Below are 109,024 nucleotides of genomic sequence, written 5' to 3'. Positions count from 1 at the left end.
AATACTGAGGCAAACAAACCCCGCTGCCCGTTCTGTTTTCCGAACCGTACGCTCGCCGTTCGCTTTGGCAGCATCTTCCCCAGGAACATCTGCGCTAAGGTCACCAGACCGGGGCTGGTTCCCCCCCCCCGCCCTGCTCTCACTCTTCCTCTCTGTGCTCTCCCCTCCCCCTTCACACTGCATCCTGGCTTTCTTCTCTCGCTCTTTTAATGCTTTTCTTTTTTGCTAAAAATAAGCGGGGAGCCCCCAGCCCGGTGACGTCCCGCACGGGCCCAAGGGGGGAAGAGGACCCCCCGCTCCCGCCGCGAACCGCGCCCCAACGGCGCAAACGCGGTAATAACACCGATTTTGCATCATTTTCCCCCAACGCCTCCCCCGTTCCCCTCTTGGGTTTGGTTTTATTTTTGGGGGGGGGGGGGGAGGGTCGGGCACCCCCGGTCGCGCCGGGGGCGGGCGCGCTCCCCGCCTGGGCGCGCGCCATGTGCTCGGCGCTGCCGGCGGCGGGCGGGGGCGTGGCGGCGGGCGTGGCCGCGGCGGCGCGCAGCCGCGCGGCGTGGCGGTGGGCGGTGGCCGCGGGAGCCGCGGGCTCCGCCCCCCCCCGCCGCCCGCCGCCCCCGCCCAGCCGCAGCACGGCGCGGCGCGGCACGGCATGGCGGGGCTGCGCTACCCGCAGCAGAGCGGCTACTGCCGCGCGGCCGCGGCCATGAACCTCCTGCTGGGCGTCTTTCACGTCCTCCTGCCCTGCTTTCGCCCCGGAGAGGCGCAGGGACAAGGTGAGGGCGACGATGGGACGGGGCGGGCCGGGCCGGGCCGGGGGAGGGAGGGAGGGAGGAAGGAAAGGAGGGAGGGAGGGAGGGAGGAAAGGAGGGAGGGAAGGAAGGAAGGAGGGAGGGAGGGAAGGAAGGAAGGGGGTGCCGCTGCCGCTGACCGCTCCGGGCGTGCGAGCGGGGCCGCCGCCGTCCCTCGGGCGGCTGCCGCGGCGGCAGCCCGGGGACACAAAGGGGTTCGGGACGTGGCTCGCATCCCCCCTCCCGCTCCGCCCCTGCGCCCCGCGGTGCGCGCCGCGTCCCGCTGTCAGCCGGGCCGGGCGTCGCTGCGGGCCTGCCCCGGCGCGGGGAGCCCCGGGCCGCTGCTGCCGCCTGCGGGCTTCGGCCCCCCCGGCCCCCGGTCCCGGTCCCGGCCCCTGCGAGCGCGGCCGGCCCATCGGCGGTTTCTCTCTCTCTCTCTGCCCCCGCAGCCATCGAGCCCATCCCCGGCGTGGTGGAGCTGTGGCAAGCCGAGGAGGGGGAGCTGCTGCTGCCCGCCCAGGTGAGGGGGCGCCGGGGGGGGGGGGGTGTCGTTGGTTTGGGGCGCGGCGGGGGGTGAGGTGTGCTCGGGGGCCGTTACGCGCCCCGAGGGGCCGGGGCGGGGGTGTTGGGTTGGGGCTCGGGGGGCGCTGGGGGGGGTGCTACGGCGGGGCCAGTGCCGCGGCGGGGGGCGAGCCGGGCCGCGGGGGCGGCCTCGCCCTCTGTCACGCCGCAGCCCCGTCCCCGCGGCTCCCCCGCCAGCGCCTTGCTGCTACCGGGGCTGCGACCAGGAATGGGATTTTTCGGCTTTGGTGTCCCGTCCCCGTCGTCCCCCCCCGCCCCGTTTTCCCTTTTCTTTTTTTAAATGAATGTATTTGTGCACGGTAAATGCTGGATGTGCATATAATGAGTATGCATATATTTATATCTCAGACTTGCTCAGGTGAAGCCATTTTTTCGCCTCAAATGACACATCATTTATGATGTCGTTCCTCTTGTCCTAGCGCATTTTTGTTTTGTTTAGCTGCTTTTGTTGCATGCTAACAAGATTTGTTTAATTCTGCGTTGGCAAGAGGAGCCAATACAGTAAAAAGCGTGGCCGGGCGGGTAAGCGAGGAGGGGTGCTGGAAGCGGTGGTCTGGAGTTTATGGTATTTGAGGCAGTCATTTAACTTGCACTGACGGACTCTGCCATATGTTGAGCTGGGCCTTCCTAGACTTCAAGGCACCAGGCTCATAAATGGGAAGAAGCAGTCCTTAGGGACATCGTCTTATGTTAGAGGGAAGAGAGGGTAATTTATTTCTCTTAAGCCATTATATCATTCTCTGTTTAGTGCTCAGCCGTTGATACCCATTAACATAGGGAAAAATAGCAGAAGTGTTATTTCTTTCCTCAGCTAGCCAACAACTGACGCTGCTTACCAGGGCCTAGCATTTTGTATCGTGGTGTTACGGAAGTATTATCTATTGTATAAACAGATAGTTTTAAAAAAAATACATATATTACGCTGCTCAGAATTTGCCTGATATGGATGTGATAGTAGCTAAGGGAAGGTGCAGAGTCTCTGCCTAGGGATGTTTAAGGAACTCAGCCTTTTGCTTATACATTCTTTACCTTGAAGGCCTTAAGATGCATTAGATGTAGAAGCGTGTAATGTAGTCGTTTATAGTCGCTTCTCATAGCGAAGCTGCAATTGAGCGATGATGACGTGATGTTTACTTCCTGAGGAGATTAGGTCCTCTTGGAAAACACTTTGTTCTTGAGCATCCTCATAAAAATAAGTTGTAGCGCGGCTGAAGGAAAACCAGGCACGAATGGCGTCGTTGAACGTATGGTCCTGCCGAGTCCTTGCAGCAGTGAAAGGCAAAGCTGAGGGTGCTGCTCCTCTGTCATTTCTGTAGATGCTGTGTTAGGTATGCAGGAAAGAAAACAGGTCTTCTGGTTTCAGTTGTGACAGAGCGAGAAGTGAAAATCACAGTAGGCTCGTTGAAATAAAAGGCGGACGTTAAAAGCCAGATGAGCCAGTCTCCGAGAACTAGTGGTGCAGTGGCTGTTTTGCATGGCTTTCCCCTCCAAGCTTGAGGACAGCAGCAGCATCTGACGCCTCGGTGTGACTGCTCAAGCTGAAGCAGAAGGGCCTGGGTTCCTCAAACAGGTTTTAGGACCAAAGCTTGGTTCTAGGCCCAACCCTGATACCCAAATTTCTGTTCCGTTGCGGGCTTGGACTTTACTCAGCACCTCTTGGGCCTGTAGCCAAATTTGAAGCCACCTTTTCCAGTTGTTGGGGGGAGGAGGAAAGAAGACCTCCCGATCTGTCCCTGTGAATGTGGCGACAGACCCTTCCAACACCACTTCCGTGGAGTGGTGGCACTGCTCTGTGATGGCTGGTTGTAGCTCTTCTCTGAGCGCCCGACGAGGTGAAGGTTGCCCACCCTGCCGCGATCCCCTGTGGCGCGTGCGAGGTCCTGAAGGCAATTCGGCATCGTTGCCCTGCTGGGCGACCGTTCTGGGCTGGTGAGGGGCATCGGTGGAGACGCCGGCATCGGCTCCAGAGATTTGGAAAACTGCTTCATCTGTAACATCTGACTGCCCTTTCTTTGTTAGGGGGATGCTTAAACTTGTAAGAGGTTTATTGCTTGTCCGTCTCCACGCTCCACTAAAAAAAATGGTCTGACTTACCGCTACGAGGAGGTTGTCCATGTTCTCTTCCTTGCAAGAACAGACTTTCTCACTTGAACCTTCACAGGGGTTTTTTTGCCTGTTGTACGTGTACCATGGCAGTGGTGATGTGATGGTGAGGGTCTAGTAAGAGGAAGAACTTTCTTGCTTTTGAGTGAATAATAAACATTGTTTGGTAGGGAATATCCAAGGGTTGCTTCATTCACGTGTTTAAGGATAGGTCTCGCTGAAGACTTTGGGAATGAGAAATGTCTTGGTTCCTTGATCTGGTTCTTCCTATTCCCTTTTGAAGGAGCGCGGGCGGGAGTGCAGCAGAGGAAAGTGAGGACTTTGCATGCAGAAGTGAAAAGTCCAGGGAAGGAACCATGCGTGCTCCTCACCCAGAGCACCTCCCTCCTGCCTGTGTGTTACAGGCTCTGAGCAGAGATATGGTTTAGGTTGCCCTGTCTGCCCAGCCCTTTTGCCCGTTTCTGGCGGGTTACCAATGCTCTGTCTGATGGATGTTTTTCCCTTTCTGTTGTGGATTTGCACTATTATCTTATTTTCCATGCATCATCAGCTGCCTGTGACAGAGCAGTTCTGAGCATTCCTTGCTGCCTGCAGAATTTGAGGATGAAAGTTGGATGGGTCAGTAGCCCATTCAACCGTCGGGTTGCCCGCGCATGCTTTTGTTCCAAGAGCACATACTGAATAAAGATGTCGTGTTAAGAGGCGAGGGAGGGGAAACAAAGCGTTTTAATATTTGTAGTTGCTTTCTAGGCCTCTCACAGCATTGCTTTGTCTACGTGAACTGCATGAATTTGCATGCTGGAGCGCAACCGCCCAGGGCCCCCGTGCCTCCACCCCGGTTGGTCGTTCTACCTTCTGTTTCCTCTTGCTTCCCTTTCATTGTTTGTGCTTCTTGCGTGCCCCCTCCCAGCTTCCCTCTTACATGTATTTGTGCTTTTTCCTCCCCCCCCCCCCCCCCCCCCCCCCGCCATGCCTGTAATCTTTTGATTTTGGCTTCCTCTGAAGCTTGCAGAGCCGTTTAGGGATGGCTCACCTACTGGTCTTGCTCCGCAGCTGAGCCTGAAGGGTGCCCAGAGCATTGCAGTCGGTGAAGGTGTGCGTGGGCTTGTGCGCTGGAGCTGAGGAGGAGCCGGCTATATCTAGCGTGCTGACGGCCTTCCACCTGTCTGCAGCTTCCTCCAGCGTTTTAATGTGTCCTCCTGGGTTCCGTTTTTGCTTTGAGGCAAGCTGGGTTTCCCGGTTGGATGTGGTATCCGTATTTCCTTGTGCCCAGTTCCTCTCTTCTTGTTGAAGGTGATGTGAAGTGTGGGGTAGCTGCAGAGCTCCTGCCTTGCTCTCCTTATCCTCCTTGCCCTTGACGTCCTTTTTACAGCAAACGTCCCTTGGGTGGGTGGCTGGATTTTTGTTTTTGTTTTTCTTCCCACCATTTGTCCTCAATGTGGAAAAATGTAAAGTCTTACCTGCCCTGATGTTTGGGAGATGCGTGGAAAACCAGTGGGATTTTCACGTGGAAAATCTCAAGTGTGAGAGTCTTGATTAGAGCAGTTGTAGTTTTTTTCAGACTCCTTGTAATTTTGTGGTTTTGCTTGTTTGTTTGTAATTTGTTTATAATTACTTAACTAAAATGCTTGGGAGAAAAGCTCCTTTATGTAGGACTCGACACCGAAGCCCTTCACCATTAAAGGCTGAAAAAACTCCAAATATAAACAGCCATGTTGGAGCACTTCAGTGCAAAGCTGAAAGGCGGTTAGTTACGTTCTTGGGGTTGGGTTTGTTTGGTTTTTTTTTGTTTTTTTTCTTCCTGAAAAGGAGAGGAAAGAGCCCAAGAAAAAGCATAGTAAGGGTATCAGGCCTGCTGTCTCCATGGCCACAAGTGTATGAAAGGAGAAGCACAAATGCCATTAGTAGTTCATGGTGGGCACCACTTAAAATAGGTATTGGAGAGTCATAGTCATGTGTTTCTGTCTGTCAGAAACCACTTTGGTGATTACTGTGAGCATCTGAAGGCAGGGGCAGGCACGTTGGCTACCTGCAGAGCAGGGCATTCAGTGCTCTCCACCCCTTCAGTTGCAAGGGAGGAACTACTTCAAAATGAAATAATGAAGGTTAAGTTGTGGGTCTTCTTATCACGATTGAAAATGACAGTCATCAAAGACAACATACACCAGACTTTTTCTTGGTGTCAGTGCCATGTCTGTCTGATGTGATGGGTTTTCTACTGTTCCTGCATGTTGCATGTAGATTAGTGAGATGTTTCATTAGAGGAACACCTCGTGTATGTTTCAGTTTGCTTGCAGATACTTAGGAGATTACAGCGAATGCTTATTTCAGATTACTTGATGATAATGTTTCAGGTGCTTGAATTTTGGAGGAAGATACCGTGATATTTACTGTATCATAGTCTGTTACAGAGACTGGGCAAATACAGAGCTGCTGCCTCGGTTTTCACTTTAAAGGTTCTGCTCAGTTCTGAAAGATTATTTTATTAATTTTTCTTTTCCCATGTAGTAGCGACTCTGCTTCAGTTCTTGTTCTTCAGTGCTGCTCAGGGGCTAATAAGGTTAATGGTTCTACCAGTTTCGAAAGCTGATGAAGACCTTGATCTTATGTATCTGAGATACGCGGCACTGCAGTGTGTCATTAACAGAGGCGCATCCCATCAGCTATGCACAAATTGAATGTACAGAGTCACCTACTTCAAAGCAGGGTTTGTCTGAAGGCTCGCAATTTGTGTGAAAGCCTGAGACAGACTTGGGGTGGAAATTGTGTTCCTCTTTGGGCTGTTAAAAGGCTCCTCCAGCCTCCCAGCTGAGCTTCTGGATGGTGCTGATAGGACTTGGGGCTGGTTGGCCATGCAGATTATGCAGAAGCTGTCAGCCCAGGCTCTTAAGACTTGTGTGACAGGAGAGGGGCACTTTCAGGGGCTTTCCAAGCACGAGATAAGCACCTGCCCATATTGTCTGGAGGAAGGGGATTTTTTTTTTTTTCCCTGTTGTGGATAGGCTGCTGGGACCTGCATTTTGGCTTCAGGAGTCGTTCCCTTCCTTCCATCCCCCTGTAGTACTTGTCTGACGATACGGGAGTTTGAGGAAGCCTGCCTTTTTTTTTTTTTTTTTTTTTTTTTATCCTTAGTGTGAGTATACGTGTAGCCTGTGCCATACAGAGGAGGGAACATAGGAAAAAGCTGGACATGGGGCTCTGTGTGTGTGCTCAGAGTCAAGGGTGATTTTAAAAAAAATTTTCTTTCTTGCACAATTGAGATTTTGTGGTGTGGCTGCACTGTAGCTTGGGAAGGTTTTTTTTCATTGTTGCTTGAGAAAAAGTGAAGAGGAGAAGTGGTTAAGATAGCTAGTGTTAAGGGTGAGCACTGTGTAGTGATATAGTCCCAGGTTTCTGATGCCTGGCAGATGTTAAGCCATTTAAAGGAGGAGTTAAGCCATTTAAAATGAGGATAGCTTGCCAGCCTGTTGTTGCGGAGAAGCTCTTTCTGGAGGAGGTGGATGAGGAATCCTCTAATTCTGCTTGGTATCATACTGAGGTCCCCGAAGTACAAAAGGAGCTTGGAGAAGCTGGAAATCAGATGGTGGGTTTGTACTGTGCCATACTGGTAGAGTCTAAAAGCAAGGCTTAGCTCAGTCATTAGAGGAGATGGCCAGGTCTTTGTGAGGGCCAGGTGCTAGGACCCCTGGGTAGGTAGGTCTGTGCTGAAGAGCTGTGCTGCAGATTCTGGACGATTATCACAGTGTCCCCAACCTCCCTTTAAGGGCACGCATACAGAAAGACTGTCAAGTCCTCAAATTAACTTGTACTTCCCTGTCAGTCTTGTTACAGATTTGGTTATGCTATGGTAGAAGGCTGTGCCGCTTCTGTTGGATGAGTTGCTTGTGGCAAAAGATTGAAGTTTATATGCATCTGGTAGCTTTCGGCAAGATCTGTAATATTAGCCATAAGGTCATTATTTTAGCCATAATAATGTTAATAATAGTTTTACCCATATGTGCTGCCTTAGTGTAGTTGTCATTTTTTCCCCCTTCACGAGGGGGGAACTAGAAAATAGGAGCTAGAGTCAAAGTGGGTGCCTTGGGCACTGTTCCGTGATGCACTTACATGGGAAACGTGTAGGAGGGGTGGTGGAAGGTGCACTCTTTTAATTTAAAAAATGTGGGTTGTTTTTTGGTTTTGTTTTTTTTTTCCTACCTTTTCATTGCTAAGGTCTGTAGCTTGTGTCTTGTGCAACCATCACCTGCAGAAGCAGTAGCTGGGAAAACTTACCAGCTGTCCCTGGCAGGGTAACTGTGACCTCTTCCCGAAAAATGTTAATCTCCCTAAAGCTGTTCCTGGTTTCATCAGTGCAGGTTGGGTGGCTGTAACATGCTCCATTTTGAGTTGTACCTAAAGCTTTCCTGGAGATCTCGGCTGGTTCAGAGCAGCTACCTGCTTGTTTTAAATGGATTTCCTGCAGGGAGCTCATTGAACCAACGCTTGAGTTCATTTCTGTAGACAGCTCAAAGTGGTTAGTTGTGAACTGCAAGCTGGCACAGTTTGTTAACTGCATGTCTCAAAAATTACCTTAGTCCAAGCAACTGAGCTAAGCTGTTGTGTTTAAAGCTTCTACTCTCTCTGATTTCTGTACGTGCTGCTGATCACTGATAAGATCTGGGCTTGGGATCTCGCCATCCCTGTTGGAACGTGGTACTTTGCCTTTGCTGTTGGTGCTACCACGTGGTCTGAATTCCAAGGCATTCTGCATCTGATTTTCTCAGGTACTGGCTAATGAAATTTACTGATGGGGGCAGATGGTTTTAGATTGAAATTGTATGTGCGTGCAGAATCTTGTATAGATGCATTTATATAAATAAAAAAATGAGTCTGTTTAATCAATATTTGGAAAAAAACCAACAGGGAGTAGCCATGTTAAGTCACCATTTATCTTGGCAAAAGGAGCAGAAACCCTAAATGGGATGGCCAGCATCCACCTTCCTTGAATTATAAAGGAATTGCTGTAGGAATTTTAGATTTCTGAGTTTGTTTTGCAAGCAAGTCATGTGAGAGTCCACCTTCAGAGGAGTTAAAAATGGTGCATATGTTCAGTGTGCCCTGTCACAATTCTCAGATTCTTACGTAGTATTTTCTCTGTTTGTCAGGCTGATTCAGAGGAAGTTGTGGAAGAGCATCCACAAGAGCAAAGGTAAGTGAAACTAAAATGAAAACAAGAGTGTTGAAGCTTGTTTTGGTTTTTGCTTTAGGAAGTACTGAAGTGTAATTGGGCAGACTACTAAAAATTATTTTTTCTGCTGCATACTAAATAGATTTTCATTATTTGTGGCTTACAGTTTTCTCAACTAATGTTAATATTAATTTGTTAGCAAAACCAGAAAATAGCGTGCGGCATATGCAAGACTGAACTGCCCTCTTGCATCTCTTTCTCTTTATTCTATCTCTAAGCTGCATTTGCTTTTCATTGCTTTTACCCTAAAAGTTCCGTGTTTATTAATTCTGCTTTATTGTATATTTTGTAATTAATTTCTTTAAACAAGAGGACAATTTTCTGTTCCAAAATTTGCAAACGCAAGTAGTCTTGGAGCGTGAATGTGTACCAAGGCAAGGAGGGTGGTAAAGAAGACTTAAAGCCAAAGGCTTATTCGTGTGTTGCTTTGGAACAATAAATATCCTGCCTGATTTCTTGAAATCAGGTAAATAATAAAGCTCTTAAGATGTGTAGTTTCAACTCTGCTGTTTCTGTTGATATCAGGCCTCCTCTATTTTGAAGGGTTGGGTAAATAGCATCACAGATTATTTTTTAAATACACATTTTGTTTCCTCTGAGAGTCCAGATTAAAATGCTTGGACATCTACCAGTGAAACACTTCCTTCCTTTGGTACGTGTTAATGTGGGTACAGCTTTCGGTGGCATGCCAGCTAGAAAGATCACAAGACTTAAAATAAACACGTGTAACACCACCGTGCTCCAATGGTTGCAGTTAGCCAGAAATGCTTTTCTCATTTATCTCCCATCTTTGCCCTTAGCTTGGGTTTGAGAGTGAATAGATCTGATAAAACACAAGCCTTGCTGGGAGCTGGCAGAAGGGGTGAGCCTGGGGCAGGGAATGGGATGGTTGTGACGGGTCTGTCCTGCACTGCAATGCTTCTCCACGCGCCTCTTCCCCCTCTTTGCTCCATTGGGAGCCTTCTCGTCCAAACCCAGGATCACATTAGGGCTTTGTGCCTCATCCCTGTGGAATGGCAAAGATGGTATAGAAACAGAATGGGAGGATTACTGCTGCCTCTGACAGCTGATGCTGATGGTTTGTGCTTGCCTACATCTACATCCCCCAATTCCTACCTGCGTAGGGCATTTTTTTTTTTTTTCCTTCGTGAAAAGAGGGGTAGACTATTGAAAGCTGGCATTTTCCCTGCACAAATACAGAACTTCTTGATTTTCAGCTGGGGACTACTAAGGTTTTGATGCAAAATTTTCACTGTGTGCCTAAGTGTGCTCTATTTATTGAGAGGTAATCAGAAGACCGCAGTCTCAAGTGCTGTGCTTAAGGTGGTTTCTGAGATTTTTGTTAGTAGGCAGAGAGATTTAGTTTAGGGGGAAAAAAAAATATCTCTGCCTGCCTATTTATCTCTGGAGGTGGATGGAGTAACTGGCTACTATGGCAATAATAAAAATATTACTGAAAGAGAAATAGTTCTTGAGACTCAGATAGGAAATAGGAAAAAGTGGTTTGACTGGTTTTGGTGGTTTTTTTTTGTTTTGGTTTGGTTTTTTGTCATTCAGGTGCTTAAAGATTTTTCTAGTAATTACTCATTTCCAAAAATGAACTTGTTTTCTGAAAGTTAAGTTTATAAGGTTCATTTGCATGGATGGAAACATCCTTCTATTGTCATAATGAAATGCTTCAGGAAACTTGCCTAAACAGACAGTGGTTTGTGTGCATCTTTTAAACTGTTGGTTTGCTGCTGTATGTAAACACCGATCTGTGTGTGCTCTGTATGCTGAAGGAATGTTGCAGTGTAGACTTTATGAAGACCTAGCAAAGGTACGTAAGAAAGACTAGAATTTATTAGTTTCTTTCCAGATTAACTTTCATTCCCTTGGCTTCTATTACTATATGGTGAAATTGTGGGGATTTCCTTTTCCTGTAGCAGCAAAACCTGAGAACTTGTAGCATCTCCATCTCATTGTCTGCCAGCATGCCCTAGGGAAATCAGCTAAAGCTACTGAAATTTGATGTGAAGCCCCTAGAAGCAAAGCACCTTAAAGTAGCAGTATGAACAGCAGTTAATGGAGATAGAGAATTCAAAATTTTCCCCAGAGCTGAAGAAAGTAGAGAGAGTTCAGCATCTTGGAGCATAAAGGAGAAAGTCTCTTCCCAAAACATTGTTTTATTCAGTTTTTAATTCTAGGTTAATGGGCTCTCTTGGGAGCTTGCTAACCTACTTTAAAAAAAAAAGTATTAACAGTCTGTTAACTGACTTCCTGTGCATGTGCATCACAGGATCTTCCATGTCGGGTGGGATTCTTGGTTTGCTGCTGGTTTTGTGGCAAGGTCACAAGGGGGATGGATGTAGTCTCATTATTTCTGCCTTAGGCTTAGCTTTATCAAGTTCAGAAGTTTGCATTGAGGTGAAAAGACATTGTCAAAACAGCAGTTTTTGTAAAGAGCTATTTTGGAGGTGAATGAGAAATAGTTGATTTGGAGGTCCCTGGGTTTGCAGCTGCCCTGAGTGAGAAAAAGGTAATTAGCAAGTCCTTAATTTCCAGCCTACGATTCCTGCCTTTCTGATTGTTTGGATGCTCTACCACAGGTTGCTTTCTACTGTTTTGTGTCTCTGAATCAGACTCTGAAATAATAAGTGTTGGGCAGCAGATGCTTGAGTTGCTGGATGTACTGCTTCAGGCCACAGTCTTTGACAGAAGTAAAGCCACATGTATTTGGACTAGCCATTAAAAAAGGTTCAAGTTTCCTTAAAAGACTGGTTCTTACATTTGAAAGGCAGCAGTAAAAAGATGCCTTCCAGAACAACTTCGGTTCAGGAAGTTTTGTTAGAAGAAAGTCAAATGACAGGTGTTGACAGAAAGGTGGGGTTTTTTTTGTTTTTTGTTTTGGGTTTTTTTGTTTTGGTTTTTTTTCATGCTGGTGACTGTTCAGTTGCCACAGCTGGCAGTACTGGATTTTGAAGACTTAAGTGCTTGCTTTTTTATTTCACTTTTGCTAAAGCAGCAGAATGAGTCAAATGCAGAGGTCTGGCACAGATTAAGGGGCAATACTGTTAGGTCATGTGCACAAATTATGCTATCAAAATTTTTAGCTTTCTACTTCAAGGAGGTAGACATTGGACTACCAAGAAAAAAAATAAATTTTCACATATATGATATTCTTAATCCTTGGTTTTGAGGACCTCTGGAGAAAGGCCTTTGAGGGTCCAGTTTCCCAGCAGATACATTGAAGAACATTTGCACTGGAATAAACTGCTGTACTCAAGATGTGGAGCATGTACTTTTAATATGTGATGTGCATTAATAGTCTACGAGAAGGGAAAGCCATACAATACTAGAAGTGTGGTATGTAATTACCAAGTAAGAGGACATTTTCCAGCCTTTACCTGTGACAGGGCATATTTTGCTTTGAGTAGATGGGTATCAACTGCTAGGAAAATTGCAAGTGTGAACCTTTGCCTTTGATCACTGGGAGAGCGTTTGACCCTGTGGACTGGAGCTGCTTGGGGCAAATAGATGGTATCAGCTCCCAGAGGGTTCCTGCTAGGGTGATAGTGCAGCCCTGGGAGTGACAGCTGGTGCCCAGCACTTTGACCTCTCCTGATTGCCAAGTGGGATTACTCCTAATCCTGTGATTTTTGCTGTGCCTGTGAAATAGTGCTCCAGACGTGGAAGAGAAATCGGAAGGTAAAGGTAGCAAGGGAGTTGCTTTGTTGTCTCTCAGGCAACTAGTAAGCAGTTAAGGTGCACAGACTGCAAAATTACTCGGGCGTTTAGCGGATACTTAAGAGATGTTGTTATAAGGTTTGCTTCAGGAAAAATCCAGACTGGCTGGGGAGAATGAGCCCACTTCACGTTGTGAGGCTGTATGTGGCAATTTCTCACTGGCCACAACTTCATCTCATCTCCAGTCAAGAGACGCAGATTGGATCTGGTGCTGTGGATGGATAGTTAAGTCACTTCAGAGGTGACTTAAAGCCTGTGGTCTTAGTGCCGTAATTTCTGATAGTCCAGTGCTTGGAAAGTAATGGCATGGGACTGGTGGTACGCCTGTGTACCGGATCTCTAGCTTGGGTGGTGGCTAAGCCAGGAAAAGAAAGACCGAAAAATAGGTTAGGATCAACCAGATTTTTTTTCCTTCTGCTTTTTCTCACTGAAAATAATAAAATTGACTTTGTACTAGAACAAATGTCTGAATATTTTTTAAAAAAACTGTTTTATGTTGTGTTCCCTTTTTAAACATCTTTAAAGTCAAACTGAGTGAATATCCATTGAGAAAGTGTTTCAAAATGAAAAGCTGAAAAGTACTTTTGAGAGTGTCGGTGAATGCTTAAACTGTTTGAAAAGAACCATCCTAAACCAATATTTTCAAGCTAAGCTTGTATTGAGTACCACTAATCATTTAGATTGTCATTAAACTTACCCCCTAAAAGTATTTGAAAAATTACATGGAGACTTTTCCTAGGATATATGCTTGGTCCTAACGTGTAATAGCAGAAGTTGCTTTTATGAAGTTTTTAATAGTTTTAAATTTTTTTTTTTGCAAAAGAAGCAGAAATCTGTGTGTATTAGAAAAGAAAAAAGTGCATTTCTTGGGAAAAGGCTTTTTAGTCACCATTAATGCACTTGCATAAAGTAACACATTTCTATAGTATGCACAGAATGGGTGATCTTACTGGGTTGCATCAAAAACTGCTTCAATATTGGTTCACTTGTTTTTAATTGATAAATTACTGGTGTTGTATTCTACTTACAATTTCACCAGATCACCAAGGGACTACTGATTTTTAAGTTTTAATTGATGCCTAAAGAAATGAAATTTACTTTTATATAATCCTTAGAAGTAAAGCAGTGGAAATGAGATGCACACACCTACCTGTTAGGCTTCGGGGAACATCCCTAAGGAGTTCCCTGTAGGGAACACAGAGGATAATGTGAAGCTAGAATAAAAAAGCTTACTGAAGAAAATTGCTAGAAGGTCAATAAAGCTGGGGGATCTTCTGTAGATGAAGAAACATTGTTTTGGAAGGAACTATCATTGTTACTCTTCATCTCCTTTCTTATACTTCTGGCAGGCACAGCCAGGGTGGCAGGCCAAACTCTTGCTGCTTTTAATCTTTTATCTCTGTTTTATGTGTTGTAATTCATTCACTGATGAACTTTGCCTTACTGAACTTTGTATTAAATGCTGTTAGGGACAGCTGTAACCTCGTGTGCATTGCTTCTTCCAAAATATTGGTCCTTCTGCAGAATTGTGTTGCTTGTTTGCTGATACAGGGAGTAATAAACCGTTCTACTTTTTTTTCCCTGGGACATTGCATGCCAGTGCTGTGTGCTAGCAAATGAGTCAGCTCTCCATTTATTTATTTGTTTCTTAGTTGCTTTCAGACATTTCTGCAATGAGAGCAGTGGCCTAGGCCAGCTGTACTGTGTTTCACACCAGACTGAGGAGCTATGGCCTTTTAGGATCTGGAGTTAATGGCAAACAAGACAGTTCTGCTGCGTTTTGCAGAGAGCTGTCAAACTTCTGTCCTCGGTGTATGTCCCAATTGACCTTAACTGAAATATTTTAAAGGTGATGCGTGGCCACATTTAATTACTCTTCAATATGGTGTTGCAATCCCACTCACGGTCAAAATCTTGTCTGCTTGCATTGAGAAAACTGTGCTGGTATGTATGTATTTCTCTTGCTGTTGTGAGCCCCATGGTCAGATTGGTGACTGTTTGATCGGTGTGTTGGCTTGTATGCTGACCTAAAATGGACTTTCTCATCTATGGGTGACAATTTGACTTTGAAAAATGAAGACCATCTTGGTGTGGTAATTGAGAATTGGCACTTGTGCTTTCATATGGCTCACGCTGCCTTGAAAAGCCACACAGGCTGTCTTATGCCAGTTTCTATACTGTTAAAAATAGCAGGCAGTGACAGTATCCTCCCAGCTGGGGCTGTGAGGTTATTGTTTGCGCAGGGATTAGTGTATGTGAAGAAGCTGTATTTGTGGATATGTGCTACTGGAGTAAACTTTCTCACATGCAATGACCTCTTCTAAATGGACAAGTAAACTGTGCTTTGCATTTTGGTGTCCTGTATCTAGCTTCCTTCTGTTAATAATTTCTTCACTTTCTTTTCCCACTTTCTGAGCTTTCTGTCTCTTCCGTAGATCTCTTGCATACCTTCTTATGGCATCTCTTCTTTCTTTCTAGTTTCTATCCGGGCCATGCCTGGAATGGTTGTAGTTTCTGTACCGCAAGAGGAAGAGTCTGTCTTGCCCCCTCTGTTTCCCCGGTGCTTTCCCCTGCCTTGTGCAGCCCTACAAGTTGTATCGGAAAACTCTGCTGGATGAAAAGCACTGCTTTGTTTTATTTTTGCCAGGTTAACATTTACCTGTGATCATTATCTGATGGGTTTCCCTGTGGCTTTCTGTGGCAGCGTCAGCTGCAAACGTGCGTGAAAAGTGTTCCCTCGGTCCCTTCCTCCCGCTGTGCTGGATGGGTGCCGGACCTGGCGCTGGAGCCGCGTGTGGCAACGTGGCTCGCTTGCGGGACAGCATCTCCGTGCTCTTCCCAAGCTGCACCACGGAGGCCTGCCCGTGTGTTGGTGCGGCTCTGGTCCAGACCTCGTGGCGTCTTCCTGCTCCTTCCTTGGACCTTCTGTCCCCAGTCGTCTTTCTTCTGGCCTGCTGTCGGAGTGGTGGTTGCATGGTGATACTCATGCGAAGGCTGACTCTCTGCTCCCTTATCTACTGTGGTGCAGGAGGAATTGGGGAGGAACCCAGCCAAATCTGCTGCTCTGCTTGCTCTTGGTGAGATAGACAAGCAGGTTAGTCCCCAAAAGTGTGGGGCTAAGAGGGAGAACCTCTTATATGTTGGGAGTAGCGCCTTACCAAATTAGCGGCTGTTGGGTAGGAAGAGGGTGTAAAGTGTTTGCATCGGTGTGATGGATAGCCTTGGAGGCCGTGGATGGGTTTTGGGTGGATGGCGTGGCGAATCACGCAGCCTGCCACGGCATGGAAAGTTGAAGACAAGTGCACACACGCATACATCATTCATTGTGCGCAGTTTTAATTTTTTTCGGGCTCTTGGTAAACCCCTGTAGCCTATGCTTTGGGACAGAGTCCACCCAGAATGCATGGTCTTTAGAGTTAGGACAATCTCGATCTGAGCAGGTGGGACAAGGGCATGTGGTGTCTTATTTCCCATTCTGTGTTTGTTTCAGTACTGGCTGCAAAGCCGCGCAGGAGCAGAGACAGATCTCGTTGTGGCACAGGCTGTTGGTATAGTCATTCAGCAAACACATGCGGAAGGTCAGCTCTTAATGCCAAGCAGCTGTGTGCTGCGAGTGCTCTGCAAGTCTGCTCTGGAACATGGCATTTTTCTTGTTAAACTTAACCTGCCTTGTTTTGAAAACGGGTATGTTAGGACACATTTTGTATGTTTAGAGAAGAGGAAGAAAAAAGAAAGAAAAGCAAACAGCTGCTGTGGCATGTTGTCCTTGTCCTAATCATTGTAAACTTAGTGTCTGTCCCCTTAGCTCATACATGCTGCTTCTATAATGCAAGTAGTTCAGAATAGGAACTCTCTTCTTATGTTTCTACTTTTACATTTTAATACACTAATAACGAATTTCAGATGTGTGTTAATCTCAGGCTAATCCTTCTGATTTGTGGGCAGTGGGCCACAAGAGATTTAGCTTTATATCTATGTGTTTATTATTAATAAATTATCATTACTTCCCTAATAGCTGCTTCTTAGTTGCCCTTAGAGGGCTTAATTTTCAGTAATTTTCATTTTACCATTATGCAGTTAAACGACAGACATCTGGAATGATAGACCAATGCCAGCAATCTGAAAATTGACACCCTATAAGCATTTAGGTTCATAGTTTTTCTGCTGTTGCAGATTGGCAAATTGTGACAAAATAGAAAAAACCAAAACAACAGCTTGCTCGCTTTCAGGAATTTGCAGACAGTCCACTTCTGAATCATCAACCCCAGCATGCTAGTTTGATTTTTGTAAGCTGAGAATAAAGTTACCTGAAATCTATCTGATGCGGTGTAATAAAGTGTTACAGGCAATGCTGTTACCCACCTCTCATTTTTGTTAGAGACTCAAAGGTAACACAAACCTAGCTTATAATGCCTCACGTATTTTTATTTGACTAGGAAATGTGCTCTGGGAAAGCTGCGCTCATGCCCTGGCAGTGGCTCTGCGTGCATGACTTGTAGGCAAGTAGGTAAAGGAGCTTTTTCAGTAATTTTGCTGTTTGCCATAGTAACATAAGTAAAAACATGGACATAGCTCATCTGTACCACTTTCAGCTCAGTCTTGGTTATAAATTCAAGCCTAAGTTTTAAAAAAACATCTTAGTTACATTGTCTTAAACATATTTTTAATCCACTTTCTTCAGTAGCTGCTTTGGGAAGAGACTTTTTCTTTGTGGTGGTTATTGGAGAATGACCAACTCCCCTCTTCATCAGGACAAAATAGTCCTGTCCACTTCAGGGAGAGGAAAAGTATGTCAAATATTATACTTGCACATGACGACAGTGTGTATTAACTCTTTTGCAGAGTTCTGAGTACTTACTGCAAATATTTGCTTTATATTTGTAGAAGAGTTTGCTTTAATCAAATAAACAAATTGTGTAAGAGAAACACATGGTCAGTATGAATAATTTAGGTTTCTGCTTGCCCTCTTAGGGGTCCACTAGTCTATGTTACATCCAGGCTGCCACCTGAGATAAGGAAGATAGAGAGCAAAGCTGGCTGTGTTAATAGTCACCTTATCTTCCTCTCCACCTCCTGCCTGCAAAGTGGTGTACAAATAAAGCTGCAGTTTGTGTGTCTTGGTAACTTTTAGAAAGTGCAGTGGAAATACTAGGCAAAGACAACTCAGGATATTTTTTGTGTATGTGTACAAAACAGACCTTGCTTTCTGTAGAACAAATGGACTTTATGTTAAACACGGGAATTCCTCAATCAAAAACAATCACTGTGAAGAAGGTTTTTTGCTCAGAATTGAGGAAAAGGAGAGAGAAGCGAAAATGTTTTCCAAGAGGAGGGTGAGAAGTAGCCCTCTGTTCTTGTTTTTGGTGAAGTTCTTGTCTTCTGATAGCCTCTTTGTCTGCTTCAAGATACTGTTGCACTTACCAAGTGAGCTGTAGCTGGTGGTTTACCATCTCACCCACCTGGATATCAGAACACAGATGTCAAAATTAAGAAGTCTGAAATGCAAAATAATGCTTTCTGTTACTGCCTGATAAAAGCCAACTTCTACTTCAGAACTTCATGAAGACACATGAAGAAGCTGTAGGGGCTTGGAAGTAAAAAGGAGAAAATTAAGACTGTATCATGTTCAGTGCTGTTGAAAGCATGGGCTGTGTTGACTCTGGTTCATGTTTTTTTTGTATTTCAGGTAAAAGTTTGGCTTTCTGAGCAAGTAAGAGTTTTGTTGAAATGTTTGTTCATAACAGCATGCTCCTTAAGGAAACATGAGAAATGCCTAAAATAACTCACTGTTTTTTAAGCCTAGAAACGGTTCTTTCGGATGATGGGATGGTGACACTTGCAATAATACAGCTGAGCTTGTATTATAAAAGACCTCAGTACCGTTGCAGTCCTAAGATTTGAAACTGGTCTGGCCTTCGGAGATGCTTGTATATCAATAGGATGATAATTTGACACACTTCAAAATGCCTGGAAAGACTTTCAGAAACCTGACTGATATGTATGAAGAAGAAAATGTGACCTTAAGTAAAAATTGTTGTGGCATGCATTCTCACTATTTCTTTTGCATATATAAATCATTATATATTGCTTTCTAATTTTTTTAATTGGTGTTCATTGTTTTAATGTTTCTGTCTGGGACCTGGTTATTTTCTTTGAGTGACTGAAGCATAATTCACATTTGAAACATACCGAAGCATAATTGTCACATATCTCTGCACCTCTGTCTCAAAAAAAAAAAGTTAACTTTTAATTAAATAAGCAGTCTCAGCTTTACAAAGTAGATAGAGATAGATGACCAGTTTGTAATCTGCTTATCTTAGTTTCTGCTACTATCTGCCTTGTTGGTAGCACATGTGTATTTATCTCCCGAGTTGGAATTTCCCAGCTTTTTAAAATCATGTGTGAGTGAATGCCGATACCTGATCTAGCGGAAAGTTAATCTTGTTTTACTGTTCTTTGTTCCTCTCTGTGCCCACTGAATGCTGCCATGTTCTTAGAGCCCTTTTTCCCGTCCTCATTTACTGGAAGGCTTCTCCTGGTCACCCGTGTGGTGGGTATATGCTTGCTTGAAAAGCTTTTGTGGGTCCTAAGAGAGGTTCCCAAATGGGATTGTCATACAGACTCTCAGACTTCCCAAAGCTCTAGAAGACCAGCTTTGAGTCACAGCAAGTGCTGCCATCAACTCCTGCACACTTTTTCCAGAGCTGACACTGCTTGGCAAGCAGTGGATCCAAATGTTAATGTTTTTTTAAGTTTGTTGGTACACTGAGGTCTTGACCTTTCCTGTGAAGCTGCTTCAGTTATTTCTGTGATTACTGGTTATCAAAATTAAGCCAAAAAAAAAAAAAAAGGCCACCTGGCCTCCTGCTTCCTGCTGGTGGTCTTTTCCCTGTGAGCACTTACAAGGAGTTCTTCTGTGGGCAGCATGTGTGTTTGGTGGGATCAGGCAACTCTTTGCAGTCCTTCAGCTGTAGGTATTTGTTTCTTATCAGTGAGAACAGAAATGGGTTCAGCAGTCATGTATCAAACTGAAATTGGGACATATGAATACATGTGTATGTGCTTGAATGCCATCTCCTGGCATTTAGGACACCGGTCCACGCTTGTCAGAGCAGTGTGTTGCGCTGCCGTTGGGAATACACTTGGAACAAAGAAGGACTTTGGAGACTTCTTTGACTCTGAGCCAGCAGTCTCAGTCTGATGTGTTTAGCACTGGAGAGAGAAAAAACAGATGCATGCTTGCTTTTGTAGTATTTGTGAGGAGGATCCTTTGTATGGGTTCCAAGGTCTTGAGGTTCCTGTATATTGTGCTGCCTTTTAACTCCATCGCTGTAGTGCCCTCAGATGAGAGGTGCAGTTTCCGCGAGCAGTTGAATATGCAGGTGTGCCGTTTTTTAAGGCTCTCGGACCTCCTTGCTGCTCTGCGTCAGAGTGCCAGAGCAAAGTGCACAGTGTTCTCAAGGGTTTTCTTGGTGGGAATATGTAAAAGCTGTTATAATTACTCATCTGTTACAGGCTGGGTGTTTTATAAACAGGTAGGGTCTATGGGTACATCTCACTGTTTGAAACCCATCTTCATGCATATTGTAGTGTGAGCAGTTGTCGTTGCGCAACAGAGCTGAATCCTAAGAAAGTTGTTGGGTAAAAAGCAAGACTGAAATTTCGGAGCTGTAGATAATAGATGTCATCTTGAAAGATTTGGTTGCCTTTGTAGAAGTTAACGCAGAAATCGCTGCGTGAAGTTCTTTGCTCGCTGCCTGAAAAGTAGCAACAATCTAACAAGGATTATTAGAAGCATCTGAAATTGAAATATAAAAGGTTTATGTTTTTGCCTTAGGACTCTACTAAAGTTATTGGCAAGTACCTGTCATCACGCACAGGGCTGGACACCCACATTTTGGGTGCAGTCTGGGCATCGGGCACCAGCTCCTGGCTGAACTAATGCTGTAGCAGGTCGGCTCCTGTACCACGCAGTAGCCGCAAATCCTGAGCGTTTTGGAGTAGTGGTGCTATCAGTATTACCAAGTACTGCCCAGTGCCACGGTTACCCTGGTGTCTTGATATTAAGCCTCTGGGTGGAGAGGCAGTGGGGTTTTGCTGCGGGATGTGGGAGGAGGAAGGGTAGTTTTCTTTCCACTCATTAAGCGCCCACAAACTACACTGCAAGGTTGCACTGAGTGCTGTTTTTTCCCCTTTTCATCCCGTCCGGGCTCATCAGACCCTTGTCCCAGCACAGCTGTCTCCAGAGAGGCTGCTGCAAACCTCGTGGATGCAGAAGCCTGGTCCCACTCTCATGGGGATCCAGAGCCTGAGGGGCCGTGCATCTGAGAAGGAGGTGGCAGCAAGGTAGCGGTTAAGTGGGAAAACCAGCAGTGTTACTGAGGCCATGAGACTATTTTGCAGTATTGTTGCCCCGTAATTACGTGCGGTATCCCGTATGCTTACAGTGCCATCATGGCATCTGTGCATTGCCCATCTGTTGCTTGAAAGCAGGTCAATGTAGAGGGTATGGCGGTGGTCGGATTGCACCAATCATGATCAAAAACGTGTTTCAAAGCTGTGAGGGCAGCAGCCAGGCAAGGTTCACCTGCCCTGTGACCTGGAGCTGGCTCTTGGTGACAGGCAAGATCTGTCCCTGCCACCAGTATGTGGTCTTGTCTGTGGGGAAGCTCCTTCCCTGGGCACCTGGGTGGTGGTGGAGGAGTAATTTTGGGGCAAACCTTTAGATGTTGGGAGGCTGGTCACCTCCAGCTCCTTCTGCAGCGAGGGTGAAAGAGGTTTCGCCAGAGGATGGTCAAGGAGTTTAATTTAGCTGCTTTGAATCACCCTCAGGAGCAGGCTGCTTTTCCCAGCCCTTCCAAGGGAGGGGGAATGACAGGTTTCCTAATTTCAGAGCCCAGGGTGAGGGAGCGCTCCCATCCCCCTGAGCTCTCCTGCCTCCGCTGCTTCCCCTGTCGCGTGCAGCTTCCCCTTGGCGGCAGGTGAAGTTGCAGTAACTTGTTCAAACCCCCAGCATTTCTGACTTGCACAACGAGCCTGGCCTGCCCTCTCTGCTCAGGTTTTCGTGCAAGTTCAGGGACTTGAGACGCCCGGCCTCCGTCTCTTGTTCTGGGGCATAGGCTGTGGCTGGAAGTCCACACCTTGGGTACTGCAGGACTTCATCCTGCAGAAGCAAAGGGCACCCCTGCAACCACCAGACCTTTCTCAGGGAGCTGCTGCTTATGGATCCTGCCCGCTTCGGTGCACAAGGGGGCTCCCCCTCTTCAGCCAGCTGCCTCTTAATGAAGCTCAGAGCAGCGCGTTGGTTAAAGCAAAGCCCTACCGAAACCGGTCGCTGCCATCCGTGCATGGTCGCCTGGCTGGGGGGAGAGGGGCTGGGCAGCTGGCGAGTTGCACGTGATGCTGGTGAGACATCTTGCCTAATGCGGCACTGGAAACCGCTCCGATGCGATACTGAACCTGTCTGGGCTAGAAATTGGCAGCGGGGTGTCCTGGTCTTGGCTGGGATAGAGTTACTTTTCTTTCTCGTAGCTGGTATGGTGTTATGTTTTGGGTTCAGTATGAGAACAATGTTGATAACACACTGATGTCTTCAGCTGTTGCTAAGTGGTGTTTCGACTAAGTCAAGGATTTTCTGGCTTCTCTTGCCCAGCCAGCAAGAAGGCTGGAGGGGCACAAGAAGTTGGGAGGGGACACAGCCAGGGCACCTGACCTAAACTGGCCAAAGGTGTCATGCCCAGTATATGAACTGGGGGGAGGGGGGCAGATTGCTGCTCAGGAACTAAATGGGCATCAGTCAGCGAGTGGTGAGCAACTGCATTGTGCATCACTTGCTTTGTGTATTCCAATTCTTTTATTATTATTATTGTAATTTCATTATCGTTATCATTATTATTTTCTTCCTTTCTGTCCCATTAAACTGTCTTTATCTCAACCCATGAGTTTTACTTCCGTTCGATTCTCTCCCCCATCCCACTGCAGGGACGGAGGGGGAGTGAGTGAGCGGCTGCGTGGTGCTTAGTTGCTGGCTGGGGTTAAACCATGACATGGGGGAAGGATGGGGTGTAATTGCCAGAAAGGCGGGGAGGGGGGAGGGGGGGGAAGTATGGTAACAAGAGAAAAAATGACTAAAGATTGTGAAGAGAAGAGAGAAAAAAAAAAAGTGTCCCTGATAAAAAACACAAAGTGAATAAAGATACTGGTAGGAAGGGAAAACTGAAAGCTTGCTTATTATAAGTGATAGGCAAAACTGATAAGGGACGACAGCAGATTGCAATCTAAGGATGAAAGGAAAGATACGCAATAGCAAAAGGGAAGTGAAGTGAGAGAAAGGATGGAGTGACTGATTCATAACTGCTTGCACCTTGTGTAACCACCACCTCCTTTTATGTAAAATGATTTTAAGGGTCCATGCAAAACAGAATCAAGTCTCTCCACTCTGGCTGGCAGAAGTGTGCCACAGTCCTGCTGCACTCTCATTTAATGTCAGCTATGACACAGGGTACAAAGCAGTCAGCAAGTCAGACCTCCCTAGTGACACTGTAGGTCACCTCTTACATTTTGCCTACATACTTACTTTTTGTGCTGAATTACATTGTCCTATTGACTGAAATTGTGGGTTGGCATTTTAAAATTAAGGTCTCTGCAATAAACACATCCATAAACATACAAACAGTAAAGACCTAAACACAGAGATGATGAATATGTTAACCATATATAAGCGTAGATTGTGTAATTACTTTTTTTAAAAAATGAGACTGGAACAACAAGGAGCACTGCACTGCCCTCAGGAAGTGAGCAGCCATGTAATAGTGTAGAAAAAGTTTTGTGGATCATTATTGTTTTGTGGATTTCATGTCCCTGCTTAATTTTTGTGGCTGCCTGCTAGTGCTGTGTGCCATGTGCATTGCTGGTTTGTGTCTAAATCTTGATTCCTGGCAACTGGAGGAGGGTAGGGAGTTGAAGGGCCTGTACTTGACCGACTCCTTGACCCGTGCTTTATGCGCTTTGTTGCTATTAACTGCCTTTCTTCAATAGCTATTGTCTGATTTCTGTCTTGGTGTGTTGTGTCTTTTATTCGAGTCCTTTGCTGCAAGGCTGCTGCCTACAACCCATGAGGTGCCTGCTGCCTGCTTAGGTATTTCTGTGGCCTGTTGCTGACCCAGTTTCTACAGCATTTAAACTGCCCTTTTGAAAAGGGGGCATTTCTGGCCTTTTTGAGCGTTCCCAGTGTTGCTGGGATAATGTGGCTGATCCTGCAGATGCGGGTAGTCACTTTAAAACAAACACACCCCTGCCCTGGTCCCCATGCTTTCAGTCTTGCTTGGATTTTTTTTTTTCTGTTGTGAATAAAAACAATTATTAATGCTTTCTGGTCACTGAAGTGGTGGGCTGCGTTTTGGTGGATGGTTTGTTCTTGGAATAATTACTGAAATGTTTGCTGTACAGGGCGGGGAGGGCAGCGCCCAGCTGTAAAGACCGAGGACTTCCAAATTTTAAGATGAGGACCTTTGCTTTTTTTTCCCCACACTGAGGAAGCTCGTTTGGGACTTGGAGAACTGCAAGGTGCCCCATGTCTTGTCGTGCCTTTGTTGCGAGGTCTGGCTTGGAGGTTAGGTCGTGTTGGGTGTGAGTGCTGGATCTGGGATGATGACACTTGGTTTGAACGCTTGCACCTTTTTTATTTTCCTTCTATCTGCTGAGAGTTGACGAGCTGTGGAAAGGTAGGATGAGGTGTTGAGAACGTGACCTTGTGGTAGCTGCAAATCCATGTGTTACCTACTGCTTGCAGTGATTCGGGGCAGCACCTCACACTTCCTTATTCCCTCTGCCTTTTGCTATACTCCTGCCAAAAGCCACGTCTTCCATTTTGAAACAGAGATCTGCAGAACTTAGCGCAGGTCCCATCTGGTTCCCACGCGGGACTGTGACATTTATTTGCTTATCTTGCAGAGGAAGGAGCGGTGAGAAATGTATGGCCAAGCTCAGTTAAATACACCTTTGGGCTCCAGAGAGATTTTTGCCCTGTCCAGAGGAGCTTTTCCTCTCACAGGCAGCTTGAGAAACTCTGTGATCAAATAGGTTAATATGTGGAATGTGCAGAAGCAAAGTGCATCCTTTATTGAAGTGGAAGCACACCTCTGGTTTGAGGCTTGTTAAGAAACTAAAAATTTTTACAGGTGAAAATTTCAAGTTGGTGAACTCTGATTAGCTTCTCAGCTTTGAAATAAAGGAGGAAATGCAAGAATCTAGGGGAGATGGAGTCTTAATATAGTACTTGATTGCAAGGACTTTTTTTTAACTGAGACAAAATAATCAAAAGCTGACTTCCTGCTATTTTTTTCAGTTCATTTTTCTCCTCTTCCTTCCTCCACCAGCTATCCTGCTGAAGGAAGCAAATGTTAACTTGTTGGCTCAAGGTGCTCCTTGCTGGAAATCAGAGCTCTAGAGGTTAATGTGACAGCTGTAATGTACCTGAGGTTTTTTTGGTGGTAGACATTTTGTTAATAAACCTGTGAAACAGGGTGTGTTTCATATGGTTCTGCTTTGTTTAATAGCAGAAGGTTGCAGCATTTTGTACATCAGAAGAAATTGGCTCAGAGCATATTCTGGGCTTCAACAGATCCCAGATGTTTTGTAAGGACCTGGTAATTTCTGCAATAAGAGTTGTAACTACTAATACTGGTAATGCCAAAATTTTTGAATTTTTGCCAGTTTGAATTTTCTGGTATAAAATTTTTTTCATAGTTATGTTTTCTTTAACAACGTAATCTAATGAAGTATAAATACACGGTAGTACTTAAGAGTGGGTCACAAATACACTGTGAGAGTGCTCCCTTTTATTAATAGCACTAAATCACGGAGCTGTCTTTTCATTTTGCATACCACGATCCAGAGTGCTGAGTGACACAAGACAGGCGAGCGCAGCAAGCTGCTCTTTTCAAAAGGGGCAGCTGGGGGAATTCGGCAGACTGTCTGCATGGTGTCCTGCCATCATGGGGCTTTACTGGCTTTAGGTGAGAAATGGAAATGATCCAGTGCTGTGCAGGATTCCCCCATTCTTTTTTTGCCTGCAGGAGGGGATGTACTTGTGGAGTAGAACCAGAGTTTTGTATGGGGAAAAGAAAAGCTTTTACTTTAAGATTAGGTATATATGACTGGACTGTTGAAGTGTATAGATGAAGATAAAAATGCACAGTGCAATCAGTTAATGAAATATGAATGAACAGTAAGTAGTCTGCAATTTTTTTGGTCACTGTTGTAATTTTAAAAGGTTCTTCATAACGGAAAAGTTCTGTATTTTTCTGGAGAAAATACATGTCCTGTCTAATAAATAATACTACACATCACATCTGTAAAATGGCATAAATCCAGTAGGTTACTGCACCAGAACAAAAAGCTTTGTCAAGTGACACCAAAATATTTGGAGGGGAACTAAAGAGGATATAATACATCCCCACTGGGAGGAGTGGAAAATGAGAACAAGAGAGTGATGCTCCTGTGAGATGGAGGTGTTGATTTTTATTTTTTTTTGGTGTTGCTATTTCAGGTTGGTTTTTTTTGGTGTTGCTATTTGGTTACCAACTTATCTTTAACTTCTCCTCCTTAAGATTTGGTGGTGGCCCCTGGGGTGTGGGAGAGCAGCTTTGTTCCCCTGCTCTACACAGGAGGACTGTGTAACCACAGCTTCACCCTGCAGTACCGTGCTTGAAGTACCTTTAAAGAGAAGGAGCAAGGCTACACTTTTCTTATATTTCTTCTTCACATCGTATTTTTGCATTCATATATTATGGCTTGTGAAGATGCTGTTCGATGACATGAAAAATTAGGTATCCTTAGAATGCGAGTATATGTAGTTTAAATTTTGGGTAGTTTGCACATGCTTCAGAAAGTCTTGTATGAATTTCATCTGTTAGAGGAGAGAATTAAGTTTTTAATAAGCCTGGCAATCAATAGCAGCAATAGTTTTTCTCCTTGTAAAACTGAAACACAGCACTGAGAAAGCTGGTCTTGGTGTGTTTCTCAAGCAAATGCTTGGTAAAATGATTTTGAAAGAGGTGTGCGTATTTAAGTTTTCGAGAGACTTCCACAGTGTCTTACCAGCTTGTAAAATAATTTACTGCCTAATGCATCTAAACTATATATTGTACTGTTTGCTTTTCCACATTTGTAGCAACCTGATAAAGTACTGTCTAAATATAGCTTGTGCAGTTTTCCATATTGAACCCATTTTGGTTGTCTATCTTCACACGCTGGCTTAAACGAGGAATGGTATTGGATGCTCACAGGTAAATTACCATGCTTAAAGGTTGATGCTCAAAGATTACGCTTTGTTTTTAAAGATTTGGGCAGAAATTCACAAAAGAGAAGAAATGCAACGTCCAGGCTGATGTTTTTCACTACTGTGTTAAACTTGGATTTTGCAGCTTTGAGACGTGAACTTACTGACTTTTCCATGGCTTCTTTTCATGGCAGGTGGTATCAGGTGCATTGTCCACACCAAAGGGAATAAATTAAAAGCAGAAATTATTACTTTTTAAAGGCCTAGGTCTGGGTTTTCTTGTATTTGCTTAGCTTCCTTTTATGTTCTTTTTTCTGTTTCTGTGGGGAAAAAAGGGGAGGGGATTTTTAGTACTTAATGTGTTCAGTGTAAAAGTTTCTTATGGGCTGTTAAGATCTACCAAGCAAATCTGTGCCTTAGCTGTCCTACAGGCCTGTACTCTTTCATTATAAAAAGAAATGAAAAGGCTTGGATTAATGCAGAAATAGCAAAAGGCAGCTCCCGCAGGAAGATTATCACTCTTAATTGCTGTAGGAAGATTATCGCTCTTATTTATTAAGCAGGTCAAGCTTATCAGCAACCACAGAGCTCTTTCATGCATTTTGCTGAACTGTTCTAACTTGAAGTGCTTTCTGTCGAGATGGAAGTTTTTGGCTGTGGCTGTAAGTAGAAAAAGGAAATGGTTGGGTGCAATGATATTTGACAAGAATGTAACTTCCTATTGCTGTGAGCTTTGCAGCCCCACTGTGTTTCCTGTCAATGCCTCCCCCCTTCTCTCAAGGCAGGAGCCAGATTCCCCAAGCCAGAGAAATACTGCGTTGCTCCGGCCTGTGAAAGTGAAACCCTTGAAGGAGGGTTGCTGCTGAATTGACAGAAATTGGCCCTTTGCTTTTCAGGTTGGGGAGGTTTTTTTGAGTGAAGTTGTGTGTGCTTGATGAGAAAAATTTTTATTTTAACCGGTAAAAACAGAATTGCAATTGATACACTAAAAAGGTGAAGTCTGTTCACTTGGATCCCTTCCTTCTACACTGCTAATTGCCCTATAGACACTTTGCAGGAATAGAAAACAAGTTCATTGTTATTTATAAGGGAATTAATTTAGTTGAGGCAGGTGTGATAAAATCGGTATTTGTTTCTTCTGGAATATCTGTCTCTTCCTTTATTAGATTCCTAATTATGTTAGTGCAGGACTAGGCTTAAAAGCAGCCCTTGCCACTAAAATCTTCTGCCATGGCTTCACCGTTGCAAGGGCAGAATGAAATGCTTCACTGCCTAGTAAGTAAAAATAAGTGTGCTCTCCTTCGGTACGAGGCAGGTGGGTTTGTGGTCTGTCTTCTGCCTTTCTTAAGATTCTCTTACCCTACCTCTTTCATGGAGCCATGCTGTGAAATTTGACTGCTTTCAGTAAAATGCTTTGAAAACTGTGGGTAGGGAGCGGTCATTTAAATTTCATGGTGTTTCAGCACAAGGCTCGCAGTTAGTGCTTTGCTTTTAGCTGGAGAAGGCAGCATGCTGACACTGTGGAAGCCTTTTCTGTGGGTACTTCTCTGTGCACTCTTTCTCTAGGGTTCATGTTTTCAAAGTGTCTGAAAAAGGCTATGAGCAGCACATCTCCACTTGAAAAGGTTTCATTTTCAGTTTAGAGACTCTGGGCAGGAGCTTGGATAAGCGGCATGATCTTTCAGAGGTGTCGAGTCTCATAGCTCCTCTTGAAGTGATTTTGAGCTGAGAGTTGAGCAGCGTTCTTTCAAAAAGCAGTCATTTATTTACATGTATAAAGTAGGCCAGGGTGCTTTCAGGTTTGACTGCCTTGCTTAATGCTTGTTAATTAAGATAGGCAAAAGGTAACATCTCAGAAATGATTTGTGATCTTAGTGTCAGTTTTTGAAGAACAGACCTGGGTTATGCAGGCAGTTTAAAGGGTTTCTCTGCTTGAGTTTTTTTGGTGGGTTTGGTAACTCCAGGGTAAGCAAATTACTCAAAAAAAAGTCAATTTGGCTAAAAAGCTTTGAGGTTTAAAAAGAAAAAAAAAAATAGCATGAGCTGCTTTGTGTGCCTTTGGGATTTGTGTTTTTATTTCACATACTCAGGGGCTAGAAGCTTTCTTTAAGAAGACATGAAATGCAGTATTTTCTCATAACCCCAGAAGTCCAGGACCTGGTAATTCAAGATAAAATGTCAAGAATTCCAAGGCTTCTGATGGAGCCAAATGTGTGTGTTTGTATTAAACAAGTGACTCTTAATTTGTTTTGGGAAGAACTAAAAAAAAGAGTAAAACTTTGTTTCTGCGATTTTAACTGTTTAACAGAAGGTTGCTGACTTCTTAAAAAAAAGTTAAATTTTAAAGAAGCTTAAAAAAAAAGGCAAACGAAAGGTTTTATTTCAGACCAGTTATCTTTGTCTTAAGTACTTAGAGATCACCTTATGAAATATTGCAAAATGAACAGGCAATGGTTAAATTATATGAAGCAAAAAGGAAAATGAAGGTGGATGTTCTGCTTGCTGGGATATTTGGGATTTGCTGGCAGTGGTAGGGATGCTTCAGAGGGAAATGTTTGGTGTGCATTTTGAACTAGTGGGCCCTGTACACTCATCCAAAACAACTAACTTAGATACTTCTCAGCCTAGCTGAAACAAGACTCTTTTTTTTTTTTTTTTTTTTTTTCTCTGTGTGTGTGTGTCCACAAGTAGTTGCAGGTTCAGCTTAGGCCACATGGGTGCCTGACTTGCCTGCCCAATTCACTGATGACCCACTTACTGTTCTCCCATGTCTGTGCTTGGGAGGTTCTAGGTGTTTATATACCTTTTGATTTTTAAAATTTCTGTTTTCTTTTTTCTTTTTTTTTTCTGCTCAAGCAGACTGTCCAAGATGCCTAAAAAATACAAGACCATCTCTACAGAGTGTTGGTTGTTGCTTGATATCTGGGTGGCTAAAGGATTTTGAAAGAAGAGGTTTCAGAGAACAATTTCAAATGAACTCAAGTCATTGTGAATTAATTTCCTAATTTAGCACAGATTTCAGTTATTTCAGAAGTTGAGGACTGATTTATGGGAGGGAATAATTCTGTTCTGCTGTTAAACACGCTTTATTGTACTGCTGCTGCTAAAATACAAACCACAGGCACATCTGGAGAAGAAAGCCTTCTCTTTTCACCAGGGTCCTCACTACAGCACGTCGTGCTTCACTGCTCATCACCTCTGCTAGATTTCTTTGCGAATCTTATTCTGATTTTTATCGTGGTCTGCATTTAACTTCTTTGGATGTTTTTCAAGGAGACTGTTTGAGTGTGAGGGTAGGGAGAAAAGCCAATTTTTTTTTATCTGTGTCCTTCCATTTACATCCTGTTGAGAAATGCAACTTCACAATACTGTGAGTTTGATCATTGCAATTTTGTTGCAGTTTTGTAATAAATAAAACTGAAGCACTGCTGGCTTAGGTTAACTATTCTAGGAAGGGTTTTGTCATAAATTGCGACCACAAGGGATCATAATCCAATTAAAATTTTATTAATTATAGCAAGTAGAATATGAGCAAATACAGCGCTGGACGGCAGGGGAGTCTGCGCTCCACCAACTGCCGTACTTTTGGTTACAGTTACATTCCTTATATACATTTCATGTACCCTTTTCTTGTAAGTCTCCGCCTTGTCCTGTTTCTTCTTTCTTCACTGGTGTAAGTCTGTTATCATGCAGATTCGGTAGATCTTCTCAAGGATGACTGTCCTTTGATATGGAATGTCTTTTGATGTGGAGGAATGCAGCTATTGTTCTTCCTTTCCTTATCTAGGGAGTGATACCCATTACTTTTTCCCCCTTATTTAGTCAAGTGCCCTCTTTCCGGGACCTCCACACATAATTCGAGCAAGTATTGTCATTTACACAAGGCATGTTAACTCTCAACATCTCTTCCCCCTTCTTGATTTCCTGAACAAATTTAACCCGTTTATTACATAAGTGATCTCATGTCTTTTTGCAGTTTAATCTTTACACTGGGTTTGACATAAATCTTAATAAACAATATCATATTCATAGTTTCTCACAATCCCCCCTTTTTCTTTTTGTCCTATTATTGTTTATTAGACGTTACTTTCACTTTCGGTACTGTAAGTCAAACTTTTCTCATAATCCCAACATTTATCATAACATTCACAAGGTAATACTTCACAATTACAATATGTATAGTTTTCACGTGGCATAACGTTTTCACAACAATCTTCATCCTCATTAATAGGTACACTCTTATATTTTTCCCCAGACCTCGTAGTTAAAATAAGCAGTTTAGCCATGTCTAATCGTTCTTTAATAAAGTGTAAAATATAGCGTAATATAAAAGGCCCAAATACAAGTCCCAAAATCAACATAATAAGCGGTCCTGCTAAAGCAGACAACAAAGTGGTTAGCCAAGGTGAAACATTAAACCAGTTTTCATACCATGATTTGTTCGCTTCGCGATCCTTTTTACGTTTGTCTAATCTTTTCCGGAGTTCAGACATGGTGTCCTGGACTACTCCCGTGTGATCAGCAAAAGAACAACACTCTTCATTGAGAGCTACACATAACCCTCTCTCCTTTAAAAACAATAGATCTAATCCTCTTCTATTTTGCAGCACTACCTCTGATAAAGATTTTACTGAAGTGGCTAAATTTTGGATAGATTGTTCTATTTTTGCTAAATCCTCATCTACAGCCATCTGTAAACTTTGTAATTCCTGGCCTTTTACTAGGGAGGCTATGCCTGTACCTGCTCCAACTCCGCCCGCTATCAGCAGTGTAGCCAGGGTTACCACTGTAATTGGCTCTCGTTTTTGTCTATTCAGGTCTCCTTCAAAGTGGCGTAGCACTTCCTCAGAGGTATGATAGATCAGACGAGGAACAATAATCACCTGTATGCAAAACTGAGATTGATTAAACACGTTTAGGGATAGGCAGGGCGTTACTCCAATGTCTGAACAAACCCATTTAGCTCCTGGTGTCGGGATAGCCCATTTGTCCCTTTGATTCTTATGTTTCTCTATGTTGGTGTTAGTGACTGTTCGGTTGCACAAAGGCTGGTACTTTTTGGGCACTGTACCTATACATTTTCCTTGGCCTGTTACTAATTGAATAGTGATTCCCTGCGTATGATTCCTCCGGTCATCCCATGGACATTCTCGTGGGTTTGAACCATTAGACCATTGAATCTTATCTGGTTTTCCAATTGCCTCAAAATATGGTGGTCTAACATTATAACATAACCAGCATTCCTTAGTTAAATTTGGTTTGCTTTCATTAAGAGCACGATAAGAGACTTGCATTAGATTCCATAAGGGGTCTTTGGATTCTGACAACTCTAGGTCCCTGGATAAGGAGAATTCAGTCACAGTATCATTAGTTGTTTCCGAAAGAGAGTCTGGAGAAGGGGTTACAACAATTACGGGGGCAACTTTTTCTTCAGAAGAAGTGGGTGGATTCAGGACCAGATTTGGTCCTATCAACAAAGGATCATGAGGAAGTTTTTCTTTAACTATTCTAAAGTAACTTCCCCTATCCGTTCCGTGTTCCCAATATCTAATTCCCCAGATACGGCCAATTAACCATGTGTCATCTTGGGGTTTTTTTATGGTGATTTCAATTCTTTTACAGGACACTTCGACACAGGGTTTTATAGGGTCTTTACTAAAATCATGTGTTGAGGGAGTGTAGCCTGGGGGTCCTCAAGTTACATCTATATATTTATCTCCCTGCGTTTTTCAACTTGAAGCAATAGTTTCACAACCCCAATAGCCACAGTAAAAATGACCTGGATAATTACAATAACTTTTGCCAGGGTTACTTGCTGGACATATATAAAATGCCTTGCATTGGACTTGAAGCATTGCTGCATCTTGGGGACCCCCTTCTATAGGTATCAGGGAATATAGATGCACGGAGAAGTTCCACTTTCCTGGACCGATCTGAGTTTGAATTAATTTTGATTCTGGTAAATTATATAATTTCCAGGCCATAGGTTCATGAGGGTTTCCATTTGCTTGGGTCATTATCAATAACCAAACTAATGGTATACCAGGAAAAAGGGTGTCTGTCAATTTTGTCAATTTAAGTTTATTTTTACCAGTCCTGGGGAAGTTCGACCATTGCTGCTTTTGTGTCCCATTGTTTTGGTTCTTTTCTCCACAGTTTGTTCCTCCTCTGCCTTGCCCGTCGACTCGGTTGCTTCGAGCCACGGGGTATATCATCTTCTCGGCAGCAAGGGAATTCTTCAGGAGAACAGCTGTTTGGGGCTTTCTGCCTGTTTAAATAGGCTTCCCACCTTGCAGCTTTGACTAATGGGACAAAGCAAGACACAGTTAGTATTTCCCTTCTGCACTTTATAGCCAAGATTTCAGCTACAAAGGGGACTGGTTTGTTGGAATGGTAACAATAATATTGTGGGTTTATTCCTTTAGCAAAAATTTCCCACCATTCATGGGATTTTCAAATAATTTCTTGTTTAGACTCTAATTGTTTTAATTTCCATTCAGTGAGAGTTCTTTGGATTTTTCCAATACTGTGTGCAAACTCCTATAGGAGGGTATTCATATTCACAGTGTGTCCACCATTTATTCTGGCATACCTTACACCTGAAACAAGCAAATGGATAATAATTACAGTTCAAATTATTACACCTAATTCATATATCTAGAGTGCTCAAATTATTTACATTTGTGTATATTCAATATTGTATGGTCGCATAGGTTTAGCAATTTCCTTTAGCACACTTTGTATGTTTCCATATATAATAGATAAAAAAAAAGAAGTAATTATAGCAAATATAAACAGCAATATACACTTTATACTAAAAGGTAATGCAGCAAAATAATCAAATAAAGTCTCTATCATTACGTTATCTTTTCAAGGTTATCTTGGTGTCACCTGGAGTACTGATTACTTTCCAGTGGGGTCTTGTCACTGGGCCTTTAATGCGACTGGCATGAGTCCATCCACGTTTAGCAGTCCGGACAGCTGTTTCTGTTGTAAGCAAAACAAGATAAGGTCCCTCCCAATTGGGTTTTAGGGTTTCTTCTTTCCACGTTTTAACCAATATCCAGTCCCCAGGTTTAAAATTGTGAATTTTTAAGTCCAACGGAGGTCGTTGCACAATCAGTCCATGTTCCCAAAGCTTGTTACGATGTTCTGCTAATTGTGAAACATATTCATTAATCACACGATCTCGAATCAAAACATTTGTTTGTGGACTTTCAATTCTATAGGGCATCCCATACACCATTTTAAATGCTGATATTCTTAAATCTGTTCGGGGTCTGGTTCTTAGAATTAATAGTGTCATAGGTAGGCACTTAATCCATGATAATTTGGTTTCTATCATTAATTTAGTCAAAATACCTTTGATTTCTCCGTTTATTCTTTCAACTTTTCCCGAACTTTGTGGGTGCCATGGCGTATGGTATTCTCACTTAATATCCAAGCTTTCTGTTAGATTTTTAACAATTTTCGACACAAAGTGTGTTCCTCTGAGTCGATTACCTCGATATTTCCATAAGTAACTCTTTAATACACACTGTTTCACATTCATTATTGACAAGTTAAGTAGTTTTGTGTATATATAAATTTTCATTTGTCTTAAGTTAATAAATTTAATGAAATATTTTTAAAATATGTATTACAACAACTATCAAAGTATTTGGAAAAAGATGCTGTTATAAATACCTGTGAGACAACCTATAACAGTCATATGAATTGGTTTTTACCTTAATCGCTTACAGTCCTTTTTCAAATCAAGTAAGAAGCAAGTAACTAGTTTAAAAGTTATACATTTTTAACAACTTGAAATTAGTATTACTTTTCAGATAGTTTAGTAAAGTCTTTGAATTTTGTCTATAAACACAATTAGGTATTAACACAGGATCGTGTAGTGCTTATATTCTTATTAACCTGTTAACAGGAATAGTTTATTGGCAACTTTAAATATTCAGAGGTAAAACACAATTCCTTGTCACAGAAGTTTTACAGCAGAGTAACATATTTTACTCTTAGAACTATTATATAGGAACATAAAGAAGATTACTATGTTACTTTTGGTGATCTGAGTCCTCAGGGCTGTTTTCTGGGTCTCTCTATTTGACAAATTATTTTCTCTGAGGTTTTTTTTTTTTTTTTTTTTTTTTTTTTTGTGAGGCTTAATACAGGTGTCTGTATTAATGCCCTTTTTATTTTCTGTAATTTTTAATCATCTTTTGTAGACCATTTAAGTTGGTTATTAGTTAATTTCACCTTTTCACTGTAGTTTTTAAGTCATGGTTTACAATATCTTAGTAATCCCAATATTTGTCGAATTTTCTTTTTAGTTTGTGGGGGTTTTACAATTTCATAGTCGGTTTTTTTTTTTTTTTTTTTTTGGTTCCTTTTTTTTTAGTTTCTCTTGTTATTAATAGATCATCCACATAATGTAATAACTTGACTTCTCTGGGTAGAAATGAATTCTTGTAAAATTTTCTCTAAAGTTTGTCCAAATAGATTTGGTGACTGTGAACCTTTGTGGTAGCACAGTCCATTTGAATTGTTGTTATCGATAGCGATACAGCAGTCGCACAGAAAGCCCCACTCTCTTTGGCTGTTTACAGAGTTGACTTTCATTACAGCCCCGCGGCGCGAGGAGAGGCGGCGGCCGTTGCCGGGGCGGGGGGGGAGGGGGGGGGGGGCTGCCTCTGCTGCTGTAACAAAGGACGTTGTCCGCTGCCACTGCAGCGCCGGCTCCACCGCGACCGCACGGAGCCGGACTCCGCTCCCTGACCTTAAACGCTCAAGTTCAGTTTCAAAACCAAACCCCTTCTTAACAAACCGTATTCCGCCCCAGGGAGCCAGAGTAAATCACCAAGGGCCTCAAGAGGTTTCCTTTTTGCACCTATAATATTCACGGTGTTCCCAGCAAGGGTGTAGCCGGAGGGCAGCCCTTGAACGGTGGATCCTTCGGCCCCTGCATCCACCAAAAACTGCACTCCCTCCCGTTGGGGACTCAACTTCAATTCCACTCGGGGCTCCGTAGATGTTCCAGTCCCCAATAAGCAGAGCCCCTGACTCCCCCATTCACCTCCAAACATTTGTTCATCCTACTGTTTCCTTCCACAACTCTGCTTCAAGTGTCCTCTCTTCTCACAACAATAGCATTCAACTCCTGCTTCTTTACTTTCCAGTCCAATTGGCTTTCCTCATCTCTACGTACATACACCCTCTGAGTCTCTCTCAACAACTCATCTAACCCTTTGTCCTGCCAGTCTTCTAACTTTTCAATTTTCTTTCTGATATCTTCCCATGATTTTGCCACAAACTGAGTTTTGAGGAGCGCTTGCCCTAAAGGGTCGTCTGGATTTACCCCAGAGTATAGCTGAAGGGCTTTCCTCAGTCGTTCTAGCCACTCAGTAGGGCTCTCATCTTTCTTTTGTATTTCATTAAATGCTTTATTGATATTCTGGCCACGGGGTACTGCTTCTCTAATCCCCTGAATTACTATAGTTCTCAGGTCCTGCATATGAGTTCTATGCACCGGATCCTGATTATCCCAATTAGGTCTTTGGAGTGGCCATTTAATATCTGCTTGGGGTCCCTGGGCATGCTGAGCATCCCACAGTCTCATTCCTGCTCGTCTAATCATATCTCTTTCCTCGGTAGTAAATAATTGACCAAGGATAGATTGCATCTCATCCCAAGTATAAAGGTTTGGTCCCAAAAATTGATCTAATCTTTCTGCCACTCCGAGTGGGTCTTCAATTAAGTTTCCCATCTCGGTTCTTTTAAAATCTCGCAGGTCAACCGAGCTTAGGGGTACAGAAATATATCCAATCACAGGTTGAGGTCCCCCCATGGGCATTTCCCTTAGAGGATATATCTGAGCTGCCCCTTTTTGGCTCCTAGTCACACGTCTAGGAGGAAGGGGGGACCCTTGTTCCGACTCTGGTTGGGGAGTGGGTGCTCTGGGGACCTCTGGAGGGGCTGCGGGAGCAGGAGGAGGAATGTAAGGGGGGGGGGTTAGAAGGGTTTCATTCAACTCTTCCTTCTTTTTCTTTTGTTTAATTTTTACTTCATTCAGTGGGTAAAGTTTAGCTCCCGGTCTTTCTAGCCACACTTCCGCATACTGACTCTCCTCCGGGTTAAGGGGTTTTTTATTATTAACCCAGAGGTTTAATTGCTGTCTTACCCAATCTTCTTCTGACCCATAGACTGGCCAAAAGACATTTTTAGAAATCTTCTTCCCTCCCCATACCTTAGTACAATATTCTATCATTTTTTGCTTATCTTTCCCTAATGTTCCAGGGAAATATCTCCAATCGTCTAAGATATATGCCAGAGGGGTATTCTTAGGTACAGTGGGTACCCTTCCCATGGGAGTCGAAGGCTTGCTGCCCTTCGCCCCCATCTTCTGGATTATCCACACACACACACTCACTCGCTCCCCTTGTTCCTGGCCCAGTCCCTCGCGGGAGATGGGAAACGCAGTACTTAAGAGTCCACACTCGCTTGGTTCAGTATATCGAACCTCTCATTTGTTATAATCCAGGAAACCCAATCCCGCCCGAACGGCAAACCCGCGAACAAATTCGCAATATACTTACGCGTCCTGCGTCTTCGTCCGGACTCCCGTGCACAGAATTTTTATGGGATTTTACCGGTCTCTCCTTTGCTCACTATTCTAGAATTTAGGTTCGTCGGTAAGGTTGAGGTAGGCTGTCGGTCACGGGGCCGCGGATTGCCGCGGGGCGCCTCCCCGGAGGACAGAAGCCCACCGTTCCTTATCCGAGTCACGGCACCAAAATTGTCATAAATTGCGACCACAAGGGATCATAATCCAATTAAAATTTTATTAATTATAGCAAGTAGAATATGAGCAAATACAGCGCTGGACGGCAGGGGAGTCTGCGCTCCACCAACTGCCGTACTTTTGGTTACAGTTACATTCCTTATATACATTTCATGTACCCTTTTCTTGTAAGTCTCCGCCTTGTCCTGTTTCTTCTTTCTTCACTGGTGTAAGTCTGTTATCATGCAGATTCGGTAGATCTTCTCAAGGATGACTGTCCTTTGATATGGAATGTCTTTTGATGTGGAGGAATGCAGCTATTGTTCTTCCTTTCCTTATCTAGGGAGTGATACCCATTACTTTTTCCCCCTTATTTAGTCAAGTGCCCTCTTTCCGGGACCTCCACACATAATTCGAGCAAGTATTGTCATTTACACAAGGCATGTTAACTCTCAACATCTCTTCCCCCTTCTTGATTTCCTGAACAAATTTAACCCGTTTATTACATAAGTGATCTCATGTCTTTTTGCAGTTTAATCTTTACACTGGGTTTGACATAAATCTTAATAAACAATATCATATTCATAGTTTCTCACAGGTTTGTATGAACATTACTGCAGAATTTTGTAGGAAGAGGGAGCACAGGCAACGAGAAGAGAGAAGGTTACCCAGAAAGACAAGTAATGGTAGTGGAAACACCAGGACTAGAGGAGAGGAGCCGAGGAGGCTGCTCACAGTTGCTGAAGGAGAGCGATGCACAAGGAGGCCGAATGGAAGTAACAGAGAGTGGTTTGTGCTTTACATGTTGAGCTAGGCTTACATACCTCTTTGTCTTGGTACTGTTTAAAATAAACTCAGTATCAGCCCATTGAAACTTCAGTGAGCAGGTCCTGGCTGCTTTGTCAACTTCAGAAGTTAAAGAAAGAGGGAAAAAAAAAAAAAAGATGATGGCTAGACCTGTCTGCCCCCTTAAATCATGACTTTGGCCATAAATTGTGGGGTTTGTTTTCAGAGAGATTGTCTCGTCCGTTTCACTGGTTTATTTTGGTTTAGCTCCCCTTACCTATTTTCCTGTAGCCAAAACATGCAAAAAAGCAGGCATGCATGCACACATATTATTTGATGGGCAGCACTGTTTCGGCCTTTCCTGCTTTCCACAGTCTAGGATTTGGTCCCTCTTGTACGTAGCGTAGTTCAGAGAAAAAGATGACCACTCTTCCAGAAGCAGCACAGCTCCCTGGTAAAGCATGTAAGTGAATTCCTAGGGATGGGTTGCCAATCCCCAAGCATTCAGCAGCAGTGAGTCAGTCCTCCCCCTCTTCCCTAAACAATGCAGTGCTAAAAATACCAGAGTTTTTTGCCTTCTAGGTTTGCAGTGTTTAAAATCAACATTTTTGTTCTTTTACCTCCTGGATGCTTTTTTCTTTAAAAAAAAAAAACCGAACCCACCCCCCACCCCCCTCCCCAGACTGGTTCATTTGTTATCACCTGAGTCTTACGTAGGTAATGGGGCTTCAGGAGAAGTCCTGAGGTGGTGAGCATGGCAGGGCTGAGGCCATGGGGAGCCACGCTTCTCCAGGTGCTGCACATATAGCTTGCCTGTGAGCTGTGTTGTTGCAAGGTAAACTTATTTTCTGATTTCTGATTACTCTCTCTGCTTCTAGGAAAAAAATAAGTTTGGTTACAAAAAATCATAGTTTAATGATGTTCCTGTTTGTGTTTTTGGCAGAGTTGCCTTGGTGGTAAACAAAAGTTTTAATTTTGTATTTCCAAACCATTTTATCACCTCTTTTAAAGCTAGTGTCTGTCTCCCAGGAGCTGCAGTTCAACCTTCATAACTACTGCTTGGTGCTTTTACTGCCTTTAGTAAATAGGAGGTTGAGAGAAGAGAGGGGCTAGGTGATGTGACAGTCCAAAGCTTTGTATCAGCTCTGCAGAAGACTTTGGTTCAGCTGCTGCTGGGTTCAGTTTTTATTTCTATGTTAATTTCCTCTTAATTTTCATTTGTCAAAATAATTTCTTTGCATCAGCTGTAATCAGAACTATTAAAAGTATTTGGGTTTGGTTGTCTCTGTGTCAATCTCATTTTCTTAGTCTGCTCTTTGTTGATCAGGTGTAGTCTAGAGGAATGAATCTAAAATTAGTCAGTAAATGAGGGGTTTTAATTTCATTTCTCTGTTTCAGTTTACATATAAAAGTTGTGCTTTCCTATACAGTACATACATGCTTTCATATCTCAAAACCTCATCCTGTGGGTTCATTAATATTCCTGCACTGAACGTATGAAGTGTCAAAATGCCAAACCTAAGTCAAACTTTGCTTTTATCAATATACTGAAAAATAAAACAGTACTGCCTAAGCAGATTCACTCAAAAAGGCCTTCTTGTACATTGAAGAATCCCATCCTTTTTGCCTGCTGCTTCCAAGAAAACCCGGCAACCATAAAGGAAAAAGACCCAACAATAAAATGCTTTCCCCAACTTGCTTTTTGTTCATCTGCTGTGAACAAAGGGCACAAAAAGGAAGGATGAAGAAAGGGCACCAAGTAGCAATTATGATTATTCTCAGCTACAGGCATTCTTATCTGAATCATCAGATAACGTGCATCCTAAGATAATCTAAAGTAATCAATTAAAGAAATAAAGATACAAGCAGGAGTTGAAGGAGCTGATAGAAGAAAAAGGGACACTGGGATAAACTTCCTTCCAGGAAATGTACCTTTGCTTCTGCTCAGATGCAGCTTATTCTGCAGATTGCTGAGTATTCTATATGTATAATTAGATTAACTCAGTTTTGAAGTTTTATTAAAAATGCACAACAATACCCCAAAAACCCCAACACAAACACCAGCAACTTATTCAGAGTAGATTTGGTCTTTTGTTTGGATTTTTAGGAGAAGTACTTATCTTGTGATTTTAGCCAGTGAAGTATGAATAAATCTGTTATGAAGAAAGATCTGTTGGACTTTGGGGGAAATAAAAGGGTCTTTGCTTATTTGGATCAAATGCTTGTGTGTAATATATATGGCATATAAATATTAGGTTTGGGGCCTGTGCATAAACACGTAAAATCATGCTGACCTGGTGGTTTACCTGTTTTTACTAATTACATCAAAGAGTAACAGAACTGAAAGAAGTGAGGGCAAAACAATTTCAACTATGTATTTAACAGTGCTCTCAGCATCCCTGTATTATCATCCCTCTTTGGTAGTCCCACATCAACAGGACACCAAAATGTTCTTTCCTGGAGCAGGAAGTGTTGTAAAAGGCTGGAACTTCTCCATGGTCTCTGATGCCCTTTTCCCTACAGATTAGCACCTCTGGGTCTCCTCAGTGGAGGGAAGATGATGGCTTCAGATTTTACAGCTCATGTTTCTTTTAAAAAACAATAATAAAAACCCAAAACTGCTGCCCTGGAGTGACAGATTTCTCTGCTTGCGCAGGCGGTCGGGGGTTCCTGCATTCCTCCATCCTGCTCTTCTCCCCTGGTGTCACCCCTCTTCCTCAACCCGCCTTCCCCTCCAGCCACTTTTTGCCTGCTCCGCATCTGCCTTTCTCCCCGGTGAGCATCCCTGGTGCTGGGAGTCGTGTGCATGCTCAGGATTTGTCCCTCTCTGTTGGGTGCTTTCTGTGGATCGGGGTGACGAGCTGGAGCTGCGGGTCTCTCAGGCTCAGCCTCTCCATCCCCCCAGAGCCTGCCCCCCATCTTCCCCCTGCCCTGGGTGCTCTGGGTGACCATGCGAGGGAGGGCTCTCCCTCGCCTCCCCAGTGTTTCAGCTGGTCCTATCCTTTTTTGCTGGAGGTGGATGGTTCAGGGTGTCAGCAGTTTAAATATATGGTGAGGACGGAGAGGAGAAAGGGCGTTGAATTGCTGGCCTGGCAAGTACTAATGGGGCCAGTTAAAGTAGTTTTGATACAAAGACAATTACTACTAAGTGTTCAAAGTAGTTGCCAGGAATTGCCTTCCCCTCTTCTATTTCTTTCTCCTGTTTCCCTCCTGTTCTGTTCACTTGTGCTTAAAAATGTCCCCTGAAATGTTGGAACTGGCCTGCTGTATCAAAATTTATCATTCAGAAGTCGGCGTTCAGCTGGCCAGCCTGAAAAAGAAGAGAGATGTCATTGAGTGTGGAGTCTGGCTTTGTTAGACAGCGTGCTTAATGTGATGTTAGCTGATTTTAAAAGCAATTAAAGAGTAGTTGGAAACTAGGCTTTTTCTTGCAAAGAGGACTGTTTTTCCACATTTGTTGTTTCAAGACTTCCATTCTTGGGCTGATGTTTGTGTGTCTGTCCCAGGCTTGTAACGTTCTCATGAAATGACCCGTGTGCTTTTTTGGACATGTTGCCTGCAGCCAAAAGAGAAATTTTTGGCATAATTTGAGGTGAATCTATTAGTGAGATGAGGTTCTTTGAATTATTTATTTATTTTTTTAAAATGTAAATGCTTTGTTTTAAAAACTGACTTCAACTTTTAAATGTCTTAGTAAATTGCCTTTGACGTTTATTTCCGTGTCACATCGCCTGCAGAGATCTGAATGTGTCCAATTGTGTTTGGAGTGCGGGGATGCAGAAGGGTGTTCTGCCAGCTTCCAGCTGGCTTTAAGAGAATTGGGGTAACACATTGGAGAAGTACGCTTTTAATGTAGGTGGGCTCGTTCCTTTCTCTCTGTAGTGGTGGGCTTTAAAATGCATCCTGGTTGTTGGTTGTTCAGGTGTGGTGGACGGAATGATCCCCTGCCCATTCCTGCTATTCCAACCTGTCATTTTCTCCCTTGGGGGGAAAAAAGAACCCCAAACAGCGGTGGATTTCTGTCCACTAGTCTTGCTGTTGAATAAACTCAGCTCTCAAGTTATGTTTTGGCACTGCTTTGGGGCTGCTGATAAGCGGTGCAGACGCCCTGGAGCTGGCCAGCAGGCAGGGTTATGAGCGCAACGCCATAGGAATGTGGCTGTTCTGCTTTTGGGGCCAGGCTGGGGCTTGGAGCAATTCGGCAGCTTTTGTGGGGTGCGGAGCAGAAGCTGGATGTCTTGTAACCACGGTCCCGTTCTTGGGGCCACTGGGTAGCGGTTGCTCTGAAAGTGCCTCCCTGCCCAGGAGTCAGATCGGAGCCTGCAGGGTGCGTTAGCTTCAGCCATCCCAGGTCCAGGCTGCCTTCTCCAGAAGGAATGGGATGGCAGCCCTGGGATCCTGCTGCTGCTGCTGCTTTCACAGGGCTTTTCCCTTTTTCTGACTAGTAGAGGGTTGGCTGTGATTGTTGCCTGAATAGAAATATAGTGCGTTTTTGGGACCCAGTGCTACAGCACAGCCTTGTTCACCCAAACCAAAATGAAATGCAGTCTGCTACATCCACAGCTAGGTTTGCACCCAGTTGGTGCATTGGGTACCTATTGTAGAGAGTGAGGGTTGAGAGGAAAAGAGCTGATTCTGCTAGAGCTCCACAGAAGGAAGATTAGTAAGTCGTGGAGAGCCACTGCCAGTTATGCAAATTGGCACAGAGGAGCACTCGGCTTCTTACCCTTCTTAGCAAAGGTTTTTCTGGTGGGAAAAGGTATTTCAAGCAGTACCTGTAAGATGCTAGAAACTTAAGCTGTGATGGGGTTTGGGGTGATATTGTAGTACATAAACCGCTGGCTTAACTTTTGTTTTGCTATATGTGTGTGTGCATATAAAAAAAGGATCTGAGGACCCTTAAGAAATGTGCCTTCCCCCAAATGTCTGGGGCTTTTACTGTAGTAGTAATTTTAATTTGTATGTGTTTACAACAACAGTATTCAGACTTTCCTTCTGGGTATGTCTCTGAGGCTGACTTTTGGAAGGGGAAGAAGGTGCTGGTTGTCGCAGTGTTTCTAGGAAAGGAGTAAGAGCTGGCTGGGGTAGACACAAGGTGGTTGGAAGGAGACTGTCATTCAGCCAGACTTTGTAGTTCTGCATCATCTGTTTTTTCGTTATTTTCTAGCGGATCCCTAGAAGCGCTGCCTGGATATATTGCCTTCCTCCTGCTACAGCAGCAAGGGAGTTTGCTCCCTTGTATGAGAAATGTTTTCATAAAAGTTGTGGGTTTTCATAATAATAAACCTGATTTTTCTGACTGGTAATAAATTATGACGTCTCTATTGGTTTGGAATATAACAACAGAATTATGTAGGTACTTTAATATATTAAAGGTGTAATGTTACAGAACTACACTTTTAAATTGGGGACCAATTAACTGTACTACCACACATTATGCAAAGCAGCTGGATAACTAATGAGACCACAGTCTGTCCCTCCCTTTAGACTCATCCTTGCTAGGATGCTTATTAGCATCATCCAGTAAAGGTGAAACTGGTTCTGGCTATGCAACATGCAGACTGCTTCTGGGGAAGTTTTTAACAGCATAGCAGTGGGTGTGTAGATGTAATGAACAAATGCTGGGCTTGTTTTTTACTGCTGTAGTTGTTGGGACTTGTGGAGGACAAGTTTTAATTGAGAAAGTGGTGAAGATACCCTGGGATTTCTATGTTACAGGGCATCGACTCATGTTGAAATAAGCTAAAAATGTGCTAGAACTGATGGGAACTTTACTGAGAATTTTCCTAGGGCAAAGGAAAGATGATTATGTGTGTGTTTCACATTATTTCTTACTCTCTTTTGCATGGAAGAAATGAGTTGGCTTTTGCATTAAAGCCACAGCTAGGCAAGCACTTCTTTTGATGTCGGCTTTTGCCCAAGCTATTTACTCCTCTACCTCTGTATCTCTCAGGTGTGCTTGTACCAGTGCTTGTGTGAATGTCAAGTTGACAAGACTGGGGATCTGCTCCATGCTGACGTAATTTTAATTCCCCAGGACTCTTTTAAGTTGTTCTCCCTCTGTAGTTCACTGTGCAGCCCCATAAAAAGGTATATCAGCATGACCGAGGGGATATGTGCAAGGAAGGGAGGTTGTTCAACCCAGAATTACCTCTAAAATGGGATACTTCTCAAACTGCACTTTTATTGGCCTGAGCTTTCCAGCATGCGCTGTTGTATGGAAACCTTCTTAAAAGGTCAGTCTTACGGCAGCGAGAGGAATGTATGAAAAGATTTAGAAGTAGAGTTGTTTAGAATACAAAGAGTAGAGCCTGTAACCTATCTTCCTTCCCTGCAGTGTGTAGCTTCATGCTAATTGTGGCTTCTTTTCCCTTTTATTCAGCTTCTCAGCAAAGATCCCTCCAAATGGGAAGGCCTTACATTTTCACCCGTCAGTTCTGCATTTTGGAATGCAGTGAGTATCTTATGTTATTGTTTTTTGATTAATAATGAAGTGGGGAGGAACAACTATACTGGGCTACATTTGTGTAAAGAGCATTAGCTGAGATCATGCCATCCTCTGAAAAAAGGAGAAATAGTAAATAATCGCCACAGACTTGGAACTGTGTTTCTTGCCTGGCAGTACTTTGTAAATTAAAATCATCATAGTTCTAGGAAGGAGGAAAAGGGAATGGGGAACCATAACACATTCTGGGTACGTTTCAGGTGATTCTGCATGGATGTCAAATCAGTTCTTCATGCTGGTGGTTCATTTCTTGAAAAATTGCCTTTATAGTAGAGGGGGAGCTTGTTGCTTCCTTTAACTTCTGAAAATAAAATCCAGAAAGTCCCAGGCAAAACATACTGGTAGAATGCTTGAGATTTTTTTTTTTTTTTAGTTCTTCTCTAAGAAAACTTTAAAAATTATTCTTAAATGATAATCAGCCTTTGGTCCATCAGTAACCAAGAAGAAACACGATCCCCTTTTAAAGTTAAAGGAATGTTTCAGAGGATGCACAGAATGAATGTATAAGCTGCTGGGTTTTAGGAGGTATTTGCTAAAGCAAAAGCCTTAAGAGACTTGTTGCTTTAGCTGACAAAACAAGTCTTTGGTTATTTAAACTTTTTTATTCAAAATCTTGTGCGTTGTAAGGGTTGGGTTTTTTTCTTAAACTCCTGGTGACTCAAACGAGTTTTGGCTAAGTGCACCTCTTACATCCCAATGTTACTGATCTGCCTTTGTATACTAAAGGATAAATTTTTTTTGGCAAGTTTCCAAAGAATGGTTACAACTGGGAAATTGTTGCATATCAACATGTTTTAGAGTGATTTGTGTTTGTTGCTTTTTTGTACATTGCCTGTGCTTATAAAGTGAATAATTTCTTTCTCTTCCCCCCCCCGCCTTTAGATTACTGGGGTTACCCAGAGCTAAAATGCTGCATGCCTACAACCCTAGTAGAGATAGAGAAGTTGTAGTGAATTCAGTGTTTACAGCTACTAGACAGTTTCATGTGTCTCCTGCTTATAGCCGGGTAAGTGTTGATGTACTTTTGGAAACTATGTAATGGCCAAGTGCCAAGCCTTCGTGCTTCCTTTGGCCTAAGCTTTTCATTCTGTGTTTTCTCTTCGTGCTTTTTTGTAGGACCTCCAACTTTTTTTCTGTTTTGCTAGCATTTTTTCTGCTCGCTTCTGCTTAGACTGGTGAGGGAGAAGACATCCAAAACCTACAGTAGGAAATGTGTTTTACAGTAACAGAGAAAGAGAAGAATTTTTCAGTGTTAAAGAGGCTGTTTAAATCACATTCTGCTTTGTGCAGCATTATGCAGTAATCCACAGGCATGTGGGTGTTTTACAGCCTTGAATTTTTAGTCTTTTGAATGGTCTTGCATATTCCCCAAAAAAACCTGCAGTGAAATGTTTTATGCATTTTGTATTCCAATTATGAGCATAATTGCCTCATGATCTAAGACCATTATTTTAACTCGGAATTTTTTTAACAATGTATAACAATATAACACATGTTAAGAATGAATCGCTGTGATCTCAGTTTGATGAAGCCCAGATTTTATCCTCTGCTGATGTGCAAAGGGTTTTTATTATGCTTTCATCCGATTTGTGTTTTTACTATGGCTGAATGGGTAAGACACTGTGCAGATATAAATGTCATTGTTCTTTCAGTTAGACCTATTTGGTTACTAATTGTGTTGCCCAAGTTCAGTTTGACTCATTTGACTATATATCACAGTGGGGATTGATTCACTTTGTAATAGGTATGTATTGGGGGGGGAAGTGTTTTTGTGCACGCAGAGGCTGTGTGTGCTGCTTGATTAACTCGCGTGCCAGAAGGAGTCTTGACTGACGAGGCCTGAGCTAGCCGAGAAATTTCATCCATAATGTGGCGAGTTGCTGCGTGGTCTCAGTTCTTCTCCATAGTAGGAGTCGAGAGCTGTGGACAGATGGAAGTTCTCAGGGCTGAGGTTCTGCTTAGTGGGATCTACAGATAGGGGTGTACATGTGGAAGAGTCTGTTGGGCTGTGCAACTGAATGGTGGGTGTTGTGATCGATGGCTCTGAGCAAGCAAGCTTCTTTGTGGTCTCTGCAGGTGATTCCAGCGATGGGAAAAATTTCTTTCAGAGTACTCTTCCTGCCAACAGAAGAAGGCAGTATTGAAAGCTCATTATTTATAAATACCTCATCTCATGGAGTACTTTCATATCAGGTAACTACTCATTTTTAGTTTGGATTGAGTTTTGGATTTACTTGTGTTTTAAAAAGTGATTTTCATACATTTTGAACTTAGAGACTTTCCAAGTTCGTTGAATTCCTGATACAAATCAGGTGGGGTAATGTTTACAATTCATCCCTTTTACCAGATCTTGCTAGTCTCATGATCCCATATATATGTATATGGTTAAAATTACTACCGTTAGTGGGTCTACTTGCAGTAGTAAAACTAAGTGTATTTGTATACTAAGTGTACTTACAAGATCATGGTCCTGTCACTATTCGTTGGTTTCATATAATACTGCAGTCTAGACTGCACTGTGCTGGAATGCATTTGTCATGAAAAACCTATTTAGGAAATATTTTAGGTGGTTTTCAGCTACTCTGCAGGATTTTATGTAAACACATTGGGGATGTAGCACAGGGTGGGAGGTTTAGGCTCTTAAAACAGGAAAGTCGAAGTAATGGTTGTGCATTAAAGCTGTCTGTTGCCTGATTAACTAGTGAATTCAAGCAAGTCTTAAGCTTTTTTTATTTTTATAAGGGACATTATATACTCCAAATTCTTTGCTTTTATTAATTTGTTAAAGAAAAATCTAACTCTGAATTCAGTGATTTAAAAACAATGCCAGCTTTAATCAACCATCCAGTTATTCTGTTCCCATACTTTGATATTGTGCTGGAAAACAAAGCTCCTTAAATTGAAGCATAGGTAAGTCCAATTGAAATACATGGGGTTTAATACCAATGTTGCATTTATCTAGTATTTGTTAGAGGTAATGCTGCATTTGGCAGGAACTTTTCATCAAGTATGAGGGAAGAGTGCATTATAGAGTGACTGACCTTTTCTTTTTGACATCTCTCCTCTCCTTGCACTCACTCCTGACCCCTTGATTTATTGCACGGTCAGCTCAGCCAGGGCCTTTTATCAACAAGTTCTACGGAAGCAGTTGCCAGTGCCACCAAAAAATCAGTTTGTCTCCTGTTGGACTGCTGCTAAAATCAGTAACGGGCTGGTTTTCACGGACAGTTCCACCAGTCACCTGAAACAGAGGAAGTAGCTGCTCATGATTTCAGCTTGCATTAAGTTTAAGAGTTTCAAAATTGGGCATAACTTGAGTGGTTGATCCACAGTTACAGTGCTCTTGAGAGCCCAAAAGCCTTGAAACATGTTTGATATTTCTAATGCATTTATGCAAGACTGTGTACAGAAGATTCACTCAAATGGAGAAGAGGTACCATTATAGTAAAATGTATTTTGTAAATGCCTCCATAAAAAAAAAGGCATATGCTCTTTGATCTGCTATTTTGTATCTCTAGTCAGAGATCTTCAGTGAACATAGAATGCATTGTATAATCCTCTTAATTAAAAACATGTGTTTTTTCTATTAAAAAAAAATAATCTTTGCATACAAGATGCAAACCCCAAGGCATTTTTCTTAACCTCAATGATTCCCCCCCCCCCCCCCCCCCCCCCCCCCCCGTTATCTTGCATCTTATTGTCATAAACTAGTCTTGGTGGAATGGAATATGAATGCAGTAAAAACATTAAAATTGCAAATCTTACAGTGCTCTGAAAACTGCAGACTTTAAAATGAAAATGATCAAAAATTATTTTACTCAATTTTTAAGGCAAAACCATTTAATTCAATATGCAGCTGGACTAGTAACAAAGTTTTTCCAGAAATTACTGCACTGCCAAATGGTGATATGTGTATTGTAATTGCCTGAAGAATAATAAGAGAGCATAGATACTTTCTTTTTGGGATCACCTATGGTCTGCTAGTAAGTGCTTTGTTTTGTTTCTGTAATAGTGCCTGAATGAGCAAAGATGCTATAGTACCATTTTTGTGTATAGTTACTTTCCACGTTGGAACTTCATATCTATAAATTAATTGTCTTTTAAAAGGATCTAATGTGAAAAACCAATCTGTTTCTTGGGAAGATTGTTATTATTAGCAAAATAGTTTTGTATGTTACTGTGATAACTGAAATACTAGCTGTTGATGTAATGACCTTTTTTTTTCAACACCAGGTTTTTGGAACAGGAACTCTGACGTCTTCTCCAGAAGAACCTAGAGTGCAGCTATCAAATGCCTACTTACTGCTTCCACACATTCAAAACATCCAGGCGTCACACACACTGGTATAGTATACATTTTAAATGGAGACAAAAAATAAACCTTAGACATAAAAGGGTTTTGTCATCAGGTTGTTGGGATGCAAGGAACATTAACAAAAGGTCCAAGTACCAGTGACTGCAGGAGAGACGTCGCAAGATACAGGGCTGCTGTGATAGCTGGTCTTCTGGTTTTGTGAGGCAGTCTTCGGCATTTAAACTATTTCCGCTTGTTCTCGTTCATGCTCCTGTAGTGTGCTGTCCTCTCAGTTGTGCCAACAAAACTATTTGTGAGGCCCTCCTCTGAACTAAACTGGAGAATTGATCTGTCCTAAAAAAATAAACTTTGTACTATAAAGTTGGGGAGGCTGTTTTGGTTTGTTCTGTTTTTTTACTTCAGACCCCATTCCCTATGCCAGTTCACAGCAGGGCTGCACCAACAGTTTGCCACAGTTAAAAAAGCATGGCATGCTGCATGGATGAGAACAAGAGCTGGGAGTCAGGCTGGAGTATCCCCTCCTGCCTGTACCAGTGCTGAAGATACCAGCTTCACTTACCTCTGCTTGACTAAAGCAGGGACCTGTGGAGAATACAGCAAGGTGGATTTACGAGGCATAACTATTTCAACTGAAAGAAGCTTGAATGATTTCTGTCATTTGGTTACAGTTGCAGGTATTTTCATAGTCTTCCAGGCCATACAGAACCTTTAATATGAATAACTAACCTGAAAAATCTATCTTTCAAATTTCCTTTTGTATTGCACAGAGACTTAGATTTTTCAAAAACATATTTAGAATATCTTAGCACATAACAGAATTGAATCTTTTATCTAAATGCAAGCTGTATTGATTGCCTTCATGACGTCTTCTTCTGTTCTACCTGAGAAAAATTCTCAGCTCAGATCACATTTTTCAGTCTGCTACGTATACGTTAGGTCAATCTTACCTCTGCCCGAGCATAATGCACAACTTCCTTCTCTTCCTTTCTTTTCCTCTGTACCAGTCTCTTTCTGTAATCACACAAGTGTGCTTGCTTGTGGGCGTACACAGACAGAATCTTGCAAAGGAACCAAAAATCCTCACGGTTTGTAATTTGAGGTGCTAGGGTTAGAATGGAGAACAGTTTTTTTGGATGCTGTTCATGACATGTCTCTTGCATCTTTACGTGTAGCTCAATGGGTTGTTGTCAGGTACTGTCTGAAGTTTGGATCTATGCTCTGCTGCTTTGCAGTTCTGTCTGAATTCCTGAGTAGAGAAGTTTTGGGGGGAGCATTTGACATTTTCCTTACTGTACAGTGAGGAACATTTTCCTGTGCTTTATTTCTCTAAGTACAAGCTTGAGGTCATGTTTGGCAGTGCAGCAGGTACCAGCTGGCACTAGTCTTGTGCAGGACATGAGTTGTGAGAGAGTGTTGACTCAGTTCTCTTCACCGTGGGTGTAATTTTCCTGTGCCAGGCTATAATTGAGGAATTACTCTTCAGTTCGCGGAATGTTACTGATTTGGACAGAAATGCTGCAGCAGTGGGACAGGCTCCTCAGCTGCTGAAGGTGGTAGACAAGATCTAAATACTGAAGAGGACCTTATGGCTTGAGTTTGGGTTCCTTTTAGAAAAATATTGCTCTATGGATAGCTGTCCTCTGCAGAAACGCCTTCTTCAATTCACTCTACTAATATTCTGATCCAGATCCCATAAAAATTGGTATGATTCTGTTTTGTCCAGTTTATATTTTAGGCTCAGAAGCTGTGGGAGGAAGATAGGTCTATGAGGTTTGAGTGACTACATATGTGCAAACTTAATATGTAACTATTAAACATACAATGGAGATTTGTAGTGAAACGGCATTTAAAACAAACCAGTCATACTCACTTAACTGTCCACATTTGCTTTCCCTTGTTTATTTTTAACTGAAGTAAATAACCGTGTAAGTTCAGGATAGCGTAAGCCTCATTTACACATACATCCCTTGTCATCTTGGGATGAATCGAGTTGTAACCTTGGGCAACAATGTCTGGTTTGATATGCTAAAGGTATCCTTACCTCTGAAGTCTACTGATACTGCTTGGAAACCTGGGAGAAGGCTCACCGAGTGCTGCATGGTGTGTGCCTATTTTTTGTCTCTATTGTCTCCTGTTTTAAAAGTGGTTGTGTTTAAGCTGTTTGGTAATATTGATGTCCTTGATCATCAAGGCCAGAAAAGTAACATCATTTAGTCCCATCATGTGCTTGGTAAAATGGGTTCTCAGAACTGCTGGAGGCATTGTTACCATAACCCCAAATAGTTGTTCTTACTCCTTTGATGGTTGGAAACCTACACCTGACTTTCAATCTGAATTGCTTTGTGGCCTGTTTATATTTGTTTGTTAAGATACGCATTTAGTTTATATAGCTCCTCCTGATGCTTATACCCAGAAGCATTTGCAGATGGCATCACATCTTTCAGCTTTTGCTTTGCCAAGGTGAATGATCTGTGCTCTGTAGTATCTTATCTTCTTCAGTGACGGGCTGTCCATTTCTTGACCAGATTGACAACCCCTTTCTGCAGCTTCTCCAATTTGTAAAATTTCTTTGGAAGGTGAATGGCCAGAACTGTACATATGGATATGGATGAAATTTTGCCTCTACGGCGTATTTATGTTGGAAATATGATGGGAATTACAGACGAAAGTTTCCCTCTACAGTAATATTTCCTTTAGAAATACAATATGCAACAGGTTTGTGTTTGCATTTTTTGTGGAAAATGAACTTCAGTTGATTTTGTGAGTTGTTTTTATACTGTAATAGGCAAAGGTACACAGGCCTTTCTTTTTTTTCCATCATTCCCCCAGGGTTTTTTAGCAGAAATTCTTGTGATTAATGAAAAGAAAAAGAAAGACAAAGTTACCTTTTGTACTGTTGAATTTCACCCTCTTTCTGTTACTCTTTTCAAAATTTCAGCTTTTGAAGGGTTCAAGATCGGCATGCTCTGGCTGTGGTCCTGGATCCCAGGATTTCTGGGCTCCTGGCTCACTTGTCAGGAGGAAAGAAGAGCTGTGTCCAACACTGTGAATTCATAGTACGTCCACGTGGCCATTCAGCAGTGGCTAGTTACCGCTAAGCCGTAACAGATGGTGGAGCCCATATAGGTCATCTTTGTTTATCCAGCTTTTGGATGTAGTCTTTGCTCCAATTGCCTGGTTTTTGGCATTGTTTAGTATTTGGATGGCACTAACAGGGCAGCTACGTCACTTCCTCGTTGTGTTCAAAATACTGTGCAAACACGCTAGAAATGTCAATGGTGGAGCGACCTGCAGGGCGAAGTGTCTTATCATAGGAGACATAGGCATCACTTTGCTGCCTTCGCAGAGGAGTTTGATGCTTATGAGCCAACAACATGGGAAATACTGCAAGTACTGTCAGGAACCCAAGACTCCTTAAGCTGTGTTTTGTGCTGGTGGACAGAGTATCAGAGAAGCAAATGTGTGCGAGTGTGGTGCTTGGGAAGAGGAACATAATAGGGCAGTAGAGTTTTATTGGTGTGCCAGCCTGTTAACTGCCTGCAAAAAAATGAAGGAACTCTGCTGAATCATTATTACAGGGACAGCTTATTAACACCATTCAGAGTGGCAATATCTCTCTAGGGCCAGGGACTGTCTAGGACAGAAACTTTGAAGTATCAGCCTGCAGGAAGAAGGGGAAGCTTGTTCAGTGTTTGTTCTTTTTTAATTACACTGTAGCCAAACTCCAGGAAGTGGTTTGAACTCTACAGTCCTGATAATGATGCAAGAATATCTCTGAAAATCTTGTATAGAGCTATGTCTGATTGACAGGGCACCTAGGGCAGAATAAGGAATTCTTCCCCTGAAAGTGACCTTGGGTCTGTGGCTGCTTGGTGGCTCTTGAGCTGGCCTGTGCCAGCTGTCCAGTTGATGCTCTGTCTCTCTTTTGATGGATGAATTATTTCCTAAGTAATTACCTACAGTACTGTCCCCCAGTGAGAATCGTAGACCTTCACCAGGAGAGCAGGGCTCCTTGCAGATCAGATGGTTCAGGTTTTTAGGTTTTTTTTGAAAGAGGCCTCTGTTTCGTTAACATTTAAATGCAGGAACTTGCCAAAACTGCTAAGAATTTCATTAGTGGGGCTTCTATCAGACTTCTCTGTTCAGTTCCTATAGGATTTTTGTGGGTGCTGAGTGTGTGTGTGTGTGCATGTGTACCTAATACAAAACAGAGGCACCAGGTAATGAAGTGGCAGTGGCTGTACTGCTTCACAGTGCTTTCTCTAGCTTTTCCCCTTGTGCTGTGCCTCTCATTTTCAGTTCACCTCTGGTGCAAGCATACGCTGCATAACTGAGCTCTCTGCTCTGATTCATAGGCAGTGATTTTTACAGTGTAAACGGAGTGCTTGCACTGCTGGGAGATGTGGACATGGTCCTGGGTTTGTCTCCTTGGAAACTGCTTCTGACAATGTTTTCTTCTGAGATGCTTTTATCTTCTCTTTATAGTTAACGCAGCTGTCTTACCAGTGTTGGAAGATAGGGGGCATGACAGTTATACATCTATTGTCTGCCTTGGATAACTGAAAACGCTTTTCCTTTTCCAAAGATAGCTTCACAAAAGGAAATAAAACGTTCCCATAGAAAACAGATCAACATCAACTACACCCCAATAACATTTTTTTTCCCTCTGTGCACCTTACATTAGCAGCTTCAATTTTAAGGTGACAGCAGTTTCCCATGTAGATCTATGCCAGGGGAAGAAGTTAAAAAAGTTGGAAAAGTGTGATTTAGCTAATTTTTTTTATAGGGGTGTGGGGTCTTAAAATGCTTTAAACTACAGTGGCATTGAATAAGGGCTAAAAACTCCTTATTTAGGACCATGGAAGTGGTAGTGTTCTCTCAAGCTTGAACCACTGAGAAGGGAAGTCTAAGCATCAAGGTTTATCTGACCAGAAAAGTGACCCCCAAAGTTGCTCTGTATGTAATCCCACTGCCTCACTAAAGCTCCACTAGCAGTTGTAGCCATGAGAGGTTAGTAAATGGTGCATGTTTTGGAAAATTTTTTTTTTTCTGGTCTCAAAATTTGATGAGGGCAAAAGCGTTTGTGAAAAAGAAAGGAGGTGGCAGGGGTTCACGTTCCCCAAAGTGCTGGGCTGGGGACAGGGTTTGGGTCGCTGCTAACCACCTTTGCAGAGGTTACATCGCCCTCTTGTGTGAAGCCCCAGTCATTTTGGTATGAAATCTGGATGAATCGGGAATGCAGAATGCATGTTGGCTTCCTTTTAGCTGTGTTTTTATAAAACTGGACCCCACACGTGTGGTAAATATACTCTCTGTTCCGATGCACCTTGCCCCCTTCTGCCTGTCCCAGGGAGATACAAAATAGGGTGTTTGGACAGTTCAAAAACTTTTCTTCACAGTTTCACTTTTCGGCATCAAATTATTGAAATTCTTGAAAGTCAGTTGCATCGACACTTTCAGAGACTTGAACCTGCAGATACCCCACTCAGATATTTAGTTCATATTGCAAGAGAATCTGGGGGTGGGTGGGTGGTCCACATCAGTCTCAAAATCACCAGGTAATTTTGGTGTCATTAAGGCACTGATAGAGTGACAGGTCTGTCACTCTGAATTTTTATTTTTTTTTTTTTTTTGATTTAGAATCAAGATATACTGTCTCAGCAGTTTATGCGAGTAATTTGACAGTTCGGATTTCCAGATAGCTTTCATGAACTATGCTCAGCTTTCTCAGTGCTGTTGCCCTGTTAGATTTGAGTGCTTTACAAACTGGCACAATCATCTTTTCTTTTCCCTTTCCAATCAATAAAAAGGCAAAACAAGTATTTTCTGTCTGTCCATTTTGGCATGAAGCCGTGTCCAAGAAGCATTATGTTCTAGGCCTAGTAACTATTTCAGTGTCCAATCAGCAAAGAAAATATACAGAAAACAAGGCAAGAAGCTTTTAAATTATACAAAAAGGCTTTGTTGAATACAGTTTATTGACATATGAAAGTTTATAAGGGTTGTTCATGTTGATGCTGTACAAATATTTAATAATCATGTATAATAATAATTTGATAAGTAAGTAGATATTGATGGAGTTCCTGAGAATTGGAGATTGATTGCTGGCCTACTGTACAGAGTAATTGTATTTATTTTAAAAAAGTTTCTTGCATTGCTGTGTCATGCATATGCAGAAACAGTCCTATTATCTTTATAAATTGTGGTGTGTGAATCGGATTTATGTGATAACACCTTTTAAAGCAATGTGCTTGATGTTTTCTTCACTTTTCTTTCTTACAGGCAGAAACTACAAATGCCAGTCTGTTACGTGTTCACCTTGAATGCAGTTTACCTAATGATGCATATCAGCAAGTTAAGGTATGTTTTATTATAATTTCATATCTACTTAAGTCTTTTTATTTTTAATCTGAGTTTAGAGGGGCACTTCCCAGAGCTCTAGAAGTTTTAGCAGCAACGCAGTTTTGAATGTCTCAGTTTAAAGGGGAATTGTCCTTTTAGCTATGCTTTTATAAAACCACATGCTGTGGTATAAATTAAATGTCACGCACATCACAATATAAGCTGTAAGAGAGGGGGAGATGGAAAAAGACCCCCACACCCCCCCCAAACCCAAACCAACCCAACAGGCTAAGCGTTTTAACGTGTAGGTGTTGTATTACTTACGTGGCATACAAAAGTGATAAGATTCCTGTAATTTCCTTTCTCCAGAAACATTTCACAAGTTTCTGGTTCACACTGACAAGAGATCAGTGAGCTGAGAGGCTGAAGTCTGGGCTGTTCGGGCCATGTGCTCACTCAGGAGGCTTCGAAGGTGGCCTTGGCGTTGGGCAGAGCTGAGGAGGGGCGAGCTCGTCAGCAGAAACGCGCCCTTCAAAAGCTCTGAGCGTTCAGGACAGTAGCTCTCCTCCTCCTCCTCCTCCTCCTGGGCAGTGCCGTCTGAATCTCCTCTCCCCCCCTCTCCTCAAATGTCCTTACACAGTAAATAGGTGTTGGTTCCCAGCAATGATGGTACTCGATGGGGTGTTTTGTTGGATCAGATATATAGGCCCACGCTGTGGTCTGCAGCACCTTTCTTCTATCAAGCGTGACAAGACCCAGACTCTGTAGCTGGTTTTCTGTACATTACACATCACAGTGATCCTGTGCTGGTTTACTCCCTTGTTTGATTCTTGGATTGCTTTGGTGAATAAGCCTAGGCTTGAGATGCACCTGAATATTTCGGATTACATGTAGTGCAGCTGCCGGCTCTCTGATGCGAGCTTCCCAAGGGCACATCATCCCTGTGCTCCAGTCTCCACAGCAGCCTCCTCTCCTGCTCCTGGCAGCCATTTCAAGTGCTGAGGCTTCCTGTGATGCTGTGTGAGCGGTGAACTGGCATCCCGTTCCCCGAGACACTTCCCCACTCCCGCTGAAGCTCCTTGCAGCACTTCAGATGAGCTGAAGGTGTTTTGCTGCTGCCGCTTCACCAGAGCGCTTCACGTGCTGGGGTGGAGGTTTTCTCCTCCTCCTCCTGAGCAAATTAGGCCTCTTGGTAGGGCATCGGAGCCTCAGTTTAGCGACCTTCATAGCATGATGCAGGACAAATTCATGTTACTCGCTGTTGATTGTCTACTTTTGTTTTGCTTTGTCGGCTTTAATTTTTTGTGAAATGGTGTCTGTGTCTTTGTATTTGCTAAGACTCAGCTGTCTTAACAGCAGACCCTACTTAGAGAAGGAAATAGGATCCTACTTGTATTTATCTGAAGTATTCTAGCCAGACGACAGTGTTTTCTATTAAGAATTGTACATCTATGTTTGTTTTTTTAAAATTACTTCAGTGAGAAATGGAGACAAAAAACACAGGATTTGGAAAAATTAACTATAAACAGACCAGTGAACATGAACTGTCTTCCTACCATTAAGACACATGCATCAGTCTGTTTATGGCACATTTTATTGAAGGCAGAGGATTTAACAAAGGAAACTGTTTTGCAGTCCCTGAGGTGAGACTGACTAAGACAGTTTATAAATTTGCATTCTTTCAAGGTTCAGTGTCCTTTTTAGTTGTTTTTCGTCTTTGTTTTTGCTGTGCTGTCTGTACCTGCACTGTCTTTGGTTTCTGCTGAGATTTTAGCAGAGGCCCTAATTACTCCTATTTTGCCAGCACTTTGGTGCTGGAAACCTTGTCTGTTAGATAATACCTTTGATTAAGTTCTCAAAATACCTTACTGTAATTAATTTTTTTCCGTTCCCTCCCCCACCACACACACACACCATATACCCTTGTCTCGCTCCAGAGTTGCTGTTTTATGTCCGATGACCCAATGCTGCTAGAAATGACCTTAACGGTAAGAATGGAAAATGCCCAACAAGATTTTGTGGAGCACAGACAATACTTACTGGAGAATCTTTTTGTAGTTTATGTAGCAATGGAAAAAACGAAGACCTCAGGTAAGTCCTAAATATGACTTAATTGTAATAGAACTTGGTTTGATACATAAGTTGTGATTTGATGTGCTAAATTAAATCAAATTCAGCAACAGCTAAATTTTGCGTGTAAGTGAGAACAAATCAGTATAGTTAAGTACAGCTTGTCAGCCACTTTGTTTAGGGCAGAGTTACTGCAAGTGCAGTCCTCTTTATAAAAAGGTAACTATTGTAAAGCTGTAAACTACATCAGTTCCAGTCTTTAGTCCCCCATGCTTATGCATCTGCTTAAATAGTATGAAAGAATGTCATGGTCCTTCGATTTCTATGACTACATTTCTGGTTTCCCATTAATTAAATTAACCATAATAGGACTATGAAGGCAGAATGGTTTGTACAGTGCTGGGGATAGTGGCTGTTGTGGAAAGTCAGGTAATGACGTAATACAGATGTATGCATCATTTGTTCTTGTAAGCTGGAATTCCACAGGCAAAACAATCAACTCCTTGAAGTTTCTTTATGTTACATTTATTGGATGAACAAATCCTCTAAATCAAGGGGATTTTTAATTATTTAATAGAGCTTTGCAGTCTGAATAGCTTTTTTTAGACATTTCTGCCGTTTTTGCTTTCTGATTGAAGACGAAGAAGGAACTGCTTAAGAATCCAGATCAAAATAATTCTTTTTAACACACTAGTAAAAAAAGAACATGACCTTTTTGTCTTTTGAGAAGTTCGATTAAAAATCTTATCACAAAACAACATATGCTGTTCCCCCTGTGCCTGTTCTGTGATGTGATATTTACACAGAGCTGAAACTGAAATACCCACTGTAAACCTAGTTTCCCTGCTGGTGAGATGCCAGTGCTTTGTTATGTTGAGTTGTGGACGTACGTTTATTCTGATGTTGGTAGAGAATTGTTCACATCTGTCATGTCAAGGGTGCTCGCTCTTAGCACTTTTGATGGTTAAAGTACTAGAAGTATGCTTTTAAGGCTGTTTTCTATTAAATATAATGCACTTATAAGTCCTCACTGTGTTAGAGATTGATCATATAAGCCCTTTGGACTTGCTGTCGGTGGGAAGTTCCGTGTCTTGCTCCATCAGTACTGGTGGTGGCTTTACCATATCAAACAGCAATGCTTGCTTGCCTTCTGTTTGTATAATTAAATGAGAGACCTGGTCTTGAGGGAAGGATCTAACAAAAGGGAATTTGGTGCTGTGTTAGTCTCAGTGTACAGCACGTGTGTTAGCACCTAGAGTGGGACAGCAGGTAGGCAAGGCCTGCACAGGGGAGCTAGCCAGCTGGAAAGGTTGAAGAAGAGTACGTGTTTTAAACAGCTGTGGGTATGTGGAGCGTCTGCTCACTCAGAATCAACAACTTGATCCCTCTTTTGGAAGGTGGCACCTGTAGTCTTGCTTTCAAGCACCTGAGCAAAGCACACTCATTATTAGAAGTTGTGCCTGGTGAACTGGGAGAATGTCCTTTTACATCAGCCTGCATCTACTCATGTAATTCAAGTATGAGCAAGAGCAAGAACTCAGGTTGTCTTCCTTCATGGAAGTGTGATGACCACCCTGGTATAATAGTCATCTCTTGTTCTGTCCTGCTGCTCTTCTCTTGGTCCTCTAGACCTTCCTGGTGCCCTGTGGCCAGCAACATAGCTTTGCCAGTGATGAAGGGTGGTTACCCAATATAGCTGTACCACCTTATCCGCAGGTGAAAGTGGAGTTATACTCATCTTCTGTTGCCCTAGTCAATAGCTCACTACCCTACCAGGTGATAGGACCATTCCTCTATTAAGCCCAAAAAGTGGTAAGCACCAAATCCAGCTTCACAATTGTCTCCTGAGAATGCTTGCTGTTCAAAGCAGGTGAAGCCAGGATCTTGTGCAGCTGTGTGTGTATACAGAAGAGTTTTTACTGGACTCTCTCATGCTATTGATAGGTTGGCCCTTAGAAAGTTACGGCAGTGTCAGCCATCCTTCTTTCCTTCAGCTGTGCCTCCAATCTCCCTGCCCCTAGGAAAGGGGAGATTTGTGCTCCATCTAGCATTTGAGAGATAACAAAGGAATTTTCCCTATTGATGCTTGCCTTCGTGTTTGTGGCCAAAAATCTTGTTGAGTGGATTTTCACTCTTGTATGACATGATTGCCAGCTCAAGATGTGAATAGTTCCTCCTTTTTACAAGGGTAGCTCTCACACAAAGATTTTTAAATTTAAATCAGGATTGCTTCTCATACGAGTATCTGACAAAGCAAGATTGCTTCCATCTTTGGTGAACTTACCTCAGTGTTCATTCTTTTGGACAGGTGATTCCTCAGTAGATGTGTACATCATGCATTCTGGGAACAGCCTTGTGCATATACAGGTAATCGTGGGCTTCATATTTTAGGGTGTTGAATTTGGTTGGGGAATTAATTAGCCCACTGGCTTGCTCTCTAATAGCAGATTGATTTTGCTGGAGGCAAATGTGATGCTTCTATATTTTTAAAATGTGCCCAAACACCTAATAGATCTTTTAGATGACGAGTTGTAGTTCAGTGATGGCTGTTTTTTTAAAAAACATAAGAGCTGTTAACTTGACTAAAAATCCATGGGTTGATTTAGAAGATGTGAGAAAATGGCAGATATTGGCTTGCAAGTTTGACAAGAAGATACACTAATACAGGAGCTACAATAATAATAGTAGTACTGCTACAACGATCATTGTGTCTTGTCTTCATGCAGGAAATACGGCAGTTGTCACAAAAAGACACATCACCTGTGGAGTTTGAGCCAGTACTGCTATCTTCATCATCTACTAACTTTACAAAAGTTGCTTCTATTTCTTGTAAAGGTACAGGATACATATACTTATAGATAATATAATTAAACAGGATTTGATTATAAAAGGGTAGCTTTTTTCAGCAGATAGAGACCCTGAAAGATCTGGACTTTTTTGAGAAAGAGGATGAATTCTTTCTGCTAAGAGTTTCCACCATTTTTGTGTATATCTGCTTCCTCTTATGCCAATCGAAGGCTCTAAGCTATATGTATTTCAAAAAGGGGAAGAAAACATTTGCTAAAATGTAAGCTGATTTTACAATAAGCATAATTATTGAATATGCTTTTTCACCATCCTTTTATAATTTGTGGTTATTTTTCTGTTTCCAATGTATTTTCTAAAAGGCTATTGTGCTTGGGTGGTCATTTTCTATGACATTTCTTGGCAGGATCATTGAAGAGGCTTGCCTGAGACCAGGCGTGTTTGTGGAAGAGCAAAGATTAACATTTAAGCATTCCTGACTCCAGCCTGTTTCCTATTCTGACCGCTAGACTGCAGTGCATAGACTTTAAACATTTATGAAACAGACTGCTTTCATAATGACATTGGGACTTGTTTTTTGTAGCAGAAAAGGGTAAATAAGAAGAAAGAAGGGACTATATGTTATGTGATTATTTTTTTAGAACAGTTTTTCATTTATTAAAATAAGTAAGAATGCTGTGCCAGTGACAATGTGGTTAAAATTGGTGAGGTGAGCGTGTGTTTTTTTTGAAAGTCTGTAGCATTCATAGATTCTTCTTAAAGCAAGTTTGGAACCTCTGAAAATTAGGACATAAGCAATTAGATGCTTTGCTCACCTCTGAGAATTAGACCAGCAAATGTTCCCCTTTGTAGTGTTCTTCCAAGTCCTCACATGAAAATCATTGCAGATGTGCTTTTGTTCTGGCTGATGTTGTATTCTCCTGTATGTCTGTTCTTTGCACAGCTGCATCCTGTGGCAGTGAAAGTCCTTATGCTGACAACAAGAATAATCTATTGGAAGGCACTACAACACTAAAAGCCTGTCTTTCCTGTCCTGTGATGGAAGGGTAGGTTGACAGTGGATTTTTGTTTGTTTGTTAACTTTCACTGATATTATAAGAAGAATATTGTATACCCTATTGTAAGAGATGAGGTTAGTTTGCTTTGTCACTGAACGATTCCAAGGACAGTGAAGAGGCTTCTTCCTATTGTTGCTGTGTCATTTGCCAAAACAGACCTGTGACATTTCAAGCAATATTTCTGTATTTTATCCAGGAAAAATTTTAGGACCCAGTAAAAAGATGTGCCTTAGCAGTTCATGTCATATGAATGTTGCTTAAAGTCTGTGATAAAATTTCCACCATCCTTATTAATCCAACACAAAAGTTGGGTAATTATAGAAAAAATGTGAAGTCTTTTGTTCAGTCTTCTATTGCCAATTTCATCCAAAACTACCATATCACAAAGCAGTAGGCAATGTTGTCATATAGCATAGCAAGAGGCTAGAGTGATTACCTGCCTACCTCTTCTACATTGTTCTTGTCAATTTTTACTCTGATATTATATGTAGGTATTCCAAAGGAAATAATTTTGTTCTTTCTCCTTAAAACCTTAGAAGAGCCTCATTATGCAAGAATACTACAGTTACCTGCTCTTGTGTGGACCGCTTACGTGTGTTCAAGGACAACTGCAGATGTATTTATTTTTCTTCTGTATTTACTTTTAGGTATTTTGACGTAGATCCTTCTGCAGCATTGTTTCATATAGAACCACATCATAATACTTCAGGATTTTGGTCCATATGGTTTACAAACAATTTTGACTTCAGCATTGAACTGAATGAAGTCTTCGTAGCCAGAGAAACGAAGAACATTTTAAAGGTAAGCTTTATTTCTGCTTCATACAGTGTTGTCTTTGATTTAAGGATAATCCTCTGACATACAAAATAGATTCTTTGAAGAACTTGATGTTCACAGAACTGGTTGAAATAAGTTTAAAATAAAGGTGTATGTATGCCCGGACTGTTAGGTCCTGAAGAGGTTACTCTCTCAGTAGGCATTATTCACTCTCCGGCTTGTTTTTGTGTTGTTTTATTAGCAACTGTTCTTTCATTTGAGTTGCAGCTACAGATGCATCAAATTATAGACCATTGCTCTGTTCTCAGAATTGTTGCAGTGTTTGTGCTCTATAGGATTCAGCATTTCTTCATAAGCTGTAATGGAAGTCTTTAGTACATAGATGAGCTTTGAAGTTTAGAAGGCGAAGCCAATAATTTACTTGCGCAATTGCTTGATTCAAACCAGACAAATCTGGTTTATGAATAAGCACATGATGTAGGCATCTAATTGGCTCTTGGTATATTTAGATAGGAGATTTACATATGTGCACTGTATGGATCAGTTATGGGTGCATATATGTGTGTGTAATAACAGCAAAAACATGATGGAAGAGAAAGTTTACATTCTTCAAGGTACCGCTTGCACCAAAAAAACTGCATTGATTTTAATTCAGTTGTTTGATTCTTTCTAGATTCTGAACTTTGCCAAACCTTTGACTCTACCTCCAGGCTGCTGGAATGTATTTTCTTTGAAGCTCAGTGTGAAAGACGCTGTAACAAATGTGCTTTCTAGTATTTGTTTGGCCACAAATGTGAGAGTAATGTTTGAAATACCTCTGCAGATATATTCGACTGTGTCCAAGGTATCGTATTCAGTTGTGTTGAATGGTGATTATGCACTCCAAACCAAACTGCAGCAGCCTCTTTCTTAGGCCAGAAATCTGTCCCTCAGTCCTAAAAGAAAAACTCAGTACCAGACCAATCTGTGAAACCATTCTGTAGCTTGAGATATTAAGCCCCCAGAGTTGAACAGCAATGGAATTACAGTTCTCTAGGCAACCTTAATTCTCTTCTTTGACTCATCCAAATTATGCACTGAGAAACTGGAATTTGTCCTGTTGTTTTGTCATATAGTCAGTTGTAGTTTTTGTTTTGTTTTTCCAGCAGGGAGATCTTAATTTTGAAGCGATTGCCCACTGTGATATTCACTGTTACTTGGGAAAGTCTGATTCAGGTATGCTCATCTTGGTTTTTTTTTTTAGGCATCTGACGGTAGTTTTATTGTAGAAAATTCATTTTATGTAGCAAGACTTGTAATGAGAATATTGAGATTGTTCATGCAAGTACTAAGTTTTATGTCTTTTAAAAACATCCACTTTTCTGGGAGTATATAAATAGCTTTGAGTAACCTGTACTAAGTATACTGTGCAGTATTTCAGACCTCTAATTCCATAGCATGTGCTAAGCTATTGTTCTGTCTTAAAACAGTTTTTAGGAATTAATATTTACGACTCCTCTGTAAGTTCTCATTGGTGGTGTGCTGCTCCTTGCTTTCTTCATACGCATGCTCTCCTAAGATGTTGAGGTAGAATGATAAAGCTGTCAACTAGCTCAAAGTGATTAGAAAATGTGCATAATCTGGGCCCAGATCCTGGGAAGTCTTTGATGAAAACCAAAAAATAAATGTTAACCAATATCCTGCCTTTAGCTAGAGTTAAATTTGAAGGCCTTCTCTTTATCTCTTTCTCACAGCATTAATTTAATAGATTTCTGCAAAAGATCATTTATCAGGCTTATAAAAGAGCATCCTTAATGCTGTATCATGTGCAACAGAAGAAGGGGTCTCATTCTTTCTGGAACTGAGGAATCTCTCCAGATACTGTACTGCTGGGAGCTGTTTTAAGTACCTGGCTGGTGTTTACCAAAATACAGTGTTAGGTGTTAAATAGACACGATACTGCCTGAAGAATGTTGAATCTGATGAAAGCTGATTCAGAATAGTGGGGTTTTTTTTAATCTCTGCTCAGTAAAGAAGTTCTGTAGGCAGTTGAGTACCATAGGCTTTAAATGTTTCACTGAGTGCTCTCCTGAATGTGTTTTTAAGATGATGCTTTCCTAAAATATATTTTCGTATGAGGATATGAAGAAGGCAATAGTAGTCAGTCAAATGTAAAAAACACGTGGCTTGAAGAATTACTGATACATGTGCATGCGTAGGTACCTATCTTAGAAGCAAGTGTTGTTTTTTTGTTTGTTTTTTAAAATCTTTATAAAGAAATATTGCTGATAGAAGTGAGCCCTCATTGCTTGCTTGCTTTCCTTTCTAATAATACACATAATTGGATCTTTACAGACAGGTATTCTGCCTTCTAATTTAGGATACTAATATTTGTTAAATAGAAAAGTCTAATGCACAAGCCTGAAAAATACTGACCCAAAGAACTTGTAGCTAAATTATTCCTGTCATCATCAATCTCAATTGGCTACTTTAAACAATAAGGATTGTAAAATAAAGTACATGTACTTTCAAAGTAAGCCATTTTTGTTTTCTTTCAAAAGAAATTTGCTTCTCTAACTCCTTTCTGCTCTGTGAAAATGCTTGAACCAATATGAACTAACTAACCAATAGAACTAACTTACTAAAAGGCGTTAACCTTTAGACTGATGTAAAAGCCTTGCAATTTAATCTTAAGAAGAATTTGAGAAAATTATCAGCACCTTGAAAAGTGAAGCTAAAATGAAAACACCATTTCTGCCAAACTGTGGGATTTGTTTTGCGCCCTGCTGTGCTGTGATATTATAATTTTGTACCACTATGTAGAGAATAGTATATGATCCTGATGCTTTATTGGCATCAGTGGAGGGTTCTGTGTGAAGCCTACTGATACTGTAATGACTTTTCAATGGCATCCAGTAGAAATAGCAACAGTAAAAAGGGCTTACTAGAGCATAGAAAGCCTGTGTGACATCCATACTCTTGTTTACATGTAGAATTACTGTGTTTTTGCAGATGTACATTTTTAAGCAAACCAGATACGGAGAATAACATATATACCCTCACATATGCTTGCTCTGAAGGGAAAAAGGGGGTTGCCTTTTATATTTTTGTGTCAGGACCCTTTGCAGATACTGATTACTCATGTTCAGAAGTAGATTGATGGAAGGAACAAATGTTATCTCTGTAAAATATGAAAAATCTGTTATCGTTTTAGCAAATCTGCTTTGGCAGAAGAGTCTCTCTCTGGACCGTTCTGCCTGGGATGTGGATTCTGAGCTTGCAAGTGAACTTTATGAAAGATGGCAAAAAATAAGACGTGGGGAAGCCTGCAGGTCTGTACAGAATCTGTTGAGGTTCTTAATTCAAGCCAGTACAGTGTTGTAAGAAAATTTCTGTTCTGAAGTATTCTTAATTAGAACAAACGTTTTTGACCTTCCTGCACTTAAATTAGTTATCTTGAAGCACCCGGAGTATCGGAGCACCCCAGACACCCCCAGCTTCCATTTCAAGGCACTGCCAGCCATAAGTAAATATTTCAGGTGCCCGAACTTCAGAATGTAAATAATGTTCTGACTATAATAACCTCACCACAGCTACCCAATATGAAAGCAGTCAAAGCATGTTCTACCATATCATTTAGGGAGTTGCACGAGTCCTTCATCAACAGGTCACATAGCAGTCTTTTCAGGATTAGGGTCTTTGAATAGCTTTTAAGGTTTTTAGTCCTTGGCCTAATGGATATTGCATACTGGGGGCGTTGGGAAGGAAGCAGTCACTGTGACTGAGCAATTCTTGTAGAGATGGTGCATCAGTGACATCAGCCCCTTCCGGAATAAGGAGGTAGAGCTGTGAAAACCACAGTCATGTTGCAGGTGGAAAATTGGAGACTGAAGGGATGCACATAAGTTACACTGACTCTCTACTACTAGGTTACAGCTTTATGGGCTTTATTTTGTGAAGAACATTTTCAAGGAAAGGTTAGTTGACGTAATTATAGGTCCTGGCAAATCATCATTTTTTTTTTTGTTCTTTGCTTGAAAGAAAAAGGAAAATAAAATTAACATAGCTTTCTGGTTTTGCCAATAAAGCAGGAGGAGTATTTCAGGATCGGCTCGCTTTATTCATCAGAAGAAGCCTGAAGAGGGGTTCTTTGCCTTTTTCTTGCCCCGGTTGACTACAGAGCCTGGCCTTACGCTCAACTTCAGTGCCACAGCAGTTAAAAGTAGTATGGTAAGGATAGTTGTTGTTACGCTTTTTCTGGGTTGATGTATGTTTAGCTTGTTTTAATAACAAAGTCTGTGATTAATATTTGGTGATGCTTAGCATTTTCATACTGCTTGTGGATCAGTGTTTTGAACTCTAATTTAAAACACCAGTTTTGTATCCCCTTGGCTCTTTGATAAGTTCTCTAGCTACCTAGTTGTAATATTTTAATACAAGGAGAGGAGTAAAGCAGTGTAGTCTTAACTAACAATTGTTCATGGTTGTTAAAGCTTTCCTTGCATCATTGTAAAAGTTACATGCTTGTGGTAAAATAATTGAACAAGGGACTAGGGGTAGGATGTACTGTCATTAATGTTGCATGTGGTTATGGGATGGCCTTCCTCATGCCACTGCCTTATGTAACAGAAGTGTGTAAAACACTTGCAAGAGATACACGCTTGAGTGATCAGCAGAGCAATTGTCTTCCAACCACAATTGTTTCTTGTTTGTCAGATTTAAGTCACTACTAACCTAGCCTGGGCCAGAACCAATCATATGGAGATAGTTTTCATATGCGCATATTGTGAATTACATTAATATTCCATTTGTGCCATTTACTTGCCAGTCATTATAGCAATGTGTATAACCTGCTTGCAGTCAGACTTCTGTAAGAAAGGGTGGCACCTCACTAACTTCACCTTCTTTGGAAGAGCTTTGTTCATGTCTGCATGTGTAAATCAAAATCCAAGTGAAAGGGTTGTCTGGGGGTGGGGAATTCACTATTTTTGCACATGTGGTTCTTCATGCACTCTTAGCTGGTTTTGCAAATGATGACATTGTGATGACATGTCCTGTTGTTCCATGCAGTTTTGTGTACATATGATTATATTGCATTAAGACAGAAGCCAGGTTGAAGTCCCTTGAAAATGCAGATCATGTTACCAGTGCTGAATTATTTTACCTTCTTTTTCTCAAGTATGTAGTTTTTAACTTTTTCTTTTCCCCTTCAAACTATTTAGGTAAAATATTTCGTACTAAGAAACCCTTCATCCTTCCCAGTTACGTTGCAGCTTCTGCCTCTTTCTCACTACCCTGATCCCCAAGCTTCACTGAGTCTGCTCAACAAATGGTAATAAGTATAACTATCTCAGGATACTGTTTTCCCTTTTAAAAGATCTATTTGCCGTGCCTTATGTTTGTTGCTTATTGTTTGTTTAATTTTTTCCAAGTGTAACTTGGGTGGGGACAATGTTCTGACCCATTTTGGAAGATATAATCATGTTCAGAGCAGCTCCCTGTTTGACACATGACTTTGTAATGTACCTTATCATTGATAAAACCAAATTGAGTATGTTTTCATCAAGTTTATGTCTGCCAGCCATAAACTGTAATTGGTCATCTTATAAGATCTGAGGCTTAGTGTGAGCTTGTGCGGGCTGCCCAGGTGAGGTGAGCAACTTGCAGAACTGGGCATGTGCATCTCCCTGCAAGGCTGGTTGGGAAGTACACAGTCTATAGACTGATCAGTGAGGAGGAAGGTAACTGAACCTTCCCCCCAGAAAAAAATTTCTTCTTAGTTTTTTCTTGGGTAAAACCCCTAGTTGAGGAAGGGGAAACAGGAGCCAGGAAGAAAAATTCAGGTCCAGAGCCAGTAACCCCACAGTAAATGTTTAGGGCCAGCTAAGCCAATGTTTCTACATTGTTTTAAACTTTCTGTTTTAGAACTGAGAAGATCTAATGAGGAATCTAGATAAAAGCTAGATGAACAGCATAAAGGGTCATGGTGAGGTGGGCTGAATTTCATGAAAATAAGCCCTGGCTGTTACACTTAACTTTGAAAAACTGTGTAGTTGCTAGGACTATTTGCTTGGTTGGAGCCAGTGGGACTACTCACATGCTTAAGTGTGACTTGCTTATTTGGGGTCCAAATGCCCGTGTAATTGCTTCTTTAACCTCATTTCTTTACATACATATGTGTATGTGCATATATATATGCATGTGTGTATATATATGTATATATGCACATTAATAACTACATCTGTTTGCATACTACATATAATTTCCTCATAGACTCTTTCTAGTGGTTTGAAATTACATTTTCTCTGTATTTGCACACTTTTTTTTTCTACAGATCTTCTAGGTTTACCAGAAATAATGTCCACTAACTGGTTCTTTTTAAGCTAATGTCATAGAAAATTGTGGCAAGTGAATTTCCAATTCAGTGTCTGGAGGTCCATTAGTCCTCTGTAATCTAAATTTTACCTACTGTTTTTAATACCTTAATGTCAAATGCTTGTCATTTTCTCTCAACTGCTGTAAGTGGATTGAATTTGCAAAGTATGTGAAAGAAAAATAGGAGTTTGTCTGAAAAAAATCATGAGCAGAAGGAGTCATATTTGAGTAAATTAATGAGATTTGATAATGATTATTTCTTTACACTTATGTGGGCAGAAAAAGCTTCCAGGCATTTGTGTTTGTGTGCCTTAGAAATTGTGTTTCTTGATTGTGATCTTTTGCAATATTGTATGCTGAGAGATCTAAAATGCCCAGCCATTTGTCTGTTTTCCAAATGTGTGGAATCCACATAAAACTGATTTGTAGTGTATTCTGTTAAAATTCAGACTGACATTTCCACTGTATTTTGCATATGCCAAAATGCAATTGTAAAAGTATTCTTTACTTAAGAATAAATGTCATCATGTGAAAATAAGTCATTGTAATTCTGACAGACTAGGTTTGAAGTGCTTAATTTTTTGTTTTGATTTATTCAGGTTCGACATAAATGTGCAAGCTATTAATTTCACAACCACTGAATTCAGGCTCATGGATGAATGTTCTCACAGGGTAAGATGGCTAATTTTGATAGAAGAAGTGGTCTGACACACTAGAAAAAACTTTGTCTAGCTACACTACATATGAGTTGTTTCCAAGTGCTATTTAAAGCAGTTTAATAGTGTTTCCTTGATTCTCTGTCAGGCTTGTATCTTTGCAGTTAATTTTTTTTTTTCCAAAGTTTGAGTCTGTTTTGAAAACAACTGTAGGGAGGGAGCCTGTGGATGCTTGCCTGCATGTGTGTATGTGTTGAAGAGGCCACCCTTTGCATTCTGTGTTGGGACTTATATTTAGCCCCAGGTTGAACATGAAGTGTAAGGCTTTTGAGTTGGTGTTGTCAGAAGCTAGCTTATAATCTTTTCAGTAGAGGGAAATACTGTCCAGTAGTTCAAGGGAGGAGAAGGCTGTTTTCTACACTTCACCTCAGTCTCATTGCAACTGCAGGATTCAGGTTGGAATGTCATGGCTCTCTGGTTCTGATTGCCTCATTTTTAACATGACTGTGATAACACTTGACTGTGTCACACCAATGCTGAGCTGTGGTTATACCCTGGGGGGTTGTGTCATGGATGACAGAAATAGAGATGTTGGCATATTCTGACAACCAGAGTACTGTCCAGGGTACCTGGATAATTCTTCTTAGACTTCTAGTTTGTGCAAAAGCCTGGAATTAACATACTTTCCTTGCTGTTTCATGCTGCAGTCACATCTTTAATGTCCTATGTAGATACACACTTCTGCACATATGCTTTAAGACCTTAATGAAAGATTAGTACCTTATAAAAAGAAAAGATTATGTTTGCTACACTAATCAAAGCTGACCTTTCCTTTCTGGCAACAGTTGTAAGAGTTGTAAAAGAGAGGAGACAGCAGTTCATAAATCCTAGCCTGTAGGTGCATGCTGAAAACGAGAAGGTGGTTCCACTAGTACATGGGTAGGACTGAGTTTCCGCAGTCCCATATACCATACTCTTGACCAAATGGAAAAATAGTGGTAGATCTTGACATCAGTGTGTGCAATATCTGTTTTTCATTAGAGACTTGAGGACCTAAGGGGAACATGTATGGTTAGATAGGTATTCAGCACGTATGAGACAGATCTTGCCTTGTTAACCAAATCACTAGTTGTTAATATTTACATTTTTTAATTTGTCATCATTTGCCTAGTCACTTTGTATACATGTGTAATGAATTGTTAGGCTCACATTTGAGTGCATGTGTATCTTTGTAGGGAGTGACAGGGTGAAGTTTGCACATGCTGTACGTGGTTTGCTTTTAATAAATATTGACTGTTAATGCAGGTTCTGAAACTTCTTTGTATGTTCTTTTTTCACAAAATAGGCTAAGAATAAAAACATTTTAGACTGGAAAAGATGAGAAAAGCCATTAGTACAACAGCCGTGAATTGAAAAACAACCAAGCAAGAGCCTATTTTCTAATGATTATGGTTGTTTTGACTGCTGTAGGTGTCTGATCACCCCTTTCTAAGACACCCCAGTTCTGGAATAGAAATTTTTAGGGCTATTTTCATTTTTTTAATGGGAAGAAGAATAAACAGCAGCATTGAAACAAACAAACAAATGTACATTATTTCCAGACTCAGTGAACTTCTGGTAGTTCTGGTCTTCAATTAATATGGTAGGGAGTTCACTTTGGCTTGTTTCCAGTGACTCAAATGATCAACACATTTGCCAACAGTCCTTTTCTCACTTAAATCAAGTTGCAAGTCTTACACTGAGAGGATAATGGTTGCCACATTTCCCTGTGCAATCAGTATACTGTCAGTTCTCATTGTGTTGTGAAGTGTTTCAGGATTCCTTGAATATGAAAGACACTATATCCTTTTCCATCTGAGCAGATAAAAGCTGTTTTAAAAAATGAAGTAATACATTCCTCATAACAATAAGTGCAGTAATATGAACTTTTGCTCAAATAAACAATTTTATCTGATGTTTTATGTTGTCAAATTGAAAGACTTTTGTATAACACAAGTTAGTTAGCAGTTATTGCACCTTGCCAAAAATACCTTGTGTGGTACTAGGTAAAGATGTAGTGCGTAGTGCTTCCTTGATAGAGATCTTTAGATACGCATGTTTTCTGTGAATAAGATGTGCATATTTGTTTAACAGAATGCACATCAAGAGGATCTCATCAACAAGAAGTGCAGTTCTGAGCTGCTTTGGTTGAGTTTACAGCCACTGGAAACCAGAAAAGTTGGTGTAATTTTTACACCAGTTGACTACAAAAGAGTAGCTTCCCTTATTTTAATCAGGTAAGCCAAGTTTCAGTTGTAAGTGAGAATAAAACAACTCAATGTAAAAATCAATTTGCCAAATCTTGGAGCAAAGACAAATGGTCAAAATTTGGAAGTCAGAATACCTCCAGTTTAATAAAAATTGCTTAAATGGTCTTTGTGTCTTATGTCTCAGTCATTAAAAAATAGAGCCTTTTTTTCTTGATATGCGATCAGTGGCTTATAAAATGCATATGAATGTACTGAGGCAATTTTGAGTTGAGAGCAACACGTTGGGTGGCTTTGCTATTTTCAACTTAAATCCATAATGATAGGATTTAAGTATCCAGTGAGTCTAATGTGCAGCCACACATTGGTTATCTCTGGAGGAAAAGAGAGTTTATGGAAGCAGCAACCATTTTTACTAGGTGGCACTGTTGTTATCTGGTGACAGTGGACACAAAGCTTGGTCCTTCACTGTGTGAAATTCACTGGTGACTGGTTCTAGAGTGAACCTGTCGGTATTTAGAGGAAACCTATCCGGGTGTGGCCAGTGATTCTGTTACTGAAACACTGTTGTCTTGGATTGGCACCTAGATAGCAAAGTCGCGGTCGCGGTTTTGCAAACTTCATTTGTGTTATAGTGGCTGATTGCTTGATTTTTATATTATGGCAGAAACAACTTGACTGTTCTGGACGTGGTCAATGTAGAAGGCTTTGGAGCCAAAGAATTGCTTAAAGTAGGGGGAAGACTACCTGGTGCAGGAGGGTCTCTTCGATTCAAGGTGCCAGAAGCTACACTAATGGACTGCAGACGACGTGAGTAAGAAGAAACAGGTCTCTGATTTTGTAGCTGGCTGCGTTACTCCGTAGTGGTACTGATACGGTACAGTAATGTTAAGTAAGCAGAATGTTGAAATAGAAAAAGCTGAAGAGCTTGGTCATGAGAGGTGTAGATTTTGTTTTCTCAAAACACTGACTGAGGATAGTTACAAATTCTAGAAATACACTACTGCAAAACGGTCTGTATTAAAATTTTGGTCAGTTCAGAGTTCTTTATTAGATTGAGAGTAAAAATAGCAATTTATTTATAAAAGTAAGAAAATAATTTTTAAGCACTGTAAAATAATAATTCTTTTTTTCCCTTTTAAGAACTGAAAGACAGCAAGCAAATTCTATCCATTACGAAGAACTTCAAAGTAGAGAATATTGGGCCTCTTCCTATAACAATTTCATCAATGAAAATCAATGGTTACAGTTGCCAAGGATATGGATTTGAAGTGTTAGACTGTCAAGAATTTTTCCTGGCTCAGAACTCATCACGAGAGATCAGCATTGTGTAAGCACTGACAAATTTGCTGACAAATTAACTTAAGTGGAAATGTAAAATAAATAATTTCAGTCACAGGCACTCCAGTAGCACACCTGCATACAAAATTTGGTGACCTTGGAATATAAATTTCATAAGCATTTCCCCTTTTCAGTAAGGGTAATACTAACAAATTGATACTATAATAATGTTTCTTTATAAGACTCCCATTATTTTTACAAAGCAGCATACATGCTTTTGTCAGTGCATTATGAAGTAATAAATTAAAGTAAAAGAGTTGTCACAATAAGAGAGTAAGAAATGCTTTGCCACTGCCTTTTTTTTATTGTTATTCTCTAGCTTGTTGCAAGTAGCCTGACCACAGTCTAGTCATGTTTTCCTAATATTGCACATAGTGTAAAACTGATTCTTCTAAAAATGCTGTTGAGTGAAAGTCATGACTTAAGCGTAAGTAGAGTTAATAATACTGTATTACAGTAACTGTGGTTTCATATGCAACAGGTGTCACTGCTACTGATTGAAAAGGCAAGTCATACCTTCTAGCAGTACCCATGGCAGTCAAATAGAATAATGGTATAGGTCAGGGAAATAAATGGAAGGAGATGGATATGATGTTTTCTTCTGCTTTCCCTATCTTTCCAGCCTTGTTCTAGACTTACCCAAGTACCTGACCCTTTCTGAAGTAATGCTGCCCGTATGCTTGACAGCTGTGCTTTTGGTAAAGAGTGTTTTGGTTAACATGAGTTGATCATGTGCACCTCCTTGAAAAAAGGAAAATAAGTCACAGTAATATGTATTGTGAAGAGTCACAATAAAAACACATATTTTACTGCTTGAAGATGACCTCAAGGTCATACCTGTATTAGGTGCTAATGCCATCTGCATAGTCTAAGCAGACAGTGGCCACTTATTTCATTGTCTTTTTTTCATACTATTAAATCAGAAGGGTTTTTGTATTTTTTGGTATCGGCATGACTTCAGAAAATGAAATTCAGCCCAATGATGGGAAAATCACATCAGGTCTGTCTGCTTTTCCTGATAGATTCACTCCTGACTTTACATCTTCGTGGGTAATCCGGGAGCTTACGCTGGTGACTGCTGCTGATTTGGAGTTCCACTTCACGCTCAACGTGACTCTTCCTCACCATCTGTTACCACTATGTGCAGATGTGGTGCCAGGACCCAGCTGGGAAGAGTCTTTTTGGAGGCTTACTGTCCTCTTCGTAAGGTAATGCTTTCAAGGCCCCTGCACCGGTTTGAAAGGGACCCACCAGTGAAAGATCAGCAAGCACTTGTTGTTAGGCTTCTGTTAGATTTTTAGTGGTGATAGGGCCTAAATCTTTACTGTGTCTGTCTCCCGAGAGTCCTGCCAGCTGGCTGTGACAGCTTCGGTGTGGTGCAGTAGCCGGTGATGGAGTTGTCAAGCATTTCTTGCTTGTCCTCCTGATACACTTCCACATTAAGGCTGCAAAGAAAAAGGAATGCCTGGATACGCCCCTTGCTAGAAGACTTACTCCCACCACAGTAGAGATGGACGTGTAACATACTAGTATGTGAACATCATAAATAAAATTGAGTGGACTGGTAGAAGATCTTTAAGTATTTCTTGAAAATAAACATGAATTTAATTTATAAAGTTTCAGACGACCGAGTGAGGACCTGCTTTTCCTTCTGCTTCTTTTCTTCTTTCACCTGTTAAAAAATATTTGTGTTTATTGTTAGATTTTGCTAGGCACTCTGCTAAACAGGCTATCCCAGAAAGATGATTTGGCTTGTGTTAGCTGACTCATTGCTTGCACATGGTAAACTGCTTTTAAGAGAACAACAATTAAGGGTTCTGCTCCTATGCGTATTTTTTTTGTCTTCCTTTACTAACCTTTCACATTGTGTAGTGTGAACTGAATGTTGTGTTTATCTCAGATGATGTCCAGTGCTTTCATCAGACCGACCCTGAATTCCTACAGCCAGTACTAACAAGCAGCGAGTGTGACTGTCATGGTGATACAGACATGTGCTGATGCATAACTAACTGACATGCTGATGTATACTGTGGTTCTACTTGCATTGCTGTTTTGACATTGAATACAGAGAACAAATGAAGCAGCAATAATGACCACGTTACATGGTTCTAGATGCAACAGAAGGAGACTAGACTAGAGGGATCTGAAAAATCAGGAATTTCTCATTCTGTTTTCCTGCTGACAAAATCTAAATTGCATGATTGAGAAGGTGGTTTGAGTTACAAAGATTCTTGTTCTGATTGATTTATATTTGGTGCAGTTAATACACCATAGAGAAAGAGAAGATATTTTGCAGCTTCACTTTTAGCAGAAGTATGGTGGCATTTTGTAGCCCATTTTCTGCCAGCATTTTCTCTAGGAAAAGAAAGAGACAGTATTAAATAAATTATCAAAATAACGACATAACTATCATGAATAAATAGAAGGTACTCAGAGGACTGATAAGTATCATACTATGATATATTGCTATTGTGTTGTAGTGAGACTTCTAACTGATCTTCAAATCAAGTATTAGCTTTTTTAGAATGGATTTTTTCTTCGTAAAGCTCATGGCTGAGTTATGTTATTGAGAGGGCTATAAGGAAAAAAAGGAAAAGAATGTTACAACTGTTATTTATTTTAAACTGTATTTTGAGTTTTCTCATCTCTCATCTTACTTAGAATTTACTAACAAAATGTTTGAAAAGCGCATCTTGTTAGAAGCTTTTTAACTCTTTCACTGAATACTCCTGAAAATTGTAGACACCAGTATCTGTTGTTTTCTTTGGCAGTTTGTCCCTGCTCGGAGTGATTCTGATAGCCTTCCAGCAAGCCCAGTACATTCTGGCAGAGTTCATGAAATCAAGACAGAGGCCAAATCCTAGTTCTTCGCCGCAGCAGAACAGCAACTCTGTTGACATAATCAGCTCTGATTCCTACAAGTAAAAATACTCTTTTTTCTTTTGAATTGCTTTTTTTTTTGTACCCTGTTTATTGTGGAGTGGTGCTTTCTGTCTGTTTGTATTTTGATATTGCTGTGGGCTGGTTTAGAGGAGATAGTGTTCCAAGCAAACTCCTTCAGAGAGCTTTCAGTGTTGTAATGTATATTTATCTTCACAAAAAAGAAATGGAAGAACTCAAAGGGTTTATTAATCTTGTATATTGTCAGTGGTACGTAGGGTAGAAATTGTGTGATGGAATTAAAGGATAGACTGTGTGTGGCAGCTGTGGAAAGAATGGAAAATACATCAATAGTCCTCGAATCTGACCCTCTTGGGTGGTCAGTTAGGCACTTACTCACTGAAGCATATAAGCATTTGAAGTCTAAACACATACATAGAGTCTTGCTCAGCTCTCACTGAAATCAGAATGTGCTTAGCTGGTATGATAAATTGAAGACCTAATACAGTTTCACAGCTTGTGAATATGCCCCCCTTTCTTTTCTTACAATTCATGATAGCTTTGTATATAAAAACAAATCTCAAATAATTTATTTTTTCACCAGGGGAAGCTGCAAGACATTTATGGATTCCTATAGTTCTTCAGATAAAGGTAAAGGGAAGGGCTTCCTGTCTGTAGGCACTTCATCCAGCCGAAGTCAGAATGCAGCAAAGAGAAGTCCTGCGACCTACAGCCACTCTCAGAAGAAACACAAATGTTCAGTTTACTACAGTAAGCAGAAACCAAACACAGCAGCTGGCAGTGCCATTGCAGCTACTGATGAGAAACAAAGTCAGATTGCAGAGAACCAAATCTCAGCACCAAAAGAGGACATTTGCACTGATGTTGTCAGTGAAAACTGGGTAACTCTAAAATATGCAAATGGCATAAATGTTAACAAGAATTTAACTCTTCCAGAAAACTTTCTGGGTAAAGAAGAAAGTGCACTGAAAAATACAGTTCTCATTAAAAATACTTCTTCAGAATGTGATCTCAAAGAAGATCTTCAAACATGTATGTTTCCTAAGGAAACTAACCTTAAAACTTCAGAAAATCTAGTTGAGCTCAAAGAACAGGAGTTCTGTCCTGTGAAGATGTCCAAGAAGCTACCTGAAAGTCACTTGTCCAGAAATTCACTTCAGCAACAGCCAGAACTGCAAGAAATTTCTAGGAAAAATAGTGGTAATTTTTTTCAATTTCTGTCAGTTGAAATTAGTGGATGAAATCTTCTGTTGAGTTCACTGTGATCAGGATTTTGTCTTTTGCTTGGGACAAGGAGATGCAGTATTTCTTACATGTTCACTATGATTTATCTGTTTACATTCCTAAGGAAACAGCTTGTGTTAAAATTTGTATCATAAATTTGCCTTGGTTTACATATTTCAAGCTTGTGCTGTAGCATTTTAATGGTTAAAATAATTGATGTCATAGATCTGCTTGTAAGGCATGAAGTGCCCTCTTCAAATATTCAGAAACATCCCAGTTTGCTATTTTCAGGTCCACTGAAAATCTGATACCTGATTTTTAGAGTCACCAAGCAGGCATGTTCAGTACTGGATATTCAGAACTTCTTTGATAAAACCACCTAAAACAACAAAAGCTGACACTAGAGTATTGTGAAATTGTATTTTGTAGGAATCTGCAGATCAACATTTGTCTTAGTAACAGCATAGTTGTAGTTTTTTATTTGGGTGGGGTTTTTGTTTGGTTGGTTGTTTTTTTTAATTGTGAAACTAAGCCGCCTGGGAAGTCTCACCTCTTAGCTTCACAACTCAAAATTTTAAGAACAGCCTAAGAGCACCTGGAGGAAATCAAGAGCAGGGTAGGAGAATGTGTCCTCTGGAAGCTTGGCATAGTTGAATGCTGAAGACTGGCATTTGCTGTAACTGTGGCAGAGTTTATTTAGTGAGTGAGCCATCATAGAGGGAGTTCAGGCCCTACTGTAGTGTCTAGTTGTTACTCTGGTCCCGTTGCTTCCCATTGTGTCATTATCTGTGAGATACAGCAGGTACAATGCTGTTTCAGAGGGAGGCAGGATAATTTCACTCATACTTACAAAGTACTTTAACATTCTTCATGTGCTCCTAAACTGCAGTGTTGTTCGTTCTTTGCTTTGAATTAGGAAATCAGATGGCAGGGAAAAAAGAAAACCAGTAATTATGTCTTAACTGCATTTACGTGCACAGGAAAGTAACTTTGAGCACAGGCTGTAAATACCATGTTTATACATAAACCAATTGGGAGATACTAGTCTTACTTTCATTGACAAAACTTCCACCTTGAGAGAGTGTTTCTGGAGTACTGACAGTTACTTGTGTTCAGTGGTAAAGCACTACAGGTAATCTGCCGCCTTGTCTTTTAGCAGTTGTGGTTTTCTGCACTGTCAGGAATGTGAATATTTCTGTGTTTTAAGAAGTTTGGTAGGATAAATGAAGTCTAAAGAATACCATGTTGCAGTGTTTGTGTCTTGATTGTAGTTACAGACTTGGTTTTGTACAAACAGGGAGTCTTCAAGACCTCAGGTACTCACATGTTTGTATGCTGGAGAGCAACAGGGTGTTTTTCAGAGCTCTGGCAGCCTCATTTGCCTGCTGTCTCCGGTGTTTCATCCACACGGACTCCTTTTGCCGTCATTGTGACTGCCTGCTCCAGAGGGGAGAGGGCGGCTGACTCAGAGCTAGGACGTTGTAGTTGGTTGGTAGATAGGAAATCATAAAAATGTGTGGGTGTACCTTTCCCGTTTGAGAAGACCAGTTCAGTGCAGTAAGTGATGGCATTTTGCATGCAGTGCAGCTGAGAGTCTCAGTAGCAGATCAGTGTGGACGTATTGCAGATACCTGAGATACCTGGAACCGATCAGAGCTGAAGTTAATTCTGACATGTCCAGCATTGGCAGGGCCCAGGTGGAGGACGGTGACTTGACTGGGCAATTCAGCTAGTTGTTAAGGCAGGCTGCTTCTCATTTTCTTCACCTCCTGGATTTTGTTAGACAAGACTAGTTCTTCTTCCTCAGAAGTCTCTCAAAATGAATTTTTAACGCAGAACTCATCCTAAAGAAAGGATGACTTCCCTTTGTGTTCATAGTGAATGTAGAGGGCGCTTAGGAGATATAAAGCACCAAATAAGGGCTGTCCTTATTTTGATCTACCCATTTTTGAAAAGTCTTCTCCCCACCCAGCTTGCAGGTTTTTTAGCCCAGTATTCTCTGGCTTCAGATTCTGTCTTACAGATGCGTGGCTGGGACTCAGATAGCTCAAAGTCAGATGAGATGAGCAGGACTTGGGTAATTTATGTATGTGCTAGGAGTGGTGGGCCCATAAGCATGAATCAATACAGAGCTACTTTTTGCAACTGCTCTAAGAATTTTTATACAGCATTAGCTTTTGATTTTGATATTTTCAGCATTGTCAGCCTAGAGGTTAGTCTCCTAGTCTTTTGGAAAGCAACACAAGTCTGTTTTTAAAAAAAGGTAGAAGATACTGCGGTTGTGATTGGGAGCCCATTCCCTTCCCCATCAAATGGATGTTACTGTTTAATTCTAGGGAATAGCCAGCAAGTGCCTCTCAGGAATGAAACAGAAAACTGTGAGACTTTGAAAAAGCAGATCAGCCTAAAGCCTTCCATGGAGAAAAAGATTAATAAAGGACCTAAGGAAGAGACACCATGCTGCGTAAAAGAAGAGATTACTTCTTCTGAGGTTTGTATTGTGATATTTCTGCTTTTCAAATTTAAAATGATCTTTTGTTGTTTATTTATATATGTATGCACCTATAGGTATATATGTGTAGGTAGGGATTATTACGTACAGTCACAGATCTGAAAGAGTGTAAATCAGATGAACGAGGAAGTATGCAGCCATGCTGTCCCACATCCATTTCATATTAATGCTGCTTTATAGAATGATGAACAGTTTGCGTAGTAATTAAAACAGTCCTTGTATTGTGATATTGGCTGTATCACAACCAGAGATGCTCTTTGTTATTGCCAGAGCAGGCATAAATGTACTGGAATCTAATGCCAGCTGTCAGCCACAGTAATGATGTGGGAACATACTCGGGGGGAGGGGGGGGGAGGTGTCCTAGATGGGCATATCAGCCTTCGTTGGCAGACCTGATCTCCAAATACAGGACTTTATATCAGAAATTTTCATGTCAGAATATAGCAGGCAGAAGCCCCTTTAACAGATTGTGAAGCTGCTGAGTAGGATCATTCTTCACCCCAGGTTTCTGAGCTTGATAAACACAGCAGACTGTGCCTTTGTTGCAGGCAGCATAAAACAGTTAAAAAACTTCATCTGGTAATTAGTAAACCCAAGAATTTGGATTATGTTTGTGTCCTGTCTACTGGATAGGAATCCCATGGCAGAAAGGTGTAAGGAAGAATTGCTTACCATGCTTGAAGAATATCTATCTGAAAAGACAGGGTCTAGTCTTGTTTCGGGAGCTGTTGTTACGAATTTCTTTCCGTGTGTGGTTGATGGTGCTCAGTTTGTTTCTTGCATTTTTTAAAATGACTATTATTTGTTGGTTAACTTACCCCATAATTTCCTCAGTTGTAATTCAAATGAATGCTTCCCCCAACCCCCCAGCTGCTGAGGAAAGGGAGGATTTATTGCTGCTGAACTTGCACACAAACTGATCATAAATGTGGCAGATGTTTTTTGGTTTTAGCACATTGGGAATTTTATTGACTGCTTTCCTTTTTCTCCCCCTATTTTTTTATTTCTCTGGAAGTCAGAGCTAGATGCTGTGAGGGGGAAAATGCTAACATTGGGAATTCAAAAATTTCTCTCATCATCTGTTGGTGTCTTGAAGGACAGAGTCTTGGAAAGGCTGGTCAAATTGATGGTGCTGGAAAGACGATGTGCTGTGGAAAGACACTAAATCATGAAGTAACTATGCATTTGGGTTGGGTCGTTTTGTCCAGAGAAATTTAGCTAGAAAAATCCAATGGAGTTCATTTACTGAGTTAACTTCATTTTATAATGTAGGTATTGTCTCAACTCATATTTTTACCTTTAGCAAGAAGATGTGTATAGGAAGAAGAAACCTCAGGAGAAGAAGGAAGGAAATGTACCAAATATGAATTGGAATAGAAATAGAACATCTAGAAAAAATAAGAAGAAGAATGTTAATATATCTGCAAGGTATGTATTGCCTCACCAAATCATGAAGAAATCCAGGGTTGCTGTAATGTTTCTGCAGGTTTTGCATAGTACATTAGGCAGAATTGCTTTATCTGTTTAAACAAACACACTTTGATCCTGGCCAGAGCCTTTATTTTTAAGAATGTGCAGTACTAAGTAACACCAGAAAAAAAAATAAAATATTTTTCCATTTGTAAATCTGTATGTGCATAGACACACCCCATTCGGCATAGCAGTGGTTGCTCTCAGTTATAGTCTGGAATTTGCTCTCTGAAGTTTGGATGGTTAGCTTCCTTTCCATTGTGTATTGTGTGGATAAAATCCAGTCGTGTATTCTCTTCAGTGAAAAAAGGAAAACAAAGTTATTGATGTGATTCCACCTTCAGGAGAATCATCTGCTTTATTGAGTAACTGAGGGAATGTTGTCTTATAGTAGTTTTGGAAGAGGAAGAGAAATATGTAGAAAAGGGACAGTGGCTTGCATTTTTGCTGCAATGATTGAAAAGATTAGAGCAGCACTAGGCTCTTAATTATTTTTTCATGTATTTTAAATTTAAGTTATTTTGGTGGTTGTTAAAAAATACCAGTTATAAACTGCTGCTAGAATAGAAACACTTATGAGGAGAAAATCCTCCTTCCTTTCCCCCAGCCCTTTGAATTAAGGTCATGATCCTACAAAGCCTTCACAGATTTAATCTTTATTGCGAGTGGTCCTATTGAGGTCAGTGGACTTAACAAGGAGATTGTAAATCTGAAGGGGTTGTTATAACTCCTTATAAACAAATTACCATTTGTTGTGTGGGAAGTCAGCACATGTAAATCTTCGCAGGATGCACACCTTTGTAGGTAGGAAGGATAAAAAAATGGAAATAAAATACTGAAATTTGGTGTCTGTTCCTTGAACTGATTCAGCAGTTGCTGTTTTCTGAGTTAAGATGTAACTGTTTCCTTCCTGTAGAAACTTAACAGCTGTTTTTTATTAATTTTCCCTTAATACTCTCCAATTATGATATTGGATCTAGATATTTCAGTTTTACTAGCAAAAATTTAAGATTACTTCAGATGATGGTTTTATTCTAGTTATAATTATGCCAATGAAATAGACATAGGGCACATTTTTCTGTGTATCTAGATCTTTGTACAGTGCTAGACTGTGTTTATCACTATAGCATCTGATTGCCTCCTACAAGTGCATTAGAGAATGGAGTTAAACATACACACGTTGTTTTGCTTCTCCCCCTGAGAAGCAGTCATCTGTGTGGTGGGATATTGCATTTTGGGAAAGGTTTTTAGGTTTCTGTAAAGTTTGGGAATAAGACTCCTAAACCTATTCCTTGTCCCACATCCTGCTACGATAGCCGTGTGAGTTGAAGTGTTTAATGCCTGAAAAGGAAAAATGCAGCTGAAATGTAAAATGCAAACATGTTTCTTTGGGCGTGGTTGTATTAGGGTCCCTGAGCAGAGCGAGTTGAAGCATATGTGCAGTGAATTTGAAAGGCCGGATCTGAGAGTGAATATTGGAATAAGAGCCTGGTGTCCTCAGGGTAACGGGGAAAATTGTAAAGCAGACCAAAAAGCTGGGAGCTTGTCTATACAAGGAGAAACAGGTATGAAATCTTAATTGTCTTAAACAGGGGAAGAAATGTACTGTGGTTTTTGTGGCAGTAGAGCTGTATTCCCTCCTTGAAAGAGTTGTGCTTCTCTCCCTTTTGAACCCTGATGTGAAGATGGCAGGACCGGCATGACGCAGTGCCTGAAATAATACCTGCTCACTTCTGAAGTGCTCCACATGCTTTCTCCACGGGGTTGGTTGGTGGTGCAAATCAGAAGATGAATCAGTCTGAAGCCATAATCCATCAGTCCAGGGTGAAGGACTGACAGTCTGCTTGTGTGTTCAAATCAAAGCTGGTATTAACTGAAGCAGCTGTACTGTGAAGGCCACCTTTAGAATAGGCAGGTCATTTTTAAAAAACGCCACTAGCTTGGGTTCCTGTTTCCTGCCTTTCTGTCAGGATTTTAATCAGCTGTTTTCCCTGGCTTTTGGGAAGAAGAGGGCTGAAGAAGGTATTAATGTTTATAGGATTGTCCTTTGCTTCCCTGATGAGATAATAAGAAAGGAAGATCTATCGCTTATGAATTCATTGCTTGCAACATTTGTCATTGCTTTTAGTATGCATGTTCCTACAGCCAGGCTATGTTTCATGTTTAAAATATTAACTATATATTTCGAAGAACAGTATGGGCTTCCTATTTCAAATTATTGCCTCTAACTGCACTGTATCCTCACTTGCATTCATTATACTGGGGATGTTGTGTAGGTCATAAGCTCCTCATGGTAAAGGCTGGTGCATTTCTTGAGGCTATGAGTAAATATTATTTTCTGTCCTATTATCAGTAAATTCAGAGAATCCATGTAAATTTATATTCCAGATGACTTTTTGCTGAATCTTCAGCTGAAACACTTTCTTAAACGTTTTGTGTTGGGGTTTGTTTGTTGGGGTTTTTTTTTCCAACTTCTTTAGAAAGCTTTTATCAACGGACCAAAAAGAAGTGTTTGGAGAAGTTTTGTTCTGATTCAAGCTCAGACTGTGGAAGTTCATCGGGAAGCGTTCGTGCCAGTCGTGGGAGCTGGGGTAGCTGGAGCAGTACCAGCAGTTCAGACGGAGATAAAAAGCCCATGATTACTGCTAGGCATTTTCTTCCATCCAGTAAGTTCTGCAAATACCACCTCTGCACAGTAGTGGGCAGAGTTTCAGCCTTCCTTCTGAATGGAAAGGGGTGCTGTGGTGTGGGGCACGTAACTTGCTTTTTATAGGGCACCTCTCAGAAACACGAGTTGAGAGTTAAAGAACTTGGTACTTGGAAAAAAAAGTACCACAAGTTTTGTGGGGATGAATATGAGCTGTCAGGCTACAGAGAAAGTATCAGGCTCCTCACTGAGGAAGGTGCACAATTATTTTTCATGGAAAGATGGAAGAACTGGGAGTCACCAGCCAAAGCAATTTTTGCCTTTGAATTTATGTTACATCATTATTATCTTAAAAACGTTATAGCTGTTTAAGAAATCTACAAATGAGAAATGTGTGAAAGCAGTTCAGATCTGAGGATGCTGGGATTGGATAGCTGTATTTGAGGCATAAGTAGGCAGGAGACCTGAGCCACTTGCCTAGTATGAGAAATGGGAACTGTGGTTCATTACTGCAGTTTTTTGAATGCCTGAATATCATTCAAATAGTTGAAAGCCTAAGCCCTGTCACTGCCGTCACTATCCAGATTGATGTAGCACTAGATGTAAATTTTAAAGAAGAATAAAGAAAAGTAAACCCAGCTTTGAGTACCTGAAAAAAGCTGTTTTGAATAATTTAAAAATATGCATGCACTTACATACACATACATGTATTTGTGTATGTATAAAACTTTGCATTACCAAAAGTATATTATATCTGAAGCTGCAATTCAATAGATAACAAATTGTGTGTACATGACTTTTCTGTTTGTTCAAATTGTAATGCCTCTTAAGAAAAAAGAAAATAAGTAATTTTAAATTCAAAATGAATTTGGTAGTAACAAGGAACCTCTCCATTAAGTGTGGTAATCACTTATAAGTCATAAAATACATTTAAGACCATGTGGATGTAAATAGCACACTTTGAAATTAGTGCAGTTAGTGATAGAGGGAAAATTTTATTAACATCATTGATGATTCTGTTTATGTGTATGTATATTCTGTGCATAGTTCTTTTTTTAGGATCTTTGATTTTCACAGTCATTCTTTTCTTTAGGAGAGAATATTTCACAAAATGATTTTCCATCTGAAACTCCTATCACTTTAAATCTGTCTCATAACATCTGCAATACCAGGTAAAAAATTTTAATCTACACCTGTAAGACATTAAAGAAACACCACCAACTTGAAATTTTGTCTCAGTTAGTTAAATTATACATACCTGTTGTCTTGCCATTTTTTGTGATAATCTAATTGTACTTACTAGTTGGAAGAAGAATAATCTTCTTCAGTACATTAAAAGTTATATGCAAAATGGATTATGCTGGGGAAATATGATAAATGCTTCCAAATGTAAAATAAAATTGGGGGAAAAAGGAAATTGTTCCTCTCCTCTCATTTCTTCCAGCTTACTACATTTCCATTACCACTTAGTTATATTAAAGTAATAATGGTTTAAAAAAAAAATAAAATAAAGGTTGGAGTGAGACTTTCAAGTTGATGTTATTCTTTTAATGGGAATGATGTTCTCCTAGGATATACAGCATGAAAATTGATTCCCCCCTCCCCCACATTCCTTTCTACCTCTTTACTGTAGTAGAGATAGCATCTCCAATTTATATTACTACGAGTCCTCATTTCACTTCTCATTCATGACTGTCTGTTTTCACTAGCAGAAGTAATTTATTCCTTTTCCTCTGGTGCCTGAAAATGTTCTCTTTCCATTCATATTGACTAGTTTTTTTCATGGGATTCGATGAATATGAAATTGATGTTCATGTGTGCCTATGTGTTTTCAGGCACATAAAAGTAAACTTGCCTGAAAGTTGTTTGGAGCATTGAAACGTTATGAGAGATCCTACTCATCTTTGTAGACTATAGCTTGTTTTCCAATTTTAGAGAAGAGCTGTTGAATTAATTTGCAATAGGTTGATACTTTGATAATAAAAGTTGGGGTAATTAAGACGTATTAATTTTATTCTTTTTGCATATGTATAAAGTAGCTGGCTTTTAACTGGAGGAAAAAAACTTTAAAAATATTGCACAGTGGTTAATAAGAAAAACCAGAAAAGAGTGGAAAGCAATAGCAATCATGATGTTGATGAGAATATTTTTTACATTTCTGCATATTTCCTTTGAAATAGTTTGCATTATGAAACATTACAGTGTCTAGACTTAAGAAATCAAATTTTCTTTTCATTCAGCAGAGACATGAACAGCATCCCCCAATATCCTGAAACCTTATGTCCGAATTTCACTGATATAGCTGCAGATCCCGACAAAAATAAAGGTCAGTTACTTCATTAACAACTGAAGTTTTTTTTTTTGCACACTTTGTCAAGCAGTTTCAGTGATGTTGCTAGTAACATTTGTGTACACCAACTTGGTAATACACGTTGTTACTAGAACTTGACTTACTTCTAAACGAGTTAAGAGCAAAGTTAGCAAATGAAGGCTTAAAATCTTGACATTTTTTGTTGTATCTTCTCTGTGTGAAGACAGCATTTAGCTTTCAACTCACATGTTAGGTCGTCTTTGTTTTTTTCTCCTCTTGCTTTGCACAGATTTATGTCCAAAAGTAATGTGGTTGGGAATTCAAGAGCACTGGTTGCTGTGTTAAAATGAAGCTCAGCATCAAATCAGATACGACCATTTTTCTCTCTCAATTTCCACAGTCGGAACTTGCTCTCTTTGAAAGCAATAATGAATGAGGTTGGGTTGGGCTGTTAAAAGTCTTGAGTTTTCATTGTTTGTATCTCCAAGGGAAGTAATATTAACTTGTTGAGTGGGATTCATAAAAGCAACAGGCTACATGGTGACTTTTAAAGCTGGTTAGGAGACATGGTTCTTTGGGCAGCAGAGCTGCCTGCCCATGGCTGTCCTTTCTGCTGTGGGTTTAACCTGTGTCTGGTAGGATACAAATGCTGATTAAACTTTTTCTGTGGTGGCAATATTCATAATCTCTGTTGTGTGAAATAATGAAATAGAGCTAACTTTGCAACTGTTGTCTCATGGAGAGTGCTCCTTTGGATTTTCTCCTTTCTCCAGCTGCCTGTTCTCACAGAGTTGATAGGAACCAAGTATCTGTGGGTAGTCGGGGGACTCAGTCCATAGAGAGCAGCACAATGAATATCTGCCCTAGGGGCTAAATACAGCCGTAACAAGTTCATGTATTGTTTGGTTGTGAATGGCTCTTGTCTATTAAAAACCCGTCCCTGTTCCTGCTGCATTCATGCGGTTGGACTTCAGAGATGGTTACTGACTGACGGGTGGGGTTGAGGGGGAGGCTGGTGGGGATCCACCTCCCTGCTGTCCGTCCTGCTGTGAGGAAGGGTGCTGCCTTGGCACGGGCAGCTGATGACTTAAGGACTTTTTTATAGGAATTTCTTGCCCTGTTTTGAATTTCAGCTTCTTGGTTCAAGTTTTTTTTATACATATATTTTTAAAAAATAGAAATTTTGAGGTTTGTTTAAAGATGGACATTCATCACAAAAAATGTAATTGGTTAGTAATACCAGATTTTTTATCTAGCATAAGAATAAAGTGTCATTGTGATATTCAGAGCTTGTGGAGCCTCCTTCCTGTTGTTCTGCATTTCATTCCCTTTTCCCTTTTTAGGTCTTTACCCAACAGGAGACTTGTGGCCTGCCCAGCCAGTCTGCCTGACAAACAGTTTAAACTACAACCTTGAGAATAATATACCATGCATGATCCAAGAAACCCCCTCTGTCCACAACAGGCAAGTTATGTTTTATGTAAATAGTATGGATAACGCTTTGTTCAGGTTTCTGTGATGCAGAGGACTGTACTTGAGCTTATCTTATAATATTTGTAAGGCAGGTGGTAGTTAAAGTAAAATTCTTGCTGTCGCTTCAACCTTAGTTCTAGTTGTCTGTGCTCTTCCATTAGTACATCATGATTAATTTTGCTAAGACAAATTCACTGGTGTTCCTGCTTATATATAGATATTCCACAACTTCTTTCAAAATTAATTAAATACTTTTTGGAGAGCTTTTAATTTCTTCCACTTCTTTTGCATAAGGCCTGACTTCTAGGTTCGTTGTCCTCTTGCTAAATACATAGCTTCTGTGTATCATGGGGTGTGTTCTGCAGTGTGTACGCATGTTAAATGGCACGGACAGACATTGTTAAATAAAGGCAAATAGTCCAGTTTGAAGGTGGTGGAAGGATACAAGTTGGTCTGATTGTTTGAGGCTCTCTGTTGGGTTGACCTTCCTGTAGTAATGAACTTGAGTAATTCTTGTACTGTAGACTCTCCACACCACAAATTCTACTAATGAAAGATGCACCTCTAACCAGTGAGAAGAAATACTCTGCCACCACACAGCAGTGAAATATGGCCAGTTCTTCAGATCATATCCTGTCATTCAAAATGACAGAGTGGTAACGCAGAAATCCCCAAGTGATGGTCTTGTGATCTCAACCAGCCTGCTAACCTCAATTCTAACTGTCATGTCAACAAACTGCAGCCCTAATGATTGGGAGCAATGGCCAGCAGTCTGTCCGACTCTCAAGTTGGATGAAATACGTGGTGATTTGTGGCAGATTCTGTCTTATGCTACTTTGCTTTCATACACCCAATCTCAATTTGGGCTTCATATGCAAAACTACATGTAATTATTTATTCATATGTAGTAGTGATAACTTAGAGTAACTTCTTGCCTGAAGAGTAAAACTGAATTAGCACAATGTGAAACGCTTTTGTATGCCTACCTTGTCCAGACTAGGTCCAAACTTGGACTTCTTCAGGCTCACTGCATAGCGGGGCTTGTTACACTTCTGACATATCTTTGAGAATTACTTTTGAAAAGTCTTCTTGAGATTCTGAAATAATTTTAATGAAAACAAGTCCCTACAAATTAATGTGTAGTTTAGAAAACATAATTGTTTAACAGGACTTTTAACACATGGCAGGGAAAGTAGAAATCCCCATTTTAATTGCTATTCTCAGGCATCCAAATGCTTGAGAATGCATTACATTTTCTTCTATTTAAAGACACATTATTTCACTTTATATCTACCATTAACATGGTTGTGGGAAAGAAGTACAACTATTTTCTTTTTACAGAGGAATAAGTTGAGCCCAGTTAGGTGTTGCAGGACTCTGGTAGCTGTCATTACAAGTTCTTTATCCTCCCAGAGGAAAAAGAGCTCAGTGAGAGAATCGCTGTGAGTACATAGTGGCACAGAGTAGGTACTGGCGGAACTGGCAAGCGGAATGTGAAAAGCCTCATCGTCAGTTACAGGCATTTTGCATCCAACAGCTTTACATTAAATAAGTATTTCTAAATAATTTTCCGAAGTTCTGCAAATTGTTTCTGACAGATTTTTCTTTTTCTTGGGACAGCTTCATCGACTGGAATGCAGCTTGTGACAGCCAGTTTTCCAACGTGTATTGTCCACTAGAGATGAATGAATATGGTGCTTTCCCAGAAGGTAGGATAAAGTAAAGCTTATGAATTATCACTGAGCATGGTTTTTTCTCTCACCTTTTGTAGAACAAAAGGCTGTGCTTGTCTATAAACATCTGGGCGTTCATTGCTTAAGCGGACTTTACGGTTTCCAGCTGACTGGGTGCTTTGTAGTAATAAACAATGTCTGCATGTGACAGATGAGAAGACTGATCTTCGTATGGAGTTGTTAAGCCTGGAAAGCCAGTATACAGGACTGTGTCTGAGAGGGAATAGAGAGAAATGCTTGTGACCACAGTATTACACAAATCTTTTTGCACAATTTTCTTTGTTTCCCCTCTGGCAGACTTCTGCTTTCCAGTGTGTGAAACAGAACGCCTCTTGTGACCAATTACCTTTCCAGGCTGGAGTTTCTTGGCTTGGAAAGCACACTGGCAGCAACCTAGAATTCTTTAACATTACCTAAGCAATAATTAAAGGTCAGGCTACAGTATCACAGGCAGCACGGTGATCCCTTGGGCGCTTAGAGCTGAGGCATGTTGGCAGTGAAGCCTGGATAGGCTCTGCCATGCACGTTCTGTGGCTAATAAAGACTGTTCTCCATTAGAGAGATTGCCAACTCTTTATCCTGTCCTTCTGATAGCAATTTGTTAGTGGGTCCCTAATACAGAGTGGTAGTCTTGTTAACAGAAATTGTTACACTTTGCTGCTGTGCTGCTCTGAAGCTGCCTGAAGTCACTGAAGGTTTAGGTCGGTTCCAGCCTGGCTCACTCCGAGAAGATTCAATGTTCTTCCACAGAAATGTTGGTAGTGTTTATATTGCAAAAACCTTATTTTGTCTTCCTGCTTTTGTAAACCGCAGAAAACATGAACTACCCCAGTGGCTTCCCGGGCACTGCAGCGGTGCAGAATACAGCCTTCATTGACCAGAACTGTCCCTCCACCTGGAACGCGCCTCCCAACATGCCACCTACCTGGGAGCCCGCCAGTTACGTCAACTCCACAGTGAGTATTGTCACTGCAGGGTGCTGCCTTTGTGTGCTTCTTCAAAGCCTTTCCAGTAATTCCTGTCTTTCCCCTACCTGTTGCTCACATGTTCTTCATGAATCCTTCAAGTAGCCTGATGTATGTATTTGATGCTGGCATTTGTAGTGTGGCTTTTTCCCAGCTGTTGGTCAAGGTTGTTACTGGACCTTGTCTGTGAAATTTTAAGACCGATCCTTTTGCCTGAAAATTGACTAAAATTAACTTGCATATGGAAAAACATTTTGGACTGATGTAGTCTACTGAGACCTTTTCCTATCAAAATCAACCTTTCCAGATGGGGGTAAAACAGAAGAAGTGCTGACAGCAAAACCCAAAGAGATGTGGAAACTGTAGAGCTGAATGGACAGCTGCTGATAGTGACTTTGACAGGGTTTTTTTGCTAGGAAATCCAAGTGATTTAAGCTGGATTTGTGCAGATTTCTGAATGCTGACTTTGACCTGTTACACTCCAGACTAGCCATGTTTATGTCATCCCATAGTGCAAAGTAGTGACTTCAGTTCAAGGTGGTCTTTCTGCTCATATTTCAAAATCTTCTGGTTTAGATTTTTTTATTTTTTTTTATTTACAGTAGGTTTATTTTGAATAAAACTAACCAAATAAAGCAAGAAATACTTCCAACTGCACAAGTGAAAATTCTGCTGTGTTAAAAAGTGGCAAAACTGGTAGAAGACTGTTTCCTAAAATAAACATGGCTTTATTTCATATTTTATTCAGGAATGCCAGGAAACACAGAAGGTAGAGATTGGAAAATACATTAGATAATTCAGTTCATTTCCCTGGCGAGCTTTTCCCCACAATACATTTCAGTGTTTCATTCAGTTTTAAAAGTCCCAAGACTTCCATGACCTTCTCTGAGAGACTTCCTCACAGACTAACACATCTTGCCCTCCAGGAGGTTCTTTATAAGCTTTCGAAATTTTCTAACTAAATTCCCTAGCTCCCAATTATAGTCTCTCTTCCATACTGAATATCCCTCTCTGCTCCTGGCATGCATATTCTTTCAGTACTGACACATACTTCAACCTTTTTCTTGTCATTTCTTAGGGGTCCTTCTCTTTTAATTTTAACTCTCAAAACATGCATGGTGCTCTTCACATGTCTTCCATTTCTCCCTTATTTTTCTTAACAGCCTGACCAGAACTGAATATCGTACTCCTGTTACAGTAATATTGATGCCATGCAGGGAGGAGCTCATATGGCTTCATTTAGTGAAGTGCCTTTGCACACACACACACACTAATGCTGCTGTAATATTTTCTGCAACCATATTGCTTTGTAAACTCACGTGCAGTTTTCTCCTTGTGTGTTTCCTAAATTCTCTGTATAAATGCTCCTTCCTCCCATTCAGTACTATGCTTCCACATTTTCTTTGGCAAATGGTTCATTTTGCAGTTTCCCATGCTGATTTTATCTTGCCCTACAGCCCTACCTCTCAAGCACCCGAAGCTTGTCTCCAATGTCTGGACTTTTTGGTTCCATCTGGGCACCTCAGAGTGATGTTTATGAAAGCTGCTGCCCCGTCAGTGCCACGACCCAACACTCAACCCACGTGGAGAACCAGGCAGTTATGTGTAAGCAGGAATACTATCCGAGGTTTAACCCCTTCCGTGCCTACATGAACTTGGACATATGGACTACAGCAGCCAATCGAAATGCAAATTTCCCACTTTCGAGGGACTCGGGTTACTGTGGAAATGTGTGAAAGGCATTTGGTTTAAAAATGTGAATAAAGATGCTTGCAATTTTGATTACTAGAGTAAGCTGGTTGTTGAATAGATTACAATGTTGGTGGATATTTTGGCACTTTTATATTGAAAATAAATTTTTTTTTACTGAAGTCTGAGCATTCAGTGCATTTTAAAAAGCAAAAGTGTATTCAGGATGCTGTTATTGTCAGGTGAAGACTATAAATTTAAAACTCAAATTTTTTCAAGAATAAGGTTGGTATTAGATTCTTAAAAGCATTCACGAACCTGTACTGCATATGTTTCTTCTGAAGTTTACATTCTGTGGTATAAGCTAGGAGTGGTTTAGCATTTGTAGGTACAAACTTAGACCTGTAAGTAATCGCTTATGTACCAAACAGTAACACTGGGGACCTGCCTGGTGATGCAGATCAGAGATTTTCCAAGTGGTGCCACTTCTACTGCTGACATAGTTATTTGTGGGTGTAAACTTCTGGCAGTAGAAAAAAGGCTGAATTGTGGCTTGTTTATCTGGCTTCAAAATGCAAGCTGTCACATGGACGATGTTATGCTTGTGCAGTGTGGGTAAGTGGGCGTTTCTTCCAGGAGCTTTTCTTGCGAGTGACTCCTGACATTTTGCATTTATATTTTTTAGCCTTCATGTTGCAATAGCATTTTCAGTGCATTTAATTGCCCTTGTTTAAAATACCAGAGCTTGAGCTGGAACAAATATTTCTTTGAGAGCAGAGTTCACACTCTCCAAAACAGAACAGCATTGTGTTAGCTCACGTTATGAGACTGCATCTTTGTAGTGAGAAAGGCAACCAGGGAAGCACTGCCACCCATGTCAGGGCTGAATCTGTCATGCAAGCTGTCTCTGCTTACTGTTCCTGTAGAGCGTTTTCTTCTGGCATAGCAGAGTGTGTCTGGGCATCTTCACTTTTAGGTGTCAAAGAGGGGAAGGCATCCCTTAGATTCAGACATGTCTTCGTCAAGGGGACTTGTTAAGCCTGGAGAGAGAGTGAAGGGGGATCCAGTAGCAGCCTTGTACAGCTGCTTGAAGGAGAGCCATAAAGATGGCAGAACCAAAGCATGTGTGGTGGCTGCAGGCGTTATGGCAAATGGCAGCAGTCATAGGTTGCCACATGGGAGCTTCAGGTTGAACATGGGGAAGAGAGACTTCTCTTGGAGGGTGGTGCTGCAGAACAGGTTGCCCCAAGGGGTGGACAGATCTCTGCGTTTGGAGGTGTTCACGACGTGGCTGAATGAAGCCACGCATGACCTGCTGTAGTGGTGGTGTCAGTCTGACCTCGTGGGAGGTTGGACTAGAGACCACCAGGGTCCAGTCACCATTTTGAGGATTCTATGAACTTGAGCAAGTTCCTTACTTTTTGCTACTTAATTATTTTCCTCTTGTCCTTTGAACACAGACTGACTGGATGACAAGAACTCTGTTTGATGAAAAGATGTTGAGGCTTTCACATTTGTTTTTATTCAAAGGCAGAAGAGGAAAGGCGCTGCAAAATAGCTGACAGCCTGCATGCAAGGCTACTCCACAGTCTGGGCTCCCAGACCTAAATTCTCACTGTGTTGCTGAGCTATCGGACCAGCTCCTTCAACTTGCCAATTTCAGCCAGAAATGCCATCCCAGGTCTTGAAAGGTTTCACTGGAAACAGCACGTTTCCGCAAAAAGTTTGCTTCAGTAAATCAACAGTTCCTGCAAAGAAAGCTTTGCTGAAAGATGTCCTGCCAGCTACGCTTTCACGTGGGTTTGAGTTAGCTCAGAAGGAGGTAGCGACTGGGTGGGATACTCAAAAGGTGCTACGTTTACCCGCTTTAGCTGCTCATGCAGAAGGTGCTCCTAAGCCTTCCTTTGGTTTCAATGTCAGAGAAGTGGAATCGTCACTGAATGCTTTTCCAAACTGTGGTGTTTTAATTGCTCGATCAGGAACTAGCGCCTGGAGTCTTTGGCTGCTTTCTGTGATGCATCATGCTGGGCAGGAATCTGTTTGACTCTGAGTTTAATCATAATTGCTTGTCATTCTGAAGGAAATTTCACGCATTCATATGAACTTTGATGCTCCTGAATTCAGTACTAAGCCATGAAAAGTAGTTATAACCACTGACATGCTTTCTGTGCACCTCTTGCCTGTGGCAGGAGACTTCAGGAGGAATAGACTGGGAGTGCGAACAAAATAAATACGGATTAAAAAAAAGTGATCATTTGGTTTGAAATGTGATGCAGTTCTTTGTTCCCTGGATAATGCTGCTTGTTGTATAGCATGTTCATTGAATTTTGGATGTGCAAAGGCACAGGAGAAGAGAGAGTACGTGCAAAGCTGCACTTAGTTAGGTTACTCAGCTCTTTCTGTTAATTCTGTTAATTGTTTTAAGGAAATCTGTATTTTCTGTGCACTGAAGTTAAGGTTTTCCTCGATTACTGGTGTAAGGCGATGCTTTTCTTATATCTGCAACAAACTAACAACAGCAAAACCCCACAGAGTTCTCTGATCGGCACCAAGTCCCTGTTGTAAGTAATGTGTATGTTCCAGACAGAATAAATCACTGGGAAAGAGAGAAAAAACCCATGCAATAAACCAAGCAAAGACACTGGAGAGTTCAGGGAGAGCCAAAAAGTTAGAAATGTTTGGAAAAGATGACCTTTGCAAAAAAAGTTGGTTGGAGTTGTTAAAGTGCCAGCAAAAGACAAGGGAAATGAGCCGCAAACAACTTGAGAAATAATGCTAAGAAAGAAAACGATCATTCTCTTTAATCAAACCAGAACAGATCAAGAAGTAATTCCCCCGGGAGCTGTGTAGTATCAGGCAAAGTATTTCATAAAACTTTTTGTAACAATAACTAAGGAATGTAACAAGCTCGTTAAGATTACCAGGAATAATTGCTGCCATCAGGAGACATCTGTAGCTTAATTAGTAAACCACTGAATGCAAGTGGATTTGGGCTCAGTTGAAAATCATTCCTCCTACAGTAAAGGGGAAGATGAAATAAATAATTCCACTACAAATTTCTTTCTACCAAAATTATAATAATGCTACTGGAGTGAAACTGAAGAGGTTGCTCTAAAGACATCTCATTATCGTGAGCAAAACAATTCCTAGTTTCTTGCCTTGTGGTGGGAATTCCTTATAGCAGGATTGGGAGCTTCACTGATCTCTCTGAAACTGGTAGCTTTTTTTTTTTTTAATTCTGAGAAACTTCAGCAAATGGAGTTCTCGGTTAACCCAAGAAATGCTTAAGATTGCAAAGGGAAGAACAAAAATACCAGTATAAAAGAGGAATAGCTTGCACAGTTCACTAGTAGGGCTGGCGTTGGAGACGGGTAAAAATTATGGGCAGTTCCAAGCATTCAGTGTTAATTTCTATCACAGTGTGAATGCTACATAAACTCAGGACATTCAGTGTTTTCCCAAGAAGAGACCTGGGAGAAGCGACAGCCACCCCTGCTCCCCACTCCCACCAGGTTTGTGGCTTCTTACACTGCATCGGGAACTGCGGGTACCAAGTTATCACTGTCCTTCATTTGCACAGGCCATCTTGGCTAAGCCTGCCTGGTTGGTCCAGTATTTCCATCCTGGAGCCAGAGAATATTCTTGGCACATTTCATGAAGGTTTATAGGTACTATGAGAGACAGCATTTGGACAAAGCCAGCATCTACTATAGGGATGTTCAGCTGCCCTAGCCTCGCCAGGCTGCATCAAGCCCCTCCTGCAGCTGAGATTCGCAAGCCCCTCATAGCATTGAGCTGGAGAGCTAAGGGAAGAGGAGCATCCAACGCAGCTTCCCTGTAGGAGAGGGCAGTGCTCCACTGGGACCCTGTTTCTTGGTAAGTGGGGTTGGTACAGTGTTGAGCTTGCTTCTGCAGGGAGGGATTTGGACTAGCCAGCAGCCTGGCTGCCACTGGTCCAGCCTGGGAGCTGGGTTTGAACTGCTGGGGAACAACAGACTGGCCAGACTGAGCTGCAGATATCGCCTGTGGGGTTCAAAGCATGTGGGGGACAGTACGAATCCCCAAAGACAGGCTCAGCTGGGGACCACGGTTGTTGCTTGCTCTCATGACTTTGTCAGGAGCATGTTGGCAATTGGCCGGTCTGTCCTACAGCTGCTGGAGCTGGACGTGGGCACACAGGACCGAGGGCATCCAGCCGCTCGAAGGAGCAATGACCAGCACGCAGCTTTACGTTGCGCTTGCAGAAATGAGCCTGAAAGCTCTGAGAGATCTGATTGCTAGGGGACAAATGTACTCGTTAAAGAGAGCTGTTAACTACCTTAATCTGCTGAAGAGGGCGGAAGGGGAGGAAGCAGGGGAGGTGCTCACCACCTGCACTTGGGGCTGGCAGTGCCTTCAGCTTCAGCACTTGGCTTCTCTCTGCCTCGGGAGAAGCCCCGGTGCTGCCTGGGAAGCCGCAGCCTCTGCAGCACCGCAGATTCCTGCAGAGGCAGCATGGCTATCCTTCCAGGTGAGCTCTTTACGGTGGTAGGTTGGATGTTGCTTTCTGGCATTTGCTTTCTTCCCTTCCAGCCTCAGGGAACACCTGTTGTTCATTTTTCTTAAGTCATCAAGTTGCCTCCATCTTCTTTTGCTCTTTCCACGTACTTGCCTTGCTTTCAGCAATTTGTGGAAAAGGTGCATGTTGGCACCTCCCTGTCACCATGGGCGCATTTTACTTGTACCTTTGATTGTCCCTTCCCATTGTTCAGTCTGCCTGTCTGCTTCTACGGGGGAAATGGGTCAGGGCAGGGCTTATTGCGTCTTCTTCTGCAGCACTCTTGGGTGGGCTGAGGGCTCACTGTCTCCCCAGGACTGCTGTGCTGCTGCGGCCGTCCTTTGTCCCAGTGGTAATGCAACACTCACCCTGCCTTTCTGACAGGTAGGGGGTTGGCAGAGGTAGGTGTCCTAGCTGGAGAAGGACATCACTGGTGTTGGTTTGGGCAGTTGGCCAGTCCTGCACTGGAGGAGGCTCTGCTGGACGAGACCCAGCGATGCTCCCTGTCCCCACGAGCTGGGGGACGTGGAGGAGCGGGAGGCAGTGGGCAAGCTGTACTCTGCCCCATTGTGGGTGAGCGACAAGAGCAGAGCAGGGGGAGGATTTATTGTCCCAGCCCTATAAGGCAGTGTTGCAACTTGAGGTCCTGGGAGCTCGCAGCTGCCTCTGCAGCTCATCACTAATGCACGGACACAGGGGCTCCCCCGCTGCTGTAAGCTGAATATTGCTGCTCCTCCTTCTATCTCTAGAGCGGTTTTCCCTGCAAAAGCTGTCTGTCCATGCCTGTCTGGCAAAAGTGCCTCCTTTGTTGCTGTGGGTTGCAGCCCATGCGACTTGGTTTTCCTCTGACCTGCTGTATGTTGCTTCTTGCTGCTTTCTTCAACAATGACAGCAGCAGCACAACCCCTCAAATCTTTCTAACTCTCAGGTTGCTCTGAAGGGCGGCTGTTCGTGGTCACTCCCCTGGTTGTGCATGGGAGCTGCTCCCTGGGTTGTTTGGGGTTTTAGCAGCCTTGTTGAGAGGCAGCTGTGGTGGTTTGGTGTTTCCACGCAGCCCCACACACCTCTCTGGATGCTTTTGTTGCTTGGAGGCTGCCAGCAACCCGCACAAGCAGGGACCATGCTGGCGTGGAATGAGGGGCTTCCCAGTGTACGAACCGATGCCGGATGAGCTTCCCTAGCTGGTGTGGACAAGCATCTCATCTAGCATAAACCAGTTATTTAATCATTGTCAGCTAAATTACCAGCAGCCTGGCTTGGCTTGCAACCCAGTGCGTATGTATACATCTCTTGGAAGGAGCACATTGCCTCCGTGAGTTGACCAAAAAGCCCCTGTCCTCTTCAGTAAACCCAACTAGTGTGCAGTGATTTTGAGAAGGTGGCAGGCCGTACCCCTGACCATCCCTGCCACACTGTGGGGTATGGCTGCCGTACCATGGGATGAGAGGCTCTGCCAGACCTCCATTCTCCAACCACACTGGCAAAACGCTCGGTTTGCTGGGAGCCGTTTGTTTGGTTTTAATTTTGACTGAATGTACAGTTTGCAAAGTGAAGCTAATGCTTTTGCACGTCTTCGTTAGCACAGATGTGTGGAAGCCAGCGCACCGGACCTGCTCCGGCTCTCGGAGACGGCGACGTGGAAGGCGGGCTGCCTTCACTGGGCTGGGGGTCAGCGGATGCTGTGGTGCAGGGGTGTCTCAAAACTAGCAATAATCTCCTTCTCACGCAACGCTGAGGTGCTGCAGCAATGTGCTTGGCCATCAACACCCTACAAGAACCTGCTACGATTGCTGGTTCTGATTTAGGGAGAGAAATGTTTCACTTCATTTGCTCGACACAGCCTTGTTAGATCAAAGGTGTTTTGCAGCACGGTGTAGGAAATGCTGAAGAGCACAAACCAGATGTTAATGCCGATAAGGGAACCTTGCAGAAACGGCAGAAAATGCCATAACCTTCCCACTGCTCTCCTCAGACCTGTGAGACGGTGGTGTGGCTGTGGGAGCTCATTGCTCTCTTCTCAGCGGCGCTCGCACGAGAAAGGCAGTATCTTGGCGGTGTTCCTCCAGCTGCTTGCACGCAGGCTGGTTCACCCTTCCTCCAGCCCGGCTCATGACAGCACACATACCTCCAGGATGGGGCGCGTGGCGCTCATGTGGGAATGGAAAATGACCTCGTTGCTGCCCTGTTTCTGGAGCAGCATGGGAAGCCCTTGCTCCCCCTCGGCTCCACTCGTGCTTTTCAGCTGCGCGACCCATGGTTTATGGCGTAAATTGTTTCTGGAGCTCAGCTGTGGTTATGTATCGATCCGTTCTTTCCGTAGCTGCCTGCAGGTCGATCAGTCTCTCTGCAGACAGCAAGCAGTTGTTAACCGGAGGAGGTGCCAGCCCTACTTCTGTTGATGAAAGCCTCTGCTTAATCACAGCTTGTGTTCGTCCTTTGCTTAATAGCTTTTAATTAGGCACCAACCACCCCTTCTCATTGGCTGAGGACATCTTTGGGCTCCCACTGTTAGTACTGTTCACCAAACAGCTTTGAGTACTGAGGTTTGGGTTTTCCCATCTTTATGTCCTTGGCGTGTAATGCTCTTGCCAGGGTAGCAGAAAATCAGACCATAGGTATTTTCTGCTTAAGGCTCATTTGTACAATTTTCCCACGCCGTCGCTCTGGTGAACACAGATGCCGCTGAGCAATTTTCTCCTGGCACTTTGCTATCACTTTCACCACCGCTACATCACAGCAAGCGCAGCTGGTCTCCCTCTCTCCCAGCTTGCAGGGTTTGCTTACACTTTTGGTTGCGGTCTTGAATGTTATGGCTCTGTGTGGTCCAGCCTGAGCTGTCTGTGGCATGCAAGGTGGGATGCTCCTGATCGCAAGCAGAATCCTGGGACACAAATTAAAGACCTGATGGAGATGCCAGGGCTGGACAGCCTGTGAGGGCTGGGCTCACAGTGACATAAGCTTTTCCTGTCTGTAAGTCCTTCTGCCTTCTGGGCGAGGTTCACAGGCAAGATTATGAGTCTCTCTTGCAGTAGCTGAACTTCAGGACCCAGGTCGATACCCTACAGCAATGTGCAACTTTTGGAAGCCCTCAACTCACAATGTCATTAAGGAGATATCTTTGTGCCTTTTATAGATGGCCTGCACATTGACTGGTTGGTGAAGGGCTTGTTTTGTCCTAAGAAAGGAACCTTCCTGTTCATTTGAAAGGTTTTTAATAGTTTATCAGTCTAAGGACTAAAACTTGTCACAGAGTTTGTTGAGGACCGAATAATGGCTTATAGAAATGCTTCAAAATCCTTAAGTGAGATATAAAGTGTCTGTTAAGTCCTACTTATTAGTTTCCTTGGAGAAATGTAAGCCTGTGAGCACCCTCCAGAACGACTTATATGACTGAAGCTCACTAAGCTGCAGGTTTGGTTCTGGTTACAAAAACCTCCTATGCCATTTGCTGTAATAGAGAAACCTGAAGCCTAACCAAGACAGGATTCTTCTTTCTCGAGAACTGAATTGAGGGATGAGTGAAAGGCTCCTAAGTGGCATTCCTTCCATCCTTCTCCTTGCTTCCTCTTGTCTGAAGAGTCCTTGTCACTTGACCAGCCCTATCCACAGACCTGTCAAGCAGGAGTTCAGCTGTCTTGCCGAAAGCATCACTGATATTTTGTATAGAGAGAATTTGTTAGTGAAGTCCTCAGGAGGCTGAATATTGAGTTCTAGAAATAAAAATAGGAAACAGATGGCACCGGTTTCAAAAGTTAAGTGTTTTTTAACTAGTCCAGTAACTAATGTTCTCATATACCTACAAAAATATTATAGTTTTATCTTTGCGAAGATCAAAAGAACAACTTTGAAGCACTTGCCAGGCGCACACAGCCATGCATTTTAATAGTTGATATATCCTTACAGTAATGGGACTGACTTGCCGATTTCAAATTCCCCCATGTATTCCTGCAGTGAATAAAGCTCTGGTTTGTTTTTGTTGTTGTTTGTTTGTTTTTGTTTTTGTTTTTTTTTAATTACTACTACTGTGGACCCAGTGTTGCCTCAAATGTAGTTCAGATATTAAGTCTGCAAGTCTGGGGCCTGAGAGAGAGCCTGGTGAGGAAGCGTTTCATGAGAGGAAGCAGTAGGAAGCCTCTGGAGCTGCCCAGGTCCCTTCAAGGGGCTCAGTACATCAGCATCCACCCATTTAGATCAGTCCACTTACTCATGGGGATCTGTTTTAACTTCCAGTAAAAGATGGGGAGAAGACAGACCATAGCATGCCTGCCTTAGGTTGGCACAAGCTGGCTCTGTGCTGCAACATGGTCTCTCGGACAGGCTGTATGTGTGATGTCTAATGTGATCGAACCCACGGGAACTGCAGTGCTGCCTAGCAGCAGGTGGAAGTGTCGTGTGCCAGCTGCTATAAACTCAGAAAACTGGCTTCCAGTTGTACAATTTATTCTGAAAACTCTTTTCTCGTTGTACAATTTATTCTGAGGGCAGAGGAGGCCATTTCTCCCAAGCTAGAATAAACCTTTTGGAGTCCAGACTTTTTTAGAGTTACAGTTGAGCTAAAGTTGCTGTTATACAAGATGCCGACTTTATTAGTTTGTCTGCAAAACAGCTGCTTCTGCTTTCCGCAAGCACTGAACACTGGTTTAAGGTCTGCCTTGCTGCTCTGCTCTGTAAGCCAAACCCTGTGCTATCAGAGGGGAATGCAGCTGCATGCGCCCTGACTCTTAGCTCCTTTTACCTTACTGAAATCTGGCTTCCCAGGATATGGGCTTCTGTTTTGTTTGCCTGGTTTGTTTGTTACATGCATGTTTGTTTGTTTTTAAGGAGTCTATCCTTTTTCTTAGCTTGATTGAAACACGTATTTTTGGCAGTTGAAATGGAAATATAGAGCACAGTTAAGAAACCCCTAGATCTGGTAATGGTACCCTTCCTCTGCGTTCTCCATCAAAATGGCCTGGAGTCAAGTTTCCAGAAGGCCTGTGCAAGAAGCTGGAGGTCACTGTGACCTCCAAAATCTGTGCATAGATTTGTGGCAGGGATGTTTTCTCAAATTTGGTTTTATCCATTAGACCTTTAATGTATCTCCTACAATAAAGACAGAAGGAAAGAAAGTCAGCTTTCTTTTTGGGAGGTGGATCATCAGCAGGTCACATTTAGTGACATTTCTAATATGCTTTAAGAACTAGACAATTCAGTCTAACCTCAGCGACAACAGAGGGAGAGACTTGGGCAGCATTTGGGATCCCGCTGCCCTTTTTGACATGGAAGAGTTTAGCATTTGGTTCTTGGGTGTCCCATATTCAGCTGGCACCTTGTATCTGGGGGTCCTGGGGTTTTGATACCGCAGTTCTTGTTGGGTCTCTGGCTCTGCTTCTGAGGATGCTCAGGATGTCTCAGCACAGCTGGTGCTGACCGTCCCTGCCGGTGTCCTGTGGTTAAGCTCTCACTCTTATCTCCTCTGCCCACCTTTTCTGCAAGGCTTAATCTAGTTCCTAATCACCTGGCTCCTTCAGAAAACATGTCCAGAAGAGGAGAAAGTATCTCCTCCTTTTCTTCTGTATCTCAGTTGTAGGAGCTTTTACAGAGGTGTGGGGGTTCAAAAAAAAAATCCCCTCTGCCACAGGACTGGAGCAGGCATGGGGTATCTGCCGTGAATTTCTGTATGTATTCTGCTTGTTGTAGGGGAAGGAGCAATTGTGACAGCTTGTCTCAGTGATTTCCCCCTGCCACAGCCTCTCGGACAGAAGATTATGGCTTTCTGGAGCCAGGCAAAGCCAGTGCCCCTGCGTGCAGCAGCAGTCCTGTCCTGCTGCCTGCCAAATGCAGGCCAAATTAAATCTGCGTGCTTGCAGCGACCCAGCTCTCGGCTGCTTCCCCACCAGAGGGGACAGGGAGCTGGGGGATCTTGTTTCACCCCGTCTGTCCCGTGTTCTGGCTTTCCACCCCAGAGGAGGGGGAAGGGAGCAAGAGGGGTGGATGCAAGCCCCCCTCCAGATAGATGGCCCTGCAGCACCTCAGCGCCTTCACTATCTGATTTCCTCTATAAAATGCAGTAGGGCTCCACCTAATTAGAGAGCAAATACACTGTTAAAGGCACTGCTTTATCTACAAAGCTGTTCTCTTTCATACAAAAATGATAGGGAAAAGCAAGAGTCGGGGGGGGCAGGAAAACCCCCGGCTGAACTCTGGAGTGGGATGCGCGACCCTTTCAGGACAAGATGGGACAGAGGAACCTCGGAGGCACGGCGGTGGGCCTCTCATCTCCCCGGGCCTCGGGGGCAGCTGGGGTGAGGCCTCAGCTCGGGATTTCCACAGGCTTGTGCGGGCAGGCGTGGCGGCGGTTGCGTAAGGCTGGTGGTGCCAAGGCTGGCGGTGCTGAGGCCAGCAGCCCCCTGCCGGCCTCCCAGCAAGGCCCCCCGTCCTGGCGGCCCCCTGTGCTGGGGTGTCCATCACCCCTGACACGGCCCCGGGAGGTTTTGCTCCTCTTGGGACGGCAGGATCTGGCCTGAGTAAGGCTGATCCTGGGGAAGACAAAGGAAGATCTATTAGCAATCACCACTTCTTTATTTATTTTCGGGTATTTCCTGGTTTCAGTGTTTACCAAAGACGGCCGGCCAAAGTAAACCACCCGAATGAAAAATTGCGAATGAAAAAGCCAGCCTCACGGCAAAGCTGGTCCCTTGTCCTCGAGCCCTTCAGTCATTTCAGATTAGGTGCTCGCTTGCCGTTCTCCCGCAGACGGGCTTACAAGGGATTGTCCTGAGAGAAACCTGCCCCTGTACGCAGCCACCAGCAGAAAGCTTAGGCAGGTCTGGAAAGACTCTCTAGCAAGAGGAGGGATTAACGTGCCTGCTTGTTAACTTTGGCAGCGTGTGTAGTCGTTGTCGTGCCAGCAGCATTAGGGAAAGCAAATGGGGAGGGATTATTTTATGATCGGTGGCGTTCCTGGGGGATGGGGGGGTTTCTTTTGGGGACTTCTTAGCAGGAGTAAAACGCAGAGTGGAACACAAAGCAGTTCCTTCACGGCCGGCAGGCTGTTTCGGCAGGAGGAGTGGTATGGAGCCAAAACGGATGGAAACACTCCCTCTGCCCTTAATCCAGTTGCAGACCTGACTTACCCAGGGTGAGTCAGCGGTATCAATGTTGTCCTGTTACTCGGTGACAAGTTACGAGCTCACAGTTTTTTTGTCCAGCAAACCAGCTTGCTAGCTCCTTGCTGAGTTCCCCATGAAAGAGAAGGGTCTGCCCAGCCTGGAGACAGGATTTCTCCACCTGCAGAAACAGGGAACAAGTCAAACCCGCTCACAGGCTGTTTTTCATCTTGACAAGTTGTGAGGAAAACTTATTTTACAGAAAAAATTAGACCTCTCAACAGCAGGAGAGGGGAGCCCAGCCAGCCTTCCTTCACCTTATCCATCCCTCCTCCCGTTACTCTCTGCATTTTTGTTAGTGACTTTCAGAAGATACTACTCAACTGTAAGGTTTTCCAAACATCAGAGAGGATACTATCAGATAGAAACATGGAGACACCAGAGAGATGACTGTGAGGGAGTTCCCTCAACAGAGGGTCATGCGTCTCAGTATGCTTTGCTTGGCCTTTTGGTCCCAGGTGTGAGCTGGGAACAAAGAGTTCAAGGAACCAACCCCAGCAAAATAAAGTACTCCGAAGGACTGATTTTAAAGGAAATTTGTTGAACTTATTAATCATGGAACATACAGGAAATTAATTTAAAATGATGTCATAAAAATAGCACATGAAAGAAGTGCAAATGTAGCATAATTTCTATAAATAGAAAAGAATCTTTATACCAACACTTGTGTAAGTTATAAGCTGAAAACAATCCAGGTGGCCAGTCTGTTGGGTAAGAGTTGTTAAATGTTGGATGCTAAGACCCAAAGAAACAAAGATCTTCTTGTGCCTGCAGGTGTAAACCTCATGGTGAGTTGGAAGAGTATCACCTGAATTGATACAAGGTAAGAGAGCGCACCTAATTTGATGCTTTTTCCCCACAGTAGAGCAGATGTAAGGTAGACAAATTTTACTAGCCTGTGGTTATCTCTGAACCAACTTATTCTTGTCCTGTTGCTCCAGCTGTTGAGATGAAAATTGGTTGGTTTTACTGCTTTTTTGCCTATGATATTTCCTTTGATTCCTCTTCCTTTAATAACTCTTCTGTCCTCTTCTGTCAGAGCAAATTACTTGAAAGCATAAGTTACCATGCATCCTACACTTAATAGAGAGCTACAAAAGTCTTTTTACCATTACTACAACCCCCTATGGCAATCTTTGTACAAGTTCCCTACTTGCTTTCAAGTGAAGACTGGGTTTTTTTTTTGTTTTCCGTCACCCTGTGCTTGCAATCACTTATTGCGCTGGGGTTTTGATCTCTGCTGGAGTCCCTAAGTCCTGCTAAAAGGTCTACAGAGTTGGCCATGCTTCTGGACCATCACTATTGGAGTAATGGGGCATTGCTAAGAAAGGACTATTCCCTCTCAAGTCCATGCCGTTGCTGCCTGGCCTGTGTTCCCTTTCTTCAAATGGACACCATGACCTGGAAGAAACCACTGGATTGAAACAAAACCCAAAGAAAGAAAAAAAGAAAAGAAAAGCATAGCATTTCCCATCAAAGCTGTTGACTAAGTTGCACCACTCTGGGAGAGCATGGTTGGCTGCGGCGGTGCTTGCTGCAAGTGTCTCCAGACCATCCTGGACATACCTGCGTTACCAAGGCACAGCTGTGCCTTATGTGCCATGTCCAGGTAACTTTGAATGTTAGAGGGGAATTTGACTCAAAGTTTGTAAATGTGGGTATTTCACAGTAGTAGAAAGCACCTTGTTTTGGGGGTTGATCCCCTAGTATGGAGTGTTTCTGTAGATACTGTGATAAAGACAAAAAGTCATATTGCAGTACAGGCACAAGAGTTACACGGTCCATTCTGAATCTGTCATAACTAAGTCTTCTACACTTAAGAAGACTTACAGAAGACCAAGAAATGCAATCTGAGGATAATTTAGGAGGAATGATTAAAATAGCTGAGTGTGTACCTGAAAATCGGCTTGGGATGTCTGTTTACAATCATGTTCAAGTCTGGAGAGTCAGATAATGGTCAGATATTGGAAATATGTAATTATTTGAAGATGTTTTAGTGGCTCTGTCAGATTCAACACACACTTTTCAAATACTTATTGACATCATTTTATGATCAGGATTTTCATTTTTAGTAAAAATTATTTTTTCATGGGTGTTTACAACTCTGCTGTATTCAAGCATCTAAAAAGTTGGTTTAAAAAATTATACAAATGAGAAAGTACACAATAGAAATAATCCCTGCAAGAAACTCACAAAACATGTCATTTTTCCAATGCAGAAAAACTTGGAAATAGCTCATTATATTTTTCCTAATTTTTTAAAATAAGGAGCTTTGATAGGAGATAAATCAAGAAAAGTACCTGCACTGAAGAAAGAGCTTCTTGAATAACTGAAAATAAGGACTTGGAATGGACTGGTTTTCTCTTTCTGAAATGCACTGTCATGTCTGAAATATTTCATGGCATCAGGTACCGAGGGAGGCAGCAGTTGAATGCAAAGCCTGAACTACCTGTGCAAAATATATCCTGGCATTGAATTTTTTTGGAACAAATACAAAAATCTTGATATTTTTATGGCATATGATAAAGATCTGATTCATCTCCTGCTAAGATTCTTGCCCAACTGTTAAACACAATTTTTTTTTTTTTGTATAATAAGCAGTTAAATATGTATCTCTGCATCCCAGCACAGTGTTTTCTATCTCTGTAGAGGAAACAAACTCTAGCTGGTTCTGCAATGACTTGGTCCCATTCCTGGGAATGTTTCCCTTCCATTAAAAAAATAAAAAGAGGGAAAAAAAAAAAAAAAAAAAAAAAGAAGAAAGCTCTTTTTCAGTGTATTAGCACTAGGTAGACCTAAGCACGAGACATGTGTCCATCCATTCCTCTCAATGAGGAAAGATGAGGTTTGTTGGACCTTTCCTGCACTGAAGTGCACCGACACACACATCCCTTTACCCAGCCTCTCTCGAAGGAGCTTCTCCTCGGAGCTGAGCGAAGCTATTTTTTGCTCCTTGCAGGAAATTCCAGTGCCGGGATGTTAAACCCTAACTTCCTCACAACAGCCTGCCAGTGATGGCTTGCACCCGGTGGGCTGAGACAGGGTATTTTCTCTGCCGGCGAGCTGAAATGAAGCAGAAGCTATCCAACAGCGTGCATTAAGACATCCCATTCCTCTCTCACCGCAACCCCCCTGTAGTGCAGCTTGTGCCTTGTAGGGTCCACGAGGGTAGGGTACCTTGGGGTACCTGCAGCAGCCCCGATGGCTGGGGATGTGCTGGGGGGACAGTGCTGTCTCAGCACAGGGAGGTTTGGTGCCTCCTGGGAGGCCAGAGACAAGGAGGGTTGCGGCTCTGTCTGGAAACCTGCAAAATGCCTGTTTTGAAATAAGCTTGGCACCTCATTTTCTTAAAAACTGGAAGTATGTTTTATGTCTCCAAATACCTCTCTGGGGAGCCCATAACAGATGAGTGCTCTCATGTAGTTTGGGATACAGCAAAGCAAGCTGATTGACACAGCAAGAGTGCAATATATGTAGAGATAGGCAAAAAAGTCCTTCAAAATACTAAGCAAGTGCTACTTTGGAAAGCTACACAGAGGTATTTCCTGAAGGTGTCTAAAAAACTGAAGTAGCAGCTTTGTATGTTGATGATGTTGAACCAATTAACAGTATGAAAATTGCAGTAAATATATTAAAAGAAAACGTGATTTCCAGATGGTGTCCATTTCAGGGGATGGATCCTCAGCAGCAGCAAGCTGGGAGCCTGTTTGCCCGGGTGATGAGAGGTACCTTTGGGCTGACCTCCAAGGTCCCGGTACCATGATGTTTGCGTTTCAGGTTCCCAAGTCCTACAGCCTGTTTAGGCTCCCTGTGGAGTGCCTGTAGACATTCAGGATTATGAATATGGGAAACATAAGTGCTGATACAGCCAAGCTAGCCTGTAAGAAAAGCTGAGACCAAGCTTTTTACGGGTCTTGGGCACCTGCTTCCATGTTTGGTTCTCACCCCTGCATCTTCTCTGGGAGCTGGACTCCATCCACAGGGATGCAGGGAGCCCTGGGTGGCATTCAGAGGAAGTTATACTTAACCAGGTGTATTTCCAGACAGGCCTCCCCCACTCACAGGCTGAGGGAGTTTCATTAGTTGTTGGTATCAGTTTATATTTTGCCTTACTTCCTGCAGCACGCCAGGAAGCCCGGTGGCAGGCACGCTCGTAAGCGGGTGCCTTTGATCCTGCTGTGTGCCCAGCGTTTGTGTGCGGCTGAGCTGCCCGTCAGCGTGCTTGACTGGCATCCAGCCCCACGCAAGTCTGGGGAGCAAGCAGCGATGGCTGGGGGGACCCGTTCCAGGTGTGTTGTCCCTGAGTTTGCATTTTGGAGTAACAAATTGGTGTGATGCTGATAACGGGGTTTTGTGTGTTTGTCATAGTGGTCTTCAGAACAGGGTGCCAAAACTTGCTATAGTATTTACTGTTTTATAGCTGTGTATTAATGGAAAATACTAACATTCCTGTCAGAAGCAAATTTTTTTCACTCCACCTAAGAAAGTGCAACGTAAGAAAGGAACTGTGTTCCCAGCTTTGCCTAGCACGCAGGCTGCTTTCTGTTGACGCAATTTCCTTGGGAGTCAAATACTCAACAGGATTATTTTGGGAGAAATTAGGGCTTTTCTCCTGCTGAGTCATGCTGATGCAACTGTTCTAGAAAGACAAAACTTTCCATATTATTAGAATAAACTTTGGTGTCTTAGCCTGCAAACTTCCCTGCTATGTCCTCTGTTAAGGCAGCATATCAGCGTCATGTTATTCTGATTGAATGCTTTCAGAAAGAATATGATACAAAAAAATCCACAACCCCGCTTCCTTGTCAGAGGCAGTCCAGAAGACTGGCTGTTAAATAAGTAACCATTTACCCAGCATTGTCACGCTCTGCCACAACAGCAGGGCAAGGATAGCCCAGAAGAAAAATAAAGGGAATCTGCTTCTTTGCATTTAAACTTTCAGTCTGAAGATCTAACCAGGGGATTGAGCTGCTGGCAGGACAAGCCTGATACAGAACATGACAAAGTTAAAATTGTTTCTTTTTCATTATAATATTCCTATTTGTTGTAGTTTGAAGACGAATACCCAAAGCCCTGCAAGTCAGATTAAAGTGTAGGCACCAGCGGTGCATGCCAAGGCTCTGCTTCCAGGATCATGTAAGGATGCCAAGCCGTTCTGCTTTCAATTATACAAGTATTATACCTCCTGCTCCAAAGACTGCAAGCATAGATTTGACTGCTCTTCCTCGCCAGCCCTTTCCAGGGTGGGGTGGAAGAAGAGTGCCCCAGGCTCAGCCCAGCTGGCACCACTGCAGCCGAGCTGATGTGCTGATGCGTCCTGCTTAACAGGGGTAAGTATCAGGAAGCGGTTTTGCACTGCTTGCAAAGATTTGGAAAGCGTTTCTGCTCCTGTTGCAAGCTGGCCAACAGATTTGTGAGCTCCCTTCCTTTTCTACTGCTTCTGCCTTTTTTCGAGGTCGGGGTGTGGGGCAGGGTGTCGTCTGGGTTGGGTGCCTTCTGCACTGCTCACTTGTCCTTTCTCAGCAGAAAAGCAAAAAGCAGCTGTGAGTGTGGATGCTGGCACAGAGGAGGAAAGAGAGGAAGGGAGGAGACAGGCTGCAGGATCCTGTCATGTGGGACTGGGAAGGGGAAGTGCTTTAAAGAGTGTGATGTGCCCAGGTACTGCAGGAGATGAAGGAGTC

General features: G+C 42.1%; 1 protein-coding gene across 5 annotated transcripts; it reads left to right on the top strand.

The window, feature by feature from the left end:
* Nucleotides 1-612: 612 nt before the first annotated feature.
* TMEM131L (transmembrane 131 like) lies at nt 613-91,840 on the top strand. 5 transcript variants are annotated; one of them, XM_049814531.1, is made up of 35 exons: nt 613-773; nt 1,238-1,308; nt 8,618-8,661; nt 44,647-44,718; nt 45,652-45,775; nt 46,846-46,962; nt 49,003-49,113; nt 55,367-55,444; nt 57,364-57,517; nt 59,805-59,863; nt 60,223-60,331; nt 61,245-61,347; nt 62,007-62,160; nt 62,810-62,980; nt 63,282-63,351; nt 65,330-65,447; nt 66,207-66,345; nt 67,338-67,447; nt 69,090-69,162; nt 71,280-71,422; nt 72,060-72,202; nt 72,536-72,722; nt 73,756-73,941; nt 75,505-75,654; nt 76,218-76,834; nt 79,195-79,349; nt 80,674-80,798; nt 82,248-82,405; nt 83,321-83,506; nt 84,581-84,659; nt 85,731-85,813; nt 87,142-87,262; nt 88,892-88,980; nt 89,818-89,960; nt 91,427-91,840. In XM_049814531.1, the coding sequence occupies exons 1-35, from the start codon at nt 650-652 to the stop codon at nt 91,703-91,705; spliced, it is 4,845 nt and encodes a 1,614-aa protein (XP_049670488.1). In that variant the 5' UTR covers nt 613-649; the 3' UTR covers nt 91,706-91,840. The 5 variants fall into 5 exon arrangements, with proteins under 5 accessions (XP_049670488.1, XP_049670486.1, XP_049670487.1 ...); XM_049814529.1 differs by having other exon boundaries at nt 85,728-85,813; XM_049814530.1 differs by having other exon boundaries at nt 66,204-66,345.
* Nucleotides 91,841-109,024: the final 17,184 nt, after the last annotated feature.

The sequence above is a fragment of the Accipiter gentilis genome, chromosome 12, assembly GCF_929443795.1.
Source record: "Accipiter gentilis chromosome 12, bAccGen1.1, whole genome shotgun sequence".
Classification (NCBI taxonomy): domain Eukaryota; kingdom Metazoa; phylum Chordata; class Aves; order Accipitriformes; family Accipitridae; genus Astur; species Astur gentilis.
This window is presented reverse-complemented; position numbering and strand designations above follow the sequence as displayed.

Coding starts and splice junctions, on each gene's coding strand:
- TMEM131L (XM_049814528.1), top strand. CDS start 650: ATGGCGGGGCTGCGCTACCCGCAGCAGAGCGGCTACTGCCGCGCGGCC. Junction 45,776..46,845: donor TGTCTCCTGCTTATAGCCGG/GTAAGTGTTGAT, acceptor TGGTCTCTGCAG/GTGATTCCAGCGATGGGAAA. Junction 62,161..62,809: donor AAACGAAGAACATTTTAAAG/GTAAGCTTTATT, acceptor GATTCTTTCTAG/ATTCTGAACTTTGCCAAACC.